Here is a 107567-nt window from a genome sequence, read left to right on the forward strand (position 1 = left end):
GCAGTGATGACGAGGAGGTCATGAATGCATGACTGAGTTCACTTCTGTGTGACCAGAAAGCTTCCGTGTTGTGAATGTGGGCATCTGTGATTCTCCCCAAAGGTTTATCTTTAGTGTGGTGAATGTGTGATGGAGATGAAAACGTTCCATATTGTGAGGATGGTCCATTTTCCTCCAGACCACGGTCAATCACTGGGGCTTCAAAGGTAGATGTTCAAGTTCAGTTCTGCCCACAGACGGAGGCTGGTAATCACCTGTTTAGCAAGGGCACCATTAACAGTTGTGATCTCCCCAAGAAGAGAGTGATTGTTGTTGTCATATTTTTAAAATTTATTTATTTTATTTATGTATTTTTGGCTGCATTGGGTCTTCGTTGCTGCGCGGGCTTTCTCTAGTTGTGGCGAGCAGGGGCTACTCTTTGTTGCGGTGCACGGGCTACTCATTTTGGTGGCTTCTCTTGTTGTGGAGCACAGACTCTAGGTGCGCGGGCTTCAGCAGTTGTGGCTTGCGGGCTCAGTAGTTGTGGCTCGCAGGCTCTAGAACACAGGCTCAGTAGTTGTGGCACAAGAGCCTAGTTGCTCCGCGGCATGTGGGATCTTCCCGGACCAGGGCTCGAACCCCTGCACTGGCAGACAGACTCTTGACCACTGAGCCACCAGGGAAGCCTGTTGTTGTCATTTTAATCGTGCCTGAATTTTAGCTGACATCCTGGGGGTGGAAAGTTCTGTGGGTGATTCCCATTTCTCAGCCAAGGTGAGAAGCAGGGGTCTTACCTCCTGTGTCAGGGGAAGAGGCATGGACACCTGCACAGAATCAGAGTGTGGAGTGATGGGAAGGCAATCAAGGGCGCCTACTATAAACGTTTATGTTGAATCCCTTCTGCCTATCGACACCGGTCGCGGTGCATAGCCCCAGAGGGAAGAAGACCCTGGAAGAAGCAAGCATTGGGGAGAGAGTGAGGCTCAGGGCCTGGGTCCACCCCACCCAGGAAGGTTCCAAAAACTCTCAGGCAGCTCATTTCTGTTTCCTCTTTGGAGGGCTGGCTTTGGCAACTCATTCATCCAATCAAACATTGCACAGATAGCTACCGAGCTAACCTGTCTCAGAGAGCCAGCCCAGAGGTGGAGACACAGGAGAAAGAGATGGCTGGAGCCACCCAGGGAGGGCATATGAGACAAATCCTCGTGAGTGACGTCAGTGAGCGTCACCTTAAGGGATGCGGTCAGCAAGAAAGGGGTGAATTTCATTTCAGAACGTTTGCTCTGGGAGCAAAGGATGGATTTAAGGAGGACCAGATCAGAATTGCAACGATGTGTCCTGAAGGCCAGGGGGTCTGGATGATGGGCAGACAAGAGTGTGAAGGTGACAAGGAACCCAATGGTGATGAGTTCATGGAAGGCTATGCAAGATAACCAGGGGTCATCTTTGTCAACTCATTCATAAATTCTTCTGGGGGATAAGCACCGAGCCTCACTTTGCCCCACCGAGCATGTGTGTGTGTGTGTGAGAGAGAGAGACAGAGAGAGAGGGATTTAGGGTGATTTAGCGGGGAGGAGAGAGAGGTGGCAGGGGGCATTTGCTGAGGTGTGAGAGGGAAGGAAAGAGTTCCTCCTTGAGACCTCCCTGATGGTCCAGTGGTTAGGACTCCGAGCTTCCACTGCAGGGGGCACAGGTTTGATCCCTGGTCGGAGAACTAAGACCCCACATGACTTGTGGTGCGACAAAAAAAAAAAAAAAGATTTCCTCCTTGGAGGAAGGAAGAGGTTGCCTACATCTATTGCCCTCGTGTGAATTACAAGACTTGGAGTGTCCTATGGGATCTGGCTTGGATGGAGATGCCCACTGGGTACCATATGTGTGATGGCGGCCATGCCAGTCTCCATGAAACAAAGGTATTCTGGTCTCCTTGTACCTGGAGTCCTATGGAGGGCCAGGAAGGGGAAGAAAAAAGCAATATTCTCTTCCTGCCTCTTGAAAAAAAGCATCACGGGCACCATCTCTTCCATGCAAAGGAGAAGAGGCACTCCACTCGCCAGTGTGGTGGTTGTCGACATTCCAGTGCAGATGGTCCTAGACTGTGTCCAACTTTCTTCAGGTTTGAGATGAGTGCGTGAGGATTCAGGTCTTCAGGTCTGAAGCACGTCTCATCTATTTGGGGAACGTGCACTTAGGAATAGGATGATTTATGCTTATGCGCTGGGCAGAGGGGTAAAGATGGGGGTGATGAAGAGAGACAGAATTGCCCACTACTGGGGCAGTCTCCGGTGAGACACACATGCTATTTTTTGCCTCTGGGTCTGTGCTGTGTTTTTAAAAATATCTGTGGCTGATAAAATAACAAAATACTCAAAATATAGGAAAAATAAGATCCCTAAGATACCATAAAATATCTTCGGTTTATAGAGATCACCATAATGCATCTTCAATTTGTAAAGGCTTCAAATAGATACATATAGAAACTGAACGATAGAGTGAATTTTATTCTGATCAAAAAAAGAATAAAATTTTTTTTTGTTCTTTGGAAGATTCCTAAGAAGGAATAAGATTTGAAATATCAATGCTTACTATAAAGTTGCTTAAAGAAAAAAAACTCAAAAAAAAAAAAAAAAAGATCCATGGTAATGGCAAGAAGCTTTTAAAACATCAATCTGCTACCTGATCTGACCATTTTTCAGTTCCTGAAAACAAAACCTGCACCAGAGCAGGAAATCTTACTAATCTTCAGCCCTTCATTCTTTGTGGTTAAAAAAAGCCAGATTGAGAGCTGCACAAGATCTCCATGGAGAAGGTGAAAACAAAACAGCAGAAGCAAGAAGGGTCAGCGGGAAGCCTGAGCTTAGCCATGCGGGGACCCAGCGGCAGCCAGGGTGGGGCAACGGGCAGGCATCCGGGTGCAGCGGGTATCTGCTGCCTCTGTAGAGTTTGCTTGCATTCCACTTGGTAGTGAAGCAAACAAAGCCCTGCAGAAGTACCTTCATTTGTCCTGACCCCAAGACAGGGGTGCTCCTTCTAGACCAATAAATATCTTACTTTAACACCACGGTCGGAGGGAAAAGACGGACCTAGGGTTTTCCCTGAGACACATTTACTTAATTTATGATTTAAAAAAATTTTTTTTTAATTTTTAATTTGACTCATTTTATATTGGAGTAGAGTTGATTTACAACATTGTGTTCGTTTCAGGTGTACAGCAAAGTGATTCAGTTGTACACATACATATATTCGTTCCTTGTTAGATTCTTTTCCCATTTAGGTTATTGCACAGTACTGAGTAGAGTTCCCTGTGCTACACAGTAGGTCCTTGTTGATTATGTATTTTATATATAGTAGTGTGTATATGTCAATCCCAAACTCCTAACTTATCCCTCCATCCTTAAAAAAAAATTTTATTGAGGTATAATTGATATACCATATTATATATAAGTTTCAGGGGTACAACATAGTGATTCACCATTTTTAAAGGTTGTACTCCATTTAGAGTTATTATAAAATATTGGCTATATTTCCCGTGTTGTACTAAATATCCTTGTAGCTTATTTGTTTTATACATAATAGTTTGTTCCTCTTAATCTCCTCCCCCTATCCTGCCCCTCCCCCCTTCCCTCTCCCCACTGGGAACCACTAGTTTGTTCTCTGTATCTGTGAGTCTGCTTCTGCTTAGTTATATTCACTAGTCTGTTGCATATTTTAGGTTCCACATATAAATGATGTCATATAATACTTGTTTTTCTCTGTCTGACTTATTTCACTAACATAATGCCCTCCAAGTCCATCCACGTTGCTGCAAGTGGCAAACTTTCATTCCTTTCTCTGGCTGAGCCGTATTCCATTGTATATTAATTTACGGTTTGAGGATGGACTTTTGTGTCTCAAGAATTATGTAGGTGGGCATTTTCTTGGGCCCCATGGGAGGCTGTGATAGGAAGAAAGGATAAGGGGATTTGAGATTGAAGGCGCTGGGCTCTCAGCGTGGGGTACACGCTTATGCATCAATGCCACCCCGCCCCCCGTGAGAGGAAGGCAATGGGGTGGCCGTGCATTGCTTGGAATGCACACTAGTCCCTCTGGGGAGGAGCAGGGCTGAGAACACCTCCCTGCCACCGCCCATAAAATCAGGTTTCTCCAGGCAAGGAAGAAAGGGAGTACCTTGGGTCCGGTTCCCCAGAAGCACACCCTGAGGTCTGCTTTCTTGGGAGGGCGCCCTGTGGGCTCAGGACTGGCCCTCGGGGAGCTCTGGAGGAGAAGCCACTCCTCAGAGGTCACCAGACACACCCATGGCAGCCCCGGGCGGCCAGCGGCTCAGGGCCCTGGTGACAGCAGGTCACAAGATCCCCAGGCATGACCAGCTCACCACCCAGGGGACGCAGTGCTCCAGTAACGCCAGCCTCTGGGGAGAGTCACCGGTCCAGTGGGTAAAGCACCCGCAGGCCGGGAAGATGGAGCTCAAAAAAGCGAAAAGGATCCCAGGGGAGCTGGATGAGGCCACTCGATGGTCAGCTGGGTGGACAGACGCCCCCTGGGTGAAGGGCTCAGTCAAACAAGACAGGCCCTAGCTTCAGACCCCAGTGACAAGTCTGGGTGGGAACCTGGACTTCTGACCAACCAGCTATAATTTCAAGGTTCCCAGGAGCCCTCTTTGGTTTGATTAATCTGCTACAACGGCTCACAGAACTCAGGAAACTTTTACTCACTAGATCACCGGTTTATTGTAAGAGGAGCTAACTCAGGAACAGCCAGATGGGACCGATGCAGAGAGTGAGATTTGGGGACGGGGCAGGGGACCCCGACACCCCCTCCAGGCTGCCCTTCTCCCCAGATCTCCACGGGTTCACCAACCTGGAAGCTCTCCCAGGCCCATCCTGTTGGGGTTTTATGGAGACTTTGTGACCTAGACATGACTGATTAAGTCATCGGCCATTGGTGATGGATTCAACTTCCAGCCCCTCTTCCCGGCCCCTCCCGGAAGGTCAGGGGTAGGACTGAAAGTTCTAACGCTCTAATCACACGTTGGTTGCCCTGGAGACCAGCCCCATCCTTAGGTCCTTTCTAAAAGTCACCTCATTCACATAAGCAAAGACGCCTTGATCTCTCGCGTCACTTAGGAAATCCCAAGGATCTTAGGAGCTCTGGGCCGAGAATGCGGACGAAGACCAAATATCTAGCTCTTATGCTAGATCACACTTTCCCAGGCAGGCAATTGCACGTCCCACAAGTTGCTCTCCTGGTTTGACAAGGGAGCAGCTGAAGGGCTTGCAACTTCTCTGAGTGAGCCTTTCTTTTCATTGGAAAGGTTCATTCTATTGCCTTCCACCCATGTCTGTGGGTAGCAGGTCAGGGACGGGTCAACCCAGCTAAGGGATGCCGGGTACATATTTCAGGCTGCGCCAGCCGTCTGACCACTGTCGTGACTAAGGCACCTTGGTGGTGGTAGCCCCAAAGCAGCCACAGACAGCACGTGAAGGAGTGACCATGGCTGAGTTCCATTCAAACTTTACTCATGGACACTGAAATTTCAATGCCGTATCATTTAAAAAAAATTGAGATATAGTTGATGTACAATATTATGTAAGTTGCAGGCGTACAACATAGTCATTCAAAGTTTTTAAAGGTTATGCTCCTTTTATATATTCCTTGTGCTGTACAATATATGCTTGCAGTTTGTTTATTTTATACATAGCAGTTTGTACCTCTTAACCCCCTTCCCTTATCTTGCCCCTTCCCCCTTCCCTCTCCCCATGGGTAACCACTGGTTTGTTCTCTGTATCTGTGAGTCTATTTCTTTTTTGACTTATTTCACTAACATAATGCCCTCCAAGTCCATCCATGATGTTGCTGCAAATGGCATTATTTCATTCTTTTTTCTGGCTGAGTAATATTCCATTGTATATATGTACCACATCTTTATCCATTCCTCTGCTGATGGACATTTAGCTTGTTTCCATGTCCTGGCTATTGTGAATAGTGCTGCAGTGAGCATTGGGGTGCATATGTCCTTTCAAACTATGGTTTTCTCTGGATATATGTCCAGGAGTGGGGTTGCTGGATCATACAGTAGCTCTATTTTTAGTTTATTAAGGGACCTCCATCCTGTTCTCCATAGCGGCTGCCGCAATTCACATTCCCACCGACAGTGTAGGAGGGTTCCCTTTTCTCCACATCCTCGCCAACGCTTGTTATTTGCGGTCTTTTTGATGATAGCCAGAATGGCATATCATTTTCATATAATGTCATGAAATATTGTTCTTTGGATTTTCTTCTCAACCATTTAAACATGTGAAAACTACTTTGTCCACCTCACAGGCTGCACAAAATTCAGTGGTGGGGGGGTGTTTGCCTTGCTGGCCCCAGTTTGCTGACCCTCGATGAAGTTAAGAAGTTCACGGTTACCTGCAAAGCTCTAAGCGTCTAGGATGGATTCGTTCATTCCCTCATTCGTTCATCTTGTTTTGGGGGCCCGCTCTGTGGCTGTGTCACTGATCTGAGCCCTTGAGATACAGAAGGAAGGTGACATCAGAGAGGACAGCAAACAATTCATCCAAAGGATTGGAGGCGAGGAAAAACTATTTTCTTCTGTCTCCCTTCGTTTCTCCAGCTGGGGTCCGATAAATTAGAATGGCCAAGACAGAGTGAGAAGTGTTAAAGACAAGGTGCAGGCCCCAAATGAGCATTTCTGCTAAGCCTCACATCCCCCAGCGGAGACTTAATTACGGTTGGTCTCTCCCAGGAAGGAATCTCAAACCAGTCAATCAAGAAAGTAAATGGGTAGATGCCAGGGGCCCGGGTTTCGGGGGAGGGGGTGAGGACGTGGAAGGAGGAGTTAGTGTGTAATGAGGACAGAGTTTCGGTTTAGGAAGGTGAAAAATTCGGGAGATGGAGGACGGTGAGAGTCATACAACAGTGGGCTTGTACTTCGTGCCGCTGAGTTGTGCAGTTAAATATGGCTAAAATAGTATGTTTTGTATTATGTGACTTTTACTTCAATAAAAAAACATAAAAAGAAAAAAAAAGAATCACCTGTGAGCCCTACAGAGGTATTCTGCCTGAGAGGTCCCTGCTGTCCCCTGAAGGAAAGTGACCTTGCCACACCGAATCCGCTGTTTTCCTGGTCTAACTTCCTTGCCCTGCTCTCTTCTACCTGCAAAAGTGTTTCATTGTGTACAGCCCCTTGGAGCTCCTTTCTATCTGCTGGATGGGAGGTTGCCCGATTCATGACTCATTAAATCAAGCCAGAAAGACCTTTACAATCGACTCAGTTGAATTTTTTAAAAATTGGAACTGGTTTATTATCCTGGATAAGGTAAAGTGCAAAGTTTTACCAATGTTTTTCTTTAAAAAAAAAAATACTTCTTTTGAAGTATAGTTGACTTACAATGCCGTGTTAGTTTCAGGTATACAGGAAAGTAATTCAGTTTTATACATACATATGTGTATATATATATATATATATATATGTATGTGTATGTATACACTTTTTAAGATCGTTTTGCTTTATAGGTTATTACAAGATATTGAGTAGAGTTCCCTGTGCTCTACAGTAGGTCCTTGCTGTTTATCTATTTTATACATAATGAAAACGTTTGAAATATTGTGAGAATGACCAACGTGTGACCCAGAGACACGAAGTGAGCAAATGCTCTTGGGAAAAACATGCAGGGTTGCCTCAAAGCTTTCGTTTGTTACAAAAAACCAAACCAAAACAAAACAAAACAACTGCTCTATCTTAGAAGTGCAATAAAATGAGGTCTGCCTGTAACTGCAAACAGAAAGAAAGGAGTTCGTGGTGTTTGGCTGCCTTCGCTGTCACTACAGATAAATCAAATCTGGAAGACACCCCCGCCCATACACACACCCACCTCCTTGACTTTGCAAGTGTTTTCTCTCAGGGCGTGTCGTGACCCGGTGTCACCCTGACCGGAGCACACTGACTGCCAGGCAGGCCAGCTCCAGAGGACGAGGGACATGTGATTTTTACGTGGCTGGTGATACCAAATGTCTTCCAGATGCTGGATGACCCATTTTTTAAAAAGTCTAATTCGTCATTAGAAAATGAAAAAGTATATGGGTGTCCTTTTCATTTTCATTGAGTAAAAGTCGCCTTTGCTCACACTGATTTTTAGGGCCATTAGTTGGTTGAAACTTGGGGACCCCTCAAAGACATGTGGGAGGCCCTGAAATAGTCTAAGCCGAGGGAGTGTTGAGATGGGAAATGGAATTTCGAGGCAAATAAGCACGGCAGCTGGAGTGCTCTCCACGTGTGATTATTAATGAACGGTTCCTGACGGGCTGCGTGTTGAAAACATTAACAGAGCAGATTCACCTGTCCTGGGAGATGAGGAACTTTATCTTATTTTATTTTGTTCTCTTCTATTTTTTCTTTTTTTTCTTGGCTGTGCTGGGTCTTTGTTGCTGCACGCGGGGTTTCTCTAGTTGCGGCGAGCGGGGGCTACATTTCATTGCGGTGCATGGGCTTCTCATTGCGGTGGCTTCTCTTGCTGCGGAGCACGGGCTCTAGGCGCCTGGGCTTCAGTAGTTGCATCACGTGGGCTCAGTAGTTGTGGCTCGCGGGCTCAGTAGTTGTGGCTCATGGGCTCTAGAGCGTGGGCTTAGCAGTTGTGGCACACGGGCTTAGTTGCTCCGCGGCATGTGGGATCTTCCCGGACCAGGGCTCAAACCCGTGTCCCCTGCATTGGCAGGCAGATTCTTAACCACTGCGCCACCAGGGAAGTACCTCTATTTTTATTTGTTTTATCTTATTCTCGTCTATTCTACTTTATTCTTACTTTATTCTATTTATTTTACCTTATTTATTCTTATTTTATTCTTAGTCGCACTTATTTTATTCTATTTATTCCGTTCTATTCTACTGTTCTTATTTATTTTGTTTTATTTTAGTTTAGTTTAGTTTTTCACAATTTATGGGATTTCTTTGTATCCCAATTTAAGCAATCCAACTGTAATCCAAGTATTTTAAGACAAAGGGTAAAGATACTCCCTGCCTTGATATTTGATGAAATTGTGAATTATTGATCATTTTTAAGGTATAGTAGTTTTTAAATATGAAATTTCACCTTCAGAGATTCTCAAATATTTATTGATCATTTTTAGGGTGTAATAGTTTCTAAATATGAAATTTCACTTTCAGAGATAGTTACTCAAATATTTGCAGATGAAGTTTTATGATGTCTGGGATTTGTTTGTAAATAATCCAGGGTGAGATGAGGAATAGATGAAACAAGACTGGCTGAGTTTACAAGCGCATACTATTCTTCTGACCTTTGAAGAAAGGAACCTCCTATTTTAAACGAAACATTGAAAAACAGATTATATGGCGCACTCACAGGGGTGACAGGAAAGGAATTTGCTGAGTGGAGTATGACTCAGTGATGACTTGACACGTCCTAGCGAATGTCGGGCCATTAAGAAGTGGTTCGTGGGCTTCCCTGGTGGCGCAGTGGTTGAGAATCCGCCTGCCAATGCAGGGCACATGGGTTCGAGCCCTGGTCTGGGAAGATCCCACATGCCGCGGAGCAACTAGGCCCGTGAGCCACAACTACTGAGCCTGCGCGTCTGGAGCCTGTGCTCTGCAAAAAGAGAGGCCGCGATAGTGAGAGGTCCGCGCACAGCGATGAAGAGTGGCCCCTGCTCGCCGCAACTAGAGAAAGCCCTCGCACAGAAACGAAGACCCAACACAGCCAAAAGTAAATTAATTAATTAATTAATTTTTTTAAAAAAAGATAAAAATTTACAAAATTAAATTAAAAAAAAAAAGAAGTGGTTCATGAAGCCCATTGCTCATGGCGGGCTGAACAGAATGGTGACAACCTTCCCACGTCTGGGCCACTCCCCTCCCCGTGAACCCCAGCGCAGAAGCAACCTCAGAAGACATTTCCCAGCTTCCCTTGCAGCTGGAGGAGGGGACCTGAATCCTGGGGTCTGTGACCAGATGCATCTGTTCCCAGGCTTTTCATGGGGGGCTCGAGACACAGCTGGAAGTCAGTCTCTCCAGAGGCAGAGATGAGACAGCAAGGCTGAGTTCCCGGGGCTGTGGTGCCCAGAGGAATATCCTCACAGGCCAATTTTGGGGTTTGCTTTGGGGGCATTTTCCTGGCTGCAGGGTCCCAAGGCTGGTTCTCCAGCTGAAGTCGTTTTCTGATAGTGCATAACTAACTAGTGCAAATTTAGCATCTTAAATCAACACACATTTGTTATCTCATGGTTTCTGTTGGGCCAGGAGTCCAAGGCTGGCTTAGCTGGGTTCCTGCTTCAGGGTCTGAGCAGGCAGCCATCCTGGGATAAGCTGGGCTGTATTCTCATCAGATGCTCAGCTGGGGTCAGGTCCACTTCTTGTGGAGTTTGAGGCTGTTGGTGGAATTCATCTCCCAGCAGCTGCAGGCAGGGCTGATGCTTCAGTATCTTGCTGGAAGCAGCTCTCAGGCCACCGATCCTTCTGTATCATGTGAGTTCCTCTATCTTGGTCATTTACCTCATGGCAGCTTGGTTTGCCAAAGCCAGTGACTAGAGGAGAGAGAGAGAGAGAGAGAGAGAGAGAATGAGAATAGAGCTTTTCTTGCTAAGAAAGCTACATCGTGTGTAATCATGGCAGGGATATGCCATCCTTTTTGCCATATTCTCTGGGTTAGAAGCACATCTCAGATCCCACCCACACCCAAGGCAAGGGGAGTATACAAGATTATAAACATATAAACATTTCATATCTGGGCACCCACCGGCTGTTTTAGCAATTCTGCAAATATCCAAATTCCTTTTTTTTTTTTTTTTTTGCAACATCATTCAGAATTCTATTCTTTTGCTTGCACCTAAGAAACTTAATAGAGGACAGATCAACAGTGCAGCAGAATGACCCAAAACGACACTTGTGTCCCTTAATTATTTCTGCCTCTGACTGTCCTGTGTCTCTCCACCCTCCCTCACACACACACACACAAAAAAACGATGATGTGAAGAAAGGCATGTGAGTGCAGAGAGGATATCGTTAAGACCATGGACTCATCATTGTTTTATGGGAAAGACTGTCCGCACGGGTCTGATCTTTGTGTGCGTTTCCAGGGGCTGCCATAACAAATTACCTCAAACGAGGTGTCTGAAAAACAACAGGAATTTATTTGCTCATAGTTCTGGAGACCAGAAATCTGGAATCAACAGGTCAGTGAGGCTGATTCCTTCCGGAGGTTCTGGGGGGAGAATCTGTTCCATGCTGCAGCCTCCACTTCATTCGTGTGGCCTCAGAGGCCACCTGTGTCTTCACATAGGTCTTCTTGGACCACCTCCTGCCTATCACCCTCCATCCTCATCACCCTCTCTCTCCATCACCCTCTGTATTTGTCAGGGTTCTCCAGAGAGACGGAAAAAATAGGATATGTGGACATACGTATAAGAGAAGATTTATTATAGAAATTAGGGACTTCCCTGGTGGTCCAGTGGTAAAGAGTCTGCCTTCCAATGCAGGGGACGCAGGTTCTATCCCTGGTTGAGGAACTAAGATCCCACAGGCCACAGGGCAACTAAGCCCACGCACCACAACTACTGAGCTCGAGCACCTCAACTAGAGAGCCCGCGTGCTGCAAACTACAGAGCCCACACGTTCTGGAACCTGAGCACCACAACTGCAGAGCCCACGTGCTTTGGAGCCCACGTGCCACAACTAGAGAAGAGAAAACCCGCACGTCACAACTAGAGAGAAGCCCACGCGCCCCAATGAAGAGCCTTCGCATCACAAAGAAAGATCCCGCATGCCTCAATGAAGATCCCGCGTGCCACAACTAAGACCCGAAGGAGCTAAATAAATCATTAAAAAAAAAAAAAAGAAAGAAAGAAATTGGCTCATGGTTATGGAGGCTGAGAAGTCCCACGGTCTGCTGTCTGCAAGCTGGACACCCAGGAGAGCTGGTGGTATTGTCAATCCAAGTCCAAAGGCCTGAGAACGCTGAGAAGATGGATGTCTTTGCTTAAGCAGAGAGGGAGCAAATTCCTCCTTCCACCATCTTGTTTTTCCATTCTAGCACTCACTGGGCTGGATAAGTCCCATCCACATGGGGTTTGACCTCATTCTTTTGGCTTCCAGCTTTCTGGAAGAGTCTTAGCCAACAACTTTACACTCTTGACATGGCCTCAGATGTAAAATTAAAGCCACATGGACTTGCTTGCTGGCATCTGTTTTTTGTGTGTACCACCAAAAATGAAGTATTTCTTACTCATGATCATTTCCAGTCAGTGGCATTTAAACAGGAAAAAATTACGTTTTTGACTGTGAAACATTTCCTGTGACTTTTGGCTATACTAGTGTTCTAGTTGTGCTTTTTTCTTTTTCTTTTTTTTTCTCTTCCCTGATACACTCTCTTTATATTAAGAAGCACCAATATTTCAGATATAATTAAAGACTATTTCAAACACTCCTATATACATTTTTTTAGTCTCAATTTTCTAACATCAGCTCGATGACAGATAGATGAGGGAAAAAATGATTCCTACCAATGAGAAATGCTGACAATAAGAAATAAAGTTCTAGGGGGCAGGTAGCTGTGTAGGTGGGGGCTTGGAGGAGGGAAATGCTTGTGGGCTTGGCCCTGGTGACTGCCAAAGGCCAACGGGTCAGGTGCTGCCCAGGCTTGAAGATTAAAGCCTTAAGCTTGAAAGGGCACTAGAGCTGATCTGATTCAGGGTAGCAGACTGGCTGAATATACACCAGATTGCAAATTTGTCAATTTTGGCTGACTACCCAAGAATAATTTAAACATCATGAGAAAGTCTGGTGGACATGATTCGGTGTGGCCAGGTGCTAACAACATTCATCCATCCATCCCTCCATCCATCTGACCTTCCTTCCCTCCATCCTCCCACCCTTCCATCCATCCACTCACCCATCCATCCATCCATCCACCTACTATCCATTCATCCATTCATCCATCCTTCCATCCATCCAACTGATACCCACTCACCCATCCACCCATCCATCCAACAGCCATCCATTCACCTGTTACCCACTCATTCATCCATCCATCCATCCAACCAGCCATCCATCCAACTGTTACCCACTCACCCATCCACCCATCCATCCAACCAGCCATCCATCCACCTGTTACCCACTCATTCATCCATCCAACCATCCATATATCCTTCCTTCCTTGCTAGCTTCCTTTCTTCCTGCCATCCACTTTGTGTACGTGTGAGACTTCAAGTTGACCATCCCATATCCTTTATCCCTTCTTCCACAGTACGGAGCTTTGATTTTATTGCGGGTGATGATGTAGTAGACATTGTTGATGCTCCCCAAGCCTGGACACCTGACTGCCAACAGCTATGAGTGTTGGCTATTAACTGCCCCTTCTTCACAGAACGGTCCTGGCCTGAAGATGAATCACCTCACCCTAAAGGTTATGCCCATATACCCCCTTCCTAGGGTTGAAGGCAGTGCCTGGCCAACGACTGACGACTGGGGAGGACAGAAGCCTCTCTGGACTCTAGGAGATACATTCCATGCCCCAGAGTGCCCGGCAGGGTCAGGGTAAGCCTCATCCCCAGCTGACTCTACCTCCTTGCTCAACTCTTGCCCACGTCCTGGCCAGACTGCCTAACTTTCTCCTCCCGGGAGCTCTCCCTCCATAACCCGTTGGCACAAGAATGCCCATCTCAGGTTCTGCTTCTGGGAATGCAACTTGAGCCTCTTCTTTCTCACCGGCAGTACTTGATATTTTCTGCCAACTCCAGGAGGGCACTCTGCTCATATATTTTCTGGACTTCAGGCTTCCCATGGTCCTGTCTGTTCTCACTGCTTCCACGTCCAGGGGTGAGAGGGGAGGTCAGACTCCATCCTATTAAATTACTATCATATTTCCAGGACCTCCTTCCTGAACTAGGTCACACTATAGGACATTCTCCAAATTTCCACTCTTACAATTTTAAAATACATTTACCTCCTATTCAAAAATAATACAGTACAGAAAATTTAGAAAACACAGACACCAAAACATCCCTCATAATATAAGAACTAATCCCTACTAAAGGTTTAGTGTGTATCCTGCTATTTATTTTCACTTATTTGTAGAGAGTTTCTATAGAACATGCATTGGCTTAGGCTGTGCCTTTAAGATTTAAGAGTATTTGCAAATCATTAAACGTTCTTCTACGATGCTTTCAAATGGCTGCAGAGTTTCCCAGTACACACTGATTTCCTGTAGTGACTATAGTTGTTTTTTGTTGTGTCTGTTTTTACTGTTTTGCTGTTGTAAAGAATATTCTTGATGGATGGAGGTTGTTATGGACTGAATGTGTGTGTGTTCCCGAAAACACACACACACAGAAGCCCTGATTCCCGAGGTGATGGTGTTAGGAGGAGGGGCTTTTAGGAGGTGATTAGGGTTAGATGAGGTCATGAGGATGGGGTCCCTGTGATGGGATTAGTGTCCTTATAAGAAGAGGAAGAGACACCAGAGCCGTCTCTCCATCTTGTGAGGACACAGCAAGAAGGCGGCATCTGTAAGCCAGGAAGAGAGCCTTGCAAGGAACTAACCTGCCCATGCCATGATCTCAGACCCCCAGCCTCCAGAACTGTGAGAAATAAATGTCTGTTCTTTAAGCCGTGTGTGAGTGTGTGTTTTAGAGGAAATACATACATATGCATGAATATCTGGCTTGGAGAGCAGGTTATGAATGGACCAAAGTCAGATGAATTAGCAGTTAAAAACTGAAGAGATAGACGAAGTCCCAGCTTAAGACGGGGAGTCACCAAGGGTAACACTGAAACACAGAATTGCCCTTTGCATCCATCAAAAATGGTCCAACCTTGGTCACGTCCTGTGGTTCAACCAGTATAATGCACGTGTTACTGAACCAGGTTTGTTTGCCTGACACCAAGCAAGCCAAACGCTGTGATGCTGAGGTTTGCAGCAGAGAGAAAGGGTTTATTCACGAGGCAGCCAGGTGAGAAGACAGGAGAAGAAATCTCACATTGGCCTCCCTGAAGGCGAAGGGCTTAGGGTATTTATGGGGCAAAGCTGAGGTGTGGGGAGTGTGTGGAAAGGTGACTGAAGATAAGAAAAAAATGTGGTGATCACATTGGTCAGAATGGCCATCATTAAAAAGTCTGCAAATAATAAATGCTGGAGAGAGTGTGGAGAAGAGGGGACCCTCCTACACTGTTGGTGGGAATGTAAATTGATACAGCCACTATGGAGAACAGGATGGAGGTTCCTCAGAAAACTAAAAATAGAGCTACCATATGATCCAGCAATCCCACTCCTGGGCATATACCCAGAGAAAACCATAATTCAAAAGATACATGCACCCCTATGTTCATAGCAGCACTATTTACAATAGCCAAGACATGGAAGCAACCTAAATGTCCATCGACAGATGGATGGATAAAGAAGATGTGGTACATATGCACAATGGAATATTACTCAGCCATGAAAAAGAATGAAACAATGCCATTTACAGCAATACAGATGGACCTAGAGATTATCATACTAAATGAAGTAAGTCAGAAAGACACATACCATATGATGTCACTTATATGTGGAATCTAAAATTTGACACAAAAGAACTTATCTACAAAACAGAAACAGACTCACAGATATAGAGAACAGACTTGTAGTTGCCAATGGGGTGGGGATTGGGGGAGGGAAGGACTGGGAGTTTGGGGTTAGCAGATGCAAACTAATATATATAAGATGGATAAACAACAAGGTCCTACTGTAGAGCACAGGGAACTGTATTCACTGTCCTGTGATAAACCATAATGGAAAAGAATATAAAAAAAAGAATGTGTGTGTGTGTGTGTATATTTATATATGTATTTATGTATAACTGAGTCACTTTGCTGTACAGCAGAGACTGGCACAACACTGTAAATCAACTATACTTCAATAAAAAAAAATTAAAAAAAAAAAAAAAGAAAAAAGTGAGTTGATCGTCACTCTGCGAAGGTGCAACTAAGGTCCAGGCTTCTTCATGGGACCATTGTTCAGAAAATGTTGGCATTAGCTTGTTCTGAGGGTTGAGTTTTTGGACCTGGGATGTGAAAAGGTCATCAAGTGGACTCTCATAAATGCCCAGTTGGAGGGTCTGTAGTCTTGACCAGTCTTACCCGGCTTGAGCTCAAACTGGACACAGCTGAACCCAAGTTCCTGAAAAATAATTCAGGCGAACATCTGACAGTTTAGGCTCCGTGATGCTTGGGGAGCATGTGAGCCTTTTTGTTTTCTGGGGGTTTTTTTTGGTAGCAACAATTAAAGTGATCAGTGAAGGCAGGTTCCAAGTTCATTATGTATTAAGCACGTTACAGTTGAATGCATCTAACTGATGACTCCCCAGGGTTCCCCACTCGGAGCAAGAGGCCTGTCCCCAAATGCGATCCAGCCAGCTCCCAGCCCAGCTTATGGACTTCACATGGGTTCTATGGTGTTTGGATACAAGTGAGGAAGCTTTTTCAACTAATTTAATTTTCATTCTGGAAGTTAGAGCTTTTTGAAGCCAAAGCATCTGCATGATGTTATGGAAATTTTTATTTTGAACTAAGGAAGGCAGCACTTAAAAAAAAAAAGAAAAGTAGCCAAAAGTCATCTTAATAAATTACAGAAGTCTTCAGAATGCCTCTCTGTAGGGACATAAATAAAAAACCTCCAGGCCTGGCATTCAGAGAGCAATGGTGCCTAAGGTTATGGCTGATGATGGGGACTCAGCCCCTCAGTGACCAAATGCACACAGCCTCCAGAAGCTTCTAAAAAGAGCAAAGTGTCAGCCGTGGTACAGCTCAATTGTCAGAGGTTGGAGATTTGCCAGGTAGGGCCTTTCTTTTGAAGGTAACTGGGGTGAACTGAAAAGTTCCCAAGGAAGGGTCTTTGGAATTTGACCTTGGCAGGAAGCACATGGTTTCTTTTATCTGTGCTTCATTCGGGGGCTGACTTACCTCAAGGTGCCAAAATGGCTGCAGCAGCTCCAGCATCCCCTTCCTCACTCAGAAGTGCCCTGGAGGTCCTCTTGTTTACAACTGCCCAGGGTCCATACCCTCTATGGGCTCCAAGACTGTGGTCTGGGAAAGGGAAAGTGGTAATTGGCAGAGTCAAGGCTGAAAAGCGAGGGGTAGAAAAAGATATATAGAGAAATTTGCATGGAGGTAGGGGGCTCTCTGACTGAGTGGTCAACCCAGGTTAGCTACAAGAAGGGACACTTCAAAGGCAGGTTTTTTGGTTTTTGTTTTCCCCCGAAAATGATTACATTACCTTCCTGCCTGTAGACTACAATCATGTGTTGGGGTTTCAGTTGGCCAAGAAAAAGAACCACCTTCTCCCTGGGTCCAGGTGTGTTTGTTCAGACTGCTGGTCTTGTAAGATAAGCAGTCTGGGGGCCCTGGGGTGTGGGTCCAGGCACCTCTGGCCAGATGTGTGTCTGACCCAGGGGGTACACGTGTCCGTTGTGTATGGCGGCAGATGGCGGCGTTAGGCCAGGTGTCAGGAGGGCAGGGAGGAGGGGCCCTGAGTCATCCCGGGAGCGGGAGGGGCATGATGGGTAGGACCTGGCCCTGGATGGGTAGGGTCGGTAGGGTCGGGAGGGTAGAATCCCGGAATGTGACTCAGGGCTATTTCTCAGTCTGACACCTTCGTTCCAGTGTCCTGAAGGAACACGGATAGAATTTTAAGCTAGTGTCTTAATTTAAAAAACATTGTTAAGCCTGGGACAGGGAAGGGCACCCACACTGCAGCTGTGGCTTGTGACTGTCGCCAGAGATGCCCCTCCCACCCCAACCTGGGCGCCAGCTGCCTCGGATGGGGGAGGGGAGACATGTCCCACCCCTCCCCACCTCCGGCTCGGCGGGGAGACGTTTCCGGAGCGCGGAGGCTTCTGCAAAGGAGGTCCTTGGTCGGGCTGGGAAGTAAGGGCGGCCCTGCGCCCCAAAACCCCTACCCGTGCTCTGCCTTCTGCTACTCCAGACTGGACTTTGGGGACCGCGGGCTGTTGCACCCGAGGCAGGGGGTCCACCCTTAGCAGACCCCGGAGCGGGGGGCTTCACTCCGTTATCTAGAGAGGCCGCCCGGGGGGGGGTCCCCGTTAAGGAGGGGTGGAAGGGTGGAGACGCGGCCGTACACTTTCGGATCAGGAGGAAATGGCCTCGCCCCGCCTCCCGCGCGCGCGCCCTGCCCCTGCGGCTCCCCGGAGACCTGGGCCGGGGCGGTCGCCTGCGGGAAGGGCTGGGGCAGGGGCGGGGCGACCGCGCTGCACCCCGCCCCGGCCCCGCCCCGGGGGGTGTCCCTCCCGCCGCCGCCGTCCGCGCGCCACTCCCGGGACAGACCCTGCGCGGCGCGGCGCGCACCATGGCGCGCCGGGTGGCCTTCGCGCTGTTGCTGCTCGGCCTACTTGGCACCCAGGTGCCCACCCGGGGTGAGTGAGCGGCTGCCGGTGGGGCTCACGGGGGCGCGGGCCTGGCTTGGGGATCCGCGTCGGGGCCCCAGGGAAGGGCCGCGGGAGGGGGTCGAACCTTGGGGCACGGACGCTCCGTGTGGGGTGGACATACTTTGGGGGGCATAGTGCGTAGGGCACGCAGTTTGGGGGGCGCACTGGGGGAGGATGCAGCTCGGGGGCGCGCTGTGCGGGACCTACACACCTTGGGGGGCGCATGGCGAGGGACGTACTTTGGGGGCGCACTGTGTGTGAGTGTGTGTGGGGCGCGTGGAGGGGGACGCGCCGGGGACCCCCGAGCCCTCCTTCCCGCCGAGAGGGACCCGCTGTGCCAACGGGTGGCCAACGCCCCAAGGAGGCGGCCTTACCCTTTCCTCCCCGCTTTCTGCCCGGGCGCCTTTGGACTCACTCCGCAGGCGGAACGTCAGCGTTTGTTTTCAGATTCACAGACTCTTAAAAGTTGGGAGGCCCCTGGGTGGGGCGGCGGCGCCCGAGTCCCCCGAGTCGCCCTCCCCCCGGGGTTCCCTTCAGTTCCCGGGCGCGCGTGTGCGCCCCTGCGGCCGCCCCGCGCCCCGGCCAGAGCGCTGGCAGGGCCCGGGCACCGCGTCTTTGTTCGGGCGCTCGGTGGTCCCCTCCGGGCGCCACGCCCTGCGGCCCGGGACTAAATTTGGACTCGGCCGGGGAGCCTGAAACCCGGGAAAGGGGGAGGAAGGCAGGAAAAACTCGGAGCTCTAGAAACGCCCAACAGCTCGTGGGGTGTCCGGGCCGCGGGGACTTCTGGCGAGCGCGCGGTCGGGTGCAGAACGACGCCGCCAAGGGACACGTATTCTCAGCGGATCGTCCGTGTGTCCGAGTAGATAATTCGGAAAACTGCACCCAAAAAAGTGTCCGGAGAAGGACAGGACGCCCGGGACGCCCACACTCCCCAGCCAACCTGGCCTCTTTCTGCTTCTTGCCTGCGTTTTTCTTTCTCCTTTTAAAATGGAAGTTGAGATCCTGTTTTCCTGTCTCCCTCTCTCTTCTCTTTTAAAAGGAAAGTTGGGATCCTGCTGGGCGTGGCTTAAAAAACAGGTTTCTCCGACTAACGGTTGTTTTCTCTCCTTTATATGGTTATTTTTAAGTGGACAGCCACTAGGGCAGTGTCTTTCAGGAGTGGTCTGATCGGTGGTGGACACATTTTAGGAACCAGACACAGGACAGAGAAGGCCTGGTGTTTACCTGGAAATTTCCAGCTAAGCGCTAGAGGTTGAATGTTGAGCCCTGGTCCCCCACCTGATGTTTATTTTAGGGAGGATTTGCTAATTGATATCTGCATTTTTAAAATGTGTGCCATGTGTCCTAGGAGTTGTGTGTTCGTTGCAGGCTTTAGAAGAAATTCAGCCTCATCCATGGGGACCTCTTGGAATAGTTTACAGCTTGGTGGGGAGGGCCTGGGATGGGTTTCCTGTTTCTCTCTTTTCTGCCCTAAATCCCACCTAGCTGCCTCACCACAGAGTTCTTCATTAGTTTTGTTTTTGTTTTTGTTTTTGTTTTTCCTGCTGTGTGGTTGAGTCACACCTGCTCACGAGAATTTTTCGTGCGTCCCCCTGGCTACACCTTCATTCATGTTTCATGAGTTAATTCCCCTCCGAGCCCTTAAGTGTGTGCCGCGCCCCAGGAAGATGGGTCACAAGGGAGGGGTTCTGGTCGCCCAAGAAGGTACCATCTGCTGGGGGAAGGGAAACATCTCATCAGGCAGATAGGACACAGGGCCAAAGAACGGTGACAGTCCCACAGTTCAAGAACTCAGGGGTGGAGAACACAGTCTTGGCCAGTGTGAGGGTTTGGCTGAGTTGGAAGCTGTCTCTGGTGACAGTTGTTTTTTGCTTGTTTGTTTTTTAACAGGTTTCACATACAAGTTATATTCTACCCTGTATATAAAATGTGTAATGTTTAGAAAAAACCCAGAGCACCGTTAGCCTAGAATTGCCTGATTTCTATGCAGGTTGCTCCCAGCTACTCTGGGTTGCAGCGGGGGGGGGGGGGGGGGGGCGGGGGAGGTGGAGAGCCAGCCTCGCCCCAAAATAGCAGAGGGAGGACAGAGCCTTCATACACGCTGATCTCTTGGAGGGCGCCTCCCCCTCCCCCGCCGGATCCTTCTGGGGTCTGAGGCAGGGAACGGACTGTTCCTGAGATACAAACGGGGTTTTATCAGGAAAGTTTGCTTTCGAGTTGCTGAAGTTCAGGACACACTTCCCTATAGAAATCGGGGTTTGGCTTCGTTTCCATTCTGGCTGCAGAAGTCCATTGAGTCAGGGGTAGATCTTCATCGGGGTGCAGTATAGCACTGGCCTGGTTTCCGAGGCCTTGGGACCCAGGGCTCTTGTGTTCCCAGGTTTTTCTGGAAATCCCCGTGGGATAGTGTGGAGTGGAGAGACGCAGGGGCCCTAGAAGGAAAGAGGCAACTTCGGCTTTCAGTAGAGCACTGCACTGCTTCCTCCCGCCACCAGGGACACTAGGCCATGTCTGGAAATGTTTGTGGTTGTCTCAGCTGTAGGGGGCGTGCTCCTGGCACGTGGCGGGTGGAGACCAGGGAAGCTGCTCCACAGCCCGCAGTGCCCAGGACGCCCCGCATCAGAGGGTCCTCCAGCGCCAGATGTCAGATGTGCTGAGGCTGAGAAACCCTGACCGAGCATGGAGACGTAATATCAATCATCTAATCTCTCTGTCCATCCATCCATCCATCTATTTGTCTACCTATGGCTGTGGTTTGCAACCTGGGATGACTTGGTCCCCCAGGGGGACATATGACAATGTCTGGGGACGTTTCTGGTTGTCACTGGGGGGGAGGGGAGCTCCTGGCATCCGGTGGGTGGAGACCAGGGAAGCTTCTCCACAGCCCACAGGGCACAGCACGCCTCACGTCAGACAGTCCTCCAGCCCCAGATGTCAGTCGTGCTGAGGCTGAGAAACCCTGGAATTTCTGTCACAGATTCCAGGTTGTTGGTAGCTGGGGGTTTGGATTCAGTCATCTTCCTCCAGGTAGGACGTTCACATCCCGGGCTTTAAAACTCCTGGTACCTGGGCGACCTAAGTGAGGACCGGGTGGGAAACGGGTCCAGGAAGGTGCTGAATCCAGGACCCCACGCTCCATCCCAGCCTCTGTACACTAGCCAGTGCTGTTTGAAAATCCAGAAACGCCTAGGGAAAGCGAGATTTCCTGAGCAGCTGACCGGTTTCTGGGGATTCCCTCATCATCCCCACCCAAGCGGGTGTGGGTTTCTCCAGCTTCCCATCCAGCTCTGCCTGTTTCTGCTTACCAGGCAGAGAAAGTGAGTTTCATTTTCCTGCCTGCGTGTTTGGCTCTGATAAAAAGTTAATTGCGTGTTATTTCCTTCAGGGCTTTGGCTCTTTCTTCATTCTCAGTTTATGATAGTTCAACCCCACCCCCTTTTTTTTTTTTTGCATCTGGAGATATTAAAAGACTTAATTTTGGGGGGGTTTCTTCATGGGTGGGGGATGCACTTCTCTTCATCTGGATGATATGCTAATTGTTCAGAAAAAGAATGCAGGTGGTCGAGTAGTTAAATCCATCCGACGTGTAGGATGCAGGGATTTCACGGATGAAATCTGGAATTTTTTCCAGCTGAGGTTTTCCTCCCAAAGGAGACTGACTACCACACACATGGAGCCCATGTATTTGTTCCTACTGAGATTTTCCAATCACGGTGGCTTCTTTTAGGGAGAAAAGAATCCCATGCCGTGTATGACTTACAGACGGGGTTAGAAAGAAGACGGAGGTCGTCTTAGAGGGGGTGAGGTGCCAACTCATTCAGTGTCCTGGCTTTCCACGGAATCCTTCAGACACCCAGCTGTTTGAGGACGCCCAGCCCTGGTGGCAGTTGGGGAGACACATCTGGCACAAGACATCTCGCTGAGTCCCCATGTGGCTTGTTCTGACACCCGGGTGTCCGTCCCACGTAAATCAGTGGAGATTGCTTTTTGATCTCCTTTGCCAGTTCTTAGGGTTAACGATGGACTGTGTGTTTACAGATCTCCAAGAGTCCTTTTGGGGGGATACAGTGGTTTTGGAAGTGTTTTCTGCAAACAGAGGGGTGTTTTCTAACCCTCAGAGGATGACACGTACTTGAAAATGAACTACCCGCAGGCATAGTTCATAGTTCATCAACATGGGTTTCATGATACAAGTCACGGCAGCCCCTTTGTGGCGGTAGTGTTTACCAGAGCGTCTTTGGTGGAACAGGGAAGGTGTTGTTGGGGAATTAGAATTCAACCCAGCATCGACCCAGAAAGCCTCTCTGCCAAGGTAGAAGGGAAAGAAACCCATTTTACGATTGAGTAAGCATGATATCAGGATGTGACAGGGATCACAGGTGACCCACTAAGGCTGCAGAGACGCACTTTTAAAAGCAGCTAAGTGAATGTCACCCATTCTGTACAGGTTGTCAAAACAGGCTCCTTTAGCCATTAAAAATATTTACCCACCTTTGAAAAGGACAGAGAAAGAGCTTCTGGAAGCAAAGGGCGAGGGAAGAGAAGTCTCTTCCTTTGTTTCCACCAGGGCTTTTATTTTTAATTTACAGTCACCCTTCCAACCTTACAGGACAAAGACCCACATCACACACACACACACGCACACACACACACACACTTCAATCACAGTCAACAACCATGAATATTCTGTTATATTTGTGTCCTTCTGGGAGAATGGCCAGGTTGTGTAGGATACACAAATGGTTGGTCTTACGAAATGCTGCCATATTGCTTCTGATTTTGGCTTTATCTTCCCAGGGAGTTCTGGTTGACCACCCAACACTAGATGTTCTTTTTTTTGTTTGTGCCTAATCTCTTGGGTGAAAGAGGGTAACTAACCAGAATTCCTGTGTGTATTTACCTAACTAATGGGACAGGCACACCTCAGAGAGATTGCGGGTTCGGTTCCAGACCACCCCAGTAAAAGCAAGTCACATGAATTGTTTGGTTTCCCAGTGTATGGAAAAGGCATGTTTACATTAGACTGTAGTCTGTCGGATGTGCAGTGACATTACGTCTTTAAAAAAAAAACAATGAACGTGGCTTGATTGAGAAATACTTTATTTCTAAACAATGCTGACCATCTTCTGAGCCTTCAGAGGGTTGTAGTAGTAACATCAGAGATCACCGGTCAAAGGTCACCGTCACACACATATCATAATGGAAAAGTTTGAACGATTGCGAGGATTACCAAAATGTGACACAGAGACACGAAGTGAACAAAAGTTGTTGGAAAAGTGGCACCAATAAATTTGGTCGAAACAGGGCTGCCGCATACCCTCAGTTTGTAAAAAACACAGTAAAGCTAAACGCAATAAAATGAGGTCTGCCTGTGTCTTTCACATCTGCATCTGTATCTGTCCACATAGGGACACAGGAGTTGCTTTTCTTTTTTTTTTTTTTTTGCTTTTTGGAATCTCCTGTTTGTATTCTTTGCCTAATTCTTTTTTTAAATTAATTAATTAATTTGTTTATGGTTGCATTGGGTCTTTGTTGCTGCACGTGGGCTTTCTGTAGATGCGGCGAGCGGGGGCTACTCTTCGTTGCGGTGCGCGGGCTTCTCATGGCGGTGGCTTCTCTTGTTGCGGAGCACGGGCTCTAGGCGCACGGGCTTCAGTAGTTGTGGCACGTGGGCTCAGTAGTTGTGGCTCGTGGGCTCTAGAGCGCAGGCCCAGTAGTTGTGGCGCACGGGCTTAGCTGCTCCGCGGCACGTGGGATCTTCCCGGACCAGGGCTCGAACCCGTGTTCCCTGCATTGGCAGGCGGATTCTTAACCACTGCGCCACCAGGGAAGCCCCTCTTTGCCTAATTCTTACGGCACTTTTGGGTGTTGGTACACGGCTGTGTTAGTTTCAGCTTTGTCTTGAATGACTCGGTGTGGCCACTGTCTCGCTACTCGTATTATTTTTAAAAAATCTCGTAAACAGAAAACCAGAAACTCCCTTTTTTTTTTTTTTTTCTCCCCCTAGAGTTAGATATAGGCCCTCTAAGCGGTGTTTTTCCAGTGGCGGTTAGGGACCCTTGGACAGGCTGGGGATTTAGTGCACGTCCAGCAGCCTTGAAACGAAGAAGATCAAATAGAGTAGAAAACGCCAGCATGCTTTACGCACGCTTTGCTAAGTAAGCATCGGTGTGGCTTTGGTGCCCGTTCATCCGTCTGAGTGGACTGGCCGTGTCGTAAAATGTCTTTATTTCCGCAGACGGCAGGCAGGGGCGTTTGAAATCCGTTGCAAATCTGAACCCCTTTTCCATCGCTCTTGCCTTCTGCACTTGGACGTTTTTGATAGAACCCCTTTGTTTTCAAGAAAAGCCATAAAGCTGCAGGGCATCAGCAACTTTTCAAAGAGCCAAGTAATGGCTCCCAAGGGTGCTTTTGAGAAAAAAAAAAAGAGAGAGAGAGGATTCATTTTCATTCTTGCCTGTTCACCGCCCTTCGTGAGAAGGCGAAGAGCCAGACCTGTTGTATTCCGGGACTTGGAAGGCATTCGTCATCCGCAGACAATGCAGCCAGCGAATTCCAATTCCGGCTGTTTCTGTTTGTGCATCCGCAGGGCGTTCCACCCTCCCCCTCCCCTCCCCTCCCCCTCCCCCTCCCCTCCCCCTCCCCTCCCCTCCTCCATCCCCTCCCCTCTCCCCCTCCCCCTCCCCCATCCCCTCCCCTCCCCTCCCCCATCCCCTCCCCCCTCCCCTCCCCCTCCCCCTCCCCTCCCCTTCTCTCCCCATCCCCTCCCCCATCCCCTCCCCCCCCCCCTCCCCTCCCCCATCCCCTCCCCCATCCCCTCCCCCTCCCCTCTCCCCCTCCCCCTCCCCAGGCCGCCCAGTGCAATCGCGCTCTGGCAATGCGGCCGCAGGAACGCACTGGACCCGACCTACTGGTGCACAAAGAGTAAATCGATGACGTTGTCTTGGGGGCAAGACACAGACAAGGCGGCATATAGACCTTGTCCCGCTGGCAAGACCTCAAGTATTGCCGATCAGCGTCTGCTGTCCTTAGCTGTTTTCTTTTAGGAAAGGGTCTGGGGTCAGTTCTCAATGGAAGTTAAAGGGGTGCTGTTTGCCCCGTAGTTGGCCCAGAATGTGCCCCACCAGGTGAAGGAGCCTCAGGAAGGAGAATTCTTAGGTGTTTGACACAGAGTAACACCGCGGAACAGGAAGAGGAAAGGGTGTGGCTGGGTCTCAGAGGGACCGGGAGATGCACGACAAGGACTGTCTCTCAGAGGTCCACACGCGGTGCTGCTGGACAGACGAGGGCAGCGTCCCCGCCCCCTCCCCCCGCCCTGACTCGACCCCTTGCTGAGGAATTAATTAAAGACTAGTGGCCTGTCTGGAGTGAGGTAGCGCTGGATAGGTGGGATTGATGATTGATGGGTGCACGGATGATAGATAGATCATAGGTTTACAGATGATGGATGGATAGATGGATGGATGGATAGACAGACCGATGGTGGAAGATAGATAACGGATAGATGATAGATAGACACAGGATAGATGGAGAGATGTCAAAAGACAGATGATGGATGAATGGATAAAAGATGATAGATGATAGATATGACAGAATAGATAGAAGATGATAGATAGATAGATAGATGATAGATAGATAGATAGATAGCTGCAGTACCTATCTCAAATGGTTTCCAGTTGGAGGGGGGACCATTATCTCACTGCTGTGAAACCACTAGCACCTAGACTCACCGTAAGCACACACCAGGCAGTGGGTTATAATCTCTGCATTCCTGCAAGATAAGGCGCTGACTCAGAGTTGGGGAAGGAATCAGGGCACGGGAAGGACAGACCAGAAGATGCGTCTCAGCTGGGGTGTGGGCTGCATCCTGCTACCATAGACAAAGCTTCCCTCTCCACCTCTTGAAAGGCTGATGCTGGTTCCCCTGGAGTCCCACCCCCAAAACTCTCTCCACCCTAGGCTAGCTTCCGTAACTGCTGATAGATCTGGCCCATCTGGTTGCACCCATGGTGTCTACAGTGGTCCACATCCCCGGCTTCTCATGATTTTCTCCCAGGCCTGCATCTCCTCCTTCACTCCTGCTTCTTGTGATAGGACCGTCTGCCCAGATTCTCAGAATGAAAAGTCACCTTTCATTCCTGCCAGCTTCTTCTCCCATATCTGATGTTAGTGAATCCTGTTGATTTCATTTTCTAAATTTTTCTCCACCTATGCTCCTGTCTCCATTTCTGCTTTCATTTTTAAGGCTCCCCCCTTCCCCGCCCCCCGAAATCCTTCCAGGAAGAATACAAGAAGCCCTTAACCAGTTTCTTCCCTGGATGCTCAGGTACTTTGAGAAGGCCTGGGGACTCCTTCTCAGAATAACATTTCTTTTTAATGCATAAAATAAAATACATAGGACTGCCAGGGAAACCGATTATATTGAACCAGCTACCCAGTGTGCAGGGGAAGAAATTGCTGGCCTTAGCCGAGGGTGTTGGCAGAGCCTGGACCAAGACAGCAGAAATGAGAGAGAAGGGACAAGCTGTGTTAAGGAATAGTAAGGAAATAAAAATCTATACCAGTGGCTTCCAAACCGGCCCCCAAAGTTTTTTCTTTAATTGGCCTGGGACACAGCCTGGGCCTCGGGACTTAGGAGGTCTCCTTGGATGTGCAGCCAGAGTTGAGAACCAAGATCTGTATTTGAGCTTCTGAAACTGTAATGTGCATAGGAATCACCCATGGAAATGCTTTTAGTCTGGCTGGGAGGGATGCTGAGGGCTTCCTGTAGGAGGGCAGTATCTTATCGGGGCTTTGAGGCCTGAATAGGAGTTTTCCTGGTATGGACAGAAGAGATTGGCATTTATGGCCAAGTAGAGGATTCGAGGGAAGCCCCAAGGACGGACAAGATGCCCAAACTGTGTGACCCCTCAAATCATTCACAGGATGCTGGGGGGATTGTAAATTTTCGAGGGACATAGAGTGACATCTATTGTATTTCCGTAACATCGTACAGAAAAACCCGAGTGACCTTTTTGGCCAATCATAGCAGTGATTGTACCATCCATCCTCAGCATTCACAGACTCCGTATTTGCAAATCTGCCTACTTGCTACAATTTATTTGTAACTTCCAAACTGATACTCTCTGAGTTCAGGGATTTGTGCACAGCTGCAAAAAAACGGAGTCACCTTTCCGGTCTCAGATTGTAAACAAGTATCTGTGTAGTGCCACATTTTTGCATTTTTGTGCTTTATGCTTGCGATTTTGCTTCTAAGCACAAGAAGGCTGCCGTGTGCCTGAACTACGTGTGTGAGATGAGCTTCCTTTAGGCAGGAGAAAGAGTGCTGTGAGCATCAACACTCCAGATTAAATAAGATCAAATTCCACAGAAACATGCATGAAGCAAGGTCATGTGCGATTAGCTGATGGCGGTGTGACCTGAGGGTGCAGGAACTTAACCCTGGAGTTCCCCAGGAGCCATGATTGAATATTAGCTCATTCAGCATTTCCGGCGACTGTTAAGAACAAAACCACTACGGATGATGTGCCTTGACTGTGATTCATAAACAGAACTGTCAGGTCTAGTTTCGGGGCCTTGGGCCAGTTTCTGGAGATGCAAAGCCTCCGTGAACTGATCAAGTTTGGGACCTTCTGACTGGGTCATTTAGGGCCAGTGCGAAGGGGCAGGGCGGTGACCCAGGGTGAAGGGTGGTAAAATTGGAAATGGATTTGGGGCTTTGAGTCAGATCCTGGAGATTATCTTTCAGGGGAACAACGACTTGCTTTCCTAGCTCAGGGAGACTGAATTTACCGGGGTCCTAGAACTACCTCCCTACAGCCGGGTTGAGGGTCCTGGGCCACTCCTGCCATCCCAGCCCACCCACCTGGAGATGGCTAGAAATGCAGATTCACAGGCCCGGCTCCCACCCACTGAGTCAGTGTCTTTGGGATCGGGGCCCAGGAATCTGGGCTCCCCAAACTCTACAACTCACTGGTCCACGGCACCCGGAGCCCAGCCGACAGCGTCCCCAGATGCTCTGGGTTCTTCCAAAGCTTGACACAGCCCAGAGTGGCACCCCCAGGGTTACGGTACAAGGGAAGAACCTTTCCCCTCCTTGTCACAAAATCTGTAAGGCAGAATGTTAAATTACATGGCTCGAGAAACGGCAAAACTATGTCTGGAGCAATTCCTTCCTAGCTACAGAAAAATAAGGGCATCTCTAATATTTAGACATAAAATAAGATCAAACAGCATTCACCATCACCTCTGGCCCTGGACCAGCCCTGAGCAGCAGGGACCAGCCTGCACGGGGCCAGGGCCGGGGGGACTCTGGTGTTGCCGTTGACATTGCAGGGGACGGGGGGCGAGTTCTGGGGTCTCCGTTTCTTCCTCCCTAAAGGAGAGTCTTGCAGATCAACGGTATTATCTAGACAGCTCCAGGAGCTTGCAGGCCATGCAGAAAGTTCATCCATGGCCACTGTTAGTTTTACGTGATTCTTACCTCATTAGTATGAAAATCTGAAAGCCCAAGGAATCTTTCAACTGCCTGATTTTTATTTTGATTCTAACTTTATTTCTATTTTATTTGTGCCTGTATTTATATTATTAGGTTCTGTGTATAAATGGTAAAATTTATGTATAACTCGTAATTTCTATAATTTATTATAAAAATTTAAATTTTATCTCTACGCTTATTTTCTTTCTAGAGTTTGTTTCATGTATACGTATATCCATTGATATAATTCATAGGTTCTGTGTATAAATTATAAATTACATAATTTATAGTTCGTTATTATAAAATTATATTTTCTATTCTAATTTTATTCCTAGAATTTATTTCTATTATATGTATACATATGTTCATTTATATAATTGATAGGTGCTGTGTATAAATTATAAAGTACATAATTTATAATTTATTTAATTTATAATTAAAAAATTTGTTTCCTATTCTTATTTTATTTCTAGAATTTATCTCTATTATATTTAAACATATATTCATTTACATAATGATAGGTTCTGTGTATAAATTATAATTTATATAATTTGTAATTTATTATTATGCAACTTTATATCTTATTTCTTTTCTAATTTTGTTTCTATAATTTATTTCTATTTTATTTGTATATATTTATATAGCTTATAAATTCTAACGTATAAATGACATAATTTGTAACTTCTATAATTATATTTATATTTAATTTCTCTTCTAATTTTGTTTCTAAAGCTTATTTCTACTTATTTTTATATATTTATATAATTTATAAGTTCTGTATATAAGTGATAAATTCTGTAGTTTGTAATTTCTGTAATTATTATTGCAACTATATTTTTTTCTGTTCTAGTTTTTTTTTCTTAATTTTTTATTTATTTATTATTTTTGGCTGCATTAGGTCTTCGTTGCTGCGTGCGGGCTTTCGCTAGTTGCGGCGAGCGGGAGCTACTCTTTGTTGCGGTGCGCGGGCTTCTCATTGCGGTGGCTTCTCTTGTTGCGGAGCACGGGCTCTAGGCTCGCAGGCTTCAGTAGTTGTGGCTCACGGGCTCAGTAGTTGTGGTTCGTGGGCTCTAGAGCGCAGGTTCCGTAGTTGTGGCGCACGGGCTTAGCTGCTCCGCGGCATGTGGGATCTTCCCGGACCAGGGCTCGAACCCATGTCGCTTGCATTGGCAGGCGGAGTCTTAACCACTGCGCCACCAGGGAAGCCCCGATCTATATTTTCTTTCTGTTCTAGTTTTGTTTCCAGTATTTATTTCTGTTCTATTTCCATTTGTATAATTTATAAGCTCCGTGTATAAATTGTGTAACTGATCATCTCTATAAATTGTCATCAGTAGTGCTTCTATCCTCATTGTGATGTCTGCGTCAGTGCGCCACCCTGATGGAATTTAAGGGAAACCGGATTCGGGCCTCGTGCTGTGCGCTTGTCGCTTGCATAGTTCATGGTTGGCGAACCTCAGATTCGCGGTTCAGCGGGTCTGTGAGGCACGTGCGGCTGCACAGGCTCCCCAGGAGGAGCCCGCGCCCAGGGTGGCCTTGGGGACGGGACGTCCTGGGGCTTTTGTCCTGGGTCTCGGGAGGAGGAAACCGAACAGATGGCTGGGGAGGAGCATGCACGGCGGGGGGGAGGTGGGGAGGTGCACGGCGGGGGTGGGGGGCAGGGAGGGAGGGTGCACGGCAGGGGGTATGTGCGCGCGGTGGGGATGACTCAGGCCCTGCGTCCGGGGCCGCCCCCCGTCTGGAGGTGTTCCCCTCCACGCCTGGAGGTTGGAGGGGCCGCCTGGAAGCCGCAGAGGCGGTGCAGGCTGCCTCCGATGGGCTGGGCAAAGGCAGCAGGAAGAGAAATGCCTGGGTGTCCGGCTCGGATGCCCGGCCCCTCCCCCCGGCCCCTCCCCCAGCCCCACTGGGTCTGCTGTTCCTGGGTTTGCGTGCGGGACCCCGGGGGCTCAGCAGGGGGCTGAGTTGAGCCGTGACCTCTCCCCTAAGCGGGGCCACGTAGGCGGGGCTCAGGAGCCCAGATGCGCGGGGAGCCGGGCGGGGGCTCGGGGCCCAGCTGGGCTGGGGAGGCTCCAGGCCCTGGACACGGAGCTACCAGACAGACAGACACGTGCACACACACGTGCACGCATGCTCACACGCAGGGCACAGACACACGCATACATACACAACACTCACGCTCGGTGCATATTTGCGCGCACACGCGCGCGCGCCCGTGAGCACATAACCTGCGCCGCACACGCGCCAGTGCACGTGGGCACGCGTGCAGTTCACCCAGATGCAGTGTGCACGCCCGCAGGTGCACGTGCTCACAGACACGCACACGAGTATACTCACGTTCACATCCGTACACAGACACGGCCACACAGGAGCATGCACGCGCACGCGCCACGTGTAGAAACATCTTACGTTCAAGTGTGTTGCTGTTGGTTTCAGCATTCCAAAGAGCGTTGTCTGCTTGTTCTTTCCAAATCCCCGTCCAAAACGCAGCATCGTCCACTCCTTGAATCGCTCTGTTTGGGGCTACTTGCCCGCACCCCCGCCCCCCCCGCCCCCCCCGCCCCCCCCCGTCAGGTGTGGAGGCGTCCCGATGGCAGGGACGCTGAACATCTCAGGAAGGTCCCAGCGCCGTCGCTTCGGCAGAGGGAGCGTAGAGGGAGTGATAACGGTTGTGGGTCTCTAGGCAGACGTACAGGACCAGAGACGCGCATGTATGTGTAGGCTCTGCACCTGCCCGGGGGGGCTCTTCGGGGCTGAACAAATCCCACCCTCCCCAGCCGCCCTGGCTACCTCGTGAGCATCTGCCACGTGCTGCAGGAAGAGCTGAAACCACACCTGTCCCTTCCGGGCTCTGAGGTGCAGGAACCAGCGCCCCTCCCCCCGTGAGGGCGGGGGTCCGTCCAGCGCAGGGCCTTCCCAGATCATGCTGCTTCTGCTGCCTGTTTGGTTTTTTGTTTTTTTAATTTGGGGCACATCTCATTGTTCATATCGTATTTTTTATTGAAGTAGAGTTGATTTACAATATTAGTTTCAGGTGTACAGCAAAGTGATTCAGCTATATATATATATATATCAGATTCTTTCCCCATATAAGTTATTACAAGATACTGAGTTCTGTGTGCTCTACAGTAGGTCCTTGTTGTTTATCTATTTTATATATAGTAGTGTGTATCTGTTAATCCCAAACTCCTAATTTATCTGTCCCCCCAACCTTTCCCCTTTGGTAACCATAAGTTTGCTTTCTATGTCTGTGAGTCTATTTCTGCTTTGTATATGGATTCATTTGTGTCATAGTTTAGATTCCACATATAAGTGATATCATAGGGTATTTGTCTTTCCCTGTCTGACTTTCTTCCCTTAGTGTGATCATCTCTAGGTCCATCCATGGTGCTGCAAATGGCATGATTTCATTCTTTTTTACCTGCCTGCCTGTTCTTAATACACACATGGAAAATCACACACACACAAATACACTTCCCAAACTACACGTAGACACACTTACACATGGGCACACGCCCAAACTACACACATGCACATACAAAACCCCACATATACACATACACTACACACACCACAAATACACACATGCCAACTGCACTTAGACACACACATGTGCACACACACAAAGCACACACACACCCCTACACAAATACTCACAAACCACCCACATACCTACACACAAAACCCCATGGATCCCAAACCACTCAGTAAACGGACACACACACACACCCAATCGCTCACACACATAGCTGCACACACACACACGAGAGAGAGTGTTACAGGCTGACACCTGTCTGTGAGACATTGAGGGGGACTGAACACATTGCAACCTTCTGGAGGCCCCCGGAGATGAAGATGGCTTGTTACACGCCCAGCACTTCCTGACATGGGACACGTGTGCCCTTTGCTTCTGCACCTGCAGGATGATCCTCCGACCCGCTGTCACTCTCCTTTCTGCTGACCGGACGGTCCAAGTGGACTGTTCCCAAATTCCCTTACTTTGCTTTCCTTCAATCCATCATTAATTGGATAGAAACAGAAATAGTATTGAAATTGCTTCAGTAAAGCGGTAGCAACAGGATAGAAGAACAATGGAATTAAAGGCAGTTTCCCCCCTTCTCTGGGATCACAGGAAATTAAAAAGAAAATTTACCTTTTTCTGGGTTGTCTGGTGTTTCTACAACAAGTACATTTTGGTTGTGTAATCATAGAGATGTTGCTACTCCAAGGGGTTTTTCTCTCCATGTTTTTTCTCCATCATGTATTGGAAATTGTGACTCACCTGTTTCAAAACACCTGCTTTTTTAGAATAATGCACGTGCAGAATTATCATGGTTTCCCACTAATTTAATTGCTGCTAAACTCTAAGGTTGTCCATAATCTAAAACATAAGCTGACATATTCTTACGTTTTCGCATGAGAGTGAATATTTCAAATGAGAAATCACAACATGTGATGCATTTTCAAAGCCGCCAGACATCTCAAAATCCAAAATCATGCCCTTTTTTGATTGTTTTCTGAATTTCCCAATTTAATTTTATTTGACTTATTTCTAATTGGACTCTTTTTCTTTTAGGCCAAGATTTTGATTTATCGCATGCCCTTGATGGTGAGTAATATTAAAACATTTTATAAACTACAGGGAATATTTTATTGGACTATAGTAAATCTTTTGAAATATGTCTTACTACGATAACTGGAGACTCACGTAGGATGAAGAAAATCAAGATGCCCTTGTCAGGGTAAATAAATCTTTTTTGGTGGAATAATTTCCACACTCTGTGGTGGTGGATGAATGCCACGCAGGGTTGCCATGCGCTTGTGGAAGTGGCTGGTCCCCCGTGGGCTGGTTCCCCGTGGGCTGGTCCCCCGTGGGCTGGTCCCCCGTGGGCTGGTTCCCCGTGGGCTGGTTCCCCGTGGGCTGGTCCCCCGTGGGCTCACTGATTCCATCCCTTGGCTGGTGCCTGCGTCACCCCAATCTCTGCCTCTGCCTTCACGTGGCCACTTTGCTGTGCATCAGTGCCTCTATGTTTTCCAATTTCCTTCTGATAAAGGCACTCGTCTATAAGGGTCTGTGCTAATCCGCTGTGACCTCTTCTTAACCAGTGTTATCTGCAAAGACACTATTTCCAAGTAAGGTCACATTCTGAGGTTCCCGGTGGATGTGAATTTGGGGGCCCAGTATTCAACCCAAGACATCATTTTTTTTTTTTTTAATTAGAGTAGAGTTGCTTTACAATGTTGTGTTAGTTTCTGCCGTACAGCCAAGTGAATCAGCTATACATATACATATATCCCCTCTTTTTCAGATTTCCTTCCCACTTAGGTCACCACAGAGCGCTGAGTAGAGTTCCCTGTGCTATACAGTAGGTCCTCATTAGTTATCTAGTTTATACACAGTACTGTATGTATGTCAGTGCCCCAAGATATCTTTTTAACTCCTGGGGTCCGATGCAGAGGTGTGAGTCAAAACCGTGAGGGCAGTAATGTTCCCAAAAGCCAACGGGGGGATAGTCTTATTCTTGACGATGGACCCCTCATTGGCTGGTGAGGAGAGATGCCGGAGAGGTGTCTGTGGTCCTAATAACCTCAGCCCACCTTGCCTTGGTTGCCTGGGGGGTCCCAAGGAGCAAAAGGTGTGCTTCACGTAGTGAATGTGCACAGCCTTTGAGCCAAGGGTCCCGGGTCCCTCCTTCTCCCGCACAGGTCCCGGGCTCTCCCTCGCGTCCTGTGTTCTCCCGGGTTCCTCTTTCACTCACAGCCCCCCACTTGGCGTCATGAGGTGGGAGGGGCCCTTGGTCTCGGTGGCAGCCGTGGTCGACATCGTCCTATGTTCCTGTTGTCGTGGGTCCTCGGGGGTTCACTGGAATCGTCCTGCAGTGCTTGGCCATTGCCTCAACTGTCAGGGAAAAATGATGCTTCACACGTTCTCTGAGTCTTTTTAAGGAAACAGAACAGTGTCGAGAGTTGATTCTGTTTCCCAGCTGCAAGTCTTACTGACAGACATGTCTCTTCTCTTTAGACCATGACAAGAAACCCACTCCCGCCCCACCAAAACAAGGCACCGGTAAGAAGCAAAGGTGCCCAGCATGCAAACACAGCCGAGAAATCGTTGTCGTGCGCCCCAGTTTTCCCAAGAGCTGCGTGAGCCGCAGTCAGCTGTTCACCGGCTCTGGATCCAGCCTGGTTAATACTTGAATTACGCTGTGATGTTGGTGCTTTCAAGTCCACAGTGGCTGTGAGAGGACGGACACTGACACTTCGGCGAGATGCTGTTGGGTCCCCTGGAAGGCATCTCGGGATGCTTTCATTCTGAGTGTCTGTCCCTGGTTTTGGTTACTCATTTCTCGGGAGGAACAATTTTAGGACCTGGGACCCTCGTATAACCCATGAGCAAACTTAGATCTCAGCCTCTAGGAGGAACGTACTAGTTGTCACTAAACCTTTCCAATAAAAGTCAGGAATCAGACGGATCATGGAATTGACCAAGGGTCAGATTCATTGGTGGTTAGTCACCCACAGTAAAATCGATGCCCAAGGTTACAGAGCTCTTACCACTGATTTTTTAAAAAAATGTGATAGCTCTCTTCAAATGTTGGGCTTCTCATCTAGAATGGCATCTGATGAGGAAAAAGATAGCCTTGTTCAGAGCCAGGTTGTTGACCTGTGCAGGCACGTAGAGGATGCTGGACAAGTCATTGTTGAACAACGGACTTTGTACCGTCAACGCGCTCCCCGGGGCAGCGACGGTGTTTCCCAGTCGTGACTCGGTGTTTCCCAGTCGTGACTCGGTGTTTCCCAGTCGTGACTCGTGATGGGTCGGTACATCGTGTTGGGTGGATACGCAAGCTCACCTAGATGTTGCTGGGACTTGCAAAGAGTCCTTAAAACTAAGAAGGCAACCTCGGAAGCCATCGGGAGTTGTCACATCATTTTGTCAGGCACACCTGGGTCAGTTGAATCATTTTCTTGGTGGGCACAAGCCCAAATCTGGTCACAGACTTCCCCCCTTAATCTCGTAGTATCTACCTTGCGGAAGTTGTTGGCAACTTGGTAGGGGATGTTGCTAGGATAAACAGTCCCCGGGGAAGACTTGCCTGCAGGCGGAAGTTGGAATTTCAACTCGGTCCATGGGGCGTAATTGATTTATAAATTACTTGCATTGTTTTGGTTTGGTTTTGCCTTTTATTCCTTTCCTTGGAGAGAAGCATGATATGAATATGGTCAGGAATTTGGTTTTTCTGTTGAGACCTTGGTCAGACTGATATTCAGGAAAGTGCTCTGAGATGTGGAGAGGCAATGTTTCCTCCGTCTATTTAGGAAGTCATTTCTGTTCCTCGTTTCACCCACAACTTCAGTATTAACTATCTGTTTTTCTCCTCTAGATGATAACTTCAATTTAGAAGATGCCCTTGGTGGAGGGAACAGTAAGTAGTACCTCTTAAATCTCCTATGTGTCTGACTTGCTTATTTATCATTGCAAAGAGGCTTGTCTCTTTTAAATAAGTCCAATTAGTTTTTACCATGAAAACCTAAGGAATAGATGTATTGTTTGCTGTGGTTGAGTTTTTGGCTTTTATCCGTATGCCTACTTTTATTTTAAAGCTCTTACAGTCTTTGGGGTGATATAAGACAAACTGAATATCCTTGCCAGGGCTGGCCTCATGGGCGCGTAGGGTCACACAGGACTCCACACTCAGAAGGGCTTCCCTCCTTGGTTGACTGCTCTGTGGCCGCCCTATTGAATTTCTTAGTACAGTTTAAGCAAGGGACTCTGCATTCTCATTTTGCCCTGGGCTCCACAAATTCTGTAGCTGGTCCAGCCATCTGCTTTATTTTCTATTGGAAATACGTGAATTTAAGTATTGCAGCTGGATGATGATGGAAAGAAATCCACAGGTGCCTGTGTGTATGGGTATCCCCATCATGACAAAGTACTTGCCCCACCATGACAAAGGACATGCTTCCATTTCTAGCTGTTTAGTAAACCATCTGTGTGCAAATGCACGTTTTGTTTTCTTGACTGTAAAGTGCTCATAATTGCAACTCTCCTCTTTTACAGATGACCCAGTGTCACCCGAACCACCCAAGCCAAAACCTAATCCAAACCCCAACCAGCCCGGCTCTTCTGGTAAGACCTTCTCGCCCCTGTGGGTCCTTGTGTGTTTTTCAGAGTACAGTGATTTCCATGTCAGCTGAAAGGAGGTAATTTCAGATTTAGCATGATCTTACTGTGAACTCTGTGCAACGTAATGCCAATTTTCCAGTCGTGGAAAACAGTTTTCAAAAATATATTTTTGGTTCGGATTTGATTTTTAGTTTGCTGATTTTACTTCCAAGGTTTTAATGGAAACTTTAAAAAATTAAATGTAAGATTTTAAATATAGGGAATCAATATGGAGAAAAATATCAGCTTGTTCTTTCCCTTTAGAGAAGCTCTTGGTTTTTGTTTTGTTTTTTAAAGGTTTTTGCCACCTTTTTTCTGACACATCATAGTATTCTCTGAGTAGTTGACTAACATCAGTGTTCTGAGTTGAATGGCTGTTGAAACTTCAGATTTTGAGTTGGCTTTTTTGTTTGTTTATATATTTGTTTAATTTTTAATGCAGAAAAATAGAAGTACTGTCCATCCTGTACCACAGTGAAGATGGTTATTCTCCCTAGTATTCTATATCAATTTAAATGAAACAACTGTTAAGTAAAACTGTCAATCTTTTATTCACACTGTGTCATAACATTATTTTTTGCTTATGAGTATTCCATAAGCATTTTCTTATGTCATTTAATAATTTTTATCATATGACTTTTCTTGGCAGTTATATGCTATCATAACTAATCCCTAATTTTGAAAATGTTATGTTTCTCTGCTATTTTAGAAGTATGAGTTGCAAAGCAAATGGAAGCCATCTTCATATGCTTTCTTATGGTTTTATTTCTTTTTTTTTAAATAAATAAATTTATTTATTTTATTGATTTATTTTTGGCTGCATTGGGTCTTCGTCGCTGGGCGCGGGCTTTCTCTACTTGCAGAGAGCGGAGGCTACTCTTCGTTGCGGTGCACGGGCTTCTCATTGCGGTGGCTTCTCTTGTTGCGGAGCGTGGGCTTTAGTAGTTGCGGCACGCGGGCTCAGTAGTTGTGGCTCATGGGCTCTAGGTGCGCGAGCTCAGTAGTCGTGGTGCACGGGCTTAGTTGCTCCGCGGCATGTGGGATCTTCCCAGACCAGGGATCAAACCCGTGTCCCCTGCATTGGCAGGTGGATTCTTAACCACTGCGCCACTGGGGAAGTCCAATAATTGTATCTTTGAAAGACTCAAAGTACCTTTATGGGGTTCCCCGCCACCCCAGGTCTGCTTTTGATTCTGATGTGTTTCCCTTCACCCCAAGACATCAAGACACTGCCGACAGTTGTCATGTGACAGATGATCCTGTCTTTTTCCTTCTAGATGGCTTTTCAGATTTGGACTTGGCTGATGGGACTTCAGATGGAGGTAGGGTTCCCCTTCTTTTTTTGTCTTTCTTTTTTTTTTTTTTTAATCTTTTGTCTGCGCCGTGCGGCATGTGGGATCTTAGTTCCCCGACCGGGGATTGAACCTGCGCCCTCCTGCAGTGGAAGGGCAGAGTGTTAACCACTGGACCGCCAGGGAAGTCCCTCAGTTTTTTATTTTATATTGGAGTAGAGGTGATTAACAAGGTTGTGTTAGTTTCCGGTGTAGAGCAAAGTGACTCAGTTCTGCATAGACATGTGTCTATTCTTTTTCAAATTCTTTTCCTGTATAGGTTATGACAGAATATTGAGCAGAGTTCCCTGTGCTCTACAGTAGGTCCTTGTTTCCACCCCTCTGTCTTTAAAATCTTAGGTCAATATGGGAGCCAAAGCAGTATTTAAATATAATAAATAAATAAGTATAAGATTAATATATGCTTAGAATAGTTATAACTTGATGAAATATATAGTCATTTTTATGTATTTATGTATGTATAAATTATAGTGTAAACGTATGTTACATATAAATATATTTTTACTATATTCATCTATTATGCATATGTAATCTAAAATAGGTATTACGTCTAGTATATGTGTATATAATATATAACGCATAGCCAGACACAAGGTAAAGATCTCCTCCACCAAGACTCCTTTGGGTCACCCTCAGGAGGCGGGGAAAGATTGTGCATCAGCCTTGAATTTGGGCGTCACTCTTGGCCCACAGCCTCCTAGGAGGGCTGCAAACTCAGAGCCTCGGGACGTCCACCTGGAGGGAAGCTCCTTCCATGGCAGTTAACTCCAGCTTCCCCCCGCCAGGTAGAAAAGCCTGGGCTCCAGCCCCCAGTTCGGGAAATCTTTTATTTCTAACTCTGCCGTCGAGCTCTGGTTCTTGTTTATTTCTTGGAGAATTGAGCGTAAACGGTGAATAATAATAAGATGATGTGAAGATTTCCCAGGAGGTGACCCATGGCTCTGACATCCTTGGGGAGGGACCTTCATGCTCTGATGGCCCCTCCCCATTCCCGTCCTGACCCGTGTTCTTCCCCCTGCATGTAAAATCTGTTTATTCTCCCTTCTCTTTTTAAGCATTTAGGTTATACCAGTTTCTTCTTTTTTAAATAGAAAAATAACATTTTTATTAGCTAACTGCCCTGATACTCCTTAATACTTTTTTTTGACGTATCGTTGATGTACAGTGTTGTATAAGTTTCAGGTGTATGACGTAGTGATTCAGTATTTTTCTAGGTTGTACTCCATTTAAAGTTATTATAAGATATTGGCTCTATTCCCTGTGTTGTGCAATCTATCCTTGTAGCTTATTGATTTTATATATAGTAGTTTGTACCTCTTAATCCCCCACCCCTATCTTGCCCCTCCCCCTTCCCTCTCCCCACTGGGAAGCACTAGTTTGTTCTCTATCTGTGAGGCTGCTTCTTTTTTGTTATTTTCACTAGTTTGCTGTGCTTTTTAGATTCTGCACCAGTTTCTTGTACATATCTTTATGCTTTGATATTGGATGTCCTCCAATATGGTTGATATGGTTCCCTTAAGGTGGTTTCTAAGAAGTAGGGTTTCTGAAAGGAGTTCCCACTTTTACATCCCTTCATGGGTTGCTAAATTGCTTTCCAGAATGGCTGGGATCGTTGATGGTCCCACTGGTAAGAGGATCATGTAAGAGTTTGCTGGGTTCATTCCTCCCTGGCCTGCCTTAAATGTTACTGGAAACATTTTTGCTTTGAATCCTTGCTTGATGGAGCGCCATTGATTGGCATCAATGGATGAACCAGCCCCCAAAGCATTATAAGTCTGTTTATATCAGTCACGCCCTTACGGTGACATGCTTTTTGATCATCTCATTTGCCTTCTACCGGGAATGCCCCTACCTCCCCTCTTGAGCTCACATACCTTTCAGAGTAAACCCCTTCCACCCTGGTCCCCGAAGTCATGTCTACAGTGGCTAGCCGTCTACCTTCTAAATTGGTTTTCCGTTTAAATTTACATCTCTAGGTGCTGTACAAGATCGCCCCACTTTGAGGAGTGTAACAGGCAGGGTTCTAGTTTGATACCCATGTAATGTGCTCTTACCCCCTGAATGTAACAGGCTGTATGCTGGCTCTGTAGCTGTGTAACATGCAGCCCCTCCTTTGTAGCAGGCAGTGGTGCTTCATAGCCGTGTAACATGCAGTGCCTGTGTGACTATACCGTAAAGACACACTGGGAGTGACTGGCTGACAGGAAACAAAGCTAAAGGCACCCTCACAAGTGTGCAGTCCGCTGGGTGGATTCCTGGTTTGTGCACTCATAATTGTACAAGCATCAGCTTAACATCAAGTATCAGGAATTGCCTGACGGTCCAGTGGTTAGGACTCTTCGCTCTCACTGCCGAGGGTGCAGGTTCAGTCCCTGGTCGGGGAGCTAAGATCCACAAGCTGCATAGTGTGGGCAAAAAGAAAAAACAAAATGAGACAAACAGCAACAAAAACATCAAGTATCCATTGGCATTAAATGTGGAAAAAGTAGAGGGGGTGGTGAGGTGGTATCCCTTAGCCCCGGGGAAAGCACAAATGAAGACAATACCCAGAGGTGGTGGGTCCGTGGATAGCACATGGCCAACAGCCACCCCTAGTGAGACTGGGGGGCCTGAGAGTTAACAGGAGTGTGCCTGGGATGACCCCATAGCCATGCGAGGGTCTCAGCTGGGCTCTGGGGCTCTTGCTGGGTTTCTCCCCGAATCCTTGGGGGACTTTGAGGGCTCAGTGGGTCTCCTGGAGCCCACCATGGGGCCAGGGGGTTGAGTCAGGTGCCAAGCCTGGATTTCAGGTACACGGGAGCGAGACAGGTGATACGTCCCGTAGAATGAGGACCGCCCCTCCCAGCAGTGGAAAGGGACACCCTGATATTAATGGCCTCATCAGTGCCATGGTCATTTCTCTTAAGGAACCTTCACAACCCAAGGTCGGAGGAGCTGGTCCTTGGTATGAGTTTTCGGTGACCGAGCGTCTCCCCAGTGCCATTTGTCACCAAGCCTTGTTCCTCTCTTGCAGGAGGCGGTGGTGGCGGAAAGCAGAGGCGTGACGGGGAGGAGCAGGGTACGTACCCCTGGTCCCCGATGTCCTGGGTTCCTCACGTGTACTGTTGAGGGAAGCGGGAGCCAGTGGTCACAGCCTCACTTTTAGTATTTGCGGCGTCATCTGAAAGATACTGGAATGAAGAACGGCTCTCTGGACACGCGTTGCAAGGGGGCTCAGCGGAAACAGGCAGAGCCCGGAGATACTGGGAATTCAGGTCCAGACCGCCGCAGTCAAGCGAATATCGCGGTACAGCAAGTCACACAAATTGTCTGGTTCCCCAGTGCATCTAAAAGTGATGTTTACACTGCACTGTAGTCTGTTCAGTGTGCAATGGCATCAAGGCTAAGAAAAAGCACCACGTACAGGCCTAAATTTATACAACTTTTATTGCTAATAAAGGCTCACCATCCTCTGAGCGTTCAGCGCGTCACAGGAGTAACACCAGAGATCACGGATACCGTCACAAATAGAATCCTAAGGAAAAAGCTTGAAATGTTAGAAGAATTACCGAAATGTGATACGAAGACGTGAGGTGGGCAAATGCTGTTGGAAAAATGGCGCCGATAGACCTGCCTGACGTAGGGTGGCCACAAACCTTCCATTTGTTAAAAAAAAAACACAAAAAAACCCCACGGTATCCGTGAAGCGCACTAGCATGAGGTCTGCCTGGAGCTGGTACCGACGGGATCTGCGTTTTAAGTTCGGTCGCCCTCCCAAAGTGCCCTAAGGAGGAACGCCATCCGTATTACCCAGGGTCCTCCAGAGAAACAGGACCACTAGGATGTATAGAGATGAGTAGGAAGACACTATTATAAGGAGTTGGCCCACGTGGTTACGGAGGCTGAGAAGGGCCTCGATCTGCTATCTGCACGCCGGACACTCGGGAAGGTGGCCAGTCAGTCCCAGTGCAAAACACCGAGAACCAGGACAGCAAATGGCGTGGGTCCCAGTCTGAGTACAAAATCCCAAGAAGCAGAAGCACCAATGTCCAAGGGCGGGAGAAGATAGACGTGCCAGCTCAGGCAGGAGGCAAATTGTCCCTTTTTGATCTAATCAGACCCTCAATGGATTGAACGGTGCCCGTCCATGTTGGTGAGGGCAGCTCGCTTTACCCAGGCTAACGGGTTCGAATGTTATTTTTTTCTGGAGACGGCCACATGGACACATCCAGAATTGAAGTGTTCCCAGCTGCCTAGGCAGGCCCTGGCCAGTCCAGCTGACACAGACGACGAACCATCCATCACACCGTCCTTTTTATTCGTGGGGGAGGATGTCTTGTGCACCTGCCGTGTCAAGAAACAGCTGTAGATGCGGGACGGACGCAGGTAGCTTTAGAATTCTTGATGGTGGATGGAAACACCATCACCGTAGAGCACCTGAGAGTAACGAAGAGGTCGGGGACTTTGATTTTTCAGAAGGTACATGAAGAGCCGGGCATCTGGCTGCTTGAGGTCACACGGCCGCTGAATGGTCCCCGCTGGGCCCCCTTCCGCTGTGGATTTGTCACCCATCTGAGAGCTTCCTCACTGAGCTGGGAGGACACCTGAGCTGGTCCTAGGGATGGGGAAGAGGTGGGGTTTGGCATCCCACTGGGAGCCAGTTCTTGGATTGGAAACAGCTCACGTAGTCAAATGAATTCCGACGTGGGTTTCCTGGAGAGGCTCCGGAGTGACGGTCCGTCCGTGGTTACCCTGGGGCCCCGCCTCTCAGGCCTCAGCCCCATCCTCTCCCTCCGGGCAGGGCCGCCAGCCCCCGGCCCCGTGGTCCGTCCGTGAGGGTTACGTATTTGCCTGTCACGGTGCCCTGTGCTTCCTCCCACAGCCGACTCCCCAGGCGTGGTCCCTGGGATCGTCGGTGCCGTCGCAGTGGCCGTGGCCGGTGCCATCTCCAGCTTCATCGCCTACCAGAAGAAGAAGCTGTGCTTCAAAGAGAACGGTAAGGCGTTCACCGCCGCGTCCTTTCCGTGGGGCCTTGCTACTTTGAAAACCGTGCTTTCTTTAAAAAAAAAAAGCACTAAAAAGCAGAACTCAGGTTGGCACGAAACACGTGGAAGGCGGCCGAGGGGGTCCTGAAGTCGCTAGAAAACTGGGATCTGACTTTGTGGCTTTGATCCCAGCGTCTCCTGCGTTTAGCCGTGTGAGCTTGTGCAAGTTACTAACCACTCCGTTTTGGGGGGCGGGGGTTCCCATAAAGAGGAGAGATGATAGTCTGCGCTTTAGAATTTTTGTGAAGGTCAGTAAGGTCATGTGTGAAGGTCAGTAAGGTCATGTGTGAAGGTCAAAAAGGTCACATGTGAAAGTCTTGACAGGTTGCCTGGCAGAGAGTGAGTGTTGATGAAATGTTCGCTCTTACGATTCATTCATTGTTATTTACATGGACCGCCGAATGCCACCATTACCAGCCCAGAGATCGGAATTCCATCACTGGGCATTTTGGGACTTTGTACTCAAATGCTAAGTTACTTAGGATTCGTCCTGACATCAGTGGAGTTCTACGTTTTGAGCACAGTTAATGCTTGTGCGTCTCTGGAAGGCTCTGTCTAGGTCTTGCTTTGAGAACCAGCAAGGGGTGGGGTTGCAGTGTGGTTTGTGGTGGCCCCCATGGGACCGTGGCGGCCCATCCTCCTCGGAGGAGGCTTGTGGTATCTGAACTTCCCTTCTGTGTATGACCCTAAGTCCTTATCCATACTTTGCCGTTGGCCATTGGTGTCATCTGCCTAAAGGACCCTTTCCTGAGGGTTCTTGGGAAATTCCCAGAAGCCTTGATAGAGGCAAAAAGTTACCCTCTAAGGGATGGAGTTTACCTTCATCTTCCATCATTCCAGATTTTTAGGTTCACAAACACTATTTATAGCCTGAAATTGAAAGTCTTGACACAGCATTTGGATTCAGAGACCTAAAATAAGAGGCCATTTTTATAATCCCTCTCCTTGCACTGGAGGGTAAGGGTGCCTGAGTGCATCTTATTTTCCCTCGTGGAGTGGGCGCCTTCCATCTGGCCGCGCTCAGGAAAGTGTGGTTGGCTGGCGGAGTGGCGGGTATCCAGCGATGCCCAAATGGACAGATGACAAGTTCCAGGAGATACTTATAAAAGATCTACAGTTAGAACCGAGTCGGGGGAACAGAACAAAAGAAAACACCTTTTTCTTTTGCTTCTCCTAGAACGAGCAAAGACTTAAAGACTAGGGATTCGATGGAAGTTGAATTTCTGTTTCCTTTTTCAATTACATTTCCCCCTTTCTCTGAAGACGCTCAACTCAGAGCTTGACGCTCAGCCAGGAGAGGAAGGCGCTCGCTAGGCAAGGATGCACGGGAAGTCCTGGCCCCAGAAGTTTCTGAAATCTTCAGGCGAACCCAGTTGGACTCTGGAATTACAAAGCATTTCTGTTACCGTGTGAATCGGATATATCAGTTGGACTCTGGATGTTCGTATGTCAAGACACAGGGATTTGAGGAAGCACCCAGGAGTCTTAATAGACTTGACATCATCTAATATTTGGAAAAGGGATTCAGAAATTGGGAAAACCAAGTGTTCTGCATCCCACCCTACCCACCCCTGGGTCTCGGTCTTGGGTTCAAGCACTCTTCCCCCCATTGCAGGGGGGAAGGGGTGGGCATGGAAACGGAAAGCTTCCCGGGTAGAAAGAGTTGAACGCACGATTTTCAAAACCAAAAGCGAACTTTCTGAAGAACTGGCTCAGGGCAGGCGAGGATTCAACTTATGCTTCCAGAGAGGCTGGCTACAGTCATTCCCCTAGAACACGTCCTTCAGTCTCTCTTCTTAGGCTGAATTAACATTAGGTGCGACTTTAAATATTTGATTTGCTTTGTGGTTTTCACAGGTTCATGGTCTTGGGCTGATGTAGATGCACAAAGAAAAAGGAAAAGAAAGGGGGGGCAAACCTTCATGGGGGAAGGAAGCGGGTAGTTCTGATTTCAGTAATTAGGCACTTTTGTCTCCAGCTGTAAAATGTCTAGCATTGACACAAAGAAAATTAGGTCCCTTTTCTCATAGAAGCACCGAGTCTAATGCAGACAGTGAGCGTCTTTCTGACTACGTGGGTAGATATTGCGGTTTATAGACCTGCCTTATAAAATGAATTTAGTGTTTGTTGTCAGTTATGTGTTTTTATGAACAGAGATGGCCAGGCGTCGGGTGCATGAGGATCCTAGACCTTTTCAGGTCCGTGCAGGACGATTTTATAGGCTTTATTTCTGGGTGGTTATTTTAGGGTGTGCAGTGGTGAGCTTGGAGATTTGGTAAGGGGGATATGGCTACACCCTGGACAGTGAGCTCCCAGCCTTGGAGGAAGCGTGGTTTGGGGTAAACCATTATGCTCTGAGCGTGGCGGTTTACAGAGTGACTTGCCAGGACCTCGTTGTATTGAATTTTGTAGTGTCTGTTGAATTTGCGCCAAGCTTCCTCTCGAGCACTTAACGGGGGGGAAGCAGATGTGTTTTCCCAACGTGGAGATACATCAGTCTGGTACTGTCAGTCTTGATATATACTTAGTTAAGAGCTTCTCCGTGAGAAGACAGGAGAAAACCTCCACGGCCAGCAAAGTTTGGTAGCTCTGTCCTTTATTCCTAAAGGTTTGAAGTTGTGACTCTAGGAGTTTAATCTGGTTTTCTTCCAAGTGATGCAAGCTGGCCTCTTAAAGCCGTTTTGGGACGCAGGCTCCTGGTGGATGTGCGTCTTTGCGTTTTCGTGTGTTGGCTTCAAGTCACCAGTTTAAATGACGGCTGGTGCTGAGCCTGACCGCTTGGCACAGGGCACAGTGTTCGGTTGTTGTCACTGGGTGTGCTCGACAGCTGATTCTCGTTGCTCACCGCACATCCGCCAGCTGCTTCCCTTGTCCGTGATGGTGGCAGATTCTTGAGGCTTTGGTGAAATGAGCTACTGGCGTGTCCTCTCCCTCCCTTCTTTCCTTCCTTCCTTCCTTCCCTCTCTCTTTCTCTCTTTCCCTTCCTTCCTTCCTTTCTTTCTTCCTCCCTCTCTCTCCCCCCTCTCTTCCCTTCCTTCCTTCCCTCCTCCTTTCCTCCCGCCCCCCTTCCGTCCCCCCACTTAATCCCGGGGTCCACTCCGTGAGGCTCTGCTCTGTCAGCCTGTCTCCTCGACTTCTGAGCCCAGAGGGCGTCTTCCTAACAGCTTGCACTGCTGCCTGGGCTGTGGGCATGCACCTGAAGCAAACCTTTCGGACGTTTACTTCTCGTTGTTTGTTTTTCTTTCATTTTCCTTTTCTGACCTTCCGTTTCAGATGAGCCGAAGACCTAGGGACGAGCAGAAAACCCCAGGCGGGGCCTCAAGATCCTCCTTTCCGATCCGCGTTTATCTACAAAGACGCAGAGTCGAAAGCAGACCTTGCTGTCATTTGTCCTTTTCCTTATTAGTAAAACTGCCGCAGTGATGTGTTTCTCCCAGACCGGATGCCATACCTTGAATCCTATACGTTTTCTCCCTTCACGGTGCACAGAAGCGTATGATATTACGTTTTAAGGCCCAGGTAGCTTCAGAATAAGGAAGAGAAATGCAGACATTTCCTTTTAAAGTGAAATCCAACAGAAGGGGGAAATGGTGCCGCCGGGGGCTTCCGTGAACTAGCCGGGTTTCTCACCATCCCCCGTCCTTGCCAGTGGATCCTGCAGGGGGTTAGCCGTCCCGTTTTCAGAGTCCTGGGGCAAAGCCGGCCTTGGGTCATAGGGTTTCATCTTTCACGCTCATGATGGGATTTTTAACCTTCTGATTCCATAGCCCCTGGATTCTTATGGCCCATTTCCATGAAGTATTTCCTAACTCTTTCTCAGATCAGTTTTTGCCAATTATGTGAATTTCCCAGTTTGCAGCGGGGGAAAAAAAAATCCACATATTTAGGAAAAACCTAAAAATCTCACGATCTTAAATTTCTAAGGTCAGTGAAGAAGTGAGTGTTGGGATCTTGACACCCTAGAATTCTTGCATCCTTGTATATCCCCGTAAGCATGGAAGTCATTGCTGCATTTTTTTTTTTTTCCTTTTTAACATCAGACCATCTCCTTCTTGCGCGTAAATATTAGTTTTCTTTTTCCGACCGTGTGCTGAGCGTCAGGGTGACGTCCATTCCCGGGGTGAAATGGCTGGTGGTGATCTGGTGGCCGAGTGGCAGGTTTTGGGGGTTAGTATCAGGAGGTGGGTTAAGAACCCTGCAACGGAGGCTGTCCGTGCCCCTCCCGTGGGCCTGGTCCTCTTCCGCCGGTCACCTTGATGGCCTTGACAGTGGTCGCCTTGCCGGCCGTCTGGGTCTTTGAAGAAAGCGTCTGCAGATTTCTTGGTTCTGATGAAATAAAGCCCGTGTCCCGGTTAGCACAGGGGTGCATTTAAATCAAATCTCTGTGCCCCAAGAATTAAGTCCTCGGTGTGAACTCCGGATGAGACCCTGCCGGTCAGTGGTCCCTGGGGTCTGCCCTTGGCCCCAGTGCTTGCTGTGTTTATGTAAATAGCCCGCACACACAGAGACCCCTAAAGCTGCCATTGCTGTAATTGCCTTCATAGCTCAAGCGGCTCCTCGCTTAAAAGAAAAGCATGTGAGTTGCTTTGGTTTTGATTTTGAGATGTACTGTGTTTGGCCTTCTAAGTGTTGAGGTTGCAGCGGGACAATGCACCTTGTGGAGCCCTGGTCTCCTCTTAGGGGTCCCTGGGGTTGGGTTGGGCGCTTGGCAACGGGGAATCGGCCCTGTATCACTGACTATACGGCTCCAGCTAAACAGAATCCCAGGGGGCCGATCCTTTTCCCTGCCCACGAAGCACCCACCCTCCCTCAGGCTCTCCCCAAATGCTGGGCGTTGGTGACACCAAGTGTGCCAGCATCCCCTCCCCCTCCCCCCAAATGTCTCTTCAGATAATGGATTGAACGTGCCTTTTACTTGTTGGAAATAACGTTTAGCCCCAAATGGACTTGGGTCTGGCTGTACTTTATTATTTCCCAGGGGCATTTCTTTTTTTCTTTTCCTTGAACGTAGCCAGATATAGGGTTTCTGTGGACCCATTAGAATATTTGTACTGGGTTTTTTCTTCCTTTCTTTTTCTTTTGGTAGGGAGATTCTTTGTCATGTGAAAGTAAAGCACATTTAGGATTTCTCGTCCTAATAGTTCACTCTAAAATGTGCGTGTGTTCAGAGCCTACCTCCTGTCCGGCCAGCAGAAGACGTGACATTGGCAGTGACCGCCCTGCAGTGTTTTCACAGATCTCTTCAAACTCTCTCCTCTTTGGGTGTTTCTCTTTCTTTTTTTTGTCATCTTAGAATTTCGGTCTCTGACTGGGGTCTCCTTTCGTGGTTGGGGGAAGGGGTGATGGCTCATGGAATCCATTTCATGCAGACGGGGGATGTGTGTTTCTGGGACCGGGATTAAAAGGGGTGTTGGGTGTTCACGCGTAATGCTAACCCCAGATGCTGGTGTTTTGCGAAAATCAAAGCTTCGGGAAAACAGGAGAACGGTTGTCATGGGTCCCGTGAGCTACTTCAGTCCTTTTCATGTCATACGTGCTTCCGTGTCCCTTCCCGAGCATGCAGTAAAGAAATAAACATGTTTTGACTGGGAATCTCTCCTGCGTCTTTGTTTGTTTCTAACTGAAGTACAGTTGGTTTACAACGTTGTGTTAATTTCTGCTGTACAGCAGTGATTCAGTTATACAGTTATATGTTCGTTTTCATTTTCTTTTCCATGATGGTTTATCCCAGGATATTGAATCGAGTTCCCTGTGCTCTACAGTAGGGCCTTGTTGTGGTTCCATCCTCAGCATTAGCAGTTTGCATCTGCTAAGCCCAAACTCCCACTCCATCCCTCCCTCAACCCTGTCGTCCCGTCCCGTCCCCCGCCCCGCTCGCTCGTGCATTTTGAATTCTGTCGCCTCACACTGTATGTTGGGAGATCGTTTCTGGGTGCCGGTGGGGCGCGGCATGGTCCTCTTTGCGTTGACGTGTGTTCGAAAACTTTGGGAGTAGAAATAGGGAAATAAAATGATAGACTGAAAAAGCACAGGAGCAAACAAACCAGACCCCACGAGGTGCCCTTCATGCCCTGATGACCAGGGCGGTCCTCTGCTTGGGGGCAGGAGGTGGGAGGCCAGTTTGGCTTGAGAGTGACCATCAGGGTGTGTTGTCTTTGTGTTCACCCCCCTGGGGCGTTTTGTTCTTGCTTGCAGCCGACCAGGGCGAAGTCAACATGGAGAACCATCAGGGCACCAACGCAGAACCACCCGGTAAGAAGCGACCCGAGTGGCCCCCTCCCGGCCCCCCCGCGGGTCTGTTTTACCTCCTCTCACCGCAGCCCTGCTCAGATTCTTGGATGGGATCCTTTGTGTCTCGAAGTTTTCAAGGGGGTTCTCTGGGGAGATGCTACATAGACTTTCCGGGGCCTGGAGGCTTCTGATGAGACCTAAGTCTGCTTCAAGTTCTCTTTAAGTGTCGGCTATGAGAATTTTCCGAGTGTCGCCCCATTGCCGCATGGCCGGAGTCAGCAGCTGGCCGGCGTGCATCTTCTCAGATGCACCCTTTGCAGCATTTTCACGTGTTGCGGTCACTTTTACAGAATCCTCCCAACCCGGTGGAGAATTGGACCAAGAGGAGGTGGTACAAATTATGGAGACTTCTCAGGGCCAGAGATGGACATTCAGTGATTAGGACCACTTCTGAAAATGGCAGGAAAACACAAACTATGTGTCTCTACACCTGTGTGTGTTTCTTTCTTTTATTTGTGTATGTATGTGGAGACCCACTCCTTTGCCCAAGAAAGGCAACATTTATTTCATGGGACGCCTGTGGAATTGACATAAGTTTTTGTTGTTGTTTTTTTTTTTTTAAGTTTTTGGCCACGACCCGTGGCATGTGGGATCTTAGTTCCCCAACCAGGGATTGAACCCACGCCTCCTGCATTGTAAGGCAGACTCTTAACCACTGGACCGCCGGGGAAGTCCCAAGATAAGTTTTTAGTGAAAAGTTAACATAGTTTTAATTCTAGAAATACAGACTTTTAGAAAGTGCCTAGCTCATTGCTCTTTCAAATAAGGGAAAGATGTATAAAATGAGCTATCCTTTTTTAAGCACGAGAAAATGCAAAAGAGACCTCCAAAACAGAAATGAACTGATCCGAAAGTCTTAGCCCTGCACCGTTGTAAATGAACCAACGCCGTGGACCCTCATTTACAGAATTATTTATTCTGAAATTTGTAGTTGGCAGACATTTCTTACCGTCTCAGAGAAGTCGCTAGTAGAGAATGCCTCTTCTTAGATTCTTTCTACTTTTCCCGAAGTGTCCGTTTCTAATAGCAACCGTTGCATCGTAGTATGAAATTTATTGAATTTTTTTTTCTAACCAGTTAGATTTAGTTTTTGCTTTCTGCCAGCAGTGAGTTTTGAGCACACTTCTATCTTCTGTAGAAATAGAGTCACCCGCTTCTGGAATTTTCCACCTACAGGTATTCGCGTGCTTGTCGGGGTCCACTGGGGATGCCTTTTAAAATCTGTTCTTGTGTCTTGGTCCTCTGCAGTTCAACAGACCCTTCTGGAGAAATAGAAGGTCGGCAGCCAAGTGATTCCTAGCAGGATCCCAAGCTCGCCTGCTGAGCCTCTGCAAAGATCGCCTGCAGGGACAGAGCGGTCCCGCCGGGAGCAAGCCCCGGCTTGTCTGTGCCTTTGCTCCACTTGGGATTCCTAGTTTTAATCTTGAGGTGCGTCACCACCGTGCTGGGTGGGTGAGATTGACTTGTGATGAGTTTTGCCTCCAGAGGGGAATTACACTCACCTTCTCCACGGCCCTGAGGCGTTTCCCCTGTGCTGTGAAAGGCTGGCTGACCAAGTCCCCATCACTCAACCCCACTGAAGTTCCCCAAACAGAAGCTCCGGGCTCTTTACAAATTGCCTGTAAATTGAATGCGTCTGAACCTCTGCTAACGTTGGTTGACCCTTTTATAGAGTGAGGTAAGCCTTCAGCTAGTTTCCTCAAAAGTTCTTCCATTTATTAGGATTTTTCTTTTTTCCCACACCAAACTAATAAAAAGAAATTAGAAACCAAGTACTTCTTACTTAATGTTTTGCCACGGGGTGACTTTTAAAAAAGGTTGTGAAACTAGTGGGATGGATCCCCTGTTCCCTTTTCTGCGTCTGTAAGACAGACGATGACCCGAAGTGTTCGCTCTTTATAACATCTTGCCATGAACGGAATGCCTCCTCTTCTCCTGGTGACAAACGATGACTCTTCCACCTTTAGAAGCATTCCCCCCATTTAGGACAGTGCACACACCCTGCACAGCTTCCAGAATGCTTGCTTTTATACAGAAGGGCTTTGTTTGCTTGGATTTTTGTGTCCATCTCGGGAAGTGCAGAAGCCCTGATGTTGCAGATGGGCTGGACCTCACCCAGAGACTACCCTCCACGGAAATATTAAGTTTCCAGTGGCACAGGCTTGCCTCGCGTAAAGCTCTTAGGATAGTAATCCAGAGCAGTGGCGGTTTCCTGGGAAGGTTTAATCTTGTCACGGATGATGGTGTAAAGAACTGTTGTGTGTTTCACATCAGCCTGTCCAGGTTCAAGGGTATGACGTTAGCACACCTGCGTGGGCTGCCTTCACAAACCCCCTGACTTGGGAAAGGGCAGCTATGAAGTATCAGTCATGAATTCTGGGTCTTTCTCACTTCTGAAGCTCAGAAACTCTGCCAGTAGTTTGAGGGGTAGGCCATCTGAGCTCACCCCCTGCTGTTGAGGACGCCCGTATCCTTTCTGTGACCTCTCCTCACCGCATTATCTAAAAGCCTTTGGAGTTTCTTTCTCAAGGTATTGCTGGAGACCGTCATCTGGCTATTTAACTTGTTCTGTCTTTGACACTATGATAACTTTTGAGTATATGAAATGGTTTAAAAAAAAAAAAAGGATTGGCTATTTATCGTATCCATTCATTGCTTCATTCAACAAATACCTATGACCTGGTGTGCACAGTGGTGAACATGAAATTCTGGATTCTACAGGACGGAACACAAATGAATGTCATCCATCAATGGATGGGGTCAGCCAGTTGTCAAGAGCTGAGGGCCGGATTAGTCAATAGGCTTGGGTTCCCTCGCTAACTGGCTCAGAACACCTGGTTACAAACGTAGCAGAGAGCGCCCATATTCTCCCCAATGAGTCATCAGGGGTTGCCTTTGAGGTCAGATTGTGCACACTGACTTGCTTCATAATAAGAAAAAAATGCATAAAGTCTTTTTGTAACCCTGAATAACTTTGGCATTTTATAAGCATTGCAATCATACTATAAGCATAAATGCCTCATTAAAGAAGAGAAGAGTGAAAGGATGGGTATTTTTTTAAGGATATGAAATTACGACTCATTCGTAAATAAGTATACATTTAAGAAATATGTCAACTGGGCTTTTCTTATGGACGGTGGATGTGCATTGTTGTAGACTCAGTTTAATTTCATGTTGACATTAAAATAAACATGATTTTATCAAAGGTCTGTCTTTTGAAAATTTGAATTTAAATTATGTGGCTTGGATCATTAAATACTTGGCATGACGATTGCTTTTTAAAATCAGTTTGGAACTCCCATATGAAGAAATCACAATCCAACAGATTTTGAAGTCAACATAAATATTTAAGGGCCAAAGGGAGACAATACCAGTGGAGGATTTGTTATAAGTCTGGGTCATTATGGATTTTTGATCAACCCACTTAAGCTGTGGCCAAGTTTTTGCTATCAAGATGCTGCAATGAATATCTCTGTAAGCACATTTTTGTGGCTCTGTGCAAGTGTGTGTGTTGCATTAATGCCTGAAGTTGGCTTTGTGAGGAGAAAAAGCATGTGTGTATTTAATTTTTATGGACACTGCCCAGTCATCCCCCATAGAGCTTGTGCAAATTCATGATACCCCCCAGCAATGTCAGATCTGTTTCCTCACTGCCATGCAAACTTTCTGATCGGTGCCAATCTATAAGTTGAAAAATGATATCAAAGCAACTGCTTTTACATTGCATTTCTCTTAACACAAGTGAGATTGAGAATCTGTGTGGGGGGGACCCATTTGCATTCCATTTCTGGGAGAAATGAATGTGCCTTTTGCCTATGTTTATATGTGTTATCGGTCCTATCCTTATCGATTTGTAGGAACTCTTTACATATTAAAGATATGACTGTGAAGTTAGTAGCAAATACTCTTTTTCACTTTATCCTTCACCTTTTAACTCTGAAGTGATATTTTCCCCCATTCATTTTTATTATTTTTGTGCAGTGAGGTTAGTTAATGGATTCTGGGCTTGCTGTCATACTTCTGACACTTTTGTGGGGTTTTTTTACATTAAAATATTTGCTCCCCTAGGAATACATTTCTGTAAAGGGAATGAGGAAGAGATTCCTTGGTATTTAGTTTTTTAAAAACCGCCATGGGATAATCCCATTATTCCCAAACCATTTATTGAATAATCCATGTTTTCCCACTGATTTGAAATGCAGTTTACGTCATCCACTAAATTCCTGGACCTCCCAGGGGAGGAAGTATTTCTTTATTTTTTTCTGTCCTATCGGATCCTTTATAGAAAAAGGTTGGTAACACCTGCTTGAATACATAAAATACCTGTACTTCAAACTGCGTCTTGCAGGGGTCAGGCGTGGTGGGGCAGGTAGTGGCTATTTTGCACCCATTTTGCTTCCACAAGGATTTCCAACAACTGCTGTCCCAGGTCAGTGCTTGCCTCTCCCACACCCATGCCTGAGAACGCATCCCTGCATCCGTCATTCTGCTTAAGAGATGCCCAGGTACAGCCAGACGCACACTTGTCCGCACGTGATTGGACCTCAGCTCTGGCCTCAAGCAGGTCCCACGGGGCCACAGGCCACCTGCTGTCGGGTCTCCTGCTCTTTTTTATGTCACCCCAGGCCCGTGTCCATCCTCACGACCCACCTTCCTGGAAACACCCCAAGCCCCAGGTGTAACAGGTTAACCTGAGGCGTCCCCACCAGCCACTCCTCACCCTCCCTGCCCCTGGGGGCTCCCAAGCGCTGCCCCCTCTCCACCAGCAGCGGGCCTCCTAAGAAAGGCATTGGGGTTCTGCCCACTCAGAAAGCCCCTGCATCTCCCAGCACGCACAGCACCATCCCCTGCCCCAGGGCACCCTTCCTGTGACCGTCCCCTCTGTGGCCCAGCCCTTCCTCCTTGTCAGCCTGGGGGAGGTTGGAGCAGAGGCATTTTTGCTTTTTCTCCTTCCACCCAAATTTTATGGGGCCGATGAGGCCCTGGACACCCCTTGATCAATGTGGGTCTTCCCCAACCTCACGCAGGGCAGGACGGTGGAGGTCTTCCTGCCACGTTGTCTGCTGCCAAGGGCCAACCTCGAAGCAAGAACAGTCCTGTTTGTCTCACGTCTTGATGGTTTCACCATGTTGTGCAACCACGACCTCTGTCTGGTTCCAAGATATTTTTATGAACCCCAGAGGACACTCATCAGGCGACTCCCTGGACAAGTGTCCTGGGGCTGCTGTGACAAAGCACCACAGATGGTGGGGGGCGGGCGGGGGCGGTGGCTTAAACGACAGAAATGTGTTCTCTTGCAGTTCTGGAGAACAGAAGTCCAAGATCAAGGTGTGGGCAGGCTGGTTCCTTTCTGGAGGGTCCACGGGAGAGTCTGTTCCAGCCTCTCTCTCGGCTTCTTGTGCTGGCTGCCCATCTTTGATGTTCCTTGGCTTATAGATTCATCACTGCAATCTCTACCTTTATCGTCACACGGCTGTCTCCCTGTGTGCTGTGTCCAGTTTTCCCCCTTAGTATAAGGAGGTGAGTCATTTGGGATTACATCCCACCTGGCTCTACTGCAACCTTGTCTGAACTAATCCCATCTACACTGACCTCATTTCCAACACAAGTCACCGTCTGAGGTATTGCAAGTTAGGACTCCAAACTATGATTTTGTTGTGGGGGGGGGACACAGTTCAACACATAACCTCCCCCCCCCAACCCCTGGCAACGACCAATGTGCTTTCTGTCTCTATGGCCTTGCTGGTTCTGGACATTTCATATAAAAGGAATCACACACGATGTGCTCTTTTCTGCCTGGCTTCTCTCACTGAGCGTACAGTTTTTGAAGTTCATGCATTTTGTATCCTGTGTCCGAGCTTCATTCATGTTTATGGACGGGGAAATTGGAAGGAAGCCCCTTTCCAACCACATCATCTGCTCTCCTTGACGACTGTACGTACAGTGTAGGATTTTACATGCAGTTTTCCTTAGAGTGTTTTCCTACATACACACACACGCACCTGTGTGCGTCAAAATGATCCACCTAAGTGACTGAGCTTTACAAAGAGGTAAAAGGGAAAAAAAAACAAAACACCAGACGACCAAGAAAAATATACGCACATTTTTAGATGCTCCCCAAATGCAGAAAATGTCAAGATTCATTTCTCCTTTTAGGTCTGTTTGGCATCAAACCAGCCTGTCTGGGTATTTAAAAACTGCTTTCCCAAACTGGATAATTTTTTTTTCTTTCTCATGCACTTATTCCATGTATCAGAGAGATTCAAAGCTTTCTGCAAATGTTAACCTTTTATTCTTCCCCACTGCTTAGAGGTGGGTAGCTTGTAAAGGTTAACCCTTACATATACATATAACCTTATATGTTACATATACATATAACCCTTACATATACAACATGTATATGGATAAATGAGGCCCTGTCAAAAGCCTTAGGGCAGAAAATAATGACAGACTGGGTGAAATTAGGAATAATCACTGGCCTCAGTCGCCAGACCATGTTTCAAGTGAAGATGTAGAGAATTTGGAAGTTACAGCAAAAGGCCTCCAACTTAAGTAACGTACGTTCACCCATTTTTGCTGTTTTATGGTGGAACAAAGTCCAAATGAAACAACGAAGGGGAACATTTTCCAAAATCAAATGGAGCTTGCAAGCAACATCTGTAGATCTCTGAATTGCATCGCAGGGTCTTGGGGGGGGCAGAGCAGTTAATTATTCCCAATCACATCCGAGACCCTCTTCGTGAGCCGTTGAGTAGTTCTTCCGGGGTAATGAAGCACGGTGACTGTACTAGTCTCCTAGTTTGCTAGCTCTGCTTTGGCTTTCAATTCTTCATCATTCTCTGCATCTCCGTAGCTGCCGGATGGCCCTGTTTTGTGTTCCTAGAATTGCTCTTACAGAAAATGCATTATTTTTCTGCAGGTCAGCGACAAGGACCTACTGTATAGCGCCGGGAACTATATTCAAAACTTTGTAATAATGTAGAATGGAAAAGAATCTGAAAAAGAATATGTATATGTATAAGCGAATCACTTTGCTGTATACCTGAAACTAACACAACATTGTAAATCAACTCTACTTCAATTGAAAAAAAAAAAGAAGAAATTTGCCCCAATCCATAACCACCTCCAAGACCCCTAGTGGGTTTATCTTCACATAAGGATCCCGTCTCTGTCCCCCCCGATTCAAAGTGCAACGTTACCCCCCCTCCCTGCCACCTGCAGAACACAGATCTTCAGTTGCACATGGAACTAGCAAAATCAAGCCCCGACGTGTTGTCACTTCATTCCCAGGGGACCCAGCCCAAACCCAGACTCAGGACATTCACACCCGGAATGTCCTCCCCGCCTTCTCCTACAGCAACTTTGTGTTCACTCTTCATGCCTCAACTCAAATATTTGAGGGTCTTGATTTTGGGGTTCCCAAAGCACATAGACTTACTTGAATGATCGCCCTTCATGGCAGTTAAGGTGTTTTCTGTTTGCTTGTTTTTTTAATTAATTAATTTATTATTTATGTTTGGCTGCATTGGGTCTTTGTTGCTGCACGCGGGCTTTCTCTAGTTGTGGCGAGCAGGGGCTACTCTTTACTGTGGTGCGCGGGCTTCTCATTGAGGTGGCTTCTCTTGTTGCAGAGCACGGGATCTATGTGCGCGGGCTTCCGTAGTTGGGGTGCACAGGCTTAGTTGCTCCGTGGCCTGTTTGTTTGTTTTTAATCCTTGTGTCTTTGCTGTCAAGGGAACCTTGACTCCTTGTGGCCAGAACTGGTATCTTAAGCCCCACTGTAGCCCCTAGATTATGGCACCCGGGCATCAGGGAGAGTGAAATAGCAGGTGGAAGACGGTTTATACGTTGCCCTCTCTGTGCTTCAGTTCGGGGCCGCATTAGTCAGCTCGGGCTGCCGAAATAAATACCCCAGATGGGGCGGCTTCAATAACAGACATGTATTTCCCCCAGTCCTGGAGGCTGGAATCTGAGATCCAGGTGTGGGCAGGGTTGGTTCCTCCTGAGGCCTCTTTCCTGGGCGTTTGGGCGGCCTTCTCCTCCCTGTGTCCTCACTTGGTGGAGAGTTGTCTGGTGTCTCTTCTTACAAGGATGCTAATCCCATCATGGGAGCCCCACCCTCATGGCCTTATCTAACCCTAATCACTCCCCAGACACCACCCTCTAACACCATCCCATTGGGGTTTATGGCTTCAACAGATGACGTGTTGGAGGGACACAAGCATTCGGTCCACACCGCTGGGCGATGTGCTCAGCACCCCCTAGAGGTGGTCCCACAGAAACCCTGGGTCCCCCCTTCCTACCATGTGCCTTTGCCCCACCCCTTCCTCATCCTCCACTCTCCATCCCTCCCCTCCTGTTCCCTTCCTACCCAGCCTTTAAATTCAGCGTGAGGCGGGACTTCCCTGGCGGTCCAGTGGTTACGGCAGGGGGCGCAGGTTCAATCCCTGGTCGGGGAACTAAGATCACGTATGCTGGTATAAAATAAAATATAAAATAAGAGAAGAGAAGAGAAGAGAAAATCAAATCAAATCAAATCAGCGTGAGGCTACAACCCTCCCCAGAAGCCTCTAGGACACAAGCTGGGTGCAGAACCTCCCAGGAGCCCCCCGGCCTTGGTGTGCTCCCTCATATTACCGAACATTACACTGCAACTCTCTCCTCCTCTTTGTAAACAACTTTTCTTTCTCTGTCTCCGCACAGCCGGCATCTAGCCCGCCTCTCTGGCTCAAAACCGCTGTGCGTCAAATGTTTGTTGAATGAATGCACGAGCTCATCTGATGTCCCACACTGTGGAGATGGAAACCTTGGAATTTATAAATCTGGTGCTTCCACTGCTGCATAGCACAGGGACATCAGCTCGGTGCTTTGTGACCACCTAGAGGTGTGGGATAGGGAGGGTGGGAGGGAGACACAAGAGGGAGGAGATATGAGGGTATACGTATACGTATAGCTGATTCACTCTGTTATACAGCAGAAACTAACACACCATTGTAAAGCAATTATACTCCAATAAAGATGTAAAAAAAATTAAAAATAAAAGAACCTACTGTATAGCACAGGGAACTCTATTCAATACTCTGTAATGGCCTATATGCGAAAGGAATCTTAAAAAAAAAGAAAGTGGATATATGTATATGTATAACAGATTCACTTTGCTGTACACCTGAGACTAACACAACATTGTAAGTCTACTATACTCCAATAAAAGTTTAAAAAATAAAAAATAAATCTGGTGCTTCCAACCAGTTCTTTTTTTTTTATTTTTCAAACTTTTACTGAAGTATCATTGATTTACAATGTTGTGTTTAATTTCTGCTGTACAGGAAAGTGACTCAGTTATACATGTATACATTCTTTTTCATATTCTTTTCTGTGACAGTGTATCACAGGGTATTGACAATAGTTCCCTGTGCTGTACAGTAGGACCTTGTTGTTCATCCATTCTATATATAATAGTTTGCATCAGATTGTACTGTAATGTATATACCGAGATGTATGTAAAATTTATACATTTATATATAAATAATATATATATCATATATGATATAATTTCTATCTGAAAGGTGTAGTAACTCAGGTGTATACAATTGGAAACAAAATGCTTCCCTCCACACCGAGGGGTTATTTTCTAGAAGCCTACATCCAACCCCTTCTTACACAGCTCAGGTGGAAGACACGGAGGGAGGGCCAGGTGAAATTTGCTTCTCTGGCCCCCAGCAGCCCCAACCAGACTAACTGCCCCGGCCACCTACAAAGAAACTGAGGTCCACGGGATGCAGCGCGACTCTTTAAAGGTACAGGGTCTTCAAGTTGCAGGAGCAGAGATTAAACATGGGTCTATGCTCTGATCTCTGCATGGGCGCTCTGCTGGGTCCGGCGTTGGCGTCGCCCTGCAGGAGGGTTCTGGGGAAGGACGCCGGGCAGGGAGTGTCCTGCCTGCACCCAGGGTTGTCGCCTTTGATCCTGGCGCATCTCCCATGCCCGCGGGAAGCAGAGCTGCCAGGCAGGTGTGCCAGCTACGCGAAGCCCAGGACACCCATTGGTGCGGGGGAGCCACCTGTTTCCCCAGCATCCTGAGGCTGGTTGGCCAGCGTAGCGCAGGGAGGCGGGCTCCCCAAGATGCCCTCCAGCATGGAGGCCCACGCCTCACGGGCTCCAGGCCGTGCAGTTTGGGACGGAACGCCCAGCCCTAAAGATTCTGGCAGAGGCACTCAAGTTTGGTTCATCCTTTCTGCTTGGAGACATTGCCTCTTTCCCTTGCAAACTGGGAAGCAGAAGTCAGCACATCCGTCCAGCAAGGGTTGCGTGGCCAGATCGCCCAGCGCGCACACTGAAGGTTCGCCTGAAAGTTAACCGAGGATGGAGCCCTGGTGGGGGATCTTCTACCTCACGTTCCTGTGTCTTCTGATGCACATCCGAGGTAAGGGAGGGTTTGCTCTGGGGAGAGCTGTGTGGGTGTGCATTTCTATCTGGCTGCTTTAAAACAAAAAGCAAAAAAAAAAAAACCTCCGCCCCAAACCACTACCGCTCGGGAAATGGCTCTAACGTGCCAGATTGTAGAAAAACAAAAAAAAACAAAAAACAGACCAAGTATGATGGCTTTGAGGGGAGAAAAAGGGGCCGGGTACCAAATCGGGGTCTGGGAATTGGACCCAGAAGCGTAGGATGTGGACCACAGCACTTAGAAGCGAACTGTTTTTGTTGTCTGCTTTTGATCTCTGGGTGTGTCACACATGGAAAAAAGTGACCCGTGTTCCTGGGGCGTGCTGGGATTTTTCAATTCCTTGTTTTTGATTTAAAATATGAGTGCTGAGTTTCCGGATGGGGACAATGGAACTGAAACACAGCTTGGTTTTGTGGGACCGATCACCCAAGATTGGGTTTGCTGGAAGGGCAGCCTCCATTCAGGTTTTTAGACATTTCTCAACAATGTCACCCCTCCTGTTGGCAAATTAAAAGCATCTGAATTGTTTACGCCCCAAACTTCAATACAGGCTCTTCTGGTAATGCCGGGATTTTGGTTTGTTGGAGAGCAGAGGTGGGGAGAGACCTAGTTTGGGAACTATAATTTACCCAGGACATGTAGGATTTAACAGCAATTGGATAAGCTCCTTTGGTCCTTTGAACATTTGAATTTTAGGAGATGGAGGCCCAGGCAGGATTTAAGAGTGAGAAGTGTTGCAGGTTAGGAATTAAAGGATTTCGTTTGGACGGCACTCTTGTGGCATTTCCTGTTTATCCTGTTTGAGGATGGTTGCTTAGGGGCAGATGTGGTTTTGTGAGACATCCTGGCACCCAGCGCCCAGGATCTTCCCCGAGACCCTTCCAGGAATCCTCGCTGTCTGCGCATCTTGCCCCCCCCGGCACGTGGGTCACGCAGAAATGCGGTCCAGGCGCTTCTGTTTGCAGGGCGATGTTAGCCCCTGAACTGACACCAGGGCTGAAGGAACAGCAAGAGGGCAGAGCTCTGATTCTGCACAGACCCGCCCAGAAGCCAAGCCAGCAAAACCCGTCTGAGCGTTTATTCCTGGTGCTGTGCACGCAGTAGGAGCTGTGGGTTTACCTGCGGGTTCAGGCCACTCAGCCTCCTACCAGGCGCGGTCGGTTTGCTCCTTTGGGGATAATGGGATGTCAGATTCCTTCAGCTTCTCACGTGGCTCATCATATGTGCTGGGGAAACTTGCTGTGGATTTAACCGTCGTTCTTCAGAAGAGAGAAAAATGCAGGAGCCGGCCCTGGCTGATGTTAGCCGAGTTCTTCTGAGGATGCCCAGGTTACGTTCTTTTGATGAGGGCGTGACTTCCTACAGGCTCTGCGGGTGTTAATCAAGTTCATTCTCACACAGCCCTGGGCTGGGGCTGCCAGGCTTGATGCGCTTTTTCTTTCTTCTTCTTTTTTTTTTTTTTTTTTTAAATATTTTTCCTTTTTTGATCTAACACGGAACTTTTTTTTTTCTTTTTGAAGATGATATTATTTTATTTTATTTTTGGCCATGCCGCACAGCATGTGGGATCTTAGTTCCCTGCCCAGGGATTGAACCCGTGTCCCCTGCATCCCTGCATTAGAAGAGCAGAGTCTTAACCACTGGACTGCCAGGGGAGTCCCTTGATGCCCTTCTATAGATGGGTACACGGAGGCACGGAGGTGTTCCATCATTTGTCTGAGGTCACATTGCTTGGAACATGCAGAGGCAGGAGAGGTGTGAGGAGAGATAAGAAAGGTAGTGAGGTCTGGGTCAGGGCGCGTCGGTGTGAACACGTTGTGCAGATGTCCCGAGTCCTGGGTAGTTTGTTAAATGCATGGACTGCCCCCTCACACCCCAAACCACCAGCAGCTCTCGGCGTGAGGGAGTTCACGAGGTCCCCAAACACTTCCTGCAAGGCTGTCAAGATGCTTGTTACAAAGGCTCCAGAAAAGCAGACTATCATCATGATGAACATCACTTAACCATTCTTATAATGACTAAACTGTGTGTATAAAATAAAATAAGAACATGGGTATAGTCCTGAGGCATAGGGGTTTACAATTTGGCGGTTTCAGATTTCCAGTGTATTTAATTACCTTTCACTATCAAACCTGGAGGCTCTTGAAGGACCATGAGACCAAGTCAAGTCTTCTAAAAGCTGATAGAAGCCGAAATGGAAACTCCAGGGGCTGCTTGTCGTGTTTGGTTTGTTGAGAAAAAAATCTATCTATCTATCTACCTACCTACCTATCTTCTGTCTATGTATCTATCTATCAACTATCTAACATCTATCAACTATCTATCTACCTACCTACCTACCTATCTATCACCTATCAACTATCAAACATCTATCAACTATCTACCTACCTATCATCTATCTATCAACTAACTATCTAACATCTATCAGCTATCTATCTATCATCTATCTAGCTAGCTATAATACAGATATAACTCTAGATTTTGTATATATATATATATTTCCTTATATTCCCTTTTTTCCTGTATATCTATTGTATCCTGGGTATACATTACCATTTTCCTGTGTCTATATTATACCATGGCTCTGAAATTCCCTTCTACATGTATTGTATCTTCTCCTCTTATCAGACAAGACTAAACATCTGTGTGCGTTTAAATAGAGCTCCTTTTCTACCTACAGACTAAAAAAGTACAGGCATCCCTTGGTATTTGAGGGGGATTAGTTCCAGGACCCCCTGGGACACAAAAATCCATGGATGCTCAAAGTCCCTTATATAAAATGATGTCGTATTTGCATATAACCCACGCACCTCCTCCCGTAGACTTTATTTTTTTATTATTATTTTTATTTTTTATAAATTTATTTATTTACTTTTGGCTGCATTGGGTCTTTGTTGCTGTGCGCGGGCTTTCTCTAGTTGTGGCGAGCGGGGGCTACTCTTCATTGTGGTGCATGGGCTTCTCATTGCGGCGGCTTCTCTTGCTGCAGAGCACGGGCTCTAGGCGCGCGGGCTTCAGTAATTGTGGCACATGGGCTCAGTTGTTGTGGCTCGCGGGCTCTAGAACGCAGGCTCGGTAGCTGTGGCGCATGGGCTTAGTTGCTCCGCGGCATGTGGGATCTTCCCAGACCAGGGCTTGAACCCGTGTCCCCTGCATTGGCAGGCGGATTCTTAACCACTGCGCCACCAGGGAAGTCCTCTTCCTGTAGGCTTTAAATCATCTCCAGGTGACTTATCATACCTAACACTGTGTAAATGCTATGTAAATAGTTGTTGTCACATGGCAAATGCTAGTTTTGCTTTTTGGAACTTTCTGGAATTTTTTTAAATTTCATTTTTTTTTTGGCCTTGAGGCATGTGGGATCTTAGTTCCCCAATCAGGGATCAAATCCGTTCCCCCTGCAGTGGAAGTGCAGAGTCTTAACCACTGGACTGCCAGGGAAGTCCCAGAAAAATTTAATATTTTTATTTTATTTTATTTTATTTATTTTTATTTTTTTAACATCTTTACTGGAGTATAATTGCTTTACAATGGTTTGTTATTTTCTGCTTTATAACAGAGTGAATCAGCTATACATATACATATATCCCCATATCTCCTCCGTCTTGCGTCTCCCTCCCACCCTCCCTATCCCACCCCTCTAGGTGGTCACAAAGCACCAAGCTGATCTCCCTGTGCTATGCAGCTGCTTCCCACTAGCTATCTATTGTACATTTGATAGTGTATATATGTCCATGCCACTCTCTCACTTTGTCCCAGCTTACCCTTCCCCCTAAATTTAATATTTTTGGTCCGTGGTTGGTTGAATCTGCAGATGTGGAATCCACAGATACGGAGCTCTGACTGCAATAAAAACTGATAGTGATATTCTTTATAGTTTTTTAACAGCAGCCCATCACGGTTCTGAGTACTTGCCATTGAATAAAGGTAAGTCAGGTGCTGAGCGAGGTATTTTAGGTTGGTTGCTGCCTTCAGATGTGGCAGGATGTTTGGGCTTTGCTTCTGAGAATGGTGATTTGGAGAAGTTGTGATACTTGCCCAAGGCATTAAGCCAGCCCACGTGATGCTACCAGACTCCAGCCCTCGTTGGCCTCACCCCACAGCCCTGAGTTGAATCTTTCTGGATTCTGCCTCCTTCCTCATGGCCCCCAACCTCCCTTTGATCTAACCAATCTCGGGGTGTGCAAGTCACCCCACAAGCTGGTCATTAAAACTGCCCTTGTCCCATGCCCATCTGTGGCACTGAACCTGCCCAGCTATTTAGGGCAGTGATTCTCAGCCCTTGATGCGCAGACGAATTACCTGGGAGGGAGCAGGTTTAAAGGCACCACCCGAATCCCAGCCCCTCGAGATCTTCATTAGGTAGGTGGGTGTGGTGCTGGGGAGCCAGGATACCTGCATTTTGGGAAGCACCCTGGTGACGCCCATGCTGGAGTGAGGGCTCCCTTGAGAGGTGATATCTGAGCATGTGGCCATCTGGTTTAAACCTGGGGCTGGGCCTCTTGGGTCCCTGCCACCGTGGGGCCTCTGCTCTGTGGTTCCTGACTCCGTCATGCATCCCTCACCCAACAGGTGCATAGTGACGCCCCCGGGGTAGAGATGCTGCAGCCAGCCATGCTCAGACAGGGGTGCCTTTGCCCCCAGGGGACACTTGGCAATGTCTGGAGTCATTTTTGGTTGTCACAAGTGGGAGGGGGCTGCTGTCATCAGATGGGTGGAGGCCAGGGGTGATCTCAGTGTTCTGTAGTGCACAGGACATCCCACAGAGCAGGGAGTCCTCCAGCTTCCAATGTCAGGACTGCCGAGGTTGAGAAATCCTGCCCTAGCATGAGAGACTCTATCTACCTATGTATCTATCTATCAGTGTATCTATCTATCAGTGTCTCTATCTATATCTATCTATCTATCTATCTATCTATCTATCTATCTATCTATCTACTACCTATCTAACTATTAGCAATCACTAATCTATCTATCTATCATTTATTGTCTCACAAGATTGTAGGGCTGAAATTTGTAGGGCAGGCCCATAGGCTGTAAACTCAGGCAGGATTTAACCGGCACCCTTGACTCAGAATCCCTTCTTCTCCGGGAAAACTCAGTTTTTGTTTAAAAGCCTTCAACAGATCAGGGGAGGCCCACCCACATTATCAAGGATAATCTGCTTTATTTACAGTCAATTGATTGTAGACGTTAATCCCATCAACAAAATACCATCATGGTGACATCTAGATTAGTGTTTGAGTGAACTGAACCCCATAGCCTGGCTGAGTGGACACATAAAATTCACCGTTCAGTGTGATTTCATTTTTCCACTTCAAGTGGCCGAGAGGCTGATTCTGTAGACAATTGTATGGAGGGCTCTGAGGTCCTCTTGCCTTATAGCATAATCAGGCCCACACATCTGCGTCTTAAGAAATATTTCCGTGTTTGTGGCTATTGTGGGACGTGGGGTGGAGCCAGCACTATTAAATCTTTGCTGCTCCAATTTCCCTATTAGCACGAATGGCCCCCTTGAAGGGCGTTACCTTTGCAGTGAAAACAGCTCCTGTAGAAACTGACAAATGCTTGAGCCCCAAGAGTTAATGGGTGCAAAGCACTACGCTCTTCCTTGGAGTAAGTCATTCTCAAGATTAAAAAATAAATAAATAAATTCAGGGACTTCCCTGGTGGCGCAGTGGTTAAGAATCCGCCTGCAAATGCAGGGGACATGGGTTCGAGCCCTGGTCCGGGAAGATCCCACATGCTGTGGAGCAACTAAGTCCATGCGCCACAACTACTGAGCCTACGTGCCACAACTACTGAAGCCCGCGCGCCTGGAGCCCATGCTCCACAACAAGAGAAGCCACTGCAATGAGAAGCCCGTGCACCGCAACAAAGAGTAGCCCCCGCTCGCTGCCAACTAGAGAAAGGCTGCACGCATCAACGAAGACCCAACGCAGCCAAAAAAAAAAAAAGCAAAAGAGTCCATTTCACCCAAAAAGCATGCTCTTAAAATTAGATGAATGCTTTGTGAGTATTTTCCTCCAATTATTTTTTATTCGTTATCCTTGTGATGGTGATAACACATGGTGTACACAAAATTCGGATACTCCAGGGAGGTAGTTGGGAAAGTTTGGTGGGTGTGAGTATTGCTGGGGGACAGGGTAAAAATGCAGAGTCCCCACGCCTGACCCCCCTTCCTCCAGGACTCCCTTGGGGTGCTTCGCGAGTCTTCTAGCTGGTTGTCCTGAGTGTCAGCAAGTTGGGGGGTCCCAACCGGTCATCCACTGCCCTTCAGAATCAGATGGGGAACATCTCAGCGCCCCCGTCCCTCTGAGGACGAACACCGATGCTTGAAGCAGCTTTGCCAGTTTTTAAGGCTCCGGGTGAAGATGAGACCAAACTCACCATCTTCAGGGGTCTCTTGGGAAGCGGCTACTTCCCGTATCCGTCCAACTCCTGTTTCCTTTCAAAAGAGAGCAGAGCTCTCCCCAGCTGAAGACCAATGCACAAGGGGTGTTGAGGAAAGTGATGGAGCTGGGATATTTCAAGGAAAGAGTGGAATTTTCTTCTCTTGCTGTTTCCTGGGGTTACCTGCAGGGTGGATCTGAAGTTGGTCCAACTGGCATCCCCTTGGAATGTTTTGGGGCTTCACCCATGGGGGTCAAGGTTCAAGGCCGCCTTCTCTCCTGCCTGTGGGAAGAAGCAGACAGGGGTTCTCCTATGACTCCCCCCATAACTGAGGCTGTGATACCCCTGGAGGGTGAGGACCTCCTGGACCTTGGGGGTTCAGTCAACTGGAGGGTGCAAAAAAGGATCACCATCCCCTGACACTAAGGATGATTCCTGTTTGCATCATGAACTTCTAAAGTGGGGTCCCCAGACCGGTGGCACCGACATCCCCTGGGAGCTAGTGAGATATGCAGTTTTAGTGTCACCCAGACCTGCTGACCTAGACTCTGCCTGTAGCCAGGTTCCGGGCTGGTTTGAATGCCCTTGAGGGTCTGAGAGGCGCTGAGACAGAAGCCCTGAGGCTGATGGGGCAGCTGTGGCGTGGACCAGCGCGCCGTGAGTGGCCTGTCTTCAAACGGCTGCGCTGAAGACCCTCTCCTTTTCGCCCCCCGGTGACTGTCTCTGCCCCATCCCACTCCACCAGGCTGCCGGATGGTGCCCGCACGGTGGTTGAGACTCTCCTGTGGCTTTGAGTCTGTTACAGGATGACCTGTGTCCCCCGCAAATTCATATGTTCAAGTCCTATCCCCCAGGACCTCCGAATGGGACTGTGCTTGGAGATGGGGGTCTTTAAAAAGGTGATGAAGGGAAAATGAGGGGAGGGGGAGGGGCAAGATAGAGGGAGGGGCTCAAGAGTTACAAACTATTACGTGTAAAATAAGTTCCAAGGAATTCCCAGGCAGTCCAGCGGTTAGGACTCCACTCTCTCACTGCCGAGGGCCTTCCCTTCCTTTTCTCCCTTGTGAATCTGAACTGCTAACCTAGGCAGATGCTTTCTTTTCTCTACTCCGTCAATCTCAGTGTCCTGGGAAAGAGCTGCTGTAATATGCTTTCTGTACATTTTTTTTTTTAATTGAAGTATGGTACTTGTATTTTATTTTTTTCATTTTTTAATTTATGTATATTTATTTATTTATTTTTGGCTGCATCGGGTCTTAGATGCGGCACGCGGGATCTTTGCGGCGGCGCCCGCGCTTCTCTCTAGTTCGCGGGCTTGTCTCTAGTTGTGGCCCGCAGGTTCCAGAGCACGTGGGCTCCGTAGTTTGCGGCACGCAGGCTCTAGTTGAGGCGCGCGGGCTCGCGCGGGCTTAGCTGCCTCGCGGCATCGGGATCTTAGTTCCCAGACCAGGGATCGAACCCGCGTCCCCTGCATTGGAAGGCGGGTTCTTTACCACTGGACCACCAGGGAAGTCCCCTGAAGTATAGTATTTTTAAAGACAATTGAACCAGTGTCAAAAGGGGCACCTTAAATTTGCCTGAAGGAAGTCGGGATGTGTTCCCTGGGAGTCCCTGCTCCAGCTGGGTGAAATCCCTCAAGGACAAGAAAGTCCTACCGATTTATGGCTTGCAAAGTGGTTTAATCTGTGACCATTGATCCCTGGAAGGACTGGCTTAAATTAACCCACGCTTCAGAGGAAGCCTGTAAAATCCTATGTAAAGAAATGGAAAGCAATTGTCTTGAAGGGCAGCCGTTCCCGAAGGGGACGCAGATACAAGGACACTGGCCGGAATAATAAAATCTAAGATCCTGCCTGCCTGTGAGGGGTGGGATTTTTAATCCCCTGATGGACCCAGGCAAAGGTAATTAAATTCAGCACCTATAAATTCTGCTGGTAACGGCTGTAATTGGTGCCAGGGCTTTAGATAGTAATCAGTTTTCCCCCCTCTTCTCAGAGCTAGCCTGGGGCTGGTTTTCTCCTTCAGAGGGAACAATTCAGGGGTTAGTTAGCGGGAACTTGGACGTGTGCCTCTATCGTGGTGTCCGTGGAGGCGTGGTGGGTTTTTTCTAGTGCAAGGCGTCATCCTTGGCACCGTGTCATGATTATTCCAACAGCTCTGCCCTTTGCAAAAATGCCCTTTGTCCTGTAGGCTTGTGGGTCTGAGAAGTTCAGGGAAGCAAACTCTGATACAAAGCATCTTAGAATCTTGTTGGGGTAGAATTTGACTGGGGAGGGAGGGGACTGGTTACTAGAGATAATGCAAGAATTCCTCCAAGGGCCGTTCAGGTGGTTTCGTCTCAAAATCCCTCCTAAACAGCTTGTTTTTTTGGAGGGTAGGGGGTCTTGGGTATGACGCTAAGACCTCCCGCCCAGCAGCGTGAGTCATTTCAAACCCCCGTCTCCAGGATGTCAGCAATGGGCGACCAGCATTGTGATCCCAGAACCCACGCGGCTGCTTTCGCCTCGGTGTTTACAGATCCCAGAACATGTGGGATTGATTAGAAACCGCCGAGCCAGCTAAACCAAGCAGATCAGAAACACGTCTTATGTTCCCAGCCCCGTCTTAGGCTCTGAGTGCAAAAAAAAAAAAAAAAAAAGCTAGTGGAAGTAATTGCCCTGGGGAGCTGCACCCCCCCTGCCCCCCAGCTCCACCGAGACCGAGCCTCTGAATCAGCCTCTTCCACCTGAGCGATGTGCCCGGCAGGGCGGCACCCGGTGGGGCTGCGATCTGAAGCACATGGGGAGGGTCTCGGCTGCGGTCCGCCGGCTCTGCGCGTCAGGCATGCTCACGGGCCTCCCAGCAGCGCCACAGCTGGGGACAGCTTCCTCCACGACCTCCCCTCCTCGTCAGAAGCGTCTCCAAACGGAAGGAAGCCGCTGGAAATAGAAGGGGACACAGCACGGGGTTGGGGCGGCGTGCAGGGCCTTGCTGCTCTCAGAGCCCCAGCGGGCACTCCCTCGCTTCCGGCTCAAGCAGGCCGGCTGGCAAGGCTACCGCCGCCCCCGAGGCGACCCGAGGCCCTTTGGAAAACAGCCGGCTCCCGCCCAGCCTTGCGATGGATTCGGGAGGGCCGGGGGGAGACAGATAACAGAGGCTTCGATCATCTCAGAACTGGGAGGCCAGCCGCTCAGGCTGGAGGACACCCTCCCGGTGCCTCTTTACGGGATGCCTGGAGCTCCTGCCGAGAGCCTGGTGAGAGCTGTTTGTGAACCGTCAACGGGCGACCAGAATGCAAGTTCCGGAGCTGCCCTCGTAGCTGAGGGCACTGGGGGCCCCGCACGGGTATCTGTCCTTTCACGCTGGAGGGGGGTCTGCCACAGCCCCGCGGCAGCCCTGGCGGGAATGTGTCTTCAGCGTCCCCAAGGCCGGTGCCGAGTCCTGTCCCCCAGCCCCTAGACAGTGACCCAGAGCAGAGAGTGGCCGGCCCGTTCCCCAAAGGGGGACCTGGCAGAAGCTGGAGGGTCGCAGAGCCTGGCCGAAGAGAGGGGCGATGGGCACAGATGCGGGACCTCCCTGTGTCAGAGACGGCTCTCCGGGGTTCGGAGCCCCTCCAGTCCGGACCACAGGGCTGCCAGTGGGTGCCCTCTGCCCTCAGCTCCTCTGCCCTCCCGTGCCTGGGCCGGTCCCAGCTCAGGAGACCCCTGCCTGGGGGTGTCCACGCACCGGGGTCCCAGTTCCCTTGACAAGCAGCCCCAGAACCTACCCCCACGGCATCCAGCCGGGCCAGGCCTAGGGCTTCCCTGACCCCAGGCTGGACGGGTCAAAACGGACCTCCAGGCAGACTCGGGAGGTCTAGGCCGCCCAGGGTCTAGGAAAACGGCGTCCCCCCGCTTCCCGCCAGCCCCCTTCCAGGCACAGGGGCTGCGACTGGGGCTCCTGGAGGGTCTGGGTGCAAAACCTGACGTTGCCCTTAAGCTCCTGGAAACTCAGGCCCCTCGGCTGGGACAAGTGCATAGTCGTAACACTAATGTCCCCTCGTGGGCGGAAGGAGAGAGGCTCGGGTGACCTGCAGATGCTTGCAGTGGGACTTGGTGCACAGTAGGTGCTCATAGACGGCGGCGCATCCTAATAGGTCCCCAGCAACGCGTTCGCGGCAGGGCTGGTGGAAAGAGGGTTGCTCGGGTGACCTGCAGATGCTTGCAGTGGGACTTGGTGCACAGTAGGTGCTCATAGACGGCTGCGCATCCTAATAGGTCCCCAGCGTGTTCGCGGCAGGGCTGGTGCGGGGCAGCAGGGGGCACAAGGTGGTGCCTCCAGGTCCCCACCTGCAGGCCTGTCTGCACGTGGCAGCCGTCAGAGGTCCTGGAGAGCAAAGCGACGGGCGGTGAGCCGTCCGAGAGCCTGCCGGCCAGAGCGACAAAGCGGGGAGCAGGTCATGGGGGCCTGAAAGCAGTGTCTTTGCCTGAGGAAACCCTGCCCCGGGCGAATTTAGGATTTCACACTGAGACGCTTGAGCACGTGGACGGACCTTGAACACAGGATGCTCGGTGAGAGAAGCCGGACACAGAAGGACACACCGTGGGTGAGTCCGTTGATAGGAAGCGTCCAGAACAGGCCAGTCCACAGAGACAGAGGGTGGGTCTGTGGTGTCAGGGGCTGGGCAGGGGGGATAAGGAGTGAGTCTTAATGCAGACGGGGTCCCTTCTGGGGGATAAGCATGTTCTGGAACCAGATAGAAGTGGTGGTTGCACAGCCTTCATTATAAACATACTAAATGCCACTGGATTGCGTGCTCTAAACGGGCCAATTGTATAATCTATGGATTCTGTCTCAACAAAGCTCTTTTAAAAAGCTCTTTTTTATCAGCCAAAGATGAGATACAAACTGGTCAGGAGCTCAGAGGTTTTCTGATCGGGCTTCTGTAGTTTTAGAGGCGGCGAAGGGGATGGGTGGGCTGTGTGTGGGAAGAAGCCCTTAAACTGGCAGGAAAGGAGCCCTCAGCTCGTTAAAAATGTTTTCTGGTTTTTTTTGAGATAAAATTCACATGCATAAGAGTCACCCTGTGAACCCTCCGAAAGTGAACAGTGCAGACGTTTTTGTTTAGCACGTTCACAGTGTTGTGCAACCGTCACCACCATCGAATGCCAGAATGTTCTTATCACCCCCATAAGGAACCCCGTACCCGTGAGCAGTCGGTGCCAGTCCCCCGACTCACTTGTTATGCACCCAAGTTTCTCCGAGTTGAGCTTGTAAGAAAACCGAAATCCAGCCTCCGCTTCTCTCCAGATCCTAGACTTCCTCATCGTATTTTTAGCAAGTCTGAAACCCGCGCGTCATCAGAATTTCTGAGCCCCTGAGCACTGGGAGGGAGCTGGGGTTGAAATGTTTGTGAAACGCTTGCGGGGGTGTCACGGAGAGGCAAGGGCAGCGTGTTTCTGGGCCTCAGTCCCAGATGCAGTCTGTCTTAGCCATAAAGGAAAATATCCACAGTTGCAGCCACAGAGCCGCCACCGTACCGCATTTCCCAAAGGCATCCCCTGAGCTGTAAACCGGGGTCAGAGAGTTTCCCGGTGAGTAAACCACTATCTTCCACACGGCTCACGTGACACCTCCTCCAGGCAGGCCTCCAGGTCGGCTCACACAAGACGTGCAATTGCCCCCACTGCCTTGTGGTCCCCGCTGCACCCTGTCCCCACCTTTAGGGATATTCAAGGGTCTCTCTTCCCTAAAGAACCAGGAAGCAGGGCTAGTGTCATTGAAGGTCCCGTCCCCATTGGGTAACAGTGTGCCTGGATCAGAGTCGCAGCTTGTAAATGTTTGCATAATGCACGGGTTCTTTGGCTTTCCGAGACGTCTATGTGTTTTGCTCGAGGCAGCTGAGATCCTGGGAGCATCTCCCTCCTCTTTAAGACGGGGATACCAGGGACTTCCCTGCTGGCACAGTGGTTAAGAATCCGCCTGCCAATGCAGGGGACACGGGTTCGAGCCCTGGTCCGGGAAGATCCCACATGCCGCGGAGCAGCTAAGCCCGTGCAACACAACTACTGATCCCACGTTCCACAAGTACTGAAGCCCGCGTGCCTGGAGCCCGTGCTCCGCAACAAGAGAAGTCACCGCAATGAGAAGCCCGCACACCACAACAAAGAGTAGCCCCTGCTCACTGCAACTAGAGAAAAGTCCACACGCAACAACAAAGACCCAACGCAGCCAAAAAAATAATTGAAAAAAATTTTTTAATTAAAAAAAAAAGATGGGGATGCCATTGGCAGCAACATGGATGGATCTAGAGATGATCATACTAAGTGAAGTAAGTCAGACAGAGAAAGACAAATACCATATGGTGTCACTTCTACGTGGAATCTAAAAAATAATACAAATGAACTTACTTACACAACAGAAGTAAACTCACAGACATAGCAAACAAACTTATGGTTACCAAAGGGGAAAGCGGGGGGAGAATAAATTAGGAGTTTGGAATTAGCAGATATCAACTATTGTATGTAAAATAGATAATTAGCAAGAACCTACTGTACAGCACAGGGAACTGCATTCAATATCTTGTAATAACCTATAAGGGAAAAGAATCTGAAAATAAATATATATGTATTACTGAATCACTTTCGCGTACAGCAGACACTAACACAATATTGTAGCTTAACTATACTTCAATAATAAAAAAAAAAAAGACAGGGGTGCCGTCATCTTCCTTCAGAGGCGTCTTTGGTGAGGGGCACAGCCTGCCAGGAAAGCTGAGATGTTGGTTTGACAAACACACCACAGGGGAGGTGGAGAGAGAGGGGGACTTTGGTCTTCCGCTGACCTCACGGTGGGTGGTGGGCTTGACCTTTGCACCGGAGGAATGTCTGGGCAGACGGGGCCAAGGGGGGCAGGGTGACAGGTGTCAGGGGGCCCTGACGGTCCCATCGCGGTGTGAACTAACGCCCTATGTCTCCCCACAGGTCAAGGTGACTTTGATTTGGCCGATGCTCTCGATGACCCCGGTAAGTGCCTGTCTTTCTCCAGGAGATGCTGTGCTTCGCAGCCTGTGGCAGCTCTGTGGCGGCTCGGGGTTGGCTGGGGCGGGGATTCCGAATTCCAGGCAGGGAGAGCTCTGGTTTTCACCCCAGATTACAAGCACCGGGAGATGGACCTCCACGTCCTGCCTTAGCTGTGGGGCTCGGTCTTACGTGTTGGTAGGTCTGGGCTCCCCAAGCCTGGGGTCCGCGCATACGCTGGAGGGTTTTCCTTCGCTTAAATGTGGTTCACCTCTACTCGCGGGGCATCTATGACTTGGAAGACCCCCTACACCCCGCCTGTGTGTGGCCACTACCCTTGGGGTCAGCTGGACCTTCTTGCCAGCTGGAAAATTGACTGTACATCTCCTGGGCCCGGGAGGAAGGTCTGGATTAAGGCCCACAGTCGAGCTGGGTGGCAGGAGCGTTCAGACCTGGGGGCTTGGGGAAGAAGGAAGGGGTGTGACCTGCAGGCACAGGGGGAAGAAAGATGAGTGCTTGTCTACTCAGAGAAAAATCAGCTTCTTCTGTCATCAGGGCAACCCCAGGTCACTCATCACACATCAATTACAGTGGATTTTCCGAGAAGTAAAGAAGGGACGTGATCACCAGACCCCCTCAACTTAAAAAAGGATGACAACCAAAAAAAAAAAAAAAAGAAGCTTGAGGACCAGGGGACAGAGTGACCTCCAATAGCAGCCTGTCACCTCTTCTCCACTATTTCCTAGAGACTATGAGCCAGGGAGCGACACTTAGTACTTCTGTACTCTCAAAGAAGCTGCTTTTTAAAACGAAAATACACCTTAGGCGTAATAAAATTTTAACAAGATTTCTTCTCTAGAGAATGGCATTTTGAAAGATATTCATTATCTAAGTCTTTACATTTCTGATATGCTGGAATTTTTACTATGCATTATTTTGTAATCAGAAAAATTGCAGACATGTAAGAAATAGAAAGAATAAAATAATGCATGAGGAAAAAAAGAAAAAGGATGGCAACCAACGATGCAAGACCAGCTCCCTCCCCAATTTTCCCCACTAACTGAGGCTTTTGCTAGTGGTAACCGTGACAGAGCGGATATGAGATTATTGTCAGAGCAGCAGACAAACCTAATGATGCAGGTCAAGGCTGACACACTGCTTCCCCCGTCAGACTGCAATGGTGAAGGGCTCAGTCCTTCCCAGAGTGGACGGGCTGCAAGGTCAGGGTTATAGGAGGGCCAATGGTTGCAGTCACACTGTGGGGCATTGGGAGGTATCCCCCCAGATTCAGCCTGGGTGGTTGGCACAGGGTCTGGGGTGGATAAAAAAGGAGCACGCCCAGGGTAGGGCACACGCAGCTGAGGGCTGTGGTGCAGAATCATCGGAGGCGTTTTATTGGTTAAAAAATATCATCAACCTGTGAGCTGGCAATTCCCCTCCTAGGAAGAAAGGGAAGGATTGAAAGGAGAGACTCAGACACATACGTGTTTACAGCGGCGTAATTCATCATCGCCAAAAGGCGGAAGCCACCCAAATGTCCATGGACGGATGGATGGATAAACAGCCTGGGGTCCATGCACACAGTGGGCTGTGACTCAGCCATGAAAAGGAGTGAAGCTCTGACCCAGGCTACCACGTGGATGGACCTTGAGCCCACAATGCTCAGTGAGAGAGGGCTTTCTGCAGAGGGGAAGGACCCTGTCCACTGTGCCCCCGGGCAGCTCCAACCTCCCTCACCCTTGTCAGGTGCCACCCCTCCAAGCATCTTCCCCAAACCCCCTCCTCCTGCTGCCCCTGTCTGCCCCCCCACACTCCATCCCCAGACTCACCGAGCCTGGCAGACAGGTACTGTGCACCTGATGCCCCGTCCACGAGTGCTGACCTCGGGGAACCGAAACCACCTGGGAAGCTGTGCACCACCCCGTATACACACCCCCGGCAACAACAGGCACAACGCAAACTTTTGTCACGTGAAGAAACACGTGCAAGAAAGTGAGAGAAGCATTGTCCTGGAATCGGGGGAAGCTTCTCTCCAGATTGGCCTACCCAATCTGGCCTCTCCAGATTCACCCGCCCTACCTCTGCTCTGCAGGCGTGTAGTCACCTTGCACGTCTGTGTGGCACCAGCTCTGCGCGCCCCTGCCCTCTGGATGCTTTTTGCTCAGCCGGTCATCCTGCGGGCGTCCGAAATCTCGCTCCCTCACCTCCTGCAAGGCTCGGAGGAAACTCATTTCCTAAGGAGCTGAGCTGACCACCTCAGGAAAGCTTTGCTCCCCCAGCTGGACCTCTGCACAGCTCCCGTGGAGACTGGTGGACATGGGTTTTAAGGATGCTTTTGTTCTTTTTTTTTTTTTCCCCTGAATACAGAGGGGAATTTGTGTTCATATCATGTCTGGGTTAGTGCCTTGAAATTCTCATTGTTTATTCGGGCGTTAACGATTCTTTCTTTGAGCTGCACGTAAATCCTCGATGCGTGTTGAATGTACGTTCTCTCTTTGTCCGCAGAGCCCACCAAGAAGCCGAGTTCAGGTGAGTGACTACTGCCCAGAAATGAGGCTGCGCCCCTGAGACGAGCTTTCTGAAGGTGTTTCTAGGGACGTGGAGCGTGTGAAAGGGGGGCAGGTGTTTAAAGCAAAGCCTAGCCCTTGGGGAACTGGAAATCAAAATCACAGTGAGACATCATTCCTACTAGGACTGCTGGAATCAAAATATGGGCAATACCAAGTGTCGGTGAGGGTGTGGAGACATTGGAGCCCTCGTGCGTTTCTGGTGGGGATAGAAAATGGTGCAGCCTCAGCGGAAAACAGTCTGGCAGCTTCTCAGAAAGCTACATATAGAATTTCCCTATGATGCAGCAGTTCTACTCCTGGGTATAGACCCAAATGAACTGAAAACAAGGACTTCAACAGAAACACACACACTTAGGTTGATAGTGTATAATTCCTACATTAGCCCAGGAGATAACAAATTAAGAATAAAGTTGATGAAAAGAATAATAAAGTTGATTGAATGAAGAATAAACTTGATTTAACTAAATAGAGAAAAATGAAGAATAAGCTGGATTAAAGGAAGAATAAAATAAACTTGACTGAATGAAGAATAAAGTAAACTTGATTAACTAAGTAGAGGTCCAGAAATTTTAAAAAAGAAAAGAAAGGAAAAAAAAATAGTAGGAATAACGTAACGTTAATTACTGTAGATGTAAAATGATTTAACGACTATGTTAAAAGACAGGGCTTAAAGCACTTTAATATGCTATTAAACAAAGTGAAAGTAAATGTTTGGGTAAAGATTTGGAGACAGATACTAACCAGGGGAAAATGGCATCATGTAGCAAGGTCAGACAAAATAATCTTCAAGGAATAAACAGTTTTGGGGTTTTTTTGTGTGTGTGTGTACAATGTAAAGGCTAAACAGTTAGTTTTGTAACTCTGTGTATGCAGTTTTTTCTTTAAGTTCTACGTTCTGAGGTTTTATTTCTAGCGGCTAAGTGATTTTTAGCGGCTCGATGGTGATCTGTAAGTCTGTGAGCAGCAACTGTGAATAAAATATAAGCTCTAGTTCTTATTTTATAGGCTGCTACTGATGGAAGGACATTTTTCTCTTCTAAACATGCAATGCTGTCTTCCCCACAGATATCTACCCAAAGCCGAGGCCTCCCTACCAGCCACAGCCTGGAAATCCCGACAACAGTGGAAGTAAGAACGTTCATACATTTCAAAACAAGTCTGATGAAAGGTGCCTGTTTTTTTGTTGTTGTTTTTTTTAACTATGAGTTTTCATCTGGCTGCTTCTGAAGTAAGAGCCAGCTTAGCTTTTACGGGGGCGGGGGAGCAGATTGCATTATTTTATTTCCTCGTTGCTCAGACACTTGGAGAATACTGAGCATTTGGGGACGTTGGTCATTATTGTGCTGGAATTTTAATCAGGCTGAAGGACGCGTCTTTTTCAAGCTGTTTCCGTGGTTCCTAATGACTTCCCGTGCACTGTGCGTTTTAGGTCAGTTATCCTCAGTTTCTCCTTTGTTTTAAAAGCTTGGCAGACACTGCGCCTATACATCACTTTTTTTTAAAAAAAAGGGGGGGGGGCCGGGAGGGGGGTAATATTAGCCAATAGCCCATAAAGTCCTCAGCAATTCAAAAACCCTGAAGACCTAAAAGCTGACCAGGCAGAGGTGACCAGTGACGCTAGCCAAGTTGACGGCCTGCGGAAGCTTCCTGGAAGCTTGGTGTGGCCTTGAGATGGGTGGAAATTCATCTCCTCGGCGGTGGCGATGGTCATGGTGAGGGAGATGTCACGAAAAGTAAGACGTAAGGTTCTACGAAGCTGTTACCTAATTGCAAAGCAGCCCAGGCCACTAACTGCGTTAGTTAAGGGACGCTTACGTCATTGCTTTGTCATCCTTGATACCAAAACTTGGCCTCTGTACACCGATGCCAAATTGAATCTCAGAGACAGAGTTTCAGGTGAAGTAGAAAAGAATAGCTTCGTTGCTTTGCCCGGCAAAGGGGGACACAGCAGGCTCCTGCCCTCAAAACGGTGTCCCTACCTGGGGTGGGATTCGGTGAGGAGTTTTATAGCCATGGTTCAAGGGGTGGGGTTGCCGAGAAGGACCAGGGTGCCTGCAGGGCCTGCACTCCTTCAATCTAGACATCACCTGGGCTCAGGTGGTCTCCTGATGGGGTCTGTGCTTCTCAGAGGTTATCAAACTGTGGTCTTCTGTGTGGAATGAAGAATGCTTTATCAAGTAGTCAACACCGGCCGTTTGTTGGGGGTTTCGATATCTGCCAAGCAGTATTGTCATGTGTATCCCTCGAGGGGGAACCAGGACCTGCCCCCAGGCTGCACTATTGTTTCTTCACTGCTCCTCCCTTGTCTCTGTAACCCCTCCCTTCCCTGATTAGCAACTGCTTGAATCTGCCCGTTGGAACTCAGGGAAGGTCGTGGGGGCTGAATGAAGCCTATTTCCTGTAATCAAGAAACGGGGGACACAGGAAGGCTTTTGTGCCCAGGAGCCCCACTGGGTCCTGGTCAGTTTCATCCTCTTTGGTTTTTTTTTTTTTCCCCTCCAATTTTAACATCCCAGCTCCATCGATTCCTGTCTTGTAAAAATTCCTCCCAGCCTTTTCAACAAACTATTGTCCGATGGAGTGCTGTTATTCTACAAGATGCCGATGGAAATCCCTCCTGGGGAGTGTTTCTTGCTACAGTCTATTTGGGGATCTCGGCTTAAACGTATTCCCATGGGCTTCCCTCCTACGGGGTGCAGAGAATGTTAGACGCTGGCCATCCTGTAAGATGAGTCACCAGGACCAGGGTGACTCACCACCCCAGGGCGTGGGTAGCAAGCCTCACGCTTGGGAGGGGTCCCTCTATGACTCAGGGTTCCAGCAGCTGACACATTCCAAATTAGAGGAAGGTTGCTTTCTGGCCTTTGTTTTCAAGCTCTGCTAAAACCCAGTGGGGAGATGCCTTTAGTACGGTGCCCCCAAATAATGAATTGATATTTGATATGAGTTATGTGGCTTTTGGTATCAGCCTGACTTTCCCTTAGATGCTGGTTCTTCTGATGGTTTATTGTTTATTGGGGAACACGTCTTGATTAAGAAGTTTTGGAACACTGAGCAGCCTCAGTGAATATACTTTCTGCCTGACCCATTTGGCATGATTCATAATGAAACGATAAAACATGTAAAAACAGGGATGCAGCAAACTCGACACACACAGCAAACGAAGAAGGGAAAGGATTAGAACTTAAGTATGGAAATGGCAATACAGGAGTAGAAGGTCTCCTTAAATTTCATGCTTGCTCCCTGGCTCACCCAGTTCCTGTATGTGTCTCTCGAGAAGAAAGGTGAGTCATTGAAGGCAGCGGTGAGCAGTCCCTTGAATACAGGCTGTTCTGGAACATTCTGCTGTGCAAGAAAGGCCCTGCAGTCGGAATGGGAGATCCTGGCAGAGACAGTGTTTTGTGCCAAGGCTCTGGGGCAGGAAGCTTGGGCTAAGTTTGAAGGACAGATTAAGGGCATTTGTGACAAAAGTTAAGATTAACTCCAGAGAGGGCAGGTACACACGCACAGCAGGAAGGGTAACACGTCATCAAAAACGTGCGATGCTTTTGTCCTAATACTGACGACGGGCTTTTGTCCTAATACTGACGACGGGCTTTTGCAAACAACCTGATGTTTGCGATAACGCGAAACATTGGAACATTCACAGGGCAGTGTCTGCCAGACTCATGTCAGGAATCCGTGAACTTCTGAACTTCTTGCTTTCAGAACCAAATTAGGAGGTTCTGGTCCCCGAGATCAACATGGTTTTTTGTTTTTTTTTTTTTTTTTAAATTTATTTATTATTTATTTATTATGTATTTTTGGCTGTGTTGGGTCTTCGTCTCTGTGCGAGGGCTTTCTCTAGTTGTGGCGAGCGGGGGCCACTCTTCATCGCGATGCGCGGGCCTCTCACTATCGCGGCCTCTCTTGTTATGGAGCACGGGCTCCAGACGCGCAGGCTCAGCAGTTGTGGCTCACGGGCCTAGTTGCTCTGCGACATGTGGGATCTTCCCAGACCAGGGCTCGAACCCGCGTCCCCTGCATTGGCAGGCAGATTCTCAACCACTGTGCCACCAGGGAAGCCCCAACATGGTTTTTAAAGCTTTGGAGACTTTGAGTACCAGAGGTTCTGTGAAAGCGATAAACAGCAAATATAAATAAGCCGGAATATCATTTTGTATTTCGGTCTTTTGTATTGTGTGAATGGTTCATTGCGGGAAGATGTCATTCTTTTCCTAACATCACCTTGGTGTTTTCCAACAGATATCTATCCAAGGCCAAAGCCAATGCCACGTCCCCAGCCTGGCAGCTCTGACAACAGTGGAGGTGAGTCCTGAGTATTGAGACGCCTTCCGGAAGCGTTGGGAGGGATGCAACGGACCATCTTGGAATTCTGTCCTGGGACGGTGAAATACGAGTTGGCGTTTGAAATATGCAGAGGTTCTTTAACAAGGAGTTCACCTGCTGTTACCAATCCCTCTGTTGATAGAGGATGCATTTTGTTTGGTTTGGTTTGGGGCTGAAAAAATGCAATGCGCCCCAAAGGCATCTCACGTCACTATGGAGGAAGGAGATTCTCTTTGTCCTTGGTTGCTCTGTTTTGGGTGTTCCGTTGAGTTTTGCTTCCCTTGTAAAGAGCCGTTTGGGGCCACGTTGCCTGAGTTCCCGCCATAGGTCGAGTGACGTGTTGGGAATCCAGGCACCTGGGGGAAGACCACTCGGGAAGGGATGGCGGCTCATGGTGGTGGGAGAATCGCAAGAATTCCAGGGCTTGGGCAGACACGTGTGCCGACAGATGGGTGCTGGGGAAAGGTCAGCTCTATGGGTATCCCCATTTCCAGCTGGTTTGGCAATGGGGACTTCCCCTGTTTCCGATTCTCTTGAGATATTATTCGAACGTTGAATTCCTAGGGTGCAAAACACCGTTGCTTACGCCCAACCAGACAACCTTCAGAGAGATCCAAGCATCATTTCTTCCCTGCAGGTTTCAGCTTCGGGGGGCATCTCTGTCTCCGAGACCTGACCTCTAGATCCTAAACTGTGATCCTTTCTCTGTATCCCTTTGCCCTGCAGCAGGAGATCATGTTATACTTTGTAACATGCAATGCCATGCAATTGTGGTTCATTTATTTCCTTGAGTTAGAATGAAAAGCACACACACACACACACACGCGCGCGCAGGGATTTTTGCCTTTCCTCCACCGATGCATCCCCAGAGCCGGAAGCCAGGCATGGCACACAGTAGGTCCTGTAAAGATCAGTTGCATGAGCAATGCCTTAGCTAATTTCAGCGACGGAGGGCTCACCCCTAAACCCCTTCATCAGGACACATACCCTCCACTGTGATGTTGGCTTGAAAGGTCTAACGGCCCCGCCTCCAAAAGGCTGTGCTCTTTGATTGACAGCGCCCAGCAAGATGTTCCTAAGGGGTTCTCACAAAGCTGTTCTCTCCTCCAAGATGTTTCAGGAGACACCCTTTTATTATTATTATTATCAATTATTATTGGCCACACGTCATGTGGGATCTCATTTCCCCCACCAGGGATCGAACCTGTGTCCCCTGGAAGAGCAGAGTCTTGACCACTGGATCACCAGGGAAGCCCTGAGACACGCCTTTAAGCGAAATAGATCCCTTGAGCTCTCCAGAGGCTTCATCTGATCTTGTTGAAGACGCTGCCCTGTCTTTTGCTTCACACATGTACTGGGTGGCAGGACACACAAGGGACACCCCTTCCTTGGGGTTCCCCACGGCTCTGGGAAGGCTTCGCCGAGGGGATGATCCTTGCTGAGAGAAGGCAGAAGGACCCCTGCCTGCCTTCTGCATCTGACACTTTTCATAACCCCCAGCAGCACGATTTATACCCTGGAGGGAGGGCTGCGTCTCCGCGTGGGTTTCTTGGAGACGGACCGAGTCACTTCTGCAGGGAGCAGACAGGGAGAGGAAGAGCCATTAGGGGTCTCACACATCATGAGACAATTAGGGGTCTCACACATCATGAGACAATCCCCTTGGATCTCATGGTGGCCCCAAGTAGCAGGGCCTTCAACAAGTTTCCGGAGGCCAGAGGGGCATTTGACCTCCGAGCAGGAAGGAAAGGAGATCTGGGGACGTCAGGCTTGCAAAGCGGGGATGGTGGGTTACGGTGGTACCAGCTTTTGCTGGGTGGACCCTCAGGGCAATAGGACCGTGTTCTCTCACGAGTGCATCTTTGGGGGCCATCTCTTTGGCTTCTGGAGAGGAAACACATAGATTTCATGCATCCAGCAGCACGTACAGCCCCAAATGCTCCCACCCCGCCGGCCCCAGCCCGGGGTCGAGGGGCTTCCCCTGTTTTCCTTTCCGTCCGCATCTTGCAACTTTGCACTTGGCTGTGGGCATCTGGAGAGTATTAGCAAATGGCACAGCTCAGACCTGAGGGCTGGGATCCCCCCGTGTTTGCAGGATATGGGTGGGTGGAGTGAGGCAGGGGGCGGGAGGCAGGGGGCCCGGGGCGGCGGCTTGTGACCGGCAGGAGCTCGCAGAATGCACAGCTTCCTGTCTGGCACGGCCATCGTCCGTCTTGGGCTCTGCTGTCTCCTGACGCCCCCATGGCACCCGGATCCCCCATAGGTCGGCTTATACCCAGCAGCCAGGCTCGCCCCAAACCCCTGAAAGCCCTGAGGTTTATTCTGATTCCGAAACACAGACCTGTCTCTGTGACCCGACCGCAGTGGGCAGCCCAGACTGTGATCGCCGTGCCCGTCCCCAGACTTCACCTAGAAGCATCCCCAGAAAAGGGTCTGAACGGTTGCTGCTTAGAAGAGCTTTAGAAACGGCAGTGACTAAACCCACAGATGAGCTTTGCCGACGCTTTGCGTGTTACATTTGATTGCATTTTGACAAAGTTAAAAAATCTGCTCAGGACAGGAGCAAGTTCAGTGAGAAGGAGGCCAGGAATATTCTGGAGGACCACAGGGATAGTGTCTGGGTTTCTCCAATGGGCAACCTCATGGTTTGTCCCATGTGTGTTTTCCAAAACCACCCCAGCGATTAATTCGATTTTGGTGTCATCTACCTGGAGTTAACCTCAGACCCCGCAGGTTAAGAGCTCGGTCCTACAGGACTGTCCCCACTGCAGACAACAGTCCCAAGTCCCAGCTCGTCACCTGTGACTCTGACCCACTGGCTATAGATCGGAGATCCCCACGACCCCGCCTCGGGTTCGGTTACTTTGTTAAAATAGCTCACAGAACTCAGAGAAATACTTACGTTTCTGACTGACATTTACCAGTTTATTATAAGTGTTGACAAAAAATTAATCGGTCGATCTCAGAAAGACATGGAAAATTTTATTCGAGCCAGATTTGAGGATTGTAACCCAGAAATCTCAGAAAAGTCTGAGAACTGTTCCGCCCCGTTTAGAAGTCAAGGCCCACTTCTATAAGTTTTTGGAGACAGAGGGCTGGCCATCACAGCATGTACTAGTGACAGTTTACACAACCCAGGTCTAAGCGTCCTTGTGGTCCCTTACAAGATGGAGAAGGAAGGTTACCTTGTTAGCAGTCGTCTTGTGGATTCTGGGAGAACGCTGCTGTTTATGGCTGAGCAGATGTTCCTGCTGACGGGGGAGGTCCGACCAATGCCTAAGGCAGGTACACCATGCACAGTGGGGCGGGCGGGGGGGAAGGGAGGAGGCCAAAGGGAAGAGAAAATTTCTTATGTTTAAATTTTTCTCGCCCTGCCATAGAACCTGAATTTTATTTCACGTAAAGGATATGATAAACGACACAGATGAACAGCCGGATGAAGAGACACAGGGCGAGGGGGTCGCAAGTGTAGGAGCTTCTGGAGTTGGGGTGCATTGCCTTCCACCGTGTAGATAAATTCACTCATTCAGAAGCTCTCCAAACCCTGTCTCCTGGGTTTTTACGAAGGCTCTGTCCTGTGAGCCTGACTGATGAACTCCTCGGCCACCGGACGGGGGTGAGGCTGGAAGTCCCAACCCTCCAATCACCGGTTGGTTGCCCTGGCGACCAGCATCCTCCAGGGCTTTCCAAAAGTCACCTCATTAACATAAACTCAGGTGTGGTTAGAAGGGGCTTGTTCTGAATAACAAAAGACGCCTTTATCTCTTTTGTCACTTCACAAAAGACCCCTTTATCATTCCTATCATTTAGGAAATTCCAAGGGGCTCTGTGTTTGGATTAGGGAGGAAAACCAAATATGTACCTTTCTGGTTAAAATCACAGTGCCGCCGTCTGCATCCTCTTTGTAAATCTTGCTTGAGGCTAGGGGGGTGGAAGTAGCAGGTTGGGGTCCCCGGAGAAGGGCCCGCAGGCGGGAGTTTGCTGTCGTCTGTAGCTACCACCCCGCTCTTCCCGAGGCAGGCCTGGACGGGGAGGCCGCGGGGCGGGGAGAGGGGACAGAGCCTGGAGCTGGGCCCCACGCTCCCGGCTGGGACATCAAGGCCCTCCTGGGACTGGGGGCAAGCCCCGGGGGGTCCGCCGTGCGGGCTGTGCAGCGGGGCCGCAGTAGGCTGCCCAGGTGGGCGCGAGGGGCAGGATAGCGTCCCCTGCAGGTTGGTAGCAGCGCCCCCGGACGGGCCCCTTCTGAGGACGGCAGCTTAGCTTGCGCTGAGGACTCGGAAAGCATTTCCTTGAGCGCTTGCTACGGGCCAGGCCTGGTTCTCGGCACCAAACGGACTGTGCCACCCCCGCAGGAAGGGGGGCGGGGGAGCGAATGGACGGTACGGAAGCAGGGGCCCCATCCAGGGGAAGGCAGGCCTGGGGGGTCCGAGGGATGAAGAGCCGGCCTCTTTCCCCCCCACGGCAGTGTAAGGGGGTGTGGCCTAAGCTCTGCAGGCGGAGGGGGTCTGTCTCAGCGCCGGCCCTTCCCAGGCTGCCGGGTCCCCGCACACCGCCCGCAGGCAGGAACCCCGGCCGCCAGGACCTCTGGCGTTTGGCCCCCGTGCCCCCCGTGCCCCCCGCACGCTCACAGGCCTGGGTGTGCGGAGGGTTCCCCGGAGGGCGGGCTGCGAGGGCCCTGCGCTCTGTCCACAGGGTCCCTGAGCGACAGGGACCTAGAGGCCGGCCGCCACCCGCCCAGGCCCGGGCGGTCCGCGGGTACGCGCTGGCTTCTGTGATCTGTGACCCCCCCGTGGAAGGTGGCGCGCGGGCCCTCCCCTCCAACCCCGCATCGCGGCGGGTCCCTGCGCCTGTCCGCTCCGGGGCCTTGCGAGGTGGACCAAACTGGCCACGGCACAGGTGCCCTTCAGAAGCGGGGATCGTCTCCATATGAACGTGTGTGTGTGTGTGTACATGTGCCTATGTACGTACATTCCTTTACACACGTGCTTACGTACGTGCCTCCGTATGCGTGTGTCTGCAGTCCTATCTTTATACAGATGTTGTGTCTATACGTGCCTTTATAGATGCATCTCTCTATATATATATAGGTATCTTGATATATATGTACCTCTATATATGTGCATATACTTATGTATATATGCACCTTTATATGTATACACACATATACATCCTTATATACCTTTATGTGTATGTTTATGTTTCTATACATATCTTTATATTTATATACTTGTACCTGCATAACACTTTTCTGTATGTCTGTGTTTATATATTAATATATGTGTTTATACACTTGTATAAAATTTAAAAAACACGAGAAAAATTTTATAAAATTACGTTCGTATATACCTTTTTATATGTATGTATATGTGTGTGTATAGCTTCATATGTGTACATATGTATGTATCTTTATATATGTATGTATAGATACATCTTTATATGTGTGCATATATCTTTATATATGTATATATTTATATGAGTGTGTATAAATACCTTCATATGTGTACATATCTATATCTTTATTTATGTATACATCTTTATATGTTTATATGCCTTTCTATATATGCATATAAACTTCTCTCTGTATGTGTGTATGTATAGAACATTATATATGAATATATCTATATTGTGTATAGATATCTTTACACATACATATATGTATATATGAAACTTTGAGTGTAAGGTTTTCTCTATAACTGAAGTGTGAGCGGCCGCATAGACTCTTTCCCGTATCAGTGAACGTGCAGGCCGTATGCACATTACAGGAGAGAGACGCACGCAGTGCCAGGCTCCGGAGGGTGACCTACGGGGCTTTGGTTTCCCAGCAGGCGAAGCTTCTCGTGTCTTTCATGCTGTGATTTTCTTTGAGAAGAGTTCAGAGACTTGTCCCTGATACTTTCCCAGGGGCGTATTCCTCGTCTGGACAAGCACGTTGCATCCAGCCATCTTTCCCGTGGTTTAAAGGCCATCAAGAAATAGCTTTGTCTTCAAGGTTATCACAGTAACAATCGGGGAAAATTAAAAGTGCCCGGTCTCTACTAAAGAACGTTTACGATCGGGATCGTCCGCCCGATCTTCCTTCTCGCTGAGGCGATTCTGTACCTGGGTCCCTGCAGGAGGGAGACAAGCCTGCATTAATTCGGAGCCCTGGTTGCGGGGAGGGCATGTGTGTGCTCTGAAGGCACAGAACTTTCTAAAGGGCTCTGTGCGGCGTGGGCTTTCCCACCCAGAAGACCTGACTTTGGCGGGCGGTGCGGGGACTCCTGTGGGCATCCCCTGGTGGCCCCTGCTTTGCCATCACGCGGGGCTGTCTTTGGGGTGAGTCTTGGGCCCGGCTTTGGTGCCATGGCCAACACCCCAGGTGGATACCTGTTGGAACCCAAACTCCACGTCCAGAATGTTCCTCAAATCCATCTTCTCTCCTGCAGGAGGTGGTGGCAGCTACCCCCCCAGTCATGACGGCCACGGAAGCACGCACGGTACGTCCAGCACCAGGGCCCGCGTGGGTGGTGAGGCTAGGCTGGCGTTTCCGGGGCTCCCGTGCCTTCCTCCTGGGGTCTTGGGTGCTGGAAGCCTCTGTGCTGGCGTTGATCCTCTGAGCCCTTTCTGCTGACCCTCTGCTGGGCCTCGTCCTGCCCTCCAGGTGCTGCCCCACACACCTTTGTCCAGGTAAAAAGACACAGAACAACAGGCCACAAGCGTCGTCAGGGCCAGAACAGCCGATGAATTGGAGAGTCTTTCTGGGGACACCAAGAACGAAAGGAACGTTCCACAGGAGCGATAAACGGGGTTCTTGTCTACATCAGCTTTTCTCAAAGTGGCGGGTGGATCTTGGAATCTTCAGATGGTCTCTGGTTCTGTAAGGGAAGACTGGGGGCAAGATGTCACAGCCGGGAAAACAAAATGCTTTGGATTCACATTTCTAAACTGACATAGAATTGACCTAAAACACTCTATTAGTTTCAGGTGTACAACATAGTAATTCGATATTTGTATCTATTGCGAAATGATCACCACAATATGTCTGGTTAACATGCATTACCAGAGCTCCAATTTTTTTTCTTGTGATGAGAACTTTTAAGATCTGCTGTCTTAGCAACTTTCAAATATGCAACACGATATTTTTTTAATTAATTAATTAATTTGTTTTCGACTGCATTGGGTCTTCGTTGCTGCACGCAGGCTTTCTCTAGTTGCTGTGAGAGGGGGCTACTCTTCATTGGGGTGCGTGGGCTTCTCATTGCGGTGGCTTCTCTTGTTGCTGAGCACAGGCTCTAGGTGCACGGGCTTCAGTTCTTGTGGCACGTAGGCTCAGTAGTTGTGGCTCGCGGGCTCTAGAGTGCAGGCTCGGTAGTTGTGGCGCACGGGCTTAGCTGCTCTGCAGCATGTGGGATCTTCCCGGACCAGGGCTTGAACCCGTGTCCCCTGCATTGGCAGGCAGATTCTTAACCACTGCGCCACCAGGGAAGTCCCACAATACGATATTATTAACTGTAGTCACGATGATGGGCATTACATCCTCAGGACTTAATTATTTTCTAACTGGAAGTTTGTACCTTCTGACCCCCTTCACCCTCAAATCAATCTATAGATTGATTGAAAGCATCATTGTTTTCTGTGTTTGCCATGTGTGAAGGGTTTTGAGCATCTTCAATGAGTTGACCAACTCTTTTTGGTTGAAACTCCTATTTGTTTCACAAATAGGGGCCACAGCGGAGGTTGGGGGGCTGCCAGGCTGATTTCCACATCAGGCTCTTGGAAAGACCACCTGCTTCTGTGCATGTCTGCACCCCTGTTCTCTTGGCTCCCAGCTGGGTGAAGCTGTGAGTCACCTCTGAGCTTAGCACCAGGGCTTGGGTCATTCAGGGCAGGAAGTCACTCAGCTTCTCCCTGCAGGTGGCAACACGTATTTGGGGTGACCTTTCCTTGTGAAGAATGCAGAAGGGCCGGGGCTGAGCTTGTGCAACGGGGAAGGGTTTGCCCAATGACGGGGTCCCCTCCCCGAAAAGTGGAGAAAACATTTTACTCATCAGCCCTTTTTAAGGGCTGGCTTTCAATGGCCGGTTTCTCTAATACCCACCGTATGAGTGAGCCCCAGCGGCCGTAGCCAAATACCCCAGACAGAGCAGCTTAAACAGCAGACGTGTATCTCCCCATACTGGAGGCTGGAATGTGAGATCCAGGTGTGGGCAGGGCTGGTCCCTCCTGAGGCCTCTCTCCTGGGTGTGTAGACGGCCATCTCCTCCCTGTGTCCTCACAGGGTCGTCCCTCTGTGTGTGTCTGTGTCCTGATATCCTCTTCTTATAAGGACACCAGTCCTATGGGATCAGGACCCCCCTCATGACCCCATTTTACTTTAATCATCTCCTTAAAGACCCCCATCTCCAAATCCAGCCGCATCCTGAGGTTTTCGGGATCAGGACGTCAACATGTTAATTTTATGGGGACACAATTCAGGCCATCACAGCTTGTGTCCATTTGGAAGAGGCCTTTATTAAATGACCTCTCAATATTTAAATCGTACCCACATAGACTATTTCGCTTCAGAATGAACCCCCTTCGCACCAGCATTTTGTTTTCATCTCAAATCTGTCTTTAAAAGTTGCTCTCCAGGGACTTCCCTGGCGGTCCAGCGGTTAGGACTCCGTGCTCCCAGTACAGGGGGCGCAGGTTCAATCCCTGCTCGGGGAGCTAAGATCCCGCAAGCGGTCAAAAAAGAAAATGCTGTCCGGACACAAGAAGGTGTAGGGAAATCTCTTTTATTTCTTACTAGCTGAGGTGACTTTGTTGTCTGTGTTTCTGTGGGAGGCGCTTCCCTGGCCTCGGGGGCTGCGGTTTTCCCTGGTTGGCCCGGGAAGCGGGTTCGGACCTGCTGTTAGCAGACCCGCTGGATTTGCAGGGCGAGCCCAGCCCTGTCGCTGTGTGCTCAGGGGCTGCCCTGGGGTGACCGTGTCCCTGCCATTGGCTTGGGGAGAAGCAGGTGGGTCTTTGCCGGATGTCACAGCCTCTGCTTCGGGATCTTGGCTTTCTCGTCGGCGCTTCCTTTGGAGATGTCGCCGGGATTTCCTTCCTCTTCACATGGCCTTTCTGTCCTGCAGGAGGAGGGCGCTACAGACCCAGCGACCATGGGAGTAATTATGGTAAAGGAGTTCTTCCTTAAAAGCTGCATGAGGAGAAATTCTCCTCCTGGAGAACTAAACCCCGTGTGGGCGCCGCTGGGCAGCGTGTCCTATGGGGTCCTGCATGGAAGCGCCCTGACCACCTGGCTTGCTAATCTGTGTCCTCACCGGTCACCAAACCTGCGGAGGGCTTTGCCTGGGCTGCACATTGAAATCCTTTCAAGAATCGGAGGCCTGCTTACACGTGTTACTGTGCTTGCACGTGTGTGTATGCACATGTGCGTGCCCGTGCATGTGCATGTGCATGTGCACGTGGCTGGGCGCACACATGGGTGCTGTGTTTATACATGTGGACATATGTTCCCATGTGCACGTGTGCGCCTGTGTGTTGTGTCCATGCATGCATGCGTGTGCACTATGTGCAGGTACGTAAGGGTGGATGTGTGCATGTGTATACGTGAGTGTGGCTCTTGTCTGTTCACGTGTACACATGTGGACGTGTACCATGCACATCTGTGTGGAGACATGCATATATGTGTGTGCCCATGTCCACACGGGCACAATGCATGTGACGCCTGCGTGCATGGCTGCATGTGTGTATGTGTGTGTTGGGTGCCTATGTGTGTATGGGTGTGTGCGTGTGTGCACATATATACACGTGGACAGGTGCTTGTGTGTCGCACGTGTGTGCATCCGCGAGTATGTGCGCTCGTGTGTCCCACGTGTGTGCATCCGCGAGTATGTGCGCTCGTGTGTCCCACGTGTGTTCATCCGCGAGTGTGTGCGCTCGTGTGTCCCACGTGTGTTCATCCGCGAGTGTGTGCGCTCGTGTGTCGCACGTGTGTGCATCCGCGAGTGTGTGCGCTCGTGTGTCGCACGTGTGTGCATCCGCGAGTGTGTGCGCTCGTGTGTCGCACGTGTGTGCATCCGCGAGTATGTGTGCTCGTGTGTCGCACGTGTGTGCCTGTGTCTATTTGGGGGGGTGCTGCATGTGTGTGCACATATGTGTGGTATTCCCTGAGCCATGCGGTGAGAGCCACGCCCCCTCCACCTCCATTGGTCCCGCTGCCCCCTTAGCTGTAACGCCTGCATCTCCCCTTCCTAGCTGTCTGTCCCCACCTGCCCGCCGGGAGGTCAGCTCCGTGAGAGCAGAGGTTTGGTCTGCTCCGCTCGTGGCCACGTCCCTACCATCTTCATGGCGCTGGCAGCAGAAGGCAGCCCGACCAGCTCTTCCAAATAAATGAATGACCGTGTGCTTGTCCCCTTCCAGGTGGAGATGGCTATCCCTCGTACGGCAACCCACAAGGTAACACATAGGGGCGGGGCACCCCACCTTTCCCAGGAGCGAGCTCTCCACATCACTGTGGGATGAGGTGGGGTAGACGTGTAATTATTTCAACCTGAGGGTGTTCAGGGAGCACCTACGGTTCCCATGCTCGTCTGGAAGCTCCTGAACACACATGTCTGTCCTTCAGGGAGGGGTCCATCCTGTGGGGGTCAGAGAAGGAGGGCAAGGACTGTCCTCAGGCTGGAAGATGCCTCGGAGCTCTGAGAGCAGGGCTGGGGTTCGTGGACCTGCCGCTGGGCCACCGATGGTGGCCCTTTCATTGACCACTACTGACCGGAAGCCAAAAAGGAGAGGAGAGGGGAAGTCGTGGCATTCAGCCATGGAGAACCCCCAGAGAGCACTGCCAGCCCCATCACAGGTCCAGCAGTGGAGGCTGGAGTCCGGATGGTGGGCTTTTGTTGTGTGCCACTGGGAGGATGGGGTCCCGCCTCTTGGTGATCTGGCATTTAGGCAGAGGGTGACAGTGAATCCGCCCAGCCGACCCCATGGCTTTGGGAAGAAGAAAGGTATTGAGGTGCCTTTCCAACCTTAAGACCCTGTCTCCATGCGGAGTCTCAGTACTGCTATTTGCCGGGTGTATGGACGTTCTGGGGAAGTCCACGGATGCTTTTCTTCTCGTGCGCAGGAGGTGGGGCAGGAGGGGTGCATGTCAGGGCAAGAATCCAGGTCTGACACATGGTTTGACGGGGTCCACGGCAGGACAGAGGGACGCATCCTAGGCTGGGGCAGAACGGAGGTGGGTAAGGATGCTCCTTGAGGGGACCATCTCCAAGGCCGGGTCTAAAGGACGGGTGAGAGGCAACCGGGACGGGAGAGGTAGGTGCTGTGCTAGGTCGGGCTGGGTACACCCCCGGGAACAACAGTGGTTTATGCGGCCAGGGTGTGGAGTGTGATGGGCAGGGGGCAACACTGGTGACTGGCCAGGCGACCCCACGGGCACGTCTGCACTTTGTACATGCTTCACGGGAAAAAGCCTGCCCCTATTCATACCTATGTGATGCGTGGATCAGAGTGCCAGCGAAGGTCAGGGAGATCAGTGTTAAGACCCACCTAGTTCCCAGACTAAAGAGGATGTTGTAGAGACAGTGGACGTGGGGATAAGAGGTCAGCCTGCAGGACCATTTGGTAGTCACCATGGATATCACGTGGTTGATTTGTATGGGGATGGCAGAGAGGAAAGAGGTGTATCAGTTAGCAGTGCTATGTAACAAAAGAGCCCCAAACATAGTGATTTGAAACAACCACCGTTGATTATGATTATGTGAGTCGCAATTGGGCTAAAACCAGCCCACATCCGTCCAAGGGGCCAGGCCAGGCTGGGCCACAGGGCAGCCAGACATGGTACCAGAGAATAAAGAGAAGCATGACCAGGATAAGAAGCATCACAGCTTCATGGCTGCCGGTTCTATTGGCTGAAGACCCAATTCTGAGGATGATGACCTGGACCATCCCCCCCCTTCCCATGCCACCAAGTCACATGGTAGAGGGTGTGGACGTGGGGTGGGGAGCCCTGGAGGGCAGGGTCTAGCAGGGGACAGCGTGAGACAGCAGCACGAAGGAGGGATAGATCCCTGGGTGCCGTGGTAACGCTCTTCCAAGCGTCACGGGAACCACATCCACGGCGTGGCCATTCATCGTCACCCATGACACGCTGGGCACTTGCCCGGATCTGACGTAGGACATGGGTGGTTATTTTAGATGGAAGCAACGATTTGTTCTTCTGGGGACGTGTTGATTTTTGTCACATCAAGGTTCCATACCTTGGATTTTGTGCAGGAAAACCTAAGCTTCCCTTAAAGCATTGATGTTTGCTATATGGTTGTGTTCAGAGCCCCAGCATGATTTGAGCATCGGGCTATCAGGGCACTTTTTGGTTAAAAAAAATTTTTTGCATGAGTAAACATTCTATGTCCCCAAAGCTACAGATTCATCCAAATTCACAAATACATGAAAAAACATATCAAGCCTATCTTCTGCCCAAAACTGTTGGATGCCCCAGTTCTATAAGACTGGTTGGTAAGCTCCCCTCGGGTGAAAGCAGAATCACTTCCTCGGGCTTCTTGTGTGAATTCCATCATTTCCCCGTGAATAGGAGGGTGGGGAGGGCCAGGGATGTGATTGCAGAGTTATTTACAATCAGCGGTGTTCCCGCTGGCTGTGTTTTTCTTAGACCATCTTGCTTTTCTGGACTCCCGCAGGCAACAGGATAGCAAAAATAGTGTCTCCTATCGTGTGTGGGTTGCTGGTGACCCTGGCGGGGGCAACGGCCAGCTATTTCCAGTACAACAGGAGGAAGAATTGTTGCAGGGCAAATGGCAAGTTTCCCTCCCAATTTTACCTTCCCTAAGTGTAAAGCCTGATAAATGTATGAATAAATGTAACAAAACAGAAGCAGACTCACAGATACAGAGAACAAACTAGTGGTTTCCAGTGGGGAGAGGGAAGCGGGAAGCAGGGAGGGGCAAGATGGGGCAAAGGGATTAAGAGGAAGAAACTGCTGTGTATAAAATAAATAAGCAACAAGGATATGTTGTATAGCACAGGGAATAGGGCCAATATTTTATAGTAACTTTAATGGAATACAATCTATAAAAATGTTGAATCGCTATGTTGCATGCATGAAACTAATACAATATTGTACATCGACTATACTTCACTTAAAAAATTATTTTAATAAAATAACAGCCAAAACAACTTACGTCCAATAGACACACTGGCACATCTTCACACGAATCATATGTATCTAGGAAATTTGTTCTTAAAATGAAAAATGTTTCATTTTATTTAGAATTTATTACTTTTCAAAAAGTCCTTAAAGTAATTTTGTTTTGTTTTTTTTAATATAGGCCTTGAGAGCTGATCTGAAGCCACACCTAAATGATGGCTTTTAAGATCTCTTCTTGTTATACATTTTTTTTAATTGAAGCATATTTGCTGTACAATATTATATGTTACAGGTGTACAATATAGTGTTTCACAAGTTTTAAGGGTTATACTGCATTTACAGGCATTACAGAATATTGGCTATATTATGTTATAAAATTCTTTGACAAATATATGTTAGTTAATTTATTTAACTTATGATGAAAGGCTAAATCCTCTTGAATACAATCTATCAAAAAAGTTCATGCAAAATACACACTTTGATTTCGTGAGGAAAAGGTTTTCTGTCTGCTTTTGTTTAATAAGGCAGTGGGTTTAAAAATATTGCACATAGAGTTGAAAGCAGCCACCCGCGATGTATCTGTGTGAGCTGTGTGCAAGTGTCACACTCAATAAATGATAGCATATTCTGAATTAAAAAATACTTTCTGGGGTCCTTCGCTGGTAATGTTATTTCTGATAAAGTCCAATATAGACCCCCTTGCATAATGAAGGGATTTTAAAGCTGGGACTTTATTACGGACACGCGGGGGACCTGAGAGATGCTTTTGAAACGATGCTTACACTTTTATTAATTTTTTAAGGTTTTCTCATCTGTAAGATTTGGTTTTACTGCCACAGACCTTACATAAGTAACTTGCTTTTGTTTTCAGTGAACTTTCAATCACAAGGGAGTCGGGAAAGATATTTGGGTGGAGTCTGCAGTTTTTGGACCCTTCTCCCAAAAGAGAACCACAGAAGGACTAAATTGCAAACCTTTCTGTCAAAAGGTGCACAGACTCCAGGGAAATGGGATGGGGCCAGGGCTGGGGGCGTGCTGGGACTTTCTGCTTCACCTTTGGGTCCAGGCTTCCTGGTTTGAAGAATTACACACCCGGGTGGGTAGCCGTCCTTGGGAGCAGAGATCCTGTCTGCTGATCATGAATGCCCTAAAGACATAGCTAAAGGGAAGATGGGCGGGGGTGGGGTGGGGTGGGGTGGGGGTGGAGAGAGGGATGCTTTATTGCAGAAACAACAGCTCAGATGTTAACTCGGGGTCTCTCAAGGTTTGGTCCTGAGACCAACCATGTCTGAATCTGTCTGTGTTTTGCCAGGGGGCCTCCACCTCCAGGAAGGAAGCTATGAAACAGAAGCCTATTCCGGGAGTATTTTTTTAAGGATTTGGGCGACTTCAAAATCCCAAAACCTACCCTTGGCCTCCCTCTGCTGGTGGATGGGTGGTACTGAGCAACCCCCTGGCCGGGGCGAGCCTTGGTGTACATAACCCCTGACCCTGAAAGTTTGGGGGGCGGGGGGAAACAGTTTATGAAGAACAACGTTACTTTCTGGGCAACATGCCTTATCATTACAGAGACACTGTGTGTTAATTTCGCTTGCATCTTTGGCCAAACTCTGTAAGCACTTGTGACCCCAGGAGCTCAGGGCTGAAAGTGGGCAAGGAAAGTGAGGCATCATCTCAGGCACAAATGTAAGGGGGTGGAGGGAGCCCCAACAAGCGAAGTTACCAAGATAAATACTATCTTAGTGCCATATTTTAAAAAAAATAACAAACTGGCAAACTACAGCCTGCAGGCTTGTTGCCTGTTTATGTCAATAAAGTTTTACTACAACCAGAGGCAAGTGAGGCATCAGATACAAATGCAAGACTGGATCCCACGTTTATTTCACATTTTGATACTATGCTCACGTGGGCTTTTCTGGGCATTCATTATGATTTTTTTTAAAAAGCACTGCATTCAAGTATTACGACATATCCTGAGTTTTCTGGCACCGGCTACAACTTGGTGTCCACTCACCTCCTCCTATTTGAATTTCTGAAGCAGGGGCAGTTTTTGTTTTTTTGGGATCATGCCCTTCCCGTTTATCTGAGGTGGAAGCCCTTTTTGGTTAAAGCAGTGTCCTGTCTTGACGCTCTCTCCTGCCTTTTTCGGGACTAGATAAAATACACGTCTAGCGGATGCACTTTGCTGTACAGTAGAGACTAACACAACATAAAGCAACTACACGCCAAAAAAAAAAATTCTGTCTACTTCCTCAATTATACTTTAATGATAACTTCACCAGGTCCACGAAGGACCGAATTTGGCTGCCGTTCTGTGAAAGTTAGCGAGCTCAGAGAGTTAAGACATGCTGTGACATCATTCGGGCGCCCCTCCCACAGTGGGAAGGACTGATCCTTGCTGGGTGCAAAACCCATAAACCGTCTAAGAAATATGGCAGCTTGACACTCCCTCTACGGTACGGTGCTGATGCCGCCTGGCTGGCGTCCCTGAGTAGGGCCAGGGATGCCCGCTCTCTCCCGAAGGATGGCGGGCACGTACACCGGCCAGCTCCGCAGGGATTAGGAGCCGTGCATGGCCCAGTCCTGGAGCTTGTGCATCTTGTAGAGACAGTAATGGGGATGGGGGCCTCTATGCGGGCGACAGATGTCTATTCGCTCAAGGGGACCGTGTGAACATCACACTTTGCCTTTATTTTGTCAAATGGACGTAATAGTGACTCCCAGTTTAGAGGTTATGAAGACTAATTCGGCCGCATCCCCCAAAGGGGTTTCTACAAATATGAGTCGTCACCCAAAAGATAGAGTTACTCGATTCATTTAAAATGTTCGAAACCCTGAACAAACAGAAAGCAGTAAAAAAGATACCAGTGCTTTAAGATCAATCCATAGAGTTTTTTTCTTTTTTTCCTGGCTATGACATCTTGCAATCCAATCTTTCCTTACAGAACCAGAAAACATCTGAGGCCTTCAAAATCCACCCTTTGCTTTGAGAAAAGGTCCACCCAGACAAGAACCGCCTTCATCACTCCCGTGCAAAGTTCCTTTCCTTCTTGGCTTAAGCAGCTGCCCTGAAGGGTTTTCTCTCCTGTTTGCAATAGACGTGCTACCTAACCAAGAATTCCTAATTCCTCAGACACATCGATCATGATAAGGTAGACAGCTGGACCTTGGGTTGTAAAACGATTGCTTGATCTGTTGGTTCCATCGTGAATCCGTCCGGACAGAGGTTCCAGCTCTGGAATGAGCTCCGAAACTACCTCCTGGTGTGACCTCAGGCCATCGACATGGTCACAAAGCACAGGGGCAGCAGGATGGCACCGAGGTCTTGGGCAGGAATGCCATCAACTTCTAAAAGGTGGAGACAGACTGCTGTTTGGGTTTCCAACAAGCTGGGGTGAGAAGCTTGACTGATGCTGTAAGTTCCTTAGTTATGTCAGGAATCCAGACCCGTCCATCACCGCCCGTGAATCGGGAATGAGCGATTTCCGACACTAACGGCAGAATTTGAACATTATTTCAGCTCACAAAAGTACTGTCACCTGCAGAGGATGAGGCTGGATTTGGGAAATTTAAGTGCAAAATCGCTGATGTGGAAACCGTCTCGGGGAAGTGATCATGGGGTGCTTTTTCCTGTGAAATAGTACAGTTTCTACATTTTTTTGGAGAACGTGGGGTAGAAATAGAGATTTGCAGATGTTGAGGCTTTTCGTATTATTTTTGGTCTTTGATCCTCTGTGGGTACCAGTTCTTAAGACGACGGCAGTGCTTTCCTTGATCTATACTTTTCTTTTTACTGGACTAGATAATCTTCTGTCCTCAAACATCTAAAACGTATACTAGCTGTTTGCTTCTATTTTAGTAATACTTTAGGGGAGAGGAAAAAGGATGGTTTGGGCAGATTAGTATAGTTTGATTCAACTGAGATTAATGCTGATAGAATTTTAGAATTTAAATATTAGAGCCAAAGAGGAAGCCGGTCGCTAGAATCTGGATCTCATAAAGAGGACACATTAAAATTCCAAATATGCATGCTTTGTGCACACCCTTAAGGACTGAGAGCTAGGTCTCGGAAGAGAAGTTGAAAGCAGAAAGCGTTTGAAAGAGCTTCCCCAAAATGGAAAAGAACTTAAAACTAAAGATCCTGATTAGATGTCTCAGAATTGCATGACTTCCGGCCTGGATTTACAAAGATTTGAGCCATTTGAAGACAGCCTGTATTTCCTATTTTAATACGAATATCCTAGGACTTTTCCCAAATCTTGTTGAGCTTCCCCATAAGTGAGGATGCCTACTAAACATTTCCCATATATGAGTTTTAGTGGGGAGTTATTTAACTCTTGTTAAATCTTTGTGTCAGATTTACACACAGATGTACATAAATGGAACTTAAGCATTTTTAAAGGTAACTCCATCCATTTTCTGTAACTGTCATGGGCAATTTTTCATCATTTAAAATACATGTAAGAGAAAAATAAAATCGGCCTTGTTGGTTGTGTTCTCTTTTCTATATTTTGCACGTATAACCATGAGACAGCGGTAAAAGGGTCGAAAAGTCATGAAGCTACGTAACTTTGCACGCATCCAGGAAATCCCTTTCTACTCCTTTGTGCATCCTTTGGGCGCATGGCCTTGGAGGCTTATGGCTGAGATGGTTGCCCCCCCCAGCTCCGATGGACCCAGCAGTTGTTTGAGAACCACAGGGGCATCTGTCACCTTCCAAAGGAAGAAATGGTCTCCTCAGTACCATGTGGAATAAGATGGATTATGAACACAAAGAAACATATAGTTAGAGAACAGCGGGATAACCGTCACCCCGATGACAAGAGGAAAATATGGTTAGTGTTCAATGTCGTTGAAATGAAAGTATGTGAGTAATGCTCTCTCGGGAAGCCTCTCTTTAAGGCATCACCAGGACCACCCGGAGGACATTTTTTCCAAGCTGAAAACAGGAGAAAAGTCACAATTAGCTGCAATCTCCAAGGTCCTGAAATAAGGAAATGAGAACATTGTGGATAGTGTTCAAAGCAACACCTGCCTCCTGGGAGCACGGATGTGTCTGGTGCTCCGTGGATGGAGGTCCTCATGTTGCCATGTACACTTAAAAAGGACACCCTTAAGCCTCCTGCACTGCTGGTGGGAATGTAAGTTGGTGCAGCGACCATGGAGAACAATATGGAAGTTCCTTAAAAAACGAAAAATAGAACTACCATATGATCCAGCAATCCCACTCCTGGGCATATATCCAGAAAAGATGAAAACGCTAATTTGAAAAGATACATGCACCCCAGTGTTCACTGCAGCACTATTTACGGTAGCCAAGATACGGAAGCAACCTAAATGTCCATCGACAGATGAATGGGTAAAGAAGATGTGGTACATATATACAATGGAATATTACTCAGCCATAAAAAAAGAATGAAATCATGCCATTGGCAGCAACATGCATGGACCTAGAGATTATCATACTGAGTGAAGGCAGACAGAGAAGGGCAAATATCATATGATAGCACTTATATGTGGAATCTAAAAAAAGCAATACAAATGAACTTATTTACAAAACAGAAATAGACTGACAGACATAGAAAACAAACTTATGGTTATCAAAGGGGAAAGGTCGCCGGGGGGATAAATTAGGATTTGGGGATTAACATACACACAGTCTATATATAAAATAGATAATCAATAAGGACCTACTGTAGAGCACAGGGAACTCTACTCAATATCTTGTAATGACCTATAATGGAAAAGAATCTGAAAAAAAATATATGTTTGTGTATATATATATATATATAACTGAATCACTTTGCTGTACACCTGAAACTAACAAAACATTGTAAATTAACTCTACTTTTTAAAAAACAAAAAACACCCTTTTTTCCAAGTATAAACCACTATGTGCAAGGCTTTCCAGCTGTAGGATGCTGACACACCTCCGACTTTTAACATTGGAAAAGCAAATCTCTCCCTCTCACACACACACACACACACACACACACACACACTGTATTAACATATTGTTTTGGGTTGAATCGTGGCCCCTCTCAGATTCATACGCTGGTATCCCAACCCCTGGGATCTTGGAATGGGACCTTATTTGGAAATAGGGTCGGTGCAGAGGTGATCAAGTTGAGATGATTCGTTAAGATGTGGTCACCCTGGAGGAGGATGGCTTCTAATGCAATACGAGTGGTGTCCTCACAAGAGGGGAAATTTGGACACAGACACACACGCAGGGAGCAGGTTGTAAGTGGCTTGGAGTGAAGCTGCCACAAGCCTAGGAACTACCAGAAGCTGGGAGAGAGACCTGGAGCCCCCTATAATCTTCAGAGGGAGTGCAGCCAACACCTTGGCCTTGGACTTGCAGACTCTGGAACTGGGAGAAAATAAACATTTCTTGTTTAAGCCGCCCAGTTTGTGGAAGTCTGTTAAGGAAGCCCTAAAAAGCTCATGCTACGTGAGTACGTGTGGGGTACATAGCTTTTTCCTAATTCAAAAGAGATGATGGGGAACTCATTTAGCTTGTCTCTCCAGGTGGTACAGGAAGCCAGTCATGATTAAACTCTGGACTCTGAGGTCCCATGCATGAGCTCACAGTCTGTCTTCTCCATCTCAAGCTGTGTGACCTTAGTCAAGTTGTGCCATCTCTCTGCATGTCAGTTATCTCATCCAAAAAGTGGGTGTAATAATAATAACATCTGCCTCACCAAACGGTGGTGTAGGAGTGTTAAAAAAGCATTCCGAGTTGTACCTGGTAGGCAGCAAGGGCTGCAGGTAGGAGGGGAAGAAGAATAATAAGCTTTTTCTCTTAATGTAAGTACAATTCAGCTCATTGCAATACATAGGACATTCCACAGAACCCGGCTGAAAGTCCGGACCATAAAATCAAAACTGCAAAAGCTGACTAAAAACACTTGAGTGTTGGAGAATGCAGGTTGTCTGCCCAAATCCCTTTTTTCTATCTTCTGAGTTAAGAACCCAAAGCCCCTCTTTCCGTTTTCTGAATTAATAGCTCTGCACCTGGACTCATGGTTTCCCAGGTGAACCAAGGTTCTCAGCATCCTTTGTGGGTAGATGTGGTCACGTGACAGCTCTGGCCAATGGCGTGAGAAAAGGTAGGACTCTCATGTTGTCCGCATAATAGCATCTTCCAGCTTGGCCAGCACCAGGATGGGTGTATCCAGTGTATCTCACTTCGGGCGACGGAGTGCTATGTCAGGACCCAACTGTCCGGATGGAGGGACCCTTCTTCTGTGGTCCTTACCTGTGCGGGTAGGCTCTGGTCCTCACAGCCTACCTCTCTGAGCTATCCCTGGCTCTCGGCAAATGCCCTTTGTAGAACATCAAGGTTGGAAGGATGGTTTTTGAAATTTTCAAATTTAAATTCTCCCTCCATCATTTTTTTTCTTTTCTGATGGCATGCATCTTCTTAGGATATCAACCTTTTCTCACCCAGCAGAAATCCCTAAAGTCATGAGCTATTTCTCTCTCGGTAATGGCTAAAAACCAAGCATTCTTTCTGACAAATACTGTAGGATCTCACATGTGGAATCTAAAACAGCCAAACTCGTAGAAACAGAGAGTAGAATGGTTGCTAGGGGGTGGTGGGCTGGGGGAAATGGGGAGATTTTGGTCAAAAGGTACAAACGTCCACTTATAAGATGAATAAGTTCTGGGGATCGAATGTACAGCATGGTGGCTCTAGTTAACAATACTGTATTCTATACGTGAAAGTTTTTAAGAGAGTAGACGTGAAAGTTTTCAAGAGCGTAGACTTTAAGTATTCTAACCACAAAAAGAAATGGTAATTATGTGACAGGATGGAGGTGTTAGCTAAGGCTGGGATGGTAATCCTATTGCAATGTATACACAATGTACACCTTATTGTATATATATTGTATATATCACAATGTACACCTTAAACTTCCACAGTGCTACATGTCAATTATTATCTCAATAAAGCTGGGGAAGAAAAGAGCTCTTTCTGACATTTTCTTCTGGAAGCGTTTTTTGCTTGGATTCTGTAGGCATGCAGCACTCCACATGCACAGACGATCATTTCAGTGGCTTTGGCAAGATTTTCTTCTCTCTTTCCGTGGCACATTCACTAGAAACTTAATATTCTGTGATAGTTCATTTTGTACACACATATATGTATCTGGGGGAGTGCAGCTCACTTAATGCCCATATGTTTCTACTGACATCATAGAATCTGACTTTCAAATGGTGTTTACTTCTGACAGCGGGGAAGCTTGTTCATTTCTGAGACTGTTTAATAGGATCTGCGTGTGCATCTGTTCTTTTATCTTCTTTCAGATAATTTAGTGTAGATTTGGTGGCTTTTTCGTGCAGACATTTGGACGACGCCTTTATCTGAGTTCATTAATCAGTTTCTCTGAAACTCCTCGTGATTCATGTTCGAGAAGGTTTCCAACATCTCACGCATTTCAAATGCAAGGAGCCATCATCTGTAGTAGAATCATTTCTACCTTCAGCAAATGTTTTGTAACATTTTGTTTGTTTACTGAATTCACTCTTTCTTTGCACCCTCTGGTTTCTTATAAAAGCAGCTCTACGCTCCCCCAAAGGTGGACACGTTCGTGCAAACCCTCTGTTACTTTTCTGGCTGTGTTAACCTGAGATAGTCATTCTTAAATCTCACAGATCTTTCTTTTCATTCATTGACAAGTGTCACGTTGAAATGTCTCGTGAGGCAGGTGACAGATTTCGGATCCCCATCTGTAAAACCGTGAGCCTCGGGCAGGTACAGATGAGTTCTGCTCGTTTTCGACAGCTTTTCAGAATGCAAATTCTAATAGCAGCCAACCGTGTAATTCTCTCCTCGAATTCTTGCTCTGAACCCATCAACCTTTTCAGGACACGTTAATCCATTTTCACAGGGACTTTGAATTTTTTTTTTTTTTTTCTTTTTCAATTAAGCCCACTCAGATAGTGAGAACCATAGAGAAGCAAGTCATCGGAAGCTAATCACCAGCCTTAAAAAACCGACGGTTCAGGCACCGTTTCTGAGAAAATGATTCCTCTTTTCACTTGTAAACTCACGAGGGGACATTAGTTCTGGAAAGCTGCCTGCTTTGGTAGAAAGAGCAGAAACCTGTCTTCTGATCCTGTTTCTTACGATGACGATGACGCTGAAACCAGGCGGACGAAAGCCCCTGTGTTTCCTGAAATCCACCATTCTGATGGGGCAAACTTTTCTTTGGAGAGCCGCCTTCTATGTTAACAATGTATTTCTTGAATCTTCACATTTCGGGGACACACCCTTGGCGTAAATCACATCTCCAACCCTGGCAGCTTTCACCTTGGCCCCCAAAGCAGGTGGTACTGTTACGGGTCCGGGTTCTTGGCCTCCTTAAGCAGTAGAAATTGATCAGAGGCCGAACAAGAAATTGAGGCCAGGTTTTATGGGGGCCCTGCTGCAGCAGGTGGGGGAGTGAGAACAAATAACAAGTTCCCTTGCTTGCTCGCTCCCTGGGTGGGGGGGGCAAGCTTGTTCCTTAAATGGGCTGAGGGTACGGGTGGGTCCAGGGGTCGGGCTGGAGGGGAGGCTTAGGTGGGCCCAGGACCCTGCTTTCGCTCCCGACCCCCTGCTTTTGCTCCGGGCTCTTGAGAAGTGGCAGGTGGGCTTTTTGGTCTCTTTGTATCTAACTGTCCATCATCTGCCCGAACTGCGCATGCGCGCAGTTATTTTTAGTCCCGTACATTTTTCTTTGTATGTTGCTGCCCCAGGAGATCTTCGTCCAGGCACAAGCCCTGCAGCAAAGGGTCCCGGGTCCCAGCCTGTCTCAGTACTTTCAAAGTATTATAATCTCTTCAAATGACTTTGTGAGCACTTTGCCTGTTTTATTCCCAGGGGATGGTTTTTGCCGCTTCTTGGGCGTCCTCCAAACTCCTCTGGTTAGGAATTCCGTGGAGGGACCATCCATGAATCCAGGTCCGGTTGTTGTCCGGAGATCTGTTCTCTGCCTCTTGTGTAGGTGACCCCGACACGCCGAGCTCATGCAGAAGTGGCCCCTTTCCCATCTCTTGGTCTTTTGGTTCAAAACACAGGGTGCGTAGTTACCCTGCAGATGGGCAAAGTGAGAGATTCTGCAGCTTTGTGAGGATTTGGGTCTAGGTGATAATTGCCTTTTGAGCCCATCAGAGGCTGCTGTCTTCCGGCCCATGAGAGAATTACGTTTCCCATTTTTGCCCTGGCGGCCCCCTGAAAGCGTTAAGATCTTTGTTCTGTGCAGAAGGGATACTGTATGCTGCATGGATTTTATTCCACGTGATAACTTCTCCATGCAAACGAGACCTTGGACCTGAAGAGAAAAGAATTAATGAGATGCAGAATTCCATGTGTTGTCTTGTGATTCTAATGACTTTTCTGTAAAGGGAGGAGATATGTATATATATTCTGTAAAAATAGAAATACGTTTTACTTAAGGGGAGTTAAGCCTTAGAGCTGCGGAAATTTCATTTTTTTCCAATATATTAGTCTTAGGTCTATAGTCTTAAAAACTTTTAAAACAACCTGCACAACAATTTCAAAATTCAGTAAACAAAAGAGGAAGTATCAGATACTAGTTTTCACTAAATTTACTAATGAAAATTTCCCAAAACAGAGACGGTCCTCCAATTCATATATCCCCAAGAATCTTGTAAAATTAGAGTCTCCTGACACTGCGAAGGCCCATAGTCATTTTATATTAATTAATTCAGTTAAACCGAGTTCCATTTTGTTTATTTTTACAAATAAACATTTTCTATGACACAAATGAACTTAACTATGAAGCAGAAAGAGACTCACAGACACAGAGAACAGACTTATGGTTGCCAAGGGGGGGGGGGGGGGGGGGGGGGAAGGAGTGGGAGTTTGGGGTTAGCAGATGCAAACTGTTATATTTAGGATGGAAAAACAGCAAGGTCCTACTGCAGAGCACAGGGAACTATATTCAATATCCTGTGATAAACCATAATGGAAACAAGTATGAAAAAGAATATTAAAAAAAGAAGAAATGACACACAAACCTTAAAAAACATAATTATATAACATTTTAAAAAATAAATTAATTGAAAGAAATAAACATTTTCAATTTGGCAAACAGAGAATGATTTATTACACCATCAAGCCAATGTTAAATCTATCAGTCAAAGAGTAGCAATCTAGAAAGTGAACAAAATAACTGATGTTCTGGTTAGAAACACCAAGTGCCAGTTTGAGTAATAGTAATGTCAATGACATATACATATGTTCTATTTTAGTAGGAAGACATGAAAAAAAACAAACATTTAAGATACATTAAATATTTTACGCATGTACACATACACATGGGTGTCATTGACAGTAAATTGTTAGTAAAGATATAACTAGTTCCAAGGTTGACTGGGCAGGTGTAGTGTATTATAGTCACCACCATGCACCCTCCAGGGTCAAAGTAGTAACTATAGAATTCAGGAGATTTACAAAAGAAGTCTCCCCCAGAGTGCTCAATTACTTGTGGAGCCATTGTAAATTTGTGAAGTGGCTTTAAAATTAGTTTAGCATTTTTTTAAATCACAGTTAAAAAAAAAAGGGTAATCATCAATATCTTGCAAATTGCTATAGCCCTCGCACACTAGGGAATCAGAGATTCCCATTGATGTCCCATGGAAAAGGTCACCATCTGCTATGGTGTTTTTAACGTAAATGTTAGTCTTGGTGGGGTTATTCGCTGCCTATTCTGCTTTCTTTAGAAATCCAATGTCTTCTAACACAACTTCTGTCTGAGCCTGTTGGTGAAAGGCTCGTGAGATTTCCTGGGAAAGAGAGAAAGAGGGTCAAGGTGTCCAGGGGCCAGCCCCGTCCTGTGAACCCTTATTTGCAGGTCAGACCCATAAGGGATTAGAATTAGCTTGTCTGGTTTCACACCATGTACTATTCTGGTTCCTGACGCAGAAGGGCCTCGGTGCTGTGGGTTGGCCTCTGCCCCAGTGTCATCTTCCTAACGGAGGCGTGTCCCCCGCAGTTCCAAATATAAATGCAGTGCACATCCGTGCTTTGCAGCTATCTCCCTCCTCATCCCGGCCATCCACCCCTTCTCACACTGGCATGCGTCCAACATAACTGCTCCTCTATGAATAGCTGGGGACGCATAAATGGTCTGTGGAAGCACAGACGACGTCCCAAACTCCCCTCAACTGAAAATGAAAACAGTACTTGGACCTGACACACATGGAACATTTTGCCCCTGGGGTGGAGGGCTGGGGGCAAAATCTGACACGCTCACCTTTGGCCGTAGACCAAAGGGGAGATAGTTAGGGAGATGGGACCATTGCAGTCCCAGCCCTTTCCCCCACCCCGCGCATTCCCTCACCCACCTCCTCTGCCCAAACTTTTGTTCTCTATCTTGTATCCACTTCCCACATCTTATGCAGTATAACTTTTTATTGTTTATTGCCTGGCTTTTTCCCCTCGCCCCCGCCCCCAGAAGGTACATCTATAAAAGCATGGGTGTGTCCGTAACTCCTAGAGCAGTGACTGGCATACAGTAGGTGCTCAATAACTATTTATTCAGTCAACACTTGGAAGAATGAATGAATCTGTCTCAGCTCAGGCTTCCGTAATAGAACACCACAGACTGCGGCGATTCAACAACAGACGATTGTTTTTCGCGGTTCTGGAGGCTGGGAGTCTGAGATCTCCGGGTGGGCAGATTAGTTCCCGGTGAACCTCTCTTCCAGATTTATAGACAGCTGCCTTCTTACTGTGTCCTCACATGGTGGAGAGAGAGCTCTGGTGCCTCTTTTTCTTCTTCTAAGGACGCTAATGCCATCATGGGGGCCCTACCCCCATGACTTCATTCAAACCTGCCCAGGGTCCCATCTCCTAACACATCCCATAGGGGGTCAGGGCTTCAACATGTAGATTTTGGGGACACACACATTCAGTCCATAGCAGAATTTCTTATTTAGGCCACAAACTTCACATTACAGAGGAGTTGTTTCCTCTTGTTATTCTAGCTAAAGACCTTTATGTGATGAGATTAATAGAGATAAGAACAAATGTGAGGTTTTAAAATATATATATTATGAAATAGAATGTGCCAACATTTGGAACACCTCCAGGTGACCCATGCATGATATTGCAAGATCCTAAGTGGAAAAAAGATCCGTCTGAAGTTCAAGATAAAGCTGTGGATTCTAACTTTATATAGAGTACAAAATTCATTGATTTGTATCCAGATTCCATGCTGAAATCATGGAACCTTAAAGGAACTACCAATTATCAAGTTTTGGTGTGGCATCAAAGAAGAATGTCAATTGTGTGAAAACCCTATTAAAATATTCCTCTCTTTTTTAACTACCCATCTGGGGGAGGCCAGATTTTCTTTACCCATTTCAACCTAAACTATTATTGCAACAGAACAAATGCAGAAGTAAATATGAGAAATCAGTCATCTTCTATTAAGCGAGACATGAAAGAGATGTTCAAATGTGTAAATTAATACTACTCTTTCCCTCTCCCCCAGTTTTTGTTTGGGAAAATAAATTTATTTTTCTGTCAAAATATGCTATTTATACAAAATGGAATGGGTTTATTATTATTGTTATCTTTAAACTTATTAAATGAATAAATATCAAAAATTTTCAGTTTTAATTTCTAATACAGAAAATATGGATACTTATAAATAAATATCTAAAAATTTCAGTTTTAAATTTGAATATAGAAAACATAGATATTTATAGATAAATATCTAACATTTTCAGTTTTAATTTCTAATACAGAAAATATGGATATTTAAAACCTACATAAGCAAAAGCTCTTTGGGTTTCTCACTAGTCTTTCAGAGTGTCACGAATCCAGTGACCAAACTGCTTGAGGATTTCTGCCATGTGGTATAAATTTGGATGCTTTCATGCTGAAGTAACAGAAAGTCCATCTCAAAATAGCTAACACTATAAAGACAGTATCTTGCAAGGGGACTTACTGAGGTTTAGGGTGTCTGGATTGGGGATAATTTGAGGAT

General features: G+C 48.1%; 2 protein-coding genes across 23 annotated transcripts; both read left to right on the top strand.

Moving 5' to 3' along the window:
* The first annotated feature begins 18245 nt into the window (after nt 1-18245).
* Nucleotides 18246-52918, top strand: CD99 (CD99 molecule (Xg blood group)). 2 transcript variants are annotated; one of them, XM_036839188.1, is made up of 10 exons: nt 18247-18393; nt 33456-33488; nt 34902-34946; nt 36265-36306; nt 36942-37010; nt 38324-38368; nt 41412-41456; nt 43260-43373; nt 49618-49674; nt 50962-52918. In XM_036839188.1, exons 1-10 carry the CDS (start codon nt 18327-18329, stop codon nt 50985-50987), a joined length of 543 nt encoding a protein of 180 aa, XP_036695083.1. In that variant the 5' UTR covers nt 18247-18326; the 3' UTR covers nt 50988-52918. The 2 variants fall into 2 exon arrangements, with proteins under 2 accessions (XP_036695084.1, XP_036695083.1); XM_036839189.1 differs by lacking the exons at nt 49618-49674; nt 50962-52918 and adding an exon at nt 46696-49014 and having other exon boundaries at nt 18246-18393.
* A 6980-nt stretch (nt 52919-59898) lies between these two features.
* On the top strand, nt 59899-98712 carry XG (Xg glycoprotein (Xg blood group)). Of its 21 annotated transcripts, none has more exons than XM_036840966.1 (11): nt 59899-60136; nt 73495-73536; nt 76036-76059; nt 77166-77228; nt 80346-80408; nt 86855-86905; nt 89525-89566; nt 90816-90851; nt 93092-93208; nt 94430-94546; nt 94871-95118. In XM_036840966.1, the coding sequence occupies exons 1-11, from the start codon at nt 60076-60078 to the stop codon at nt 95038-95040; spliced, it is 786 nt and encodes a 261-aa protein (XP_036696861.1). In that variant the 5' UTR covers nt 59899-60075; the 3' UTR covers nt 95041-95118. The 21 variants fall into 21 exon arrangements, 18 of the variants coding, with proteins under 18 accessions (XP_036696861.1, XP_036696865.1, XP_036696876.1 ...); XM_036840965.1 differs by lacking the exon at nt 59899-60136 and adding an exon at nt 69644-69787 and having other exon boundaries at nt 77166-77268; XM_036840975.1 differs by lacking the exons at nt 59899-60136; nt 94871-95118 and adding exons at nt 69804-71117; nt 96504-98712 and having other exon boundaries at nt 77166-77268; nt 93064-93208.
* Nucleotides 98713-107567: the final 8855 nt, after the last annotated feature.

Source organism: Balaenoptera musculus, chromosome X (genome assembly GCF_009873245.2).
Source record: "Balaenoptera musculus isolate JJ_BM4_2016_0621 chromosome X, mBalMus1.pri.v3, whole genome shotgun sequence".
Taxonomy (NCBI): Eukaryota; Metazoa; Chordata; class Mammalia; order Artiodactyla; family Balaenopteridae; genus Balaenoptera; species Balaenoptera musculus.

Bases quoted from the DNA above. Each gene is read 5' to 3' on its own strand.
- CD99 (XM_036839188.1), top strand. From the start codon at position 18,327: ATGGCGCGCCGGGTGGCCTTCGCGCTGTTGCTGCTCGGCCTACTTGGC. The intron at 34,947-36,264 runs GTAAGAAGCAAA...TTTCTCCTCTAG, and splicing joins CCCACCAAAACAAGGCACCG to ATGATAACTTCAATTTAGAA. The intron at 36,307-36,941 runs GTAAGTAGTACC...CCTCTTTTACAG, and splicing joins TGCCCTTGGTGGAGGGAACA to ATGACCCAGTGTCACCCGAA.
- XG (XM_036840963.1), top strand. From the start codon at position 71,076: ATGCTCGGTGAGAGAAGCCGGACACAGAAGGACACACCGTGG. The intron at 73,537-76,035 runs GTAAGTGCCTGT...CTTTGTCCGCAG, and splicing joins CGATGCTCTCGATGACCCCG to AGCCCACCAAGAAGCCGAGT. The intron at 94,547-94,870 runs GTGCACAGACTC...GTGTTTTGCCAG, and splicing joins GCAAACCTTTCTGTCAAAAG to GGGGCCTCCACCTCCAGGAA.